Source organism: Bufo gargarizans, chromosome 2, assembly GCF_014858855.1.
Source record: "Bufo gargarizans isolate SCDJY-AF-19 chromosome 2, ASM1485885v1, whole genome shotgun sequence".
Lineage (NCBI taxonomy): Eukaryota > Metazoa > Chordata > Amphibia > Anura > Bufonidae > Bufo > Bufo gargarizans.
In genome coordinates, this window is record NC_058081.1 from 187,203,664 (window position 1) to 187,347,842 (window position 144,179).

Below are 144,179 nucleotides of genomic sequence, written 5' to 3' on the forward strand. Positions count from 1 at the left end.
TGTTGTCCCATTCCTCTATTATCTCTACTAGAAGTTATGAATAATTGCTAGCAGGCTGCAGTAAGGGTACAGAGGGGAGGTAACAAGTTGGGGGGGTGTACCTGCACAGTCTGAATAAGGCAGCACTGATTGGATAGAGTGAGTCTGTGTAGGTACCCCCCCCCCCCCCCCAACTGGTTACCTCCCCTCTGTACCCTTACTGAAGGCTAATAGCAACTAATTCATGACTTCTAGTAGAAATAATAAAGGAATGGCACATCATAGAGCCATAAGAATAACATAGTAACATAGTACATAAGGCCGAAAAAAGACATTTGTCCATCCAGTTCGGCCTGTTATCCTGCAAGTTGATCCAGAGGAAGGCAAAAAACCCCTGTGAGGTAGAAGCTAATTTTCCTCACTTTAGGGGAATAAAAATTCCTTCCCGACTCCAATCAGGCAATCAGAATAAATCCCTGGATCAACGACCCCTCTCTAGTAGATATAGCCTGTAATATTATTACGCTCCAGAAATACATCCAGGCCCCTCTTGAATTCCTTTATTGTACTCACCATCACCACCTCCTCAGGCAGAGAGTTCCATAGTCTCACTGCTCTTACCGTAAAGAATCCTCTTCTATGTTTGTGTACAAACCTTCTTTCCTCCAGACGCAGAGGATATCCCCTCGTCACAGTCACAGTCCTAGGGATAAATAGATGACGGGATAGATCTCTGTACTGACCCCTGATATATTTATACATATTAATTAGATCTCCTCTCAGTCGTCTTTTTTCTAAAGTGAATAACCCTAATTGTGATAATCTTTCAGGGTACTGTAGTTGCCCCATTCCAGTTATTACTTTAGTTGCCCTCCTCTGGACCCTCTCCAGCTCTGCTATGTCTGTCTTGTTCACTGGAGCCCAGAACTGTACACAGTACTCCATGTGTGGTCTGACTAATGATTTGTAAAGTGGTAGGACTATGTTCTCATCACGGGCATCTATGCCCCTTCTGATGCAACCCATTATCTTATTGGCCTTGGCAGCAGCTGCCTGACACTGGTTTTTGCAGCTTAGTTTGCTGTTTATTAAAATTCCTAGGTCCTTTTCCATGTCAGTGTTACCATTTAGTATGTACGGGTGACTTGTATTATTCCTTCCCATCTGCATAACCTTACATTTGTCAGTGTTAAACCTCATCTGCCACTTATCTGCCCAAGCCTCCAATCTATCCAGATCCCTCTGTAGTAGTATACTGTCCTCTTCAGTGTTAATTACTTTACACAGTTTAGTGTCATCTGCAAAAATTGATACTTTACTATGCAAGCCTTCTACAAGATCATTAATAAATATATTGAAGAGAATAGGGCCCAATACTGAACCCTGAGGTACCCCACTAGTGACAGTGACCCAATCTGAGTGTGTACCGTTAATAACCACCCTCTGTTTTCTATCATTGAGCCAGTTACTTACCCACTTACAGACGTTTTCTAGATGCTCCAGAATAGTTATTACATGAGGAAAGCATGAAGATATTAAAACAGTCATGTCAGGAGTGGTGACAGGTCCTCTGTAAGCTAGACCTGGGGCATTGAATTTAATTACCGGCATCCTCATTGGCTGCAGAGGATACCTTCACTACAGATTACAGAAGTTACTTTCATTTCCAGGCCTAATTATAATTATAGCTTTTTATTTCTTAAATATTAAAACTGACTCAAAAATTAATTATTGCAATGGGTTCCCTATTTTGTGATGATCGTCTTCATATAGAACATGTATAGGTTTGAGCAAACTGGGGCGACTATGGTGACTGTTTCTGTTAGCGACTCAGTTTTTATTTATTTTTTACATTTTTATTAGTATTTTTTTTTTACTTAGATTTTAACTTATTTTTAGCACATATGTCCCCCAGGAGCTCATTAAAAGACCTCTGGAGGACACTGACTTTTTTCCCCCCTCTGTTTCCACTGTAACTGGGGCATCCACAGGAGCCCCAGTTACAGGGGAAAACAGCCCCCTGTGGGGGCATTACACACAGGCAGAGCCGATCAGGGTCTCCTCAGACCCTGCAGCTCTGCCTCTGCTCCAGACCCCCGTTCACGAGACTGCCGGGCATAACAGAGGAAACGGCTCTGCCTCTTCCTGCTCTCCTCCTGCGCTCGTGTAGCACTGTCCCCCTGGCACAGGAGAAGGCAGAAGCGGTAATAAACTGCCCCATGTCTTCTCCTCAGGGTCCCCGCTGTGTCTCACAGCCAGGACCCCACATGCTCCTGCTAGATTGCAGGAGCTTTAATCCCAGCGCTGATCAGATTAAAGCGCTTCCTCACCATTTATATACGTGCTGTCTGCACGGGGTATGTGCTGATAGGACGAATATATCCAGCGGGCAGTCAGGAAAGGCTTAAAGACATTTCACTGTAGCTGATGTTTAGCGAGTGCCTATTCCTCTCTACAGACTGCTGTTCAGCAGGACAATTCTCCATTCATTCTTTATTCACAAGAAACAGGGTTGTAAGGGCTCTTGCAGATGAGCGAGTCCATTGTAGTCCTGCTCCGTGTGTGAGTGTGTTCCTCCATTCTGGACTGCAGGAGCGCACGGCATTATACTGTTTTATAATGCTATGTGCCTCTGCTTGACCTTACTTCCACAGAATCATACTGCCAGCCTTATGTCACCATGATTCTGTACCCATAAGGTCATGTACATAGTATTAGAAATCATGATAATGCCTTGCGCTCCTGCAAGTCCAGAATGGAGGATCATGCTCGCACACAGAGCGCTATTCCCCCAATGGACTCGCTCCTCTGAAATCTGGGTATTTCATAATTAAAGGGGTTGTCCAGGCTTTTAATATTGATGACCTATCCTGAGGTTAGGTCATCAATATCAGATCGGCGGGGGTCCGACACCCGGCACCCCTGCCGATCAGCTTTATGAGGAGACTGTGTGCGCATGCCGTCTCCCTTCTCTATTCCTGTTCTCCTCTGCTTTGTCATAGACAGCAGTGGCGAACAGGAAGAGACGCGCCGTGCACACTGTGCGCCATTTCCTCATACAGCGTTTATCACCTGTTCCATGTAGAGGACAGGTGATAAATACCGGTATATCATTGCTGGGGGTTCAACCGCTGGGACCACTATGTTGGAGTGGTAGTCTGCATGCTTGATCACCGCTCTATTCACGGTATGGGACAGCACTGGCCTCAACAAGAGACCCCCATTCTCATGGTAGTTGAACTGTGTTCGTTCATTTATCACCCGTCCTATGGATAGTTAATAAATTTGTTTTATTTATAATCTTTTCTTGTATTCCTAGAACTGAAACAAGCTCTTGAGATGATGAACTCCCTGAACTGAGCTACATTTTGCTCAGACGCCCTCTGTGCAGCTGAAACTCGGTGGATGAGGAGACCATGGGGTCTGTGAAAAAGAACTTGGTTCCTGAGAACAGCCGTCATCCACAGAAAATTGAGGAAGATGGATACTTCTGGACTAGATAAACATTTATGGTTTACTGTGTAAGGCCTCATGCACACGGCCGTGTTCCGCGGCCGAGAGCGGACCGTGGAAACCCGGCCGGGATTCCTGCTGACAGCATGAGCGCGCGGCGTCATTGGTTGCTATGACGCCGGGCGCTTCATGCAGCCGCAGCTGTACAGTAATACACTATACTAGTGTATTACTGTACAGCTGCGGCTGCATGAAGCGCCCGGCGTCATAGCAACCAATGACGCCGCGCGCTCATGCTGTCAGCAGGAATCCCAGCCGGGTTTCCACGGTCCGCTCTCGGCCGCGCGCATGAGGCCTAACTTGTACACATGTTCTCTGGCCTGTTTGGATTGTGTAGATCTTTATCCAGAACAGGTTCTGATCTGATAGCCACAGCACTTCCAGCTATATTCAATAATATATGTGAACTAAGGAAAAAAATACATACTGGATATAAGATGGGAAAAAAATATTGGGTGTCATTCATCAAAGATTTGCGGTTTTACCCTAGTCTTTGATATCCTCTGCTCACCTCGGAGATTGTGCACTGTGCACTCTCCTTTGCTCTGGCGGCCGCGTTCTGGAGATAGGAGCGTGTGCTGTAGGTGGGACCCACACCTATCTGACATTGTGGCATGTCACTAGGATATGCCACCAATCTCTGAGATGAAAATACCCCTTTAATTTATGACAAGACGCAGACCTCATCATAAATTAGGAGCATCTTCCGCCAGTCTCTGCACCTAGATTTCCTGCTTTAAACATTAGTAAATTTGCTAGGACTGAAGGCCCCATCCCCCACACTGCCCTTGCCACTCTCCAGTGATGGAGGATGGTATGAGAACCATAAATGGGGTGGTGTGACCTTTTTTTTATGGCAAAATCTGTCATAGGGAGACATAATAAATGACCCTCATAGTGTCTTGACTCATGTCATCCTAATAGTCAGTATTTAAAGTATTATTTTTCATGTTACGTTTTATCAGGTTCAGACGTCGCTGAATGGAGATTGTTTTCCAGTTTCCTAAAATGTACAATTCTACTTTCCACATAAAATGGTCTGCTGGCAATGAATAAAGTATTTACAAAAATGATTTGCAGAAATGTGGCACCCAGTTTGTCATCTCTCTTGATTGTAAGAGTAGCCTCAAGTGCTTGTTAGTTTTGATTAATCCCTTTTTAAAAGGCTTGTCCAGAGGGGGCGTGGCCTGACCGAGCTAGATGGCGGCTGCTTGAGAGCGGAGCTCCCGCCACTAGATCCTAAGTAAGCCTTGTCACAGCGATACCCGAATCATAAAGATGAAGATTCAGTCCAAAGAACAGACCAGAGTCACCACTGAACAAAGAAAAGACCCGCAACACCAATCCGACATGGAGAGGTATCTTCAGAAATCGGCACCTCAGGCCCCGGCGCGAACGCCAAAGATGGCGCCCAAGCGGCAGGCAGAGGGAGACTCCTGCGGGACCTCGAGTCCTGAAACCCTGCACGAGGACGCGAACGAGGTGAGCGGGCCTCAGGCAGAATCGGGTGCAGCGGCGCTCACTAGGGACTTTATAGAGCAAGCGCTACAGAGGGCTCTGGCACCCATCGCAGCGGATCTAGCTGCTATAAAGACGGATGTCCGCCATATTGGGGACAGAGTAGAGTCTTTAGAACAGGTGCAGGATGCCATGCTCTCCTTTAATACGGCGGTCAAAGACACGCTGGGATCACATACAAGAGCCATGAACACTCTGTTGTTACAAATGGAGGATCAAGAGAATAGAAACCGCCGCCGCAACATCAGGATACGGGGCTTCCCTGAGGCTGCTGACAAGGCACATGTGATGAAAGCACTGTTCTCCTCATTGTTGGGGCAGGAGAGAGCACAGAGCATTACAGTGGAAAGGGTTCATCGTGCATTGAGACCCAAGCCAGGCACCTCAGAAAATCCCAGAGACATCATATGCGGCTTATTGAGCTATAGGGACACTGAGGAACTGCTGCAAAAAGCAAGAGAATTAAAAGAGGTGACGCTACAAGGAGAGAATATACAGATCTTCCAGGACCTGGCAGCATCTACCCTCCAGAAAAGGAGATTGCTGAAGCCTTTAACGGATCTCCTACGTGCTTCAAAATTTCCATACCGGTGGCTTTTTCCATTCGGCATATTAATAACAGCTGGAAACCGCCGATTCACCGTGAGAGCACCGGCGGACTTAGTCCCCTTCTGGGAAATGATGGACATCACCCCTGTGGAGATCCCATCTTGGCTGCCGGTTTCTCCAGAAGATGAACTGCCACCTTTACCGGCGACCACCCCATGGATGAAGCCAAAGCAGCAAAGGAGTGGAAAGAACAGGAAAACAGCAAGTAGAGGCATGGACATATGACCCTATAGCGGATACCTGTGGTTTGAGTCCACGTATGTGGAAGGATGGACTTGCTTCCCTTGTGTGCTTAAGGGAGAGGTATTATCTGCATTGCTTAACGTTTCTGTTTCACCCTTCTCTAACATATGATTTACTGCACTCTTTGGGGCTGTATGTCGTGCTCAAGGTCTCCGCAAAACATGTTTAGTTTAACTATGAGAATATCAAGAGCACTGTTAATGGTCAATAGAAATGATTAATTGAAATTACATATACTAGGACTAGCGTGCAGATGTAGGGTATATCAGAAGGATCTAGGCCGATCAGGATATGCTTCTGATACATATTACCACCCCCCGGGTATTGAGCCCTACCCAGGACTCTGACCCATTAGTATCACTGTTGGTGTTTTACACTATGTATTGTCTAATAAGTTTGAAGTTCTTTTTGTTACATACTCCATACTTGGTCCTGATTAGTTCAAGCTGGATGTCCTCTACTATACAACACAAAGATGGCGCCGTTAGTCATTAATATGGCGACATTTAATGTCCACGGATGCAAGGGCCCAGTAAAAAGAAGTCGGATTTTTAGGTCTGTTAAGTCGGCTCTAGTAGATATTATTATGCTACAGGAGACCCACTTCACAGCTAGTCATATCCCTAATTTAGGTAACTCTAGCTTCCACTATTGGTTCCACGCAAGCTCAGATAGGAATGCGTCCAAAGGGGTCAGCATAGGTGTACGGAAGTGCGTCCCTTTTACTTTTCACTCACAGTTGGTTGATCCGGATGGTCGCTATTTATTGTTAAACTGTGAAATAGGCCACACTAAATTTACACTGTGCAATTTATATGCTCCCAATGTCAGAACCGTACAGTGGATGCTAGAAACATTAGAAAAAATCTCTGCTTTTGCATTCGGCAAGGTTTTACTGGGGGGAGATTTCAATGTGACATTGAACCCATTACTGGATTCATCAACCCAAAGATCAGTGGTCTCATTTAAGGCCCTGAAATCTCTACAAATGCGGTTGAAAGCACTACAATTGGTGGACGTCTGGCGATCTATACATGGGATTGATAGGGACTACACATTTTATTCTAATCCACACAGGTCGTACCAGAGATTGGACTACCTTATGTTCCCAGAGAATAGTTTGCCTCTAGTGAAATCTGCTAAAATAGATAGTATAACAGTGTCGGATCACGCAATGGTGCTGTGTGCCTTTCAGCTTCCAGAGCTAGTTGGGAGAGAGTGGTCCTGGAGACTTAATCACACTATTCTTGACACACAAGCTCGATTGCGAAAAAATTGCAAGATTATTTTGAATTAAATGTGGGCACGGCCACGTCACCGGCTGTCTCTTGGGAGGCACACAAGGCGGTAATACGGGGAGAATTCATTGCGTTAGGTACACATATTAAGAAAAATAGGAACAAACGCATTGTGGAGCTTCTAACGCAAATATCTCAGATAGAAAGAGCACATAAAAGATCACTAGCCACAAAAGAGTTTGAACAGCTTGTATCACTCAGGCAAGAATTGAAGTCGGTGCTTAATGTTAAAGCGGCCAAGGCATATCTACGGGTTAAACATAAACATTATATTCATGGCAATAGGGGAAGTAAAGTCATGACGGCGATGATAAAAAAAAGGGAGGAGCAGTCCTATATTAAACAAATGAGGTCGGCAGATGGTCTTATCTCCACAGACACCAAGGCTATATCTAAGGTGTTTCACGAGTACTATCAGGACTTGTATAACATAAGGAAGGGAGACTCTAAAGAAATTCAGAAGGATCGACAGGATAAGACAGCTTCATTCTTGCAAAGGCTTAACTTGCCAGCTCTACCAGACGCAGGCAAGGAGGCACTGGTGGCTCCGGTGACCATAGAGGAGGTTAAGAAAGCCTTAAAGTCGACCCCTAAAGGCAAGAGTCCAGGGCCGGACGGCCTGACTGTTGCCTATTATAAAAAGTTTTTCACTATATTGGGCCCACATCTGGTCTCACTGTTCAATTCCTTGCTGACTGGGACTGCTCTCCCTAAACAGTCGTTAGAAGCACACATTACGGTCCTGCCTAAGCCTGGGAAGGACTTAAATCTCCCATCTAGTTATCGCCCAATATCCTTGCTTAACGTGGATATCAAGCTTTGGGCAAAAATTTTGGCATACCGCATAGCAACTTGGTTAGGGGACCTGGTTTCACCGGAACAGTCGGGGTTTGTGGGGGGGAGGGAGTGCAGGGACAGCACATTTCGGGTAATACAGGCACAGCAATATGCTTTGAGTCACGGTCAGAAGCTTACCCTGTTGAGTACAGATGCCGAAAAGGCATTCGACAGAGTCGATTGGCACTTCATGGAAGCTGCATTATGCAAATTTGGGTTTCCCCCTCAGTTTATAACCGCTGTGCTGTCGCTGTACTCCTGCCCCACGGCAAGAATCCGCATAAATGGTGTTCTCACGCCTCATTTTAAAATACAAAATGGGACCCGACAGGGCTGTCCGCTCTCACCTACCCTCTTCATCCTATGTTTGGAGACCCTGTTACAGGCCATCAGGCAGGATAAGGATATACAGGGATTAAGTATTGGGTCCCAGTCCCACACTGTAGCCGCATTTGCGGATGATATGCTGCTTCTACTCTCAGACCCGATAGCAGCATTCCCTGCTTTGTTGAGGCAACTGGATGAATTCGGTTTTGCGTCAAATTTTAAAATAAATCTGGCCAAATGTGTAGCTATGGGTATTAACACCCCTCAGACGACAATTGCCCACCTCAAAAAGAACTATCCTTTCCAATGGGAAAACGAACACATCAAATACTTAGGGGTGCAAATCACTAGAGACCCGGATAAACTTTTTTCCCAGAACTATCCCCAACTTTTAGCGGATATTAGAATTCAACTGAAAGAGTTGAAAATCCCTTTCCTGACGTGGTTAGGGAGGAAAAATGTTCTCAAGACTTATGTACTCCCCAAATTGCTGTATTTAATGCAGGCATTACCAGTGCCTTTACCCCACCACTTCTTGACGCTGATCAGGAAAACATTTTCGGCATTTGTATGGAATCAGGCTAGACCTAGACTCGCTTACCGCAGGCTGATTCTCCCTAGATCTAAAGGAGGTTTTAACCTACCTGATATTAGTAGTTATTATAAGGCCATACAAATGAGATTGCATTCAGAGATAATCAGCCCCAAGGTTAATAAATTGGGATGCCTGATCGCTAGGAAAATATTGGGACCAAAGGCGCTAGCACTGCTATGGGATACAAGCGGTTCCTCACACCATCACTCTAAGACACCTGCATCCTTGATGGGAGTGATGGAGTGTTGGCGTATCATAGCTAGACATCTAGGCAATCCTACATTCATATCACCTTTCACGCCTATCAAACATATACCCTACTTGTTAAATGCGGATTTCCGGGACGACATGGGTTTATGGGCCTCGATGGGCGATGTATCAATTGGAGACGTACTCACTGATCGCCAAGTGCCGGAGGTGTCTGCCTTAAAAGCTAGATTCCGGCATATCCCTTGGACTATGCCACAATACTATCAATTTAAATGGTATTGTAAGTTATACTTATCCTCCTCACAAAGCAATTATATCCCCACTTGGTATGATGGGGTATGGAACCAGACTGCGGGTAAGAAAGGCACGATATCTCTACTTTACAGGAAGCTACTAGAGGTTGACTCAGACGCTAAACCCTGGTTTATTAAACAATGGGAGGAGGAGCTAGGACAGCCCTTGAATGATGAAGTCACGAGTAAAATACTATCCCAATCCCATGGTCAGTCGAGATGTATTAAATTGCAGGAAAATTCCTACAAGATAACCAGGTGGTACAAAACCCCGGCACTACTACATTCTATCTCCCCTACCAATTCTGCGGAATGTTGGAGGTGTGGTATAGACAAGGGAACCATGTACCACATATGGTGGACTTGCCCAACTATAACAACATACTGGGATGGGATATCTAAAGCAGTACAGGAGATCTGTCAGCTAAGTTCACCTATCACCCCGACGGTGGCTCTTCTGAATTTATCTGATCACACCTATACTCTTGCCAATCACTCGCTGCCGGCTCACCTGATCTCTGCAGCAAAACTGCTCATACCAAAATATTGGCTTTCAACGAACGTTCCCAGCTTACGTGAGTGGGTGAATAAAGTACAAGAGATATGTCAACTTGAGGAGCTGACGAGTTGGGAGACATTGTCCCATGATAAATTTACCTTGAACTGGGCTAAATGGGCGGACTGGTACAATGAACATTATGGGCGATAGTATTCATAGTAAGGCTTTCAAAAAGGGAGACATGAAATGATGGAGCATAATTCAAGGAAAGGGCCAACGACGGAAGATCAACCGGTTGACAGTATGCAGGTTATGTGGGCTAGATATTGAAATGTAGTAAGTCATATTGAACTGTGGTAGGGCATGATGTTGAATATTATAAGGGCCGACCTATGTGCCTTTAGATTTACGATTTCTTTGATTGACATCCTACGAAATTTACAAGGTGATGTTTGTAATATTTAATATGCTTGACTGTGAAATAAGCTTGATGACCATTGTTTGTTTATGGAGTACTTTGGTTATGTTTTCTATTGATGTAAACTTGCATTGAAAACAATAAAATAAGATTGAAAAAAAAAAAAAAAAAAGGCTTGTCCAGAAGAATGTGGTGACTTTCTTCCCAAAACATGATGACCCTTATTATCCAAAGGTTGGTTGTGGTGCTGTAGGTCATTCACTTCAATGGAGCTAAGCTGCAATACCAGACACAACCCATTGATGGGTGTGGCGCTGTTTATGAAAGAAAACCATGTTTTTGTAATACTACTTTTGTATTTCATACTTCACTTTCATAAGGCATTCTGCAAATTAATTGATACATTTTACTACTGATGACCTATCCTCATGAGTAGTATCTGATCGGTGGGGGTCCGACACCTGGGAACCCCTACTGATCAGCTGTATGTATGTACATATCAGCTTTCTCACACGGCTATACAATGTACGGCGCTGTGCTTGGTATCACAGCTCAGCCTCATTCACTTCTCTGGAGCTGAGCTGCGTCTAGGCCACGTGACACATGAACGGCAGAGAGAAGGCTGCAGCGCTCACAGAAGCGCTGCTGCCTTCTCAAGCAGCTGATTGGCGGGGGTCCCAAGTGTCCGATACTGATGACCTAAGGATAGGTCGTCAGTAGTAAAATGTAGGAAAACCCCTTTAAGTAAGTTCTAACTAAATGGCGATGTATATCATAGGGAAAATCAGAGTAGTTTCCTAAAGCAACTGCCCAGGCCTCTGACAAATGACGGGTAAAACTTTTCCCTTGTTCTGGTTTTGATAAATCTTCCTTCATATTATATTTCCCCAGTCGGCTCCATGACAGCACACCACTGAGATTGATTTCTTCTGATAGAACAGGAAAAAACACAGAGAGGTTTAAAGACCCTACCCTTTACCCTCATCGCCAGTGTTTTGTCCTGTTCTGTCAGGGAAGGAAGTCCAGAGAGGTGTTGGGAGCTCTTCGAGTTCCTAGCCTTTATCACCTGGATCATCTTGCAGTGCAGACCGGAGGTCGGTTCCGGCTCTTCCCTCCTCCTGTGTGGTCTCCCAGGCCTCCCCCCCTTTATTGTACGGTGGCCCTGGCGAAGCTCCCTCCTGCAGTGGTCCAGGAGGGCTTTGTGTGGAGTGGAAAGGCGGCTGGAGTGACGCTAGGGTGTGCTTCCCTCCAGCCGCCGGGTGATGACGTCAGACGCAGAGGGAGCAGGACTACAATGGACTCGCTCATCTGCAAGAGCCCTTACAACCCTGTTTCTTGTGAATAAGTGTTCCTCTTCTGCCAAGGTTAAACCCAGGAAGTGTGGTCTCTGTTCTAAATGTCTACATTCCTCTGGGTCTAAACCTTTATGCAAGGAGTGTACCGCGTCTGTTGTCAAGTCTGAATCATCTAGTCTGCTGGAGGATATTAAGTCCATAGTTAGAGTGGAAGTTTAATCTGCCCGGGACCAACCCCCCTCCCCCTACCCATAGACCGGATTCTTCTAGAGATCTTATGTATGTGGGAAGTGATTCCGATTCCGTGAATCCTGAGCTCTTGGAAAGATCTCAAGAATCCTATGAAGATAACGAATATAAAAGATTCCTTAATCCTGACGATATTGAGGAGCTAATCAAAGCCATAAGAGCTACAATCAGAATGGAGATTCCCAGGAAGTCCAGATCTGTTCAGGAGGAAATGTTTGGGGAAGAGGCAGAGATCTGTATTCCCAGTTCCGGATAACATACAGAAGATCATAAGAGCAGAATGGGACAAACCTGAAAAAGGCTCCTTTATTCCCCGTGGCATAAAAAGGCGGTATCCCTTTGATAAGGCAGATTGCACAGACTGGGAGTCCATTCCCAGAGTCGATGCCCCAGTGGCCAGTTGCAAAGTGCACGGTCCTTTCTTTTGAGGATGCTGCACAGCTAAAGGACCCTATGGGCAGAAAGGCAGAAAGCCTTCTTTTAAAAAAAACGTCTGGGATATAAAGCAAAAGGCTTTATATAAAAGAAGGGATCAAAGAAAAATTTCAAATGATTTTGATCCTCGAGGTGGATATATATAACACCCCAAGAAGAGTTTGATCGTTTATTTAATTATATTGTGCAATCAGTAAAGCAAGGTACAAGCATCTATGCAAAAATATCAATGATTTATTACACAATAATTTATATACAATCAATAACAATGAATATAAGACCAATGATAGTTAGTAAAATGTAGTACCCAAAATCCGCACCAACACAAATATCAGCGTATACACAGTACCTTTCAGACATAAGAATATAATACAATACGTCTTGACTACAATTTTAGATATAAAAACTCAATAACATTAATAAAAGATACGAACCCTTGCTCTTCACCCAACTATGACAAATCTCGGATAATGGGGTAGCAATATAAATGATCAAGCCTGGTATTGACTATGGAATGGAATTATTCCAATCAGAGAGTTACCTCTGAAATCAATATTTAGGTCTTTTATTCAGCAATATGCATCTTTACTGAAAATTAACAATATTGATGTAGCACTTTTAACAACTATACGTCCGCTAACAGGTTGATTAATTTATATAAATACTACACGAAACAAAGTTATATATTACCGAGAATAAAGATGATGTGCAGGGACTAAGGGAAGTCAGCCCTAAGGTAAGTTCTGGTCATTGGGATTTTTCTCCTGGGGTCCTTTCTTTCTTGTTGGTGGTCCCTTTTTTTTTTTTTTTTTTTTTTTTTTTTTCTTCTACCTCCTCTATGTGGGTTATTATCCATAAACGTATCAGTTGGACACACCTTCCTAGTTTGGAACTTTCCAATCACTGTCGGATAGGTGTGTACATGTGATAAGGGTGGTGATGTCAAAACATGACCCAGAATGCACTTCTGCTCCTGTTGTAATGTCACCTACTCATACGTAGGTGGCACTGTTGTATAAGCTATTAGCATCATACTATAGTTAACTACGTAAGTCTGACTTCATCTTGCATTCTATACATTTGACATCTAGGACCTAAATCAAAGCTAGAGGGATTAATTCTGACACTTTTTTGCCAATTAAGGACTGACTAGGCGCCCCTTAAATGTTTCTCACACTTCAAAATTTATGTTATAGATAATAAAATGATGAGCTTTTTTTCTCACAGAGATATCTGTGCCTCCTCTGCTATACCAACGGTTAATTGATTGTGAGTAAAAACACCAGATCTTTACAGAGACTCATTAACAAAGTCCATACCCAAACTGTCTTCATCATATAATAGGAATATATGCTTTCCTAAGAATATATATACGATAACAAAAACATAAATGTCTTTAATAAGACGTAACAATATTAAACAATACATTATTGATTTTCTTGTACAAAACTAAGCTTACTCTTATCTCAGTCATAAATTTATATGGAGACAAGACGGCCTCTTTTCAGACTGGTACATCCATGAGAAGAAATTATCTGAACCGTCCTTCCCATGAACTTCTATTCCACTCTACATGAAGATTCATACAAGATGGTGAATATAATCCAACATGGCTTCTTATGGATATATATATAAATCAAATCCACTATAACTAGGATATTTAGATAAATGTTTTATACACTTATGAAAAAGCACAACAACGTGGGAAGCTATGGCTGATCTTTTAAATCCTGGAGTGGCGGCGACGTGTAGCTTGTACCAAATCGGTGTGGCTGGAGCAATTAGAGCTCCACTTAATTAACAAGACCCCAAGAGAGCAAATCTCGGACAGCCTTCCCCTGCTTAGAAAGGCCACTAATTTCCTGGCAGACGCCTCCGCTGAGTCTGTAAAACTTTCTGCCCGTATTGCAGTACTCTCTAACACCATCAGAAGAGTCCTGTGGTTTAAGGCCTGGTCCGGTATTATGACATCTAAAAAGAAATTGATATCCTTACCGTTTCATGGGCAGTATGTGTTCAGCCCCGATCTGGATAAGGTCTGCAGACCACAAAAAAGGTTTTCCTGAAGACAAATCCAAAAATAGAAGGCAGTTTTTTCGTTTTTTGTAAACAACAGCAGGATACCAGATCAGATAGACGAAAATCGGGAAGGTGGAGCTATGCCAAGGGCAGTAAAGGAAGGAATTTTCTTTTTAACCCCAATAAGGGAGATCCTTCCTCCTCCTCCTCCAAGCAATGACACCATTCGTGTTGGGGGAAGACTCAGTTCCTAAATTCTTGGGAGTAAGTCATCGCAGACCCGTATATAATCAGTTTCAGGAATTATTATGCCTAGGGGCAATAGATAGTGTTCCCAACAGGAAAATAGGAAGGGGTCACAATTCCCCGTTGTTCCTAGTTCGGAAATTGAACGGCAAATTCCAGACCATTATAAATCTAAAGCTACTAAACAGACACATAACATATCGCAAGTTCAAAATGGAGACTGTTAGATCCACCGTGAAGCTCATCAAAAAGGGGGCTAAGATGGCCACAATAGATCTCAAGGACGCCTATTTTCATGTTCCAATCCATCCCCTATCCAGAAAATATCTGAGGTTTGCAGTGAAGTTAAAAGAGAAGATTCATCACTTTCAATATCTTCTGCTCCTCGCATCTTCTCCAAGATTATGGCAGTAGTGGCCTCCCTAAGCCAAAAGGAAATATGAATTATTCCATATCTGGACGATCTGTTAGTTATAGCAGAAACGTTGGATCTCCTAAAAGCTCATCTTCAGGTGGTCCTCTCTCATCTTCAGAACCTGGGCTGGATAGTCAACTGGGAGAAATCCAATCTTATCCCAAACCATAAAAGAATATTTTTAGGAATCCTCCTGGATTCTGTTCTCCAAAAATCCTTTCTTCCATCCCCAAAGGTCCAGGATCTAAAGTTAGGGATCCAACAATTCTTAAGAAAGCCCTTTTGTTCAATCAGACAGGCCATGAAGATTTTAGGTCACCTATCTTCTTGTATTCCAGCTATGGCCTGGGCCCAATTCCACATAAGGCCTTTGCAGGACCTCATTCTCAGGAAATGGAACAGATCTTGGTTAACCCTAGACCAGGGGATGTCCGTAACCAAAGAAGTAAAGAATTCCTTACAGTGGTGGCTCAGAGACAAGAATCTGGATGCCAGTTACTGGGGCTGGGGTGCCCTTAGTGCCACAGGTTCCTCTCAGGGGACTTGGTCCGAAGCTCAAAGGAGAATGTCATCCAACTACAAGGAACTTTGGACTATATGGGAAGGCAGAAAAGCAACTCAGAGACAATCCAAGAACCGTCATGTACTAATCCACTAGGACAATTCTACAGCTGTAGCCTTCATCCAACATCAGGGAGGTACATGGCATGGTCACCTTCAGAATCTCTCAAAACAGATTTTTCTATGGGCAGAGAGGAACCTAAGATCTTTAGCCGCAGTACACTTGAAGGGTTCTCTCAATCTTCAGGTGGACTTTCTCAGTTGACAGAGACTGGATCCAGGCGAGTGTTCCCTATCCCAGTCAGCCTTTCAGAGAATCCAAAATCCATGGGGCAATCCGAGTCTAGATGTTCACGTACGGGAGGAGTGTGTGCCGCCCTGAGCTCCACCCTCACCTCTGTCCCTGCCTACTTGCACGGTCCACCCTAGGCGATGGTGTACAACTTGACGGCGGTGCCTAATCTGAGTACGTGCAGGGCCTTAAAGGTAAGAATACAATACAGGAGAAAACAACAAAGTGACAGGCAGGCACTGAGGGGTTAATCAAAAATCAAAGTCAATACGAGCCGAGGTCAGGAGCCAGGAGGAACAACAATACAAAAGGGAAAAGCAAGATCAAGTCAAGCTCACGCCGGGGTCAAAGCCAAGAGGTCACATCAAATGCAGGAGGTAGCAAGAGTGAGATCAAAATACGGAGCCGAGGTCAAAACACAACAAACACTAACAGACGATAAGCTGGTGAATGAAATAAGACCAATCACAGGCAACCTGTGGCCAGCAGGCTGCCTGTTTAAATAGCCCTGGCTGGTAAGTCACATGATGTGGCCAGCGTCATGTGACTCACAGTACACAGCCCAACACAGCTGAGCACCAATCATTGTTATCGGCGATCAGCTCCTCTGCTGCCATAGAGAAAAGGACGCAGGCTGCGTTCTTGACCCCCTCCTTGCATAGGACGCTGACAGATCTAGTGTAATGAGGGGCCGGCGCTGCATGCTTTCTTCACAGCGCCGGCCCCTCATTACACTAGATCTGTTCGCCTCAAGAAGAAACCACAAAGTACCGCGTTACTTCTCACACAATCCAAGAGATCCCGGTGTGGCAGTAGACGCCTTCACTCAGGACTGGACGTCGAGACTGGTTTATGCCTTCCCCCCCAATCCCAATGATCCCAAAGGTTCTGCAGAAATTCAAATCCGAAAGGTGTGTCCTAATCTTGGTCGTCCCCTTTTGGCCCAGAAGGGGCTGGTTTGGTCTCGTAAAATCCCTCAGCCAGGAAGATCCAATCCTGTTCTTTCCGAGAAAAGATCTTCTAATGCAGGGTCCAATCTCTCATCCGAACCACAGTCTTCTCAAGCTGTCAGCCTGGTTACTGAGCAATCCATCCTCTTAGGTCTTGGTCTATCACAGAGGATTGTAAATACCCTTTTCCTCAGTAGAAATTCCAATACATCTAAGGTATATCTTAAGGTTGGGAAAAAAATTGCATCCTGGTGTGGTGCAATCTAACCCCAATATCCCTCTCATCCTGGAATTTCTCCAGGACGGTTTGGATATGGGTCTCTCCCTGAATACCCTTAAAGAGGACCTTTCACTAGTTTAAAAACTAAAAACTAAACTATATCAGTGGGCAAAGCAGCGCCCAGGGGTCCCCCTGCACTTACTAGTATGTCTGGGCACCGCTCCGTTCGCCCTGTATAGGCTCCGGTGTCTGCAGCTCCCTCTGTTGTACTGGGCGGAGTTTTTGTATTAGGGTTGTCCCTTGCTGCAGCGCTGGCCAATCGTAGCGCACAGCTCATAGACTGAGTCAACCCCAAAAACGAGCAGAAAACAAAATTTCATAATTTAGATGTTAGAAAAAGTGTACTTCATTATCTAGATGTCACCAGAGATTGGAGGATAGATAAAAACGTATTTATTCAGTTTTCCGACCTTAATAAGGGTAAAAAAAAAGTGGCAAAAAGCTCTATATCCCGCTGGATTAGGTGTGCCATTTCTGAGGCCTATAGAGCCTCCGGTAGAGAGGCTCCTCCGTCCCTCAGAGCTCATTCAGTAAGATCCGTGTCTACTTCCTGGGCCGAGAGAGCCTCTGTGTCTTTAGAAGAAATTTGCAGAGCGGCCACTTGGAAGAGGGCTCACACCTTCACCAAACATTATAGGGTTGATGTATTTGCCAATGAGGACATGGCCGGCCCGCAACTAACTAGTCTATAATTCTGCTGTGGCGTACTGTTGCGGCCACTGGCTGGCTAACAGTGCTAAGCGCATGAAGTCCTGGTGCGGCCGGACTAATGGAAAGACTGAGGCGGGGCCTGCGGCCGCTCTGAGCCCTACTCTGCTGCCTGTCTCTTTAAGAGAGCAGTGGCTGCTGCCGCACAGGCACGTCTTTGCGTCTGACGTTGCCACTGCCAGCTCCGCCCCCAGAGAAGAAGGAGCGAGCGCCAGCCACAGACTCTGCCAGGGAAAGGGAAGGCCCACACACAGCCAAGTTCCAACAGCAACAGAACAGGTACAAATAAGTTGGATCTCACCCGTCCCAGTGCCAGTGGGAGCAGAGATGTACTAGCCCTGGTCTCTGGTCTGGAGAAATGTGCATTTGGGGGGGTGGCGAATTAGGGGTTAGAATGTATGTGCACTGCTGGAGAAATGTGCTATTGGCAGGGAAAGGGGGGCTTAGAATGACTCATGAGAGATGTGCATGTGCTGGAGAAATGTGCTATGGGGGAGGGGGGGGCGGGGGAAGGAGAGATGTGCTGCTGCAAGTGCAACTGGCCCATGGAGTGGGACTAAGAGAAATTTGCCATGGGGGGGGGGGGGGGGAGGAGAGATGTGCTGCTGCCACTGGCCCATGGAGGGGGAGAAATGTGCCATGGGGGGGGGGGAGAAATACTGTGATACGAAGGGGGTGATGTAAAAAGGAGGGGGTGATGACGTGACATAGAGGGGAGAAATGTGACATTGAGGCTGGGGGGCATCATTGGGGGCACTTTTTACTGGCACATTATTAGGTTGCACTATGGGGGAACTTCTTAATGGCACATTATTGGTGGGCATCTTTGGGGTAAATTACTACTGGCACATGATTAGGTGGCACTATTATATAAGAAATTTTTACTTGTACATGTTGCTTTGCCACTTGCATTTGTTTACAATACGGGATGTTAAAGTCAGCAAGTGTCGTGGGGAAGGGTGGGTGGTGCTTATTGTTTTTCACCCCAAGGCCCCATTTCACCTAGAACCGGCCCTGCCCGGGGTGGTGTTTTTAAACCTCTGTGTGCTTTTTCCTGTCCTATCAGAGGAAGGCAATCTCAGTGTGTGCTGTCATGGAGACTTCCAGGAAACTGGATTACCGGTGAGTGTAATACTCATATATTTGAGATGTTGCACACATATGACCCCCACACTCCTGAACTTCTGTCCATTACCTGACTGCTGGGACCCCCACCAATCACGAGACTTGGGGTTCCATGTCCCCAGTTTGAGTAAAGCAGTGGTTGATTCAAAGTCCATGGGACTGCCGGAGATAGTGTTCAGCTCTTTCTGACGGTCCCATAGAGTTTGAATGGAGCGGAAGTGCACAGGCCAAACCGCCGTTTAATTTAAAAGGAGGACACACAACCCCATTTTTGTGATCGTTGGGGGTCCCAGCAGTCAGACCACCACTGATCAGACACTTATCACCTGTCCTGTGTATAGGTTTCTCATTCAGGGACAACCCCTTTAAGATACCAAGGTCACTGGCCTTGCAACTTCCCCGATTTCTACTTTTCCGGTAGTAATAATGATATTGTCCTGGAATATACTGAAGGGTAATATGGCTGCCTGCAAAGACCGCACACTGCTGCTTGATCCTGTTAGAGCACTGCTCGATGCTTGGAACACCTCGGTCACAGGGTTGATCCCTGAATGAACATGCTTTGTACCTTTTGGGTCCTGGAGTCATCGGAGTATGAAGGAGGCTCTCCACACATCAATCAGGGGCCCCCTGACCATCCTATGGCACTGCTCCCGCTGCTGTTGGATTCTTAGTTCTGTCACGTTGGTTGCAATATGTAGGCATATATTTCCAGTCAGAAGGATGGACACCACAATGGGACCTGAGAGACCCCGTTAGAAAGAAATCATACAATGGATTCAGCTCTAAAAGCCCTCTAGAATGAGAGGTAAGCGTCATTCACATGGGAATAATGTGCTTGAAAGGGCAAAAAGAACCAGTTCTTCAGGGTGTACATATAGGATAGATCGAAAATATGAGATTGGCCGGGTCCATCTCCAGGGATGAAGAGGCTGCAGCGTTCTGTGAACACTTAGGCCACGTAACATCACGTTCATTGGTCACGTGGCCTAGGAGTAATTCAGCCCCATTCAAGTAAATAGGGCTGGGCTGTAATACCAAGCACTGCCACTATACAATGGACGGCGCTATGCTTGGTATGCTGTGAGAGGCTGCAAAATCTAATTTCTAAGTTATATGCAAATGGAGTGTTTAGCCTTGCTCTCATTGCACCCAAGCTCCACTCCTGTCTCTGTCTGGCCCCTCCCTCGCACACTCAATTGACAGGGCCAGGCTGCAGGTATATCATTCTCCTGGCCCCGAATTCTCGTACTTGTGCTATTCAATATATTGGCACATGTGCAGCAGAGTCTCTGCCAGGTGTAAGCAAGTGTACTGCGCATGCGCCAGTATGATATTGGATGAGGCATGTGTGAGAATACGGGGCCTGGCAAAATGATGTACCTAATACCTGGCCCTGACAATCGGTGAGCCAAAGGAGGGGCTGGGCAGAGGGAGGAGCTTGAGTGCAACTAGAGCAATGGTGCCACCCTCGTTGCACTAATTGCCTCATTTGAATATTTCTTAAAAGTTAGCTTTCTCTGCAAGGGAGCCACAGTATAAAAGAAAGACGCCATTATAATCGATGAGCAAATCTATGTGGCACGGGACGTGCACCTAAAGGGATGTCACCGCTGACACATGTCTTCTAGGCCTTGTTCACACCACTATAGTTTGGGTCCGATTCGCATTTTTTTGTGGCTCACACACGGACCCATTCATTTCTATGGGTCCGCAAATATTGCACACAGCACATTGATTATATACCTGTTTGCATCTGTGTGGCCGTTCCGCTCATTACAGAACATGTCCGTACATTTGTGGACAAGAATAACCACAAAAAGAAAACTGATATGGTCGTGTTTATATAGCCTTAAAGGGGTTATCTGACTAACAAAAGCCCCTCCGTTCGCTGGGCCGCTCACACTAATTCTACTTACCTGGCTCCCCGCACTGACGCAGCTGCTTCTCCCCGTGTGCGTATGAAAACATCCGGTGTCGGGGGGGAGCAGCCAATGGCTGGCGGTGATGGGGATGAGCCTCCCTAGTATTGATGGTGACGCTAAGGCTCGTCCCCGTCACTGCCTGCCATTGGCTGCTCTCTCCCTGACATTGGATGTTTTCATACACACACGGGGAGAAGCAGCTGCAGCGGTGCGGGGACCCAGGTAAATAGAATTAGGGTCCATTCACATGTCCGCAGTGTTTTGCGGATCCGCAGAACACCGGGCCGGTACCCCAATAGAAATGTCTATTCTTGTCCGCAGCTGCTAACAAGAATAGGACGTTTTTTTTTTTTTTTTTGCGGAGCCGCGTACCGGAAATTCGGGATTGTGAAGGAAATGCAGTCCGCATCTTTTCCGTCTGAATGGAGCCTTAGTGTGGGGGGCCGGCATATGGGGGGGGCATTTGTTAGTGTCAGATAACCCCTTTAAGGGTAGAACAATGATTAAAAATAGACTGTATTAGCTGAGCCATGTGAATATATAGTAAGAAATTTTAGCTGGTCCTAAGGGGATAAATAAAGTAAGCGTTGCCTCTGGACATGGAGTAGGCACTGCAGGCCTCCAGCTTGTTTCACAGTAAAACATGTGGCCCGTACGGGGATCGAACCCGCGACCTTGGCGTTATTAGCACCACGCTCTAACCAACTGAGCTAACCGGCCATGTATACTGCAGCCTGTTAGGGGCATGTGTGAAACTACTAGGAATATCGGGCAATGTACTAAGGATCTTCCTGTTATCTGACACTTCTACAATGCTCCCCAGAATATAGTTTCTGCTGCACTTATAAAACGTGACAGTCAAATGATAAAAGATTTATAACTTCTCATTATGAAGATCCTATTACAAAAGTAAGATTATTTTTCATTGCCTAAAATCCTCTTTTTTGGGGGAAGAAAATATGTAGCCTCCCCGTCGGGGAATCGAACCCCGGTCTCCCGCGTGACAGGCGGGGATACTTACCACTATACTAACGAGGAGCTGCTATACAATGGCAGTGTTCACAAAGCTTCTCCTATGTACTGCTATGTGGTCCAGTGGTACCAGATCAATATGGATTAATCAATAAGGAATGTGCGGGAAATCCCAGCATCTGGTACACACAGCGCCCGCAGCCACCAGCTATAAACTTCTAGATCCAGCTTGCTCAGCGATTTAGGCCCCGCCTCCTCAACTTAATTAACCAATGAGCGGTGAGTAGGGCGTTACCTGGTGAAGTGTTGTGGCAGAAGATATCAGGGAGCGCAGTGATAACCGCTCAGGTTGGTGAGGTACCCGTCCGGGTAACTATCGGGTATGATGAGGGGAGGCATCAGAGAGAGTGTGCCATGCTGGGTGCAGGGCGTATATAGCCGGCGGTACCGCATCGTGCTGCTTACATAACCTGCGCTAGGGGGCGTGACTCCCACCAATGTGCACGGGTCATGCAGGGAAATGTCTGTGGTACTGAATGTCTGCTGGATGGTTTCTGCACTATTACATGGCCGGCACTGGTGTTAGTCTCTGTTCACACTGGCAGTGTGGTCCTGTCAGGTTCTGCTTCTCTGGAGACAAAAGCAAATCTTTTAGGGATCAGATGCAATTTCAAATGTTTTTGCTGCAAAAAAATCCACAACTGCTATATGGCATATAGTGTGAGATACAGGTGGGCTTGGCAAGGCTTGCTGCCACCCATGGGTGCCCCTGGCATCCCCTGCCGCAGCACAACAGTGGGCAGTATGGGGTCTGGACAGCCTGGGCTTACGCCATCTACAGGCTGAGTGCGGCTGGGCCCTGGTGCGTTATTTCCGGGGCCGGACCAGTGTGAACAGCTGATGATCAGAGGTTCTGAGTAGTAGTTTTAAAAAATTTGATTCGCAGGTTCGCCAATTAAAAAAATAAAATAAATGTTCGATCCCAATAAACGTGCAGTGAATTACATAAAAAAACGGCTATTTCCTGGCTGCAGAGAGCCTTTATAGGGGTGTAGAACACTGTGCCTTGCAGTAAGGCTACTTTCACACGAGCGGCAGGACGGATCCGACAGGCTGTTCACCCTGTCTGATCCGTCCTGCCGCTATTTCGCCGGAGCTCCGGCGCAGTGCACGGTCAGAGGCCGCCGGACTAAAAGTACTGCATGTCTGACTTTTTAGTCCGGCGGCCTCTCGTGTGCACTGCCGTGCTGTGCCGGAGCTCCGCCCCCGTCCCCATTATAGTCAATGGGGACTGAACGGCGGTCCGGCGAAATAGCGGCAGGACGGATCCGACAGGGTGAACAGCTTGTCGGATCCGTCCTGCCGCTAGTGGGAAAGTACCCTAGCACCCAAAGGGAGTCTGCTTTGGTAGTGACATAATACTGTTAGTCAGTATGACATGCAGATGACAGGTGTAGCTCTTAGAATGACTGCACACTTCACTTATTAGGGCAATCACGGAGCCAGAACAGACCAAATAACTCAAATATGAACTCAGCCTTACAGGTCGATGTTAGTGCCAATAAGAAGCGCACTACTTTTACACCGTCATCAGCTGACTCCACATAGATGTCTACAGAACCTATACTATTAGGCCTGTTTCACAAGGGCATCGCGTGTGAGGGCCGGATAGGATGCGGGTGCGTCACGGAAAAATGCGCAATTTTTCCGCAGTGCAAAGCATTTTAATGCGTTTTGCACACGTGTGAGAAAAATCAGCATTTTTGGTACCCAGACCCGAACCCGGACTTCTTCACAGAAGTTAGGGTTTGGGTTAGGCTACTTTCACACTAGCGGCAGGACGGATCCGACAAGCTGTTCACCCTGTCGGATCCGTCCTGCCGCTATTTCGCCATGCCGCCGGACTGCTGCTCCGTTCCCATTGACTACAATGGGGACAGTGGCGGAGCTCCGGCGCAGCACGGCAGTGCACGGGGAGAGGCCGCCGGACTAAAAAGTCGGACATGCAGTACTTTTAGTCCTGTGGCCTCTCGCCGTGCTGCGCCGGAGCCCTGCCCCGTCCCCATTATAGTCAATGGGGTGGAGCGTCAGTCTGGCGGTTATAACATGGTTATAAGGGAAAATAATAGCATTCTTAATACAGAATGCATAGTGCAATAGTGATGGAGGGGTTAAAAAAATAATAATAGCATTCTTAATACAGAATGCATAGTAAAATGTCAATTTAGGAGTTAAAAATAAACAAATTTAACTCACCTCATCCACTTGATCGCGTAGCGGATCGCTTCTTCTTTCCTCTTTCTTTAGGACCTGGGTAAAGGACCTTTGAAGACGTCACTGCGCTCATCACCATGGTGATGGACCATGTGATGAGCGCAGTGACGTCATCAAAGGTCCTTTACCTAGGTCCTGAAGAAAGAAGAATAGATCCGCTACGCGACCAAGTGGATAGAGTGAGTTAAATTTGTTTATTATTTTTATTAAGAATGCTATTATTTTCCCTTATAACCATGTAGGGCAAATAATAAAGATCGTGTCCCCATCCCGATTGTCTCCTTAGCAACCATGTGTGAAAAATCGCACCGCATCCACACTTGCTTGCGGATGCTTGTGATTTTCACGCAGCCCCATTCACTTCTATGGGGCCTGCGTTGCGTGAAAAACGCAGAATATAGAGCATTCTGCGATTTTCACACAATTCACAAATAATGCGTGAAAAATCACCGCTCATGTGCACAGCCCCATAGAAGTGAATGGGTCCGGATTCAGTGCGGGTGCAATGCGTTCACCTCACGCATTGCACCCGCGCGGAAAACTCACCCGTGTGAAAGAGGCCTTAAACGCTTATACAAGTAGAGCCCCCCTGACAGAGTGGAAAGGGTGTCAGCAGTAAGATTGTGCTGACGTCACTGATTATTTTGCCCTTTCTGATCCGTCAGAACAATAACCCACCAAAAATGGATCCTGTCTGTGGAGCATCTGCCTTCACTCGGTCAGCATTTGGTCCGTAATCCATCAGTATTGCCAATGCCAAAAAAACAGGAGTGGATCCAAAACAGAGATGACACGTGAACGGAATATTTGCATGTCTTCTGTGTTTTGTACCCACTCCTGCTTTTGGCTACCAAATCACAAACCAATTCTGATGGGACCATACAGGCCTTACAGCTTCTACACAGACAGGATCCGTTGTGCGTCTCATTTTACCTTCCTTCTGACAGATCAGAGGAAGGGTCAAATAAATTATGTCAGCCAAGCCAAAAATGCTAAATAGTGGCCCAGCAATAAAGTAGGGAGGGTAGGAACAGTATGGGAAGTCCACAGAGTGGCCCTATGACATTGTGGTGAGGTGAAAGCAGCATGAATAGACCACAGAGTGGCCCAATGACAGAGTCTGCAGGTGGTGGTGGCATCAGGAGGTCACAGAGTGGCACAATTACAGTGTGTGAAGGTGGCAGCAGCATGAGGAGGCCACATAGTGGCAAGGTGACTGTCACTGCCTGCCCTATGAGAGTTCTGAGAAGATCGGATAGACTTGCAGCACGTGAGTCTATCTGACAGGTCTTTCTGTGTTTCCTTTCTGTTTGTTGTTGTGGGCTGGATCCCACCTCTCCACAGGTTCTGCTCGTTTGCTGTTTAAGAAGCTCTATTTTAGTCCGCCTCTTACTGCTGACTTTGCGGTTGATATTTTCCCCGCTCATCTCAAGCTAAGTCCTTCTGTTTTCTCCTTTGTGCGTGTGTTGCTGCTAGGTCTCAGGAAGATGCTTAGGGTTTGCTACAGTGTCAGCAGGGCTTAGGTTCCAGCGTATCAGTTCATTCACCATCAGGACTTGCTCATACTGTCAGCAGTCAGGGAGAGGCTCAGGGATTGTTAGAAGGTTACCATTCCCCCCTCCCTAGCTTTGGGGCCTAGTCTGTTTACCTGTTGCTGTTTGTTTAGGCTGCTTTCACACTAGCGTTCGGGTGTCCGCTCGTGAGCTCCGTTTGAAGGGGCTCACGAGCGGACCCGAACGCAGCCGTCCAGCCCTGATGCAGTCTGAATGGAGCGGATCCGCTCAGACTGCATCAGTCTGGCGGCGTTCAGCCTCCGCTCCGCTCGCCTCCGCACGGACAGGCGGACAGCTGAACGCTGCTTGCAGCGTTCGGGTGTCCGCCTGGCCGTGCGGAGGCGTGCGGATCCGTGCGGATCCGTCCAGACTTACAATGTAAGTCAATGGGGACGGATCCGTTTGAAGATGCCACAATGTTGCTCAATCTTCAAGCGGATCCGTCCCCCATTGACTTTACATTGAAAGTCTGGACGGATCCGTCCCAGGCTATTTTCACACTTAGCTTTTTTTTGCTAATATAATGCAGACGGATCTGTTCTGAACGGAGCCTCCGTCTGCATTATTATGAGCGGATCCGTTCAGAACGGATCCGCCCGAACGCTAGTGTGAAAGTAGCCTTACTTGGTGTTCCTTTTATACCCACTTGCCGTGACATTATCAACCGCCCCTACCATCATGGAGGTAGCTGAACTCCGTAATTCAGTTGCACAGTTTCGGAATTCTCAGGCGTTTGGTTCCGTCAATGGGAACCATGGCAGCCTTAAACCTAAAGTCGCCCTCCCTGATAGGTTTTCTGGGGGGGAGTGATAATTTTGTTTGGTTCAGAGAATCTTGTAAACTGTATTTTCTACTGTGTCCGCTCTCATCTGGGGATGAAAATCAAAGAAAGGGCATTATTATTTCTTTGCTGAAAGGCTCAGTCCTGGGCCTTTTCTCTACCGATCGGTTCCCAATCCCTCCGATCGGTGGATGAATTTTTCAGAGCCCTGGCCCTTATTTATGATGGCTCAGACCGGGGTTCTCTGGCCGAATCTAAGCTGCGTAGTATGAGTCAGGGAGAATTTTTGCAGTCATATTGCTCTGAATTTAGGAGATAGGCGAATGATTCTGAGTTGAATGACCCAGCACTCCATATTCAATGCTGTCATTGTCAAGGGCTGTCTGAGGGACTAAAAGACGCCCTGGCATTCCACAAAAACCCTGATTCTTTGGAAGCAGCTATGTCCCTGGCCATACAGACTGATAGACGCCTGAGAGGGAGGTGCAAGGTTCCCCTCACTCAGGTTGCACTACCATTTGGGGAAACAGCCTCTTCTGCTCCGCGGGGTACAGAGACACTTGAGCTTGTGTCTGGTGATGAGCCTATGCAATTGGGACAGGTCTCTTCTTGCCCTGGTAATAGAAACTTCAGGGTTTAGAGAAGACTTTGTTTCTTCTGTGGTAAAGGACATTTTATTAACATATGTCCTTATATTAAATCTCAAGGTGAAAAAGAAAAAAAAAGGGGGTTGTAACTAATGGGTCTAGTTCTCTTACTCTTTGCAGTATGGGTGGGGAGTCTGAGAAGGTATTTTTGTCTTTTTACCGGTAGTACCAGATTTCTCCTGCCTGCACTGGTGGCACTAGACTCTGAAAATATTGAATTGGAAGTATTTGTTGACAGTGGGGCAGGGGTTAACCTTATGGACTATCAGTTCATTCAGAGTCTTGGTTTTAAAACAAGCTCATTAAACAAGGGAATATCTGTGTTTGCTTTTGATTCTATCCCTCTCTCGCAAAAGTGTCTGACTCATATGGTGCATGATATTCATTTGAGGGTGGGTGATTCCCATGTTGAGTCCATTTCTTGTTTTTGTACTGAATGGTTTGTCTGCCCCTCTAGTGCTAGGTTTACCATGGTTGACCAGACATAATCCTACCATAGATTGGCAAGAAAGACAGATCAGTAATTGGAGTGATTTCTGTATAGACAACTGTCTCGGCGCGTCACTTTCTGTGGTATCCACTAAGGTGTTACCCCCGTTTCTTTCAGATTTTTCTGACGTATTCTCTGAGAGTGGAGATCAGGAGTTACCCCCTCACTGAGAGTATGATTGTCCTGTCAACCTGATTCCCAGAACTAAATTGCCAAAGTCTCAGTTGTATAATCTTTCCCAACCCGAAAGAGTAGCTATGCGAGAGTATATTACCAAGAGTTTGGTAAACAGACATATTAGACCATCTAAGTCACCGGTAGCTGCCGGCTTCTTTTTTGTAAAAAAAAAAAAAAAACAGATGGGTCCCCTAGACCGTGTTTAGACTTCCGGGAGCTAAATCGTATCACTGTCCGTGATTCTTATCCCCTTCCCTTGATCTCGGATTTGTTCAATTAGATTGTCGGAGCCAATGTGTTTTCCAAGTTGGATTTCAGAGGGGCTTATAATCTGATAAGAATCAGGGAATGGGACGAATGGAAGACGGTCTTTAATAGCCCTAAGGACCACTTCCAGAACTTGGTCATACCCATAGGGTTCACTAATGCCCCAGCGGTCTTTCAGCACTTTATCAATGACATTTTTCATCATTTGGTGGGGAGGTTTGTTGTTATTTACCTCGATGACATACTAATTTACTTCCCAGATATGGAAACTCATCAGGATCATTTAACCCCCTTAGGTACCCATGATGTACCGGTACGTTCCCGGATTTTACCTGGTGCGGCGGTGCCATCGGGTCCCCATTGGGCTGTGGGGGGGACCTGATGGCATGGAAGGCAGCGCAATGACAGGGAGTAGGGAATAGGAGGATGGAATAATGACTGACGAGGAGGAGCAGGAGCATCAGGACTGGCAGATGATAGGAAGGAAAAACAGCTCCCTTTGGTGGTGGAGCCTTGACTGCCAGAAACCGGGTGCGTCCCAGTGGGTGATGCAGCGGTTGCTGCGGCAGGCTGGACCACCACATCGGAGCCACGGTTCTCCCAGGCCACTTTATGGCGACGCTGCATATGTTGACTCAGGGCCATAGTGCCAACATTGGCACCCTGGCCACACTTCACCCTCTGCCCACAGATTCGACATACGGTCACGTTCACCTCCTTCGGCGGCTTAATTAAAACTGCCACACCGCCGAGTAGGTGATTTTTACCCCCAACACTACACACTGACTGACTTGAGCCCCTGCACCGCTACTTCCCGGGCAGGTAGGCTCCCGTGAAGCAGGTGGTCTACCCCAGGGGCTTTTGGCTCCTGACCTCCCACTGCTGCCACCCTGCTGACTCCTGGCCACGCTAGCGACTTGCTGGCTCCGCCTCTGGCTCACAGGCAAGCTGACACCCTGTTCTGCCGATGATAATGAAGCACCTTCGTCACCCGACCCCCAAGTGTGATCAGCTACATCATCATCATCGAGTAGTGTCTGCACATCACTGTCCTCAACCGTCTCTGGGTCAGGAGCCTGACCGCTCTCAACACCAGCTCCCACACCACTCTCCTCATCACTACTTGCCCGCCTAGCGAAGGAAGCGGCGGATGTCGCCTCCACATCTTGGCTAGGCAGTAGCTGCAGACTGTCCTCTAATAGCTCCTCCTCGTTGAAAAGGCAGAGCCTACAGCATATAATACTTCTCACGGTGAGGGAACAGAAAAGGACAGGGTTGAGGACAGGCGAGTGCACAGGGCCTAATCCAGGGCGATGCCAACTAAGGGTTGTGTCTGACGAACCCACTGATTCTTGGCTGGGGGTGTCTGATGTAAGTTGCGACGAAGTCAAAGATCGAGTGAACCATTCAAGAACCGCCGGTTTGCTGATCACAACACGACCGCTAGCTGAAACTGGGAGCTCAGGCCTCTCAAAGTGACCTCTGCTGCCACAGCCCCTAAGGCCTCATGCACACGACCGTTGTGTGCACCCGTGGCCGTTGTTCCGTTTTCCGTGATTTTCTGCGGACCCATTGACTTTCCATGGGTCCGTTGAAAACGTGGAAAATGCACCGTTTGTCATCCGCCTCCGTGATCCGTGTATCCTGTCCGTCAAAATTTTTGGGGACGGACAACGGTTCACGGACCCATTCGAGTCAATGGGACCGTGAAAAAACACGGATGCACACAAGACTTCATGTTTGGATTATTTTGGGAATGATATTTTATTTTTTGGGGATGTTACAAGGCTTAGGCCTCCTGGACACGACCGTATGGCTTTTTCAGTGTTTTGCGGTCCGTTTTTCACGGATCCGTTGTTCCGTTTTTTGTTTCCGTTGTGTTTCCGTATGGCATGTACAGTATACAGTAATTACATAGATAAAATTGGGCTGGGCATAACATTTTCAATAAATGGTTCCGCAAAAAACGGAAAGGAAACTGAAGACATACGGATGCATTTTTCGTATGTGTTCCGTTTTTGGAGCCACGGAACGTGATTTGCGGGCAATAATAGAACATTTTCTATCTTTAAACAAAACGGAAATACGGAAACGGAATGCATACGAAGTACATGCCGTTTTTTTTTGCGGAACCATTGAAACCATTGAAATGAATGGTACCGTATACGGAACGCAAAAAACGGCCAGTAAACGGGGAAAAAAAACGGTTGTGTGCAGGAGGACTTAGAAGTTTAAAAGCAAATCTTGAAATTTTTCAGAAATTTTCAAAGACCAAATTTTTAGGGACCAGTTCAGGTCTGAAGTCACTTTGTGAGGCTTACATAATAGAAACCACCCAAAAATGAGCCCATTCTATAAACTACACCCCTCAAGGTATTCAAAACAGATTTTACAAACTTTGTTAACCCTTTAGGTGTTCCACAAGAATTAATGGAAAATAGAGATACAATTTCAAAATTTCACTTTTGTGTTTTAGTGTCCATATTCTGAGCCATAGCTTTTTTTTTATTTTTTGGGCAATTGTCTCAGGTAGGGGCTCATTTTTTGCGGGATGAGGTGACGGTTAGATTGGTACTATTTTGGTAGGCAAACGCCTTTTTGATCGCTTGCTGTTGTACTTTTTGTGATGTAAGGTGACAAAAAAATGGTTTATTTTATTTTTTATGGTGTTCATCTGAGGGGTTAGGTCATGTGATATGTTTATAGAGCCGGTCGATACGAACGCGGCGATACCTAATATGTATACTTTTTTTTACTTTATTTGGGGAAAATGACGTTTTTGTTTATTTTTACTTGAAACTTAATTTTTTTGGGGGAAACTTTTTTTCAACCTTTTATTTTCACTTTATTTTATGTCCCACTTTAGGACTTTTGGGGGTCTGATCCTTTACAATGCATTCCAATACTTCTGTATTGGAATGCATTGGCTGTATGGGTAATACTGTGTGTATTACTCATACAGCTTCTGGCCTGTGAGATCCACGGGGTTGGATCTCACAGGCTCGTCACCGGAAGGCAGCGCGGTGCCTTCCTTAGACATCGCGCTGCCTTCCATGCCATCGGGTCTACCCTACAGCCGCATGGGGACCCGATGGCACCACCCGCCGCAACCGCAGGTAAAAGCCGCAAACCGCAGGTCTGAATTGACCCCCCAGTGTTGTGACAGGATGCCCGCTGAATGATTTTAGCAGGCATCCTGTTCCTATTAACCGCCGCCGCAATGTACTTTTAATGTTAGGACGTACCGGTACGCCCTGGGTCCTTAAGGACTCTACAAACATGGCGTACCGGTACGTCCTACATCCTTAAGGGGTTAAAGACGTACCTGAAAAACATTACATACAGAGGTACAAAACATACAGAGTAATACAGTGCCACATACCTCTTACATCCAGTGATGTGTCCTCTGATGAAGACGTTTTCTTTCCTTATCTTCTCCATTCAGACCAGACCGCCATGATGATTTCTTTCAGCCGCTTCTTGTCTGAACAGTTTGGTACACAATCATCCTTCACACCTTCTGAACACCCCTAATATGCTCTCCAATACCATACTGCAGAAACAGTGCCCCTGAATATACTAGTACTACACAGATAGTGCTCCCTGCAATAAGTACTGGCACACAGCGCTCTGACACTTATAATAATGTAAACACTTATAATGCTGTAAACATTTTAAGGGATCGTCTCTTTTCAGGGGGTCTCACTTACAGATATCTCACCACACAACGGATTTTCATGTCCAAACTGTGCATTTATTTTGGCAGTCTTCTTATAAATGATAGTCCAGTTATACATCACTGGGTGGGGTGAGGTTTCCGCACCGCCAACACTTAAAACACAAATAAACTCCTGCCCGTCTAGGCGCTACCTAAACAAAATACGTCCCTATCTCACTCAAAGAGCTCAGTACACACATGGACAACATATGCGGCCTTCCTCAGCCAACATCAATACTGCAGCCACAAGGCTGTGGCAACTCCAGTACCTTTTTGGGGAGTGTGGCCCAGTAGTCCTCCAGACGCTGGGCGTGCAACCCTCGCTCTCTAGGTGTCGCTAGGTCCTCCAAACCTCAGGCTGTTAAAAGCCTTGTGGCCCCTCAGTCCTCCTGACTGAGACCACACACAGAGCCTCTGCTTCAGACTGACCTACTCTGAGGCGCTTTATGCCAGCCTGATTACAGCAGGTCTCATCTGCGATCACCTCAGGTAGAAAGGAAAACCCATACTGGAAGGGTGTGAACTGGGAACTCCCTTTACCAAGCCTAGCCACCAGTCCAAGTAAAATCCAGCCCAAAAAATGTATACAAAAATGTCTCAGAAAACTATGCTTTGCTGAGACTACTGCCACTCTCTGGATTTTATCTGTCTCACCCATCTGAGGTACCTGAAGTGGGACAACACACCTTCCAGCACTGTTCACATTACCACAACACAGAGTCCTCCAACAATAATTGTGCTAAGCTGATGCTGTACCAAGGTTACCAGCCCCCCCCCCCCCCCTTCAACATAACAGTCCTTTCGAAAGTCTTACCAATAATTGTCTTCCAGAGTGCACTATGTGGTAACAGTGCCGCCATTAGTAATAGTGTCCCTCATTTCGCCTCAGAAGTAATAATGCCCCTATAGTGCCTATAGTAGTAATCATGTTCCACTTAGTCCCCCAGCAGTTATAAAACCCACCATAATACCATCAGTAGTAATAATTCCCCTATAATGTGTGCCTGTACAAAAAAGACCCCCTTATAATGTGTACCAGAACTAAAAAAATGGCCTTTTGTTTGCCAGTAAAATAATTCCCCCTCACAATGTGTGCCAATACAAGAAATGCTCCATTATAAAGTGTTCCAGTACAAAGAAATACCCCTTTCTTAGTGCCCCCAGTAGAACAAATGTCCCCATAGTGTCCCCCTTATAATGTGTGCCAGTACAAAAATGCCCCATTTTAGAGCCCCCAATGTCTCCATACCGCTTCCCCAGTTACAAATCAATAACCCCCCCCCCCCCCCCCCATTGTGGCCCAATACCATGCTGCCAAATAAAATAAACTCAAACACTTACCTCCATTCTGCTGTCAGCGATGCGGTGCAGCACACACCCCATCCGGTCTGTGCCCGGAGCTGTATACTGTATGTGACGATGATGACACTGACCTAGGCTACAGGCAGAGAACAGCGATGCAGTTGAATATGCAGAGATGAGCGTTTGCACAATGGAAGAGATCATTGCCTATTGCCCTTCCGCTGCCCCCCACTTGCCCCTACCTGGTGCCGCCTGAGGCATTCAGCTCACCTCATTGATGGTGCACCCCTGATCTCTCCTGTCTCCCTCATACACGTTGGCTGAACATTTCTGTGTATTCTATGGGGAGAGAGGAGAAGGCCTCTGCCAGGCACTCCTGGAGGTGTCTTCTAGGACTCTTGCTGGCGAACGTATGGTCGTTGTGCCCATATTACAGACCACAAACAGCAGCTCTGCAATATATGGGCACCGTCCGTGTGCACTCCGCGCTGCGTACCCATTGACTTGAATGGGTCCACGATCCACAAGATACGGTATAAGATAGAACATGTCCTATCTTTTGCGAACAGAGGCACGGATCAGAAGTACTTTCCGTGAGCTTCCAGGTCCATGCCTTGGCACCGCAAAAGAGAGGACATGTTCTATCTTATGCCATATCTTGTGGATCGTGAACCCAAGTCAATGGGTCCATACCGCAACGCAGAGTGCACACAGCCGGTGCCTGTTTATTGCGGACAGCCATTTACAGCTACAGGTCTGCCCATAATTATTCATACCCCAGGAAAATTTTTACTTAAAGTTACTTTTATTCAACCAGCAAGTAATTTTTTGACAGGAAATTACATACTGTAGGTGTCTCCCAAAAGATAATAAGACAATGTACAAGAGGCATTATTGGGGGGGGGGGAATACAATTTCTCCACTTTTATTTACATTTGAGCAAAAAGTGTCCAGTTGGCGTAAAAAAGGAGAAGCCTTCAACCCAAAGAACACCATCCCCACTGTCAAACATGGTGGTGGGAAGCTAATGCTTTGGGGGTGTTTTTCAGCCAATGGACCAGGGAACCTAATCACAGTAAACAGCACCATGAAAAAAGAGAAATACATGAGGATTCTCAACGACAACATCAGGCAGTCTGCAGAGAAACTTGGCCTTGGGCACCAGTGGACATTTCAGCATGACAATGACCCAAAACACACAGCAAAAGTGGTGAAGAAATGGTTAGCAGATGACAACATTAACGTTTTGGAGTGGCCCAGCCAGAGACCAGACTTGAATCCAATTGAGAATCTGTAGAGGGAGCTAAAGATCAGGGTGATGGCAAGAAGACCCTCCAACCTGAAAGATTTGGAGCTCATTGCTAAAGATGAATGGGCAAAAATACCTGTGGAGACATGCAAAAAGCTGGTCTGCAATTATAGGAAGGTTTTATTGCTGTAATAGCCAATAAAGGCTTTTCTACTGATTATTGAGAAGGGTATGAATAATTTTGGACTGGACACTTTTTGCTCAAATGTACGATAAATAAAAGCTGAGAAAAGTTTTTTTTCCACAATAATGGCTCTTGTACATCACCCTTATTATCTTTTGGGAGACACCTATGTCATTTCCCGTCAAAAAATGAGTTGCTAGTTAAATGAAAGTAACTTTAAGTCAGAATTTGCCAGGGGTATCAATAATTATTTCAGCACTGTATATTCTGCAAATAAATTGATACATTTTACTACTGATGACCTATCCTCATAAGTAGTATCTGATCGTGGGGGTCCGACACCTGGGACCCCCACAGATCAGCTGTATGTGAACGCTGCAAAATCAAATTTTTAAGTTATATGCAAATAGGGTGTTTAGTGCAATGAGAGGGCACCCTTGCTCTCATTGCACCCAAGCTCCACTCCTCTCTCTCTCTGGCCCCTCCCTCGCACACTCAATTGACAGGGCCAGGCTGCAGGTATATCATTCCCCTGACCCTGAATTCTCGTACTTGTGCTGTTCAATATATTGGCACATGTGCAGTGCAGCAGAGTCTCTGCCAGGTGTAAGCAAGTGTACTGCGCATGCGCCAATATGATATTGGATGGGGCATGTGTGAGAATACGGGGCCTGGCGAAATGATGCACCTAATACCTGGCCCTGTCGATCAGTGAGGCAAAATGGGGGCTGGGCAGAGAGAGGAGCTTGAGTGCAACTAGAGCAATGGTGCCACCCTCGTTGCACTAAATGCCTCACTTGAATATTTCTTAAAAGTAAAGGGAGCCACAGTATAAAAGAAAGGCACCATTATAATCGGGGAGCAAATCTATGTGGCACTGAACGTGCACCTTAGGCCTCATGCACACGGGCGTTGTTTTGGTCCACATCCGAACCGCAGTTTTGGCGGCTCGGATGTGGACCATTTCACTTCAATGGGGCTGCAAAAGATGCACACAGCACTCCGTGTGCTGTCCGCATCCGTTGCTCCATTCTGTGGTCCACAAAAAAAATATAACCTGTCCTATTCTTGTCCGGGGACAAGAATAGGCAGTTATATTAATGGCTGTCCGTGCCGTTCCGCAGCTATAGTTTGGGTCCGTGTCCGATCCGCATTTTTTGTGGATCACACACGGACACATTCAATACTCTGGGTCCGCAAAAATGGCACACAGCACATTGTTTATATCCATGTCTACATCCGTGTGGTCGTTCCGCTAATTACAGAACATGTCCGTACATTTTGTGGACAAGAATAACCACAAAAAGAAAACTGATATGGTCGTGTTTATATAGCCTTAAAGAGAACCTTTCACTAGTCTAAAAACTAACTCCATCAGTGGGCAGAGCGGCGCCCAGGGGTCCCCCTGCACTTACTAGTATGTCTGGGCGCTGCTCCGTTCGCCCGGTATAGGCTCCGGTGTCTGCAGCTCCCTCTGTTGTACTGGACGGATTTTTTGTATTAGTACAACAGAGGGAGCTGCAGACACCGGAGCCTATACCGGGCGAACGGAGCAGCGCCCAGACATACTAGTAAGTGCAGGGGGACCCCTGGGCGCCGCTCTGCCCACTGATATAGTTAGTTTTCAAACTAGTGAAAGGTCCTCTTTAAAGGGGTTATCTGACACCAACAAATGCCCCTCACACTAATTCTACTTACCTGGCTCCCTGCACCGACGCAGCTGCTTCTCCCCGTGTGTGTATGAAAACATCCAGTGTCGAGGGGGAGCAGCCAATGGCAGGCGGTGATGGGGGAATGAGCCTCCCTAGTATTGATGATGACGCTAAGCAGGATCGTCACCGTCACTGCCTGCCATTGGCTACTCTCCCCCCGACACCAGATGTTTTCATCTGCGCGCGGGGAGAATCAGCTGCAGCGGTGCGGGAGCCAGGTAAGTAGAATTAGGGTCCTTTCACATGTCTGCAGTGTTTTGCAAAACACCGGACCGGCACCCCAATAGAAATGCCTATTCTTGTCCGCAGCTGCGAACAAGAATAGGACATGTTCTATTTTTTTGTGGAGCCGCGGAAGTTCAGGGCCTTGGATCAGAAATGTGGATGCGGACAGCACACTGTGAGCTGTCTACATCTTTTCCATCCCCATTGAAAATAAATGGGTCTACACCTGTTCTGCAATTGTGGAACGGATCCGGACCCAAAGTGCGGACGTCTGAATGTGTGGGGGGCCCGTCAAATTGGGGGGGGGGGGGGGGGCAGTTGTTAGTGTCAGATAACCTCTTTAACCACTTCAGCTCCCCTAGCTTAAACACCCTTAATGACCAGGCCACTTTTTACACTTCTGCACTACACTACTTTCACCGTTTATTGCTCAGTCATGCAACTTACCACCCAAATTAATTTTGCTTCCTTTTCTTCTCACTAATAGAGCTTTCATTTGGTGGTATTTCATTGCTGCTGACATTTTTACTTTTTTTTATATTAATCGAAATTGACCGAATTCTTTGCCAAAAAACGAAATTTTTCACTTTCTGTGAAAACTACATTTCTATATAAAATTTTCTCTAAATTTATTGTTCTACATTTCTTTGATAAAAAAAAAAGCAATAAGTGTATATTTATTGGTTTGGGTAAAAGTTATAGTGTTTACAAACTGCAAAAATGCAAAAATGTGAATTTACACACTTTGACTTTCTGAGTACCTGTCATGTTTCCTGAGGTTCTACAATGCCCAGACAGTAGAAACACCCCACAAATGACCCCATTTCGGAAAGTAGACACCCTAAGGTATTCGCTGATGGGCACAGTGAGTTCATGGAAGTTTTTATTTTTTGTAACAACTTAGCGTACAATGATATATATTTTTTTTCTTACAAAGTCTCATATTCCATGAACTCACCATATCCCTCACGGAATACCTTGGAGTGTCTTCTTTCCTAAATGGGGTCACTTGTGGGGTATTTATACTGCTCGGGCATTTTAGGGGCCCTAAAGCGTGAGAAGTAGTTTGGAATCCAAATGCGTAAAAATGCCCTGTGAAATCCTAAAAGTACTCATTGGAATTTGGGCCCCTTTTGCGCATCTTGGCTGCAAAAAAATGTCACACATGTGGTATCGCCGTACTCAAAAGAAGTAGGGCAATGTGCTTTGGGGTGTCTTTTTACATATACTCATGCTGGGTGAGATAAATATCTCTCTAAAAGACAACTTTTCCCATTTTTTTTTATAGAAAGTTGTCATTTTACAGAGATATTTCTCTCACCCAGCATGAGTATATGTAAAAATACACCCCAAAAACACATTGCCCAGCTTCTCCTGAGTACGGCAATACCACATGTGTGACACTTTTTTGGTCCTAAGGGGATAAATAAAGTAAGCGTTGCCTCTGGACATGGAGTAGGCACTGCAGGCCTCCAGCTAGTTTCACAGTAAAACATGTGGCCCGTACGGGGATCGAACCCGCGACCTTGGCGTTATTAGCACCACGCTCTAACCAACTGAGCTAACCGGCCATGTGTACTGTAGCCTGTTAGGGGCATGTGTAAAACTACTAGGAATATCGGGCAATGTACTAAGGATCTTCCTGTTCTCTGACACTTCTACAATGCTCCCCAGAATATAGTTTCTGCTGCACTTATAAAACGTGACAGTCAAATGATAAAAGATTTATAACTTCTCATTATGAAGATTATATCATAAAAGTAAGATTTTTCATTGTCTAAAATCTACTTTTTTATTTTTTTTAAGAAAATTTGTAGCCTCCCCGTCGGGGAATCGAACCCCGGTCTCCCGCGTGACAGGCGGGGATACTTACCACTATACTAACGAGGAACTGCTATACAATGGCAGTGTTTACAGAGCTTCTCCTATGTACTGCTATGTGGTTCAGTGGTACCAGCTCAATATGGAAAGGAATGTGCGGAAAATCCCAGCATCTGGTACACACAGCGCCCACAGCCGCCAGCTATAAACTGGCTCAGCGATTTAGGCCCCGCCTCCTCAACTTAATTAACCAATGAGCGGTGAGTAGGGCGTTACCTGGTGAAGTGTTGTGGAAGAAGATATCAGGGAGCGCAGTGATAACCGCTCAGGTTGGTGAGGTACCCGGCCGGGTAACTATCGGGTATGATGAGGGGAGGCATCAGAGAGAGTGTGCCATGCTGGGTGCAGGGCGTATATAGCCGCATGGCACTGAGCGGCGGTACCGCATCGTGCTGCTTACATAACCTGCACTATTACATGGCCGGCACTGGTGTTAGTCTCTGTTCACACTGGCAGTGTGGTCCTGTCAGGTTTTCCTTGTAGTCTGCATCTTTGGAAACAACAGCAAATCTTTTAGGAAGCTGCACCAAAATCCACAACTCCTGTATGGCATATAATGTGAGATATAGGTGGGCTTGGCAAGGCTTGGCTGCCAACCATGGATGCCCCTGGCATCTTCCTAAGGCCTCATGCACACGACCGTCGTTTTGGTCCGCATCCGAGCCGCAGTTTTGGCAGCTCGGATGCAGACCCATTCACTTCAATGGGGCCGCATAATATGCGGACAGCACTCCGTGCGCTGTTCGCATTCGTTGTTCCGTTCCATGGTCCGCAAAAAATATATAACCTGTCCTATTCTTCTCTGCGCTTTGCAGACAAGAATAGGCAGTTATGTTCAAGGCTGTCCGTGCGGAGCGCAAAACACTCAACGGTCGTGTGCATGTAGCCTAAGTGCTTGTCCTCTGCTGCAGGATAACAGCGGGCAGTATGATGTCTGGACAGCCTGGGCTTATGCCATCTACAGGCTGAGTGCGGCTGGGCCCTGGTGCAGTATGTCTGGTGCCGGACCAGTGTGAACAGCTGATGAGCAGAGGTTTTATGTTCACACTGCGAAAACCCGCTACGTAAATGAGCTGCAATCAAAGCGCTAACAACATTACTTTAGTATAGGGATGTCCCGATACCAGTATCGATAGTGGGGCCGATACTGGACATTTGCACGAGTACCTCATGGCCCAGATCAGCGGTGGCGGCGGCGTGTCCCATCTTCTTCCGGGCAGCGGCGTGTCCCATCTTCTCTTCTGGTCGGCGGTGGCTCTGCTCCCAGCTGATCAGCGTGGGGATGGCAGCAGATATTATCCACCTGGGGACATGCTGGCTCAGCAGCGGCAGGAGGAGGCTGCCTCTGGCTGGGGTTCTGGATATTATCCTCAGGGGACTGCCAGAAGCTGGGCCGGAGGTGGAGAGATGGCAGGAGCTGCCGGAGCCCAGGTACTGCAGTCCATTCTTTTGTTTGCCAGCCACATCTGATTCTGGGAAAGCTGTGTGACAGCCGATATGACCGCCTCTCATAAGCAGAGCCATCCAGAGCAGGAGTGGGAGGGGCTGGCATTGAGAACTTCAGGGAAAGTGGGTGACAACCCCTGTGACTGCTGTGGTTGTCACCAAGGATCTACCAGACTGGGAGCACTCATACAGTCTGTGACTACTCAGTCGCCTTCATTATGCTGGCCATTAAAGGGGTTGTCACAGATTTATGCCGGAAATATGTAATAAAGTAAAGAATATCGGAGAGGTCACTTGGCTGTACTCTGTGCATCTGCATGGGAAGGATTACATCAGGCCAGGTGGGTATGATGCATGAAATGGAGAAGAAATCCAGTTAATTTCTCTCCATTTCATGTTAAAACAGACAAACAGTGAATAATAAAATAAGGTGGTGGGGGGGGGGGGGGGCAATGGGCACATAATGGTGATCCCCAACCAGTGTGCCTCCAGCTGTTGCAAAACTACACCTCCCCAGCATGCCCATTTATTAATTTATTAACCCTTGTACAAAGGAAAAGTAAAGCAGTTGTCCATAGCAACCAAATTCCAGCTTTAAATTTTTTCATTGCTATCAGCAACTGCGCCGCTATTTCTTTGTACAAAGTTTGATAAATCTCCCCTAAGACTAAATTAAATTTGAAGTAAAAACATTACCACACCATAATTGGTATCGGTGAGTACTTAAATAAAAGTATCGGTACTCGTACTCGGTCTTAAAAAAATGGTATCGGGACATCCCTACTTTAGTAGGAAATAACACTTCCATGTGAACATAATGGTGTTTTTTTCTGCATCAGAAGTGGCATGTCACTTCTCTGAAGCAGATTTTAGCTGCATTCCCCATTGAAATCAATGCGGAAGAGCTAATGTTCCTAGCAGTTTTTTGTGGATATTTGGCAGTGCCAAAAACCAGCCACTCAGCAGATTTTAGCAATGTGAAGATAACCTCCATTCTGATATTGATGGCCGATCCTAAAGCTGCCCGTTCATCGGCCAGCTATCTCTCCCAGGGCTGCCCCTAGGCTTTCTTTTGCTGCCTGATGTGAAAACTGATGCCAAATTCTTAACCTAATCCCTTCCCTCCAGCCCTACTTTTAAAGACATACTTGCAAAACATTACATACAGAGGTACAAAACATACAGGGTAATACAGTGCCACATACCTCTTACATCCAGTGATGTGTCCTCTGATAAATACTTTTTTTTTCCTTATCTTCTCCATTCAGACCAGACCGCCATGATGATTTCTTTCAGCCACTTCTTGTCTGCAGAGTTTGGTACACAGACATCTTAGTTTTCTTTTTTTCAATCATCCTTTGCACCTTCTGAACACCCCTAATACTGTGCCCACTGTGCTCTCCAATACCATACTGCAGAAACAGTGCCCCTGAATATACTAGTACCACACAGATAGTGCTCCCTGCAATAACTACTGGCACACAGCGCTCTAAAAATGAACTTTGCCCAGCAAATACTGCCCTTGACACTTATAGTGCTGTAAACATAGTGTCCTCCAAAAATAATTGTGCTAAGTGGCTACAGTACCAAGGTACCTACCCCCCTTTCAACGTAACAGTTCTTTCCGAAAGTCTCACCAATAATTCTCTGCCAGAGTATGGTAACAGTGCCGCCAGTAGTAATAGTGTCCCTCATTTTGCTCCAGAAGTAATAATTCCCCTATAGTGCCCATACTAGCAACGCAGAGTGCACACGGACGGTTCCCATTTATTGCGGACAGCTATTTACAGCTATATTCTGCAAATGAATTGATACATTTTGCTACTGATGACCTACCCTCATGAGTAGTATCTGATCAGTGGGGGTCTGACACCTGGGACCCCCACAGATCAGCTGTATGTGAAGGCATTGGGGCTTGCGTGAGCGCCGCAGCCTTCTCACAGTTTACCAAGCACAGCGCCGTACATTGTATAGCCGCTGTGCTTGGTATCACAGCTCAGCCTCATTCACTTCTCTGAAGCTGAGCTGCGCCTAGGCCATGTGACTGATGAACGGCAGAAAGAAGGCTGCAGCGCTCACAGAAGCACAGCTACCTTCTCGAACGGGTGATCGGCGGGGGTCCCAGGAACTGCTCCCGCTGCTGTTGGATTCTTAGTTCTGTCACGTTGGTTGCAATATGTAGGCATATATTTCTAGTCAGAGGGATGGACACCACAATGGGACCTGAGAGACCCCGTTAGAAAGAAATCATACAATGGATTCGGCTCTAAAAGCCCTCTAGAATGAGAGGTAAGCGTCATTCACATGGGAATAATGTGCTTGAAAGGGCAAAAAGAACCAGTTCTTCAGGGTGTACATATAGGATAGATCGAAAATATGAGATTGGCGGGGGTCCATCTCCAGGGATGAAGAGGCTGCAGCGTTCTGTGAACACTTAGGCCCAAGGCCGTCTTTAACAATGGGCAAAAGGGGCAGCTGCCCTGGGCCCAGTTGCTCCTGGGGGGCCCAAGGCAGCTGCCTCTTGAGCCCTGTTAGCCACTGCCCCAGGTGTCAGGCTGTCAGCTACACAGGGGGTGATGCCATGCCTGCCCGCACTCCAGGCAGCGTACTGTGAGAGCTGTGATTCTCTAGGACAGTGATGGCGAACCTATGGCACGGGTGCCAGAGGCGGCACTCAGAGCCCCCTCTGTGGGCTCCCGCACCCTGGAAAAAGTCTATGGTGTACCAAATTGCCTTAGATGTTTTCTGCCATCATCAGCACAGGGCATACTATGAACACCACAGGCAGCGCATTTAATGTAGGCAGGCTATTATAGCTACATGATAAAGTGCATGGAAGATATACATTAGACTAGTATTTAGGTTACATTGCCGTGTTGCCACTTTACAATAAATAAGTGGGTTTTAGGTTGCAGTTTGGGCACTCGGTCTCTAAAAGGTTCGCCATCACTGCTCTAGGACCTTATATGACATCATCACATGTGACCAGTAACCTATCAATATTAATGGTCACATGGCTATGAGGTCATCAAGATCCTTTCTACCAGGAGTGTTGCTGTAGAAGTGTGCCTTAACTGTGGATCTTTTTTTGTGAAGATTACATCAGAAAAAGGTGACGGGTTGTTATGCTAATATACTGTAAACTACTGTATCGTGTGGGGGACTGTATAGTGTGGGGGACTGTATAGTGTGGGGGCCTGTATACTGTGGGGGCCTGTATACTGTAGGTGCTGTATATTGTGGAGTGCTATACTGCTGTACTGTATAGTGTGGGGGGGGCTGTATACTGTGGGTGCTGTATATTGTGGAGTGCTATACTCCTGTACTGTATACTGTGGGTGCTGTATATTGTGGAGTGCTATACTGCTGTACTGTATACTGTGGGGGGCTGTATATTGTGGAGTGCTTTACTCCTGTACTGTATACTGTGGGGGCTGTATACTGTGGGTGCTGTATATTGTGGAGTGCTATACTGCTGTACTGTATAGTGTGGGGTATTGTATTGTGTATTTGTATAGTGCACTGTAACACTAGGGTGAGCCGAGCCCTGGTCTCCTTCCTGCAGAGAGGTGCCCACTTCCAGCCTGAACCCAGCTGCCCAGAGCACTGATCCTGAGCCGCTGGAGTCTTCAGAACTGGAAGTATTTACAGTCATTCACTGGACTCTACCAGATGTGTGGATTTTTTTTGTGTGTGTTGTGGTGGAGGGTGTGACTGCCTGCTAAGGTGTGAGAAGGCGGGATCCAGGGGGCCCAAGTAATTTTTTTCCCAGGGTACAATCAATATTAAAGACGGCCCTGCTTAGGCCACGTAACATCACGTTCATTGGTCACGTGGCCTAGGAGTAATTCAGCCCCATTCAAGTGAATAGGGCTGGGCTGTAATACCAAGCACTGCCACTATACAATGTACGGCACTGTGCTTGGTATGCTGTGAGAGGCTGCAAAATCAATTTTTTTTATTTATATGCAAATTAGGTGTTTAGTGCAAAGAGAGGGCACCCTTGCTCTCATTGCACCCAAGCTCCGCTCCTCTCTCTCTCTCTGGCCCCTCCCTCGCACACTTTCCCCTGGCCTTGGGCAGAGATAGGAGCTTCAGTGCAACTAGAGCAATGGTGCCACCCTTGTTGCACTAAATGCCTCATTTGAATATTTCTTAAAATTTAGCTTTCTCTGCAAGGGAGCCACAGATATATAAAAGAAAGGCACCATTATAATAAGGCGAGCAAATCTATGTGGCACTGGACGTGCACCTAAAGGGATGTCACCGCTGACACATGCCTTTTAGGCCTTGTTAACACAACTATAGTTTGGGTCCGATCCGCATTTTTTGTGGATCACACATGGACCCCTTCATTTCTATGGGTCCGCAAAAATGGCACACAGCACATTGTTTATATCCATGTCTACATCCGCGTGGTCATTCCGCTAATTACAGAACATGTCCGTACATTTTGTGGACAAGAATAACCACAAAAAGAAAACTGATATGGTCGTGTTTATATAGCCTTAAAGAGGTTATCGGACTCTAACAAATGCCCCTCCATACGCCGGGGTGGTGATGAGGATGAGTCTCCCTGGTGACGTTAAGGTGGCTCGTCACTGCCTGCCATTGGCTGCTCTCTCCCGGACGTTTTCATTCGCGCACGGTGAGAAGCAGCCACAGCGGTGCGGGGACCAGGAGCAGCGCGGGGAGCCAGGTAAATAGAATTAGGGTCGATCTCACATGTCCGCAGTTTTTTGTGGATCCGCAAAACACCGGGCTGGCACCCCAATGCCTATTCTTGTCCGCAGCTGTGGACAAGAATAGGACATGTTCTATTTTTTTGCGGGGCTGCGGACCGGAAGTTCAGGGGCCGTGGACCGGAAATCCGGCTGCGGACAGCACACTGTGAGCTGTCCGCATATTTTTCGTCCCTGTTGAAAATGAACGGGTCCGCACCCGTTCCGCATAATTGTGGAACGGATCCGGACCCAAAGTGCGGACGTCTGAATGGAGCCTTAGTGTGGGGGGCCCCATTTGTTAGTGTCAGATAACCCCTTTAAGGGCAGAACAATGATTAAAAATAGATTGTATTAGCTTGTAATCAACTCCTGTTCCCCATACCCAATGGCACCTTAAACTGCTTGTCCTACTCCTGGTGAGTGGAGGAAAACTGAGCCATGTGAATATATATTTTTTTAGCTGGTCCTAAGGGGATAATTAACCACCTCCCGACCGCCGTACGCGTATATGCGTCCGGGAGGTGGTTGCTTTATTCCTCCTGGACGCATATACGCGTCTTCTCGCGAGACGCGAGATTTCCTGTGAACGCGCGCGCACAGGCGCGCGCGCTCACAGGAACAGAAGGTAAGCGAGTGGATCTCCAGCCTGCCAGCGGCGATCGCTCGCTGGCAGGCTGGAGATCCGAATTTTTTAACCCCTAACAGGTATATTAGACGCTGTTTTCATAACAGCGTCTAATATACCTCCTACCTGGTCCTCTGGTGGTCCCTTTTGTTAGGATCGACCACCAGAGGACTCAGGTAGGTCAGTACAGTCCCACCAAACACCACACTACACTACACTACACCCCCCCCCCCCCCGTCACTTATTAACCCCTTATAAACCCCTGATCACCCCATATAAACTCCCTGATCACCCCCCTGTCATTGATCACCGCCCTGTCATTGATCACCCCCCTGTCAGGCTCCGTTCAGACGTCCGCATGATTTTTACGGATCCGTTCCATGTATCCATGGAGCCGTAAAAATCATGCGGACGTCTGAATGGAGCCTTACAGGGGGGTGATCAATGACAGGCGGGTGATCACCCATATACACTCCCTGATCACCCCCTGTCATTGATCACCGCCCTGTCAGGCTCCATTAAGATGTCCGCATGATTTTTACGGATCCGATCCATGTATCCATGGATCCGTAAAAATCATGCGGACGTCTGAATGGAGCCTTACAGGGGGGTGATCAATGACAGGCGGGTGATCACCCATATACACTCCCTGATCACCCCCTGTCATTGATCACCGCCCTGTCAGGCTCCATTCAGACGTCCGCATGATTTTTACGGATCCGATCCATGTATCCATGGATCCGTAAAAATCATGCGGACGTCTGAATGGAGCCTTACAGGGGGGTGATCAATGACAGGCGGGTGATCACCCATATACACTCCCTGATCACCCCCTGTCATTGATCACCGCCCTGTCAGGCTCCATTCAGACGTCCGCATGATTTTTACGGATCCGATCCATGTATCCATGGATCCGTAAAAATCATGCAGACGTCTGAATGGAGCCTTACAGGGGGGGGTGATCAGTGACAGGGGGGTGATCACCCTGATTACCCTGATCACCCCCTGTCATTGATAACCCCCCTGTAAGGCTCCATTCAGACGTCCGCATGCGTTCTGTGGATCCGATCCATGTTCCATGGATCCGTAAAAAATCATGCGGATGTCTGAATGGAGCCTTACAGGGGGGGTGATCAGTGACAGGGGGGTGATCACCCTGATCACCCCCTGTCATTGATAACCCCCCTGTAAGGCTCCATTCAGACGTCCGCATGCGTTTTGTGGATCCGATCCATGTATCCATGGATCCGTAAAAAATCATGCGGATGTCTGAACGGAGCCTTACAGGGGGGGTGATCAGTGACAGGGGGGTGATCACCCTGATTACCCTGATCACCCCCTGTCATTGATAACCCCCCTGTAAGGCTCCATTCAGACGTCCGCATGCGTTCTGTGGATCCGATCCATGTATCCATGGATCCGTAAAAAATCATGCGGATGTCTGAATGGAGCCTTACAGGGGAAGTGATCAGTGACAGGGGGGTGATCACCCTGATTACCCTGATCACCCCCTGTCATTGATAACCCCCCTGTAAGGCTCCATTCAGACGTCCGCATGCGTTCTGTGGATCCGATCCATGTATCCATGGATCCGTAAAAATCATGCGGACGTCTGAATGGAGCCTTACAGGGGGGGTGATCAGTGACAGGGGGGTGATCACCCTGATTACCCTGATCACCCCCTGTCATTGATAACCCCCCTGTAAGGCTCCATTCAGACGTCCGCATGCGTTCTGTGGATCCGATCCATGTATCCATGGATCCGTAAAAATCATGCGGACGTCTGAATGGAGCCTTACAGGGGGGGTGATCAATGACAGGGGGGTGATCAGGGAGTCTATATGGGTGATCACCCCCCTGTCATTGATCACCCCCCCTGTCATTGATCACCCCCCCCTGTAAGGCTCCATTCAGCCATTTTTTTTGGCACAAGTTAGTGGACATTTTTTGTTTGTTTTTGTTTTTTCTTACAAAGTCTCATATTCCACTAACTTGTGTCAAAAAATAAAATCTCACATGGACGCACCATACCCCTCACGGAATCCAAATGCGTAAACATTTTTAGACATTTATATTCCAGACTTCTTCTCACGCTTTAGGGCCCCTAAAAAGCCAGGGCAGTATAAATACCCCACATGTGACCCCATTTCGGAAAGAAGACACCCCAAGGTATTTGCTGAGGGGCATATTGAGTCCATGAAAGATTGAAATTTTTGTCCTAAGTTAGCGGAAAGTGAGACTTTGTGAGAAAAAAACAAAAAAAATCAATATCCGCTAACTTATGCAAAAAAAATAAAAAATTCTAGGAACTCGCCATGCCCCTCATTGAATACCTCGGGGTGTCTTCTTTCCAAAGTGGGGTCACATGTGGGGTATTTATACTGCCCTGGCTTTTTAGGGGCCCGAAAGTGTGAGAAGAAGTCTGGGATCCAAATGTCTAAAAATGCCCTCCTAAAAGGAATTTGGGCCCCTTTGCGCATCTAGGCTGCAAAAAAGTGTCACACATGTGGTATCGCCGTACTCAGGAGAAGTTGGGGAATGTGTTTTGGGGTGTCATTTTACATATACCCATGCTGGGTGAGAAAAATATCTTGGTCAAATGCCAACTTTGTATAAAAAAATGGGAAAAGTTGTCTTTTGCCAAGATATTTCTCTCACCCAGCATGGGTATATGTAAAATGACCCCCCAAAACACATTGCCCAACTTCTCCTGAGTACGGCGATACCAGATGTGTGACACTTTTTTGCAGCCAAGGTGGGCAAAGGGGCACCTTTCGGATTTCGCAGGCCATTTTTTACACATTTTGATTTCAAGGTACTTCTTACACATTTGGGCCCCTAAATTGCCAGGGCAGTATAACTACGCCACAAGTGACCCCATTTTGGAAAGAAGACACCCCAAGGTATTCCGTGGGGGGCACGGCGAGTTCCTAGAATTTTTTATTTTTTGTCACAATTTAGCGGAAAATGATGATTTTTCTTTTTTTTTCTTTTTTCCTTACAAAGTCTCATATTCCACTAACTTGCGACAAAAAATAAAAAATTCTAGGAACTCGCCATGCCCCTCACGGAATACCTTGGGGTGTCTTCTTTCCAAAATGGGGTCACTTGTGGGGAAGTTATACTGCCCTGGCAATTTAGGGGCCCAAATGTGTGAGAAGAACTTTGCAATCAAAATGTGTAAAAAATGCCCTGCAAAATCCGAAAGGTGCACTTTGGAATATGTGCCCCTTTGCCCACCTAGGCAGCAAAAAAGTGTCACACATATGGTATCGCCGTACTCAGGAGAAGTTGGGGAATGTGTTTTGGGGTGTCATTTTACATATACCCATGCTGGGTGAGAAAAATATCTTGGTCAAATGCCAACTTTGTATAAAAAAATGGGAAAAGTTGTCTTTTGCCAAGATATTTCTCTCACCCTGCATGGGTATATGTAAAATGACACCCCAAAACACATTCCCCAACTTCTCCTGAGTACGGCGATACCACATGTGTGACACTTTTTTGCTGCCAAGGTGGGCAAAGGGGCGCATATTCCAAAGTGCACCTTTCGGATTTCACCGGTCATTTCTTACACATTTTGATTGCAAAGTTCTTCTCACACATTTGGGCCCCTAAATTGCCAGGGCAGTATAACTACGCCACAAGTGACCCCATTTTGGAAAGAAGACACCCCAAGGTATTCTGTGAGGGGCATGGTGAGTTCCTAGAATTTTTTATTTTTTGTCGCAAGTTAGTGGAATATGAGACTTTGTAAGAAAAAATAAAAATAAAAAATCATCATCATTTTCCGCTAACTTGTGACAAAAAATAAAAAGTTCTATGAACTCACTATGCCCATCAGCGAATACCTTAGGGTGTCTACTTTCCGAAATGGGGTCATTTGTGGGGTTTTTCTACTGTTTGGGCATTGTAGAACCTCAGGAAACATGACAGGTGCTCAGAAAATCAGAGCCGTTTCAAAAAGCGGAAATTCACATTTTTGTACCATAGTTTGTAAATGCTATAACTTTTACCCAAACCATTTTTTTTTTTGCCCAAACATTTTTTTTTATCAAAGACATGTAGAACTATAAATTTAGCGAAAAATTTATATATGGATGTCGTTTTTTTTGCAAAATTTCACAGCTGAAAGTGAAAAATGTCATTTTTTTTGCAAAAAAATCGTTACATTTTGATTAATAACAAAAAAAGTAAAAATGTCAGCAGCAATAAAATACCACCAAATGAAAGCTCCATTAGTGAGAAGAAAAGGAGGTAAAATTCATTTGGGTGGTAAGTTGCATGACCGAGCGATAAACGGTGAAAGTAGTGTAGTGCCGAAGTGTAAAAAGTGGCCTGGTCATGAAGGGGGTTTCACCTAGCAGGGCTGAAGTGGTTAAAGTAAGCGTTGCCTCTGGACATGGAGTAGGCACTGCAGGCCTCCAGCTTGTTTCACAGTAAAATATGTGGCCCGTACGGGGATCGAACCCGCGACCTTGGCGTTATTAGCACCACGCTCTAACCAACTGAGCTAACCGGCCATGTGTCCTGTAGCCTGTTAGGGACATTTGTAAAACTACAAGGAATATCGGGCAATGTACTAAAGATCTTCCTGTTATTCTACAATGCTCCCTAGTATATACAGTGGGGCAAAAAAGTATTTAGTCAGCCACCTATTGTGCAACTATGAGAGACAGAATGGGGGGAAAGATTATAGGAAATCACATTGTAGGATTTCTAATGAATTAATTGGTAAATTCCTTAGTAAAATGCCGGTAAGTATTTGGTCACCTATCTGGCTCTCGCAGACCTGTAACTTCTTCTTTAAGAGGCTCCCCTGTCCTCCACTCGTTACCTGTATTAATGGCACCTGTTTGTACTTGTTATCAGTATAAAAGACACCTGTCCACAACCTCAAACAGTCACACCCCAAACTCCACTATGGCCCAGACCAAGGAGCTGTTGAAGGACACCGGAAACAAAATTGTAGACCAGCACCAGGCTGGGAAGACTGAATCTGCAATAGGCACAGGGGTCTATCTATCACAAGGCAAACAAGGCATTTGCCTAGGGCGGCACTTGCCAATGGGGCAGCAAAATGCCTTGTTTGCTTAGTGATAGTTACATAATATGCAAAATATTTTGTTTGCCCCTTGTCCGATCCGATCCTTCACTATGCGAGCGTCATCCCCGCGACGCATAGTGAAGGAGTTGAAATACTTACTTCCTCCTCCTCCAGACTTCCTCCCAACCGCCCCTGCCTTTTGTGTCTGCGCATTGCCGTCGTGACGTCACACGGAGGTGGAGTCATGGGCTGGCAATGCTAGGGTGAGCCTTATCTCCTTCAAGTGCAGAAAGGATCCTGCACACGGTCACCATGAACACTGAAGCCAGCCCCCGGCCACCAATGCACTGATCCCTGCTGCCTGCTGCTGCCTCAAAAACTGTAAGTACTTAAATTACAGTAATTCACAAAAAAACACTTAGTTGTTTTATAGGGTAAGGGGGTTGGGACCCATTGGGTGGTTAGAGGGGGGAGAATTAGGGAGGGGTTAATACTGTACTATCTCTAGCTGCACATTGTTTAAAAAAAAAAGTAATCTGTAAAATACATTTGTGTTAGAAGTTGTGCTTTTTTAATTTTTAGAATAATGATACAGCCATTTTATTTAATGTATTTGTATCATGTGGACTGACCACGTGCTAATTCAAACAATTTCATTGTCTGTGATCAATATAGTATAGTTGACCTGGATAACTGATCTTTGTAAAGTGGTTGAATTTACACTTTATATTATTATATGTAAAGATTGTCTTAAAATAATAGATGCAACATTTGGTACAGAAAACACAAAATATTGGCCTTCGTTATTAACTTTTAAATACAGAAAGGAAGATGTGAAGCTCTAACAGGAAAGAGCGGAGCCTAAAGAGGAAGGGGTGGGGGTTACAGGGGAAGGGGTTTGGTCTTGACAGGAAGGGGTGGGTGAAATTTATATTAGGGGGTGCCCGAGTTTAGTCTCGCCTAGGGCAGCACAAAACCAAGATACACCACTGAATAGGCAAGCAACTTGGTGTGAAGAAATTAACTGTGGAAGCAATTATTAGACAACGGAAGACATACAAGACCACTGATAATCTCCCTCGATCTGGGGCTCCACCCCGTGGGGTCAAAATGATCACAAGAACAGTGAGCAAAAATCCCAGAACCACACGGGGGGACCGAGTGAATGACCTGCAGAGAGCTGGCACCAAAGTTACAAAGGCTACCATAAGTAACACCCTACGCTGCCATGCACTCAAATCCTGTGGTGCCAGGCGTGTCCCCCTGCTTAAGCCAGTACATGTCTGGGCCCATCTGAAAGTTTCTAAAGAGCATTTGGATGATCCAGAAGAGGATTGGGAGAATATCATATGGTCAGATGAAACCAAAGTAGAACTTTTTGGTAAAAACTCAACTCGTCGTGTTTGGAGGAGAAAGAATGCTGAGTTGCATCCAAAGAACACTATACCTACTGTGAAGCATGGGGGTGGAAACATCATGCTTTGGGGCTGTTTTTCTGCAAAGGGTACAGGGCGACTGTTCCGTGTAAAGGAAAGAATGAATTGGGCCATGTATCGTGAGATTTTGAGTGAAAACCTCCTTCCATCAGCAAGGTCATTGAAGCATGACAATGATACCAAACACACCGCCCGGGCAACGAAGGAGTGGCTTTGTAAGAAGCATTTCAAGGTCCTGGAGTGGCATAGCCAGTCTCCAGATCTCAACCCCATAGAAAACCTTTGGAGGAAGTTGAAAGTCCGTGTTGCCCAGAGACAGCCCCAAAACATCACTGCTCTGGGGGAGATCTGCATGGAGGAATGGGCCAAAATTCCAGCAACAGTGTGTGAAAACCTTGTAAAGACTTACAGAAAACATTTGACCTCTGTCATTGCCAACAAAGGGTATATAACAAAGTATTGAGATGAACTTTTGTTTTTGACCAAATACAAATTTTCCACCATAATTTGCAAATAAATTCTTTAAAAATCAGACAATGTGATTTTTCAGGATTTTCTATCCTCATTCTGTCTCTCATAGTTGAGGTATACCTATAATGAAAATTACAGGCCTCTCATCTTTTTAAGTGGGAGAACTTGCGCAATTGGTGGCTGACTAAATACCTTTTTGCCCCACTGTAGTTTCTGCTGCACTTATAAAACGTGACAGTCCAACGATAAAAGATTTATAAATTCTCATTATGAAAATCATATTACAAAAGTAAGGTTATTTTTCATTGCCTAAAATCCACTTTTTTGGGGGAAGAAAACATGTAGCCTCCCCGTCGGGGAATCGAACCCCGGTCTCCCGCGTGACAGGCGGGGATACTTACCACTATACTAACGAGGAGCTGCTATACCATAAAAGTGTTTACAGAGCTTCTCCTATGTACTGCTATGTGTTCCAGTGGTACCAGATCAATATGGAAAGGAATGTGTGGGAAATCCCAGCATCTGGTACACACAGCGCCCGCAGCCACCAGCTATAAACTTCTAGTTCCAGCTTGCTCAGTGATTTAGGCCACGCCTTCTAAGCTTAATAAACCAATGAGCGGCGAGTAGGGCATTACCGGGTGAAGTGTTGTGGATGAAGATATCTGGGAAGGCAGTGATAACTAGTGATGGACGAACATGGGCCGGGACGTTTTGCGAACCGCGCATTCGCGGCGGGCCCCATTCACTTTAATGGCAGGCGAACCTGAAAAACCTTCAGGTCATATTTGCAGCCACCAAATACAAACTATGAGTGCACAAATCGTCCCACAACATGGACAGTGACATACCAGAGGGGGATCAGTGGCAAAAATTCCCACAAAAAATTATGTATTTTAATCGGGGGCCATTTTTATGCTTCTTAAAGGGAAACTCTCAAAAATGTGCACTGCTGGAGCCTAGAAAAATGTTATTTCCTATCGGTTTGATGTATACAAATGTGCAGCACTCCACGTTTTTGTATCCAGTAAAAAAAAAAAAAGCATACGTTAATGTAATTATTTTTTTCTACCATAGAACTGTATGGTGAATGGACGCCACTGTACGGAATCAGTCTGAGGCATCTGTTAACGCATACATTTTTGGTATACATTAAAGGGAACCTGTCATGTGAATATTTGATTATAATCTAACTAATTATATACAATCATTAACTACTAAAAAGTGCCCTAGATGTCACACCAGTAAGTGAATACAGATGGTTACCTCATAATATACACACAAAGATGCCGCATGCTAATGAGCTTATTTGAGTCCAGCGTGATGTCATTGAGTCCAGCGTATATTTAATTCAGAGCTGTAACCACTAACCTGCCCACCTGCTGCTGATTCATATGGAAAATAACTGTCAATCAGCAGCAGGTAGGCGGGGAAAGGCAGGAACTCATAAATATTCAGGACTCATCATTATCAGCTGGAGCTTTTCAATACAAGATGTTGGCAGATTGACTGGGTCAATTAAAGAAAGTGACCCAGCATTTTGCTAAGAGAATCAGTCACTTATTTATGTTGCCCTTAGTTAGGACACCATAAAACTGGTGACAGGTTCCCTTTAAATGGATGGCAAAAATGGGATGTGAACCCAGCCCTAGTGTCCGAATAAGCACCAGTACACAGTGGAGCAGCGTGGCAGAGAGGGGAGGCCGCGATGTACTGACAAAGCGCTACCTGGTCCTGGTGTTCAGGGATGAGGACTGTTTCCCAAGGATCATTTTTCTACTGGGAAATACAGGGCACAGTATAATACACTAGAATCCATATAATATAAAGATATTAGCCCTACCCCCGAATAATAATACAATTAGGTGGTCATTTATTATATAGAAATACATCTATGTTAGGCTTATTTCTGACACAGATTTTCTTATTTCTGACACAGATTGTGGCGCAAAGGTCCTTAGCATCAATATGCATATTTTTTACGCTCATGCCAGGTATAAAAAAAAGATGGCGTGGGCAAGGAAAGGGATACAGTTATGGCCATCCAGTTATTGGATACCACTGCCATACATTGAACACCTCTGTACAGTGACCGGATAACACTGCCATACAGTGACCGGATAAAAGGGTATAAGAGGGCACAGTACAGGGAATGACTAGGGGCACTGCACAGGGTGTGGTAAGAGGGCACAATGCAGGGTATAAGGGGGCACAGTACGGAATGAGGGGCACAGTACAGGGTGGGGGGCACAGTCACATGACCCTGTGATATTAGAAGGTCCTTATGGTGAATGCGGTTCATGCGCCAACACAATGAGAGGCAGAGGAGCGAGACAGGAGTGTGATTATATGGCTAAAGATATAAAATGTAACTGCCAGTACCCCAAAAATTAGGCAATAGGCATTCACTTGACAGCAAAGAAGTTTGGATTCTGTGGCTGGAGGTACATTAGGCGGTCACAGGATAAAAATGTAACTGTAGGCCAGTATAGGCCCCACAAATTAGGCAATAGGCATTCACTTGACAGCAAAGAAGTTTGGATTCTGTGGCTGGAGGTACATTACGTGGTCACAGGATAAAAATGTAACTGTCGGCCAGTACAGGCCCCAAAAATTAGGCATACACCTGACATAAAAGGCCTTTTATGCTGCTTTATACGCATAAGGCAAGGACCATTCTTTGTCCTGGCGGATATGTGTGGGCTGGCATGAGGAAATTCAATTACATGTGGTCATCACAGGTGTTGAATTCCTCCGAGATCCATGCCTCATTTATTTTAAAAAAATGTGAGGTAGTCCATACTGTCGTGAGCTAGGCAAGTGTGCTTATCGGTCACGATCCCCTCTGCTGCGCTGAACGTCCTTTCGGACAGGACACTTGATGAGGGGCAAGCCAAGAGTTCCATGGCAAATTGTGCCAGCTCTGGCCAGAGGTCAAGTCTGCACACTTAGTAGTCAAGGGGTTCCTCGCTTCTCGGAGCGTCCGCATCGGCCGTTAACCCGATGTAGTCGGACACCTGGCGGTCTGGGCGTTCCCAGAGGCTGGATCCGGAAGGCATCTTTTGAGGGGTTTGCTGCAAGATTGATCTCATATCCAAAGTGACCAACACATCTTCAAACTGCCCTCTTTTTGCAGGTGCAGTAGGATTGGTACCCGTACCAGTTTAGCTGTGGGTGGAAATTCCTCTGCCAGTGCCCGCAACAGCAGAATGCAGCATCTCTCGCAGAAAGGCCTGGAAATGCTGCATTCTGCCCCAAATTTTCTAAAGGCCTTAGAGTCCACCAATTTATATGGCAGTAGTTGGCGGGCTAGCAGTTCCAACAAGCCAGCGGTCAGCTGTTTAGCAAGAGGATTATCCGGCGTCATTTTTTCACGCTCGAACATTTGGGCCACGGAAGCCTGCCGTGTGCCAGATGAATGCGACGATGGCACTGTGGAAGGTGGAGTGGAGGACAAATGGGAGGAGAGAGGAGAAAAGGATGGGGCTTTGTGGGTTCTGATGGCGTTGCTCTCACTGGGCTCGGTGATGGGAGGCCAGGTGTCTTCTTAAGGCGGTTGTCCCTAGGTGAGCATTGACAGCACAGGCTGCAGATGGCAACACTATTATCAGCAGTTGACACATTCAAAAAAGCCTACAAGTTAGAAAGTATATTATAAGTATATCACACCCATCGATAGCACACCTATACCAGTCCTTAAAAGGACTTTTGTGGCCCTATTGGCTAGCGTTTGGTGTCCCTAACTGTCCCTGCTCCAAAATGCAACCTTTCCCTACACTGGCAAAACACATAATGTAAAATGGCTGCCAGATCGGGTTCTGTTATAGGGTTAGGGGTGTGTCCATGTGCTGAAACGTCTCAATTGGCTGTCCTGTCCCACCTGATGGATGTGTCATGGGTCAAAGTTTGGCGCTATGCAAAAAAATATGGCACGTGTGAATATCGCCATATGTCTGCATGTTCGGCGAATGCGTAAAGTTCGCTGCGAAACGACCGCTGGACGAACCGTATGGCCATCTCTAGCAATAACTGCTCAGGTTGGTGAGGTACCCGGCCGGGTAACTACCAGGTATGAGGGGGAGGCATCAGAGATGCGGTATTGCCGCCCAGGGCGTATATAGCCGCTTGGCACTGAGCGGCAGTACCGCATCGTGCTGCTTACATAACCTGCGCTAGGGGGCGTGACTCCCACCAATATGCACGGTTCATGCAGAGAAATGTCTGTGGTACTGAATGTCTGCTGCGGGGCTCTTTAGTTTCCTGGATGGTTTATAAACTATTACATGGACAGCACTGGTGTTAGTCTCTGTTCACACTGGCAGTGTGGTCCTATCAGGTTTTCCTTGTAGTCTGCTTCTTTGGAGACAAAAGCAAATCTTTTAGGGATCAGATGTGTGGCGAAAGCCACTTCGCTACGGTGTTTTGGAGGGGGCTGTATGCCCGCCTCCTGCCCCTGGATTACGGCCATTTAAGATACTGGTTTGGGCAGGAAAAGCCATGCTTGCAAGTGATAAAAAAGAGAGGCTTTTACTAACTTTTAAACCCCTGAACCTATTCAAGTGAATTTTGGATAGGTTTGTCCCCAAGTTATACTGGTTAAATTGATATAAGTTGTATGTATGTACGATGTAAACTCACAAAGTTGTAACAATTTATAAGAAGTGTAACTTTTCAGCTTATGAGATAATTGAGTAGATACAGAAACTGACTCAATTATCTCCTAGACAGAGGGGAGGAATATGCTGGGTGGGTTTCTATTGTCCCATTGTGTCCGATTGGCTGCTGTACTTGCATTGTATGTGTTGTAATATTTTGATTGGTTAATGTATAGGTCCAGGGGGTATTCCTCTGGATTGAAAAGCGAAAATAAAAGAGGCTGTATGCCCTAGGACAGTGTGTTCTGCTTAACCCTCAAGCAAAGTGTCGTCTCGTTCTTGGTGGGGATAGGAGTGTATGCTGTTACAGTGCGACTGCCAGGAGTGTAAACTGTTCATAGGGTTTTTCCTGTTCGGCTGTATACAGCCTTCATGTCTTTTACCTTTGGGAGTATGGAGTATTCACGTGCTTGCAGTTCGGGAAATTGGTGCTTGCAGTAACTGCCTGTCAATCTGAAAGGAGGATATCATCTGAACGGAGTTGTGTGCTGAACAGTCCGTTACAAGATGCAATTTAAAAATTTTTGCTACAACAAAATCTACAACTCCTGTATGGCATAAAATATGAGATACAGGTGGGCTTGGCAAGGCTTGCTGCCACCCGTGGATGCCCCTGGCATCTTTCTAAGTGCTTGTCCCCTGCTGCAGGATAACAGTGGGCAGTATGAGGCTGAGTGCGGCTGGGCCCTGGTGCAGTATGTCCGATGCCGGACAAGTGTGAACAGCTGATGATCAGAGGTTCTGAGTAGAGATGAGCAAATTTTTCAAAAATTCGATTCGCCGGGTAACCAATTTTTGGGGAAAAAACTTGGTTCGATCTGAATAAATTTGCAGTGAATTACAGTAAAAAAACGGCTATTTCCTGGCTGCAGAGAGCCTTTATAGTGGTGTAAAACACTGCCTTTTAGTAACACGCATAGGGAGTCTGCTTTGGTAGTGAAATAATACTGTGAGTCAGTATGACATGCAGATGACAGGTGTCACTCTTAGAATCACTGCACACTTCACTTATTTGGGCAGTCACGGGGCCAAAACTGACCAAATAACTCAAGTATGGCCTTACAGGTCGATGTTCGCGCCAAGAAGAAGCACACTCCTTTTACACCGTCGTCAGCTGATTCCACATAGATGTCTACAGAACCTGTTCTATTAAACACTTATACAAGAATGGAGAGGGTGTCAGCAGTAAGTTTGTGTTGACATCACTGATTAATTTGCCCTTCCTCTGATCTGTCAGAACAATAACCCACCAAAAAACCTGATCCTGTCTGTGGAGCATCCGCCTTCACTTGGTCACCATTTGGTCAGTAATCCATCAGTATTGCTAATGCCAAAAAAAACAGGAGTGGATCCAAAACCGAGATGACACGTGAATGGAATATTTGCAAGTCTTCTGTGTTTTGTACCCACTTTTGTTTTTGGCTACCAAATCACAAGCCTATTCTGATGGGACCATACAGGCCTTACAGCTGCTACAAAGACAGGTTCAGGAGGTCACAGAGTGGCACAATGACAGAGTGTGGAGGTGGCAGCAGCATCAGAAGGTCACAGAGTGGCACAATGACAGTGTGGAGGTGGCGGCAGCATCAGGAGGCCACAGAGTGGCAAGGTGATATAGTGTGGAGGTGGCGGCAGCATCAGGAGACCACAAAGTGGCAAGGTGATATAGTGTGGAGGTGGCAGCAGCATGAGGAGGCCACAGAGTGGCAAGGTGACATAGTGTAGAGACGGAAGCAGCATCAGGAGACCACAGAGTGCAAGGTGACATAGTGAGAAGGAGCACTTGGCATCAGGCGGGTGGCAGCATCAGAATAGTAGCAGAGGCAGGTAGCCAGAAGAAGTGTTGGTGTGGCACCATGGATGATCTAGTCTGATGCATCAGGAATTGGTGGGTGGAAATCCTGGCTGATCCTCGCCTGATTCATCTTGACAAAGGTCAGTTCACTCCACATTTTGGATGGACAGGCGAGTTCTTCTAGGGGTAACTATGCTCCCCGTCGCACTAAACACCCACTCTAATGCCACACTACTGGTCACGCTTCACCCTCTGCCCACAGATTCTACATACGGCCACGGTTACCTTCTCAGGCGGCTTTAAAAATAAATGCCACATCGCCGAGTAGGTGATTTTACCTCCAACATTACACACTGACTGACTGCTACCGCCGCTGCCTCCTTAGGCCCCTGCACCGCTACTTCCCGAGCAGGTAGGCTCCCCCGAAGTGGGTAGTCTACCCCAGGCACGTTTGGCTCCTGACCTCCCACTGCTGACTTCCGGCCATGCTAGCGACTTGCTGGCTCCGCCACTGGCTCACAGGCAAGCTGACACCCTCTTCTTCCAATGATTCGTTACCCGACTTCCAAGTGCAATCAGCTACATCATCATCATCGAGTAGTGTCTGCATGTCACTGATGTCCTCCTCAACCGTCTCTGGGTCAGGAGCCTGACCGCTCTCAACACCAGCTCTCACACCACTCTCCTCATCACTACTTGCCCGCCTAGCGGAGGAAGCAGCGGATGTCGCCTCCATATCTTGGCTGGGCAGTAGCTGCTGACTGTCCTTTGATAGCTCTTCCTCGCTGAAAAGGCAGAGCCTACAGCATATAATGCTTCTTGCGGTGAGGGAAAGAAAAGGACAGGGGTGAGGGCACAGGACCTACTCCAGGGCCATGCCAACTAAGGGTTGTGTCTGACGAACCCACTGACTCTTGGCTGGGGGTGTCTGATGTAAATTGTGACGAAGTTGAAGATCGAGTCAACCATTCAAGAACCTCTGGGTTCCTGGTCACGACACGACCACTAGCTGACACTGGGAGCTCAGGCCTCTCGAAGTGACCCCTGCTGCCACGGCCCCTTACTCTGCTGTGACCTCTGCCACTGCCCTTTGCAGGGCCTGGCACTTCTCTGCCTGACATACCGTTAGATCAAATAACCAAATAGTAGATTAAATATTTTTTATTTCGCCACTAATACACAGAAAACAGGGCATTAGTATAAATCACGGCACCGCTAAACTGCAAATAGGCCCTCATTTTTTTCTTTGTTTACACAAGTTAGGCTCCTCCACTAAATGATTTCTTTTGTCTCAGTTAAGAGCCGATTCCGGTAGCGCCGCCACGAGTCAACAGGACCAGAGTGCCTTCGTTAGGTCTGGCTCACCAGGTGGGTATATCAGGTATTGGTCCTCTCTTTACCAAGGTTCGACCACTCTCGGAGCCAATGTCACGTTTTTTTCACGTCCTGTGCTCAGTTTCACTCCAAGCATTTCATCATGGGCAGCAAACGCCAAAGGCTTAGACGGGTTTAAGGTCCTAAATGTTTCAGGAGGTGACGTCTTGTTTACTCCAAACACTAAAAAGTTCCCTATTTTCAGCTTCCAGCATGTCATGTCACTCAGAAATTGACGAGACCTCTTCCATTCCGGAATCCCTGGCATCCAGCCATGCTAGTGTGGGGTCACTCCGGAGCTGGACGGTCCCCAAAATCATAGCGGAGCTGAACAAAAGAGGGATCTGTTACCCAGCTTCGGCCCAGAAGGCGGAGTTATACCGACTCCTGGTGTCCGATTCCTCGTCCTCCGGAGAGCAGGTGTCAATGTCGACAACCCAGTTGTCATTGACACAGCTCCACGCCACCATTAACACCTTATCGACATCAATTTCGGACATCCAGAACAGGCTGTCGGCAGTGGATTCAAGAGATCCGCCACCCAGCCTTCCCACTCCTCCTCTCCCAGTCGCTTTCACGTCCCAGTCTGCAACCCCAGGTAGGGTTCCCGCCTTGTCCGAGGTAGCCCCGTCCCATTTCGTGACTGACAACATCAAACGGGACATCTTGGAGGGGAAAGACGTAATTCTGGCCACCATTCTCATTGCCACCCACGACACGGTAGAGAACCGGACCATCGCATGCGAAAATGTGTCGATAGGTCCAGGCATGCCCGATTAAACAGAAAATTGTCAAAGCCAGAGTTCGTCCTGGCATTTAGCCTGTTCAGGTATATAATCTGTTCCGCCTACCCCGAGAGGCGCGAGGAGCTAGATTTATAGCTGTACAGGGTCACGGACCTGGGACACAAGTATGGAGGGTACGCGTTCTACGACTACCACCGCTCCTTCTCTGCCAAAGCCGCAGTGGCCCTCACCCAATTCCAACAGGTCACCAATTGGGAATCCTTGAACATGGAGCTCTTCTACCGGAATTTCGCCGTGCTCAAAGCCCCTGCTTGCACTTCATGCCAGTCTATCCTGCATTCCTCCGATTGGTGCCCAAATCCCAGCCTTCCAATGTCCCAACCTAGGCCTGCGGCAGGTACTTCGGTTTCCCAGCCAAGACACAACACTGTTACTGACAAACTGGGTCGTCCCATAGTTTTTCTAGGCAACAGTCAGGTTTGCAATAATTACAACTTTGCAACCTGCAATTACAACCAGTGCAGAGAGCTCCACGTCGGCTCCACATGCTTCAGAGCCCACCCCTTGTCGGTTTGCCCCCCCTTGTCGGTTAGCTACACTTCTCCGCGACCATCACAAACCCCACCAGGTACAATTCCTAATCAAGGGTTTCACGGAGGGTTTTCACACAGGTCTCATGGCCCTTCCTCAGTCTTCCTGGGAAGGCCCTAACCTCAGGTCCGCAGTTACTGATGCCGCTTCGGTGGGTCCTCTAATTCGGGCGGAGCTGGAGAAGGGTTTCCTCATCGAGCCTTTCTCGAATATTCCCTTCGACCATTGGAGGATCAACCCCATCAGCATTGTTACCAAAAAAAATTCTAATAAAAAAACAATTAATCTATGACCTCTCAGCATCTCATGGCTCAGGCATCCCTAGTCTCAACTCTCTAGTCCCTTCAGAGGAGTTCGATGAAATACTCCTCTCTCAGTGAGGCTATCTCACTCATCCTTCTGGCAGGCCTTCAAGTTGCTACCCATCAACCCACAACTTTGGAAATTTTACGGCTTAAAGTCAGACGGCCTGTACTACTTCGCCAACCACCTCACCAGCGGCCCAAAAAGCAGTCCATGGCTATTCGATCAGTTCGCCCAGGCCCTGCACTGGGTCCTGGTCAACCACTGCATTTACCCTATGGTCATTAATTACCTGGACGACTTTCTGTTGATAGAGCAACCCGACAACACACCCTGCAAACTTGATAGTCTCCGCCAGGTCTTTGCTAGCCTCAACATCCCCGTCGCCCCAACCAAAATAGAAGGGACCTCAACCACCATTACCTTCCTCGGCATAGTCTTAGACACCCAAAAGATGGAAGTAAGACTGCCAGAGGAGAAACTGTCAAAAATCAAGGAGCTCATTTCCAAATTTGTGGGTTGTAGGGTTCTCTTCAAGCAGGAATTACAATCCCTGCTGGGTATGCTGAACTTTGCCACTAGAATCATGCCCCAGGGCAAGGCCTTTTTATCCAGATTGTTGGATCTGCTTCCAACAGCCACAGAGCAGGACTCCGCAGTATTTCTGGACACCCAAGCAATGGCCGATTTGACCATGTGGAATTCCTTCCTGACCAACTGGAATGGGTCCAGAAAGGCCCGATTCGTACCCCAATGGTGTCCCTCTTCTCCTACCATTTTTTCAGACGCAGCCGCCTCCAAAGGTTTCTCTGCCATCTACAATAACCAGTGGTTTGCAGGCCAGTGGCCACCCAAAATCTCGTCTCTCAGCGAGTACCTCAGATCCTCCCCATTGCTAGAAATCTACCCGATTGTAGCGGCCGCGCAAGTTTGGGGCAGGAAGTGGGCAAATTCCCCGACATTCATCACGGACAATCAGGCAGTAGTGGACATCATCACCAAGGGCATGTCAAAATCACATCACATCATGCCCTTTGTCCGCAAATTAGTTTGGCTTTCTCTACAGTACAATTTCCAGATATCATGTAGACACATCCAGGGCGTCCAGAATTCAGCGGCTGACGCACTGTCACGCTTCCATTTCCAACATCTCTTCCAGATCATGCCGGAGGCGGAGCCAGCAGCACTTTCCCCTCCAGAGTTCAACACCCTACGCATGGACTAGCACAATTCATTTCATCCGCAAAATCCCTCGTACAAAGATCACTGCCAACACAGCTAGAAATTACAAAACCGGTTGGAACAGCTTAAAAAAAAATTCACTTCTCCACCCAAGGAGCGGCACAGATAAGACCACTTATTTAATGGTGTTTTTGGCTTACTGTCACCATCACCTCAAACTCGGCTATAATTCCATCAGATTATACATGGCAAGGGTGCAATACTACTCTACCTTAAAACATCCCAATAGTAGGGCGATATTCACTTCCCTCGCAAATTCTCAATCAAGGCAATCCTTAGGGGGATTCAAAAAAGTAGCCAACCCTGCACTCCAATCAGACAACCAGTTTCAGGGGAACTGTTTAGCAAGCTCTCCAATTCCCTAGACAGCAACCCTTTCGGGCTCCAACCCAGCACGGTTATCAAGGCGGCCATGTATTTAGGTTTCTACGGTTTTCTGCGACCAGGAGAATTCACAGTTTTCTCTCCAAAAGGGCCTGACCAAGAGCCAGCTAGCCTGGAATCATGACTACAGGGAGTGCAGAATTATTAGGCAAGTTGTATTTTTGAGGATTAATTTTATTATTGAACAACAACCATGTTCTCAATGAACCCAAAAAACTCATTAATATCAAAGCTGAATATTTTTGGAAGTAGTTTTTAGTTTGTTTTTAGTTTTAGCTATTTTAGGGGGATATCTGTGTGTGCAGGTGACTATTACTGTACATAATTATTAGGCAACTTAATAAAAAACAAATATATACCCATTTCAATTATTTATTTTTACCAGTGAAACCAATATAACATCTCAACATTCACAAATATAAATTTCTGACATTCAAAAACAAAACAAAAACAAATCAGTGACCAATATAGCCACCTTTCTTTGCAAGGACACTCAAAAGCCTGCCATCCATGGATTCTGTCAGTGTTTTGATCTGTTCACCATCAACATTGCGTGCAGCAGCAACCACAGCCTCCCAGACACTGTTCAGAGAGGTGTACTGTTTTCCCTCCTTGTAAATCTCACATTTGATGATGGACCACAGGTTCTCAATGGGGTTCAGATCAGGTGAACAAGGAGGCCATGTCATTAGTTTTTCTTCTTTTATACCCTTTCTTGCCAGCCACGCTGTGGAGTACTTGGACGCGTGTGATGGAGCATTGTCCTGCATGAAAATCATGTTTTTCTTGAAGGATGCAGACTTCTTCCTGTACCACTGCTTGAAAAAGGTGTCTTCCAGAAACTGGCAGTAGGACTGGGAGTTGAGCTTGACTCCATCCTCAACCCGAAAAGGCCCCACAAGCTCATCTTTGATGATACCAGCCCAAACCAGTACTCCACCTCCACCTTGCTGGCGTCTGAGTCGGACTGGAGCTCTCTGCCCTTTACCAATCCAGCCACGGGCCCATCCATCTGGCCCATCAAGACTCACTCTCATTTCATCAGTCCATAAAACCTTTGAAAAATCAGTCTTGAGATATTTCTTGGCCCAGTCTTGACGTTTCAGCTTGTGTGTCTTGTTCAGTGGTGGTCGTCTTTCAGCCTTTCTTACCTTGGCCATGTCTCTGAGTATTGCACACCTTGTGCTTTTGGGCACTCCAGTGATGTTGCAGCTCTGAAATATGGCTAAACTGGTGGCAAGTGGCATCTTGGCAGCTGCACGCTTGACTTTTCTCAGTTCATGGGCAGTTATTTTGCGCCTTGGTTTTTCCACACGCTTCTTGCGACCCTGTTGACTATTTTGAATGAAACGCTTGATTGTTCGATGATCACGCTTCAGAAGCTTTGCAATTTTAAGAGTGCTGCATCCCTCTGCAAGATATCTCACTATTTTTGCCTTTTCTGAGCCTGTCAAGTCCTTCTTTTGACCCATTTTGCCAAAGGAAAGGAAGTTGCCTAATAATTATGCACACCTGATATAGGGTGTTGATGTCATTAGACCACACCCCTTCTCATTACAGAGATGCACATCACCTAATATGCTTAATTGGTAGTAGGCTTTCGAGCCTATACAGCTTGGAGTAAGACAACATGCATAAAGAGGATGATGTGGTCAAAATACTCATTTGCCTAATAATTCTGCACTCCCTGTATTTCCTCTTGCTACTACTTTCCACCAAAACGTCACAATCAGGGCTTTCAGTCCAAATCAAATATTTAAAATCCTCAATAAGTGGTGCACAGTCCAGGTTTTAAACAAATTAATGAGTTCCTTGGGTCATTCCTCCCCAGATAGCCTGCTATTGTCCTTCAAATCCAAGCCCCTCATGACAGCACAGTTCGTTTCTCACATCCGTCTACTAGTTTCAGGTCTAGGTTTTGATCCCAAAACCATATCAGGGCACTCCTTCCGGATCGGGGCGGCCTCCGTGGCATGGCATCCAAGCACAATGTACCCAGTCATATCATCCGTAAAATGAGTTGTTGGGAATCATCTTGCTTTAGCAGGTACATTCCCAATCCGCACCAGGAAATTTCAGAAGTTTTTCGCAAACTAGAGTTGTAAACCATGTACCTATTCAATAAAAATCCTAAAATCTACCTTGCTTGACTTTTTGCCCCTTGACCAACGTTCACGGCTATGGGCACAATCCATGCCTATTTAGTTAGTCAGCAGCACGGATAGGTCATTCCTTGGCACCGTCACGCCAGCTCCAGTATCCGTAGCCACGACCATAATTGTCATGGCTGTTTTCAGCCTGTTATTGTCGGAGGGGCGTAGGCTTTATAAGCTCCCCTCCCACAGGCACTCAGCGCTAGCATCATTCAGTGCCCCACCCTCCCTCCCCTTTTTTTCAAGGGCTTCCTCAGGGTATGCCCCCTTATGGGCTACCGACGTCCGCGGCTATGGGCACAATCCAGGCCTATTTAGTTAGTCAGCAGCACAGATAGGTAATTCCTTGGCACCATCACGCCAGCTACAGTATCCGTAGCTACGACCATAATGCCTGTATAAAATAGCATTTGCTCCCTAATAAGAACGGTTTGCTGGAATTACAGAGCTGTATAATGGCAATTTGTATCGCCAGTAGGATTGTTCCTTTTACCCAGGCTGTCACCTCCCCGACTGAACCCTGTTCAACAAAAATGCAGTGGAATGATTCCTCCCTATCCTTTCACTACACCTTGAATAATCTTTCCCTGCACTTGTAAATCTTTTTTTTTAGCACAATGACGATCTCTAGTTCCGAGTCTAGTAAGAGCCTTGGGGTATGTTCACACTGCGAAAATCCACCATGGAAATGAGCCCCAATCAAATCGCTAACAACAGAGTCCCATTACTTAAGTAGGAAATAACACTTCCATGTGCACATAATGGTGTTTTTTTCTACATCAGAAGTGCCATGTCACTTCTCTGAAGCAGATTTTAGCTGCGTTTCCCATTGAAATCAATGGGGAAGAACTAATGTTCCTAGCAGTTTTTTGTGGATATTTGGCAGTGCCAAAAACAAGCCGCTCAGCAGATTTTAACAATGTGAAGATAACCTCCATTCTGATATTGATGGCCGATCCTAAAGCCGCCCGTTCATCGGCCAGCTATCTCTACCAGGGGTGCACCTAGCCTTTCTTTTGCTGCCTAATGCGAAAACTGATGCCAAATTCTTAACCTAATCCGTTCCCTCCAGCCCTACTGTTAAAGACATACTTGCAAGACATTACAGAGGTACAAAACATACAGGGTAATACAGTGCCACATACCTCTTACATCCAGTGATGTGTCCTCTGATGAAGACGTTTTCGTTCCTTATCTTCTCCATTCAGGCCAGACCACCATGATGATTTCTTTCAGCCACTTCTTGTCTGCAGAGTTTGGTACACAGAGATCTTAGTTTCCTTCTTTTCAATCATCCTTTGCACCTTCTGAACACCCCTAATACTGTGGCCACTGTGCTCTCCAATACCATACTGCAGAAACAGTGCCCCTGAATATACTAGTACCACACAGATAGTGCCCCCTGCAATAACTACTGGCACACAGCGCTCTAAAAATGAACTTTGCCCAGCAAATACTGTCCTTGACACTTATAGTGCTGTAAACATAGTGTCCTCCAAAAATAATTGTGCTAAGCTGCTACAGTACCAAGGTACCTACCCCCCCTTCAACGTAACAGTCCTTCCGAAAGTCTCACCAATAATTCTCTGCCAGAGTATGGTAACAGTGCCGCCAGTAGTAATAGTGTCCCTCATTTTTCTCCAGAAGTAATAATGCCTCTATAGTGCCCATACTAGTAATAATGTTCCACTTAGTCCCCCAACAGTAATAAAACCCACCATAATAACATCAGTAGTAATAATTCCCCCTATAATTTGTGCCTGTACAAAAAAAAATGGCCCTTTTTGTTTGCCAGTAAAATAATCCCCCCTCACAATGTGTGCCAATACAAGAAATGCTCCCTTACAACGTGTTCCAAAAAAAATACCCCTTTTTTAGTGCCCCCAGTAGAACAAATGTCCCCATAGTGGCCCTCTTATAATGTGTGTCAGTACAAAAATGCAAGCCCCCAACATCTCCATACTGCTTCCCCCAGTTACAAAATACCGTAATAACCTTCCCCCATTGTGGCCCAGCACCATGCTGCCAAATAATAAACTCAAATACTTACCTCCATTCTGCTGTCAGCGATGCGGTGCAGCACACACCCCATCCGGTCTGTGCCCTGAGCTGTATACTGTATGTGACGATGATGACACTGACCTAGGCTACAGGAAGAGAACAGCGATGCAGTTGAATATGCAGAGATGAGCGTTTGCACAATGGAAGAGATCATTGCCTATGGCCCTTTCGCTGCCCCCCCCCCCACACTTGTCAGGGTGCACCCTGATCCCTCTTGTCTCCCTCATATTGGCTGAACATTTCTGTGTATTCTATCGGGAGAGAGGAGAAGGCCTCTGCCAGACACTCATGGAGGTGTCGTCTTCTAGGACTCATGCAGGTGAACATATGGTCGTTGTGCCCATATTACGGACCACAAACAGCAGCTCTGCAATATACGGGCACCGTCCGTGTGCACTCCGCACTGCGTACCCATTGACTTGAATGAGACCACGATCCACAAGATACGGTATAAGATAGATATGTCCTATCTTTTGCGAACAGAGGCACGGATCAGAAGTACTTTCCGTGAGCTTCCAGGTCTGCACTTCAGCACCGCAAAAGAGGGGACATGTTCTATTTTATGCCATATCTTGCGGATCGTGAACTTATTCAAGTCAGTGGGTCCATACCGCAACACGGAGTGTACACGGACGGTGCCCGTTTATTGCAGACAGCTATTTACGGCCTTAAATCACTATTTTCCCATGATGCCAAGTTTCAGCTGGGCGTTCCTTGAAGGGTGGTATAAGCTACTTATAATGTTATAGGGCAGTGGTGGCGAACCTATGGCACGGGTGCCAGAGGTGGCACTCAGAGCCCTCCCTGTGGGCACCCACATCCTGGAATAAGTCTGTGGTGTACCAATATGCCATAGACTTTTCCTGCCATTCTTCAGCGCAGGGCCCACTAGGAACAGCGCAGGCAGCGCACTGAATGTAGGCAGGGTATTATAGCTAAATGATAAAGTACATGGAAGATACACTATACTGGACTGTAGTATTCAGGGTGAATTACTGTGTCGGCACTTTGCGATAAATAAGTGGGTTTGGGGTTGCAGTTTGGGCACTCGGTCTCTAAAAGGTTCGCCATCACTGTTATAGGGGAATGAGCCCCATTGTCCTCTTCCATGAAGTCCTGTCCCTTGTCTAAGTCCAGTCTCTTCCCTGCCTGTTCTGAAACATGGCTGCTGATGGAGGGACACGTGACCAGACCTGTCCATTGAATAACCCTGCACATACACGTGTAGTGCTGTGCACATTTCTATAAAGTAGAGGATGCTGATAATCACGCCCCTCCATTAGAGGTTGTATAGTCAGTAATTTACCGCCCTTCACATATTTCTACATCGTGGCAGGTTCTCTCATAATGACATATGAGGGGAGCAGAGGGGTCTGGGTGGGTGTACTGCCAAAAGTTCAGGACACTTGGTTAAGGAGCACTCAGTGGACACCACTCTGCACGGTGGGTGATTGCAATTAGGTTTTATTTGTTATGCTACTACTATGTACACTCTTAAAGGTATGCTTTACATTGCTTTCTACGTTACTAGCACCTCCAGTGGTAATGTGACTGGGATTTGTCCATTTCCCAGTTACCCCGAGTATTCCAGCAAGCATATAAAGGTGTGCAGAAGGTGGATGTATGAGCCAGGGAGACCGAGTATTGGCCCACTACAATACTATTTGGCTGCTGTTGGAGGTAATCACTTGCCACCAGAGTCTGTTTCTTTTATTTAAAACCTTTGAGACTTTATTGATGAGAGAAGGAGTTGCGCCTTGAGAATAATTTCCTCTGATGGGCCCAAGTCTAACCCTGTGTATTCCAGATGTTATAACCTGCTTCCTGTACATTTCAGACATGCCAGAAGGTCCAGAGCTTCACTTCGCCAGTCTCTATGTTAATAACAGATGTGATGGATTACGTTTCGGAGGTAAGGTGGAGAAGTCGGCAGTAAGCAAAAATTCAGAAGTGCCGTTCAGCTGTCCGGAGTACACCATCCATGCTGTGTCTCGGGGAAAAGAGGTGAAGCTGATCCTCACGCCTGTGGCAGATGGAGCTGACGTGGCCTGCATTGTCTTCAGATTTGGTCTGTCTGGAAGGTTCAAGCTCACCACAGAAGAAGAACTCCCCAAGCACGCTCACCTGCGCTTCTACACCCTGGATGCTCCCCGGCAAGTTCTATCCTTTGTGGATCCACTACGCTTTGGAAACTGGGTGTATAACAGCACATGGCAGAGGGAGCGCGGTCCTTGTGTGATAACCGAGTATGACAAGTTCAGGTGAATAGACTCTTTGAGGTGTTTGGCTGTTTTCTTTTTTATTGATTTCTGTCCAGTTTATATGTAATATGGGCAGCTCCCCTTACCAGAACTGACTGCATCATAGTGCTTTATGTGAAAGTGGCTTTACTGTATTGCACTGACATGATGATCTGAGTACAGTACAATAGACCCAAGATCAGATAGGAACTGACTGTATCATAAATCACTATGATCCAGTCAGTTCTGGTCACAGGAGCCACGGTCAGTCTGGGAGATGCTGCCGACACATGGCCTGTATCATGGACTGAGCGCAGTTGTGTGAATCAGCCCCAACAGAAATGGAAAGCATGGATCAGCAGCCCAGGAGCTGTCCGTCAGTTACACATTTACTAGCTCCACTCCCCGAGGTCTTCTCCGTCTGATGGAGCCATGTGCAGCTGCTATACAGAGGACTAATCTGGAGGGGTCCAAGGATAGACGGGGACTGACAGCAGGGGAACGGCTTGCTATCACAGGGTTAGAGAAGTGGTTGGGATATGCTATTCACAGTGCTGCTAGTAAATGCTCACATAGCAGAAGCATAAATGCGCACTTACCTTGCCGTTAAAAGGGAACCCCTTCCCTTTTTAAAGGGATTATCCAACCCCTGAAATGCCCAACCACATGCCCGGGCCCCTCACGCACAATGACTTACCTCTCTCCTCTGCACCCGTGTTGCTTCTGAAGCCCGCACGGCCGCCGCTGCATCTCCCCGTCATGCGGATGAAAACATTTGGGAAGGGGGGCAGCCAATATCAGGCGGTGACGGCTTCAGAAGTGTGTGTGAGGGGCCCTGGCATATGGGGGGGGGGCATTTAATGGAGCTGTATTACTCCATCCTCGCTCTTTGGGTGAAGACATGCAATAGTAAAAAAACGTTTAACAGTATTGTAAAAAGATACTGAGTGATGGGAATACTGGACTTGAGGGGGGTTGAAAAGTGCAGAGTGTACGTTAGGAGCTTTCCCAAAGGATAGGCCATAAAATTCCGGAAAACCCTTTTAAAGGGAATCTGTCAGCAGTTCTGACCATGCTTTACTGCTGACATTAAGTAGGAGCTGGGCAAAGCAGTGCAAGTGCATAACTATTGTGAAGTTTTTATTATTTGGAGTAAAGTGAATATGTACTTTTATTCTGGCGGGTTTTGCTCCTGCAAGTGCACTAGAGGTGGAGCTTCACTGTTAAGTGCTCTCTACATTGAGCTGCTTAACAACCCCTCCCCTCTGCTCTGAGTGACATCTGTAGCAACCAACCAGAAGACCACTACAGCTGTCAGAGAGGAGGGGCTATGAAGCAACTCAATGCACAGATCACTTTACAGTGATACTCCATCTCCAGTCTTCAGTGCACAAGCAGAGTCTGGTAGAAATAAAGCTTATATTCACACTCCTGATAATAAAAAACTTTACAGAAGGTATGTTTGTACAGCTCTCCCCAGACCCTACCTAGAGCTGTCAGCAGTTTAGCAAGGTCAGAACTGCTGACAGATTCCCTTTAAATCACCTAGTATTCTAATTCTGTGTGTTGTCTGATATTTATTTTTGCCATACAGGGAGAACGTATTAAAACACTTGTCTGCGAAGCTATTTGACAAACCGATCTGTGAGCTCATGCTGAACCAGAAATACTTCAATGGGATTGGCAACTACTTGCGATCAGAGATCCTGCATCGGTCGGTATAATCGAAGCTTTACACTTTAGGACTCTTCCCTGTTACAATGTGCTCCTATAACTAACCTCTCTGTATCTTCCGTGGTCAGGCTGAAGATTCCTCCATTTACCCCAGCACGTGCTGTCCTGGAAAGTGTGACCAATCAAAGCCAGGTCAGAGAGATCTAGCAGTACGTCAGTTTGGCATTTCCTCCAGCAGCTGAGGTGAAGCATGGCTTTTTTTAATTAAAAAAAGTCTCCATTTATAAAAAGAAACTCATCAATCCATTATGAAGGGGGGGGAGGGGGTATAATATTTGTGCATACCCCTGTCTGGGTGCATAAGGGAAAAAAAAGAGGCCACAAAAAATGGCAAAACTGCAAAAAGAAAAAGACAATGGATAAAACCAGCCTTGTGTGCTCCTGGCCTGGCTGATTAATAGAAGATAAGTTGCTATGGATGATATTGATCTGACGCTGATTATTATGTTCGGAGCACAGTACTGGGGTACAGGGAGCCCCCAGTATCGGTCTCTGTATTATTTAGTTCTTGAGATCTTCTGCCCGTTATTAGCTGCACTTCATTATGGAGACTGAGGGGATAACACGATATTGCCGGAATCTCCCTTTACATTTTCTGTGGGATAGATATTCACTGGTACGCGCTGTTGTTTCAGAACGGAGACCTTTCTCTTAGTAAGAAAATCAAGATCAAGAAAGAAAATCCTGACTTTTTACAGCTCTGTAACTCTGTGCCTTTGGAGGTCATTCATTTGGGTAGGAATAAATTGCTTTAACGAGGTTCTGATCCAAACCATGTGGATATATGCAATGGTATTGGGCCCCCTTTATCTACTTTTTTTTTTTTTTTTTTTTTCGTCAGCGGAAAAAGGTTTTAACCGTGGGCATCATCATGACTATACTGTCGTGTTGCAGTGGATGCAGTGTTACAACGCCCCAGGAATGAAATCTCTGAGAGACAGCAATGGGAGGACTGTCTGGTTCCAGGTGAGACATAAGATGTGTGCAGGGTAACTTATGTTTGTAGCAAGGGGAATTTATGGGTTGATGCTACTAACCTTGATCTTCGGTTTTAATGTATTTTATTTTTGCAGGGAGAACCAGGCCCACTTGCTCCGAAAGGTAACTTTTGCCTTACTGGTTGCCTCATCATCTATCCCTGTAGTGAGATTCATGGCATATTCTCCTTATTGAAGAGCACCTTCAGAGAACAAATCATAGACCATGTATATTGTCTGGTAGGATTGATCCTGCTGATTAGAATGATATCTGTCTTGTGAAAGTCTGTTGCCGGGTTCTAGAATTTTTTTTATTTTTTATTCTTTAATCAAATGAGGGCTTCAATGCACCAAAGGGTGTCGCCAGCACTGGAAAGCTGAGGTGCACTGAGGGGTAAGGTCCCATCTCTCGGTGCACTCAAGCCCTCGTTTGCTTAACCCTTCCTGACCAGCACCATACATGTACGGCACTGGTCGGGTCTTTAAAGTCGGTGCCCACTCCAGAGCACAGTGGGTGTAGTACCTTGCCAGGTTTCTGCTGTTTCACACAGCAAAGACCGAGCGCTAATGCCTGTGATCGGCGATAACGCTGATCAGACATTTTACATCTGTGATGCCATGGTCAATTGAGGGCCCAAACACCTTCCTTGTGTGGCAATAGGGGGAGCTGTTTGTTCCCAGTAGTAACCTTGGTTCCCCTGAAGGATCTGGGGCTACTACAGCAGTAGCTCTTATGGAGGCCTGCAGGTGGCAGGGATTCATAGGAACACAATGGAACTACCATAGGTTGCAATGGTATTTCATTGCAGTCTAAGGGACACGCGATCTAACAATTGATTATAAACCCCCCCATTTTCCCATAATACATTTTTAATAGAAGATCATTTGCACACCATATCCCAAAGCGCCAGAACTATTAAAATATAAACGTATTTATCCGGTACAGTACACTCATTAAAATGGTATCAATAAAAACGACTGATTGCTGTGCAAAAAATGAGCCGTCGCTCAGCTCCATAGACTTAACTATAAAAAAGTTATGGCGATGCAAAGAAAAAATTAATAAGAAAAACTATATAAATGTGGCATTAAATAACAGGTCAATTAAACCCATAAAACTGTGTCGGAAATTATAATTTTTTCCCCAATTCCACCCTATTTGGATTTTTTTCCAGCTTCCCACTACATATGCAATATTAAATAGTGCCAATAGAAATAGAAAGGTCAACTTGTCCCGCAAAAAACATGAATGAACACAGCAAATGATTTTTGAAAAGACAGGTATCTTGTAATCAGCAGGATCAACCCTGTCCATTAAAGCTTATATAATGGGGTTGATCCAGATGGTGAATGCACTTTTTTAAAGATTATTTCTCCAATAAAGAAGCAAATTTGTCAGTAGTCTTGATATAGCTAAATCCTCCTGTTATGTATACAGCTCCTTAGCAGGTCTATGCGTCTCCATGGTTACAGACTACAAATAAATCCTATGTAGTCTGATCCTGCAGTCATGTGTTACTCTTTTCCACCTTCTCCCTAATTTACTGTCTGTAAAAGAGAAAGCAGATAGAACGATGTACAATATATAAGATAAGACTGCACGATCAGACAACAAACCGTACGTTTGAACAAAGGGCATATGTTTTAAATTTGCCGTTTTAATCTTTTTCTTAGCTTTTTCCTTTTTTTGGAACGCATTTTTTATTGAGAATTAAACACTACAGTATTTTTCGAAGAAGGATATCACAATGTCATATACTGCAATTGTACATTATAAAAGTACAACCCGAAGGTCTTATATAATATGACATTGAAATACAGTAGATTATACAGAGTATCAAAAACAACAGAGCAACAAACCAGTGCTACACCATTCTCAAGGGAAAAGAACAATATCTATTAGTACCACGACTTTTGTTATAGTCGTGGCTTTCGGCAGTGAGCTTTTTCATTTTAATTCCATGTTTCTCTGTATAGTGTGTGTATGTATGGATCATTCATATAGTGATGGTCACTGACAGAACCCAATGACTTTTATAACGGGGTCAGGTACTGCTGAGGTGTCCATTGTTTTGACAGGAAATATAGCGCTGTATGGCTCGCTATTCTTCTCATTAACCCCTTAATGACCAGCCTATTTTGGACCATACTTACCAAGCGTTTTTCTTCCTTTTTTCATCGTTGTGTTCCAAGAGCTATAACTTTTTTATTTTTCCATCTATATAGCTTTATGAGGGCTTGTTTTTTGCGGGACGAGTTGTAGTTTTTAATGCTGCCATTTTGGGGTACACATAACTTTCTCATTAACTTTTATTAACTCTTTCTGGGAGGGAGATGGGAAAAACAGCAATTCTGCCACTGCATTTTTACGTTATAAATTTTACAGCGTTCATTTATCAGTATAAATAACATAATATCTTTATTTGGGTCAGTACGATTACAGTGATACCAAATACAATTTTTTTTTTTTTACGTTTTACAACTTTTTTTGCAATAAACCAAAAGAAAAAAAATGTTTTTGTATTGCCGCTTCCCAAGACCCATAACTTTTTTATTTTTTGTTTCTACGGAGTTGTGTGAGGACTTGATTTTTGCGGGACAACTTGTATTTTTCATTGGTATCATTTTAGAGTAAATTACTCTTTTTTGGTCGCTTCTTATTACATTTTTTAGGTGGCAACTAAGAATAAATTAGCAATTCTGTTTTTTTTTTTTTTTTTTACGGCGTTCACCGTAGGGGATAATTTATGTGATATTTATGTAGTTTAGGTCGTTAGGGACGTGGCAATATGAAACATATGGGGGAGATTTGTTTTTGCAATTTTTTTCATTGCATAAATGCTCTACTAAATACATGATAATTGCGTATAGAAAAAAAGGTCTAACCCTCAAATATAGAACAAATCCTTAGAAAAAAGACCTTGGCTGATACATTTAAAACATAACTTTTACTGATGATAATTAAAAAGATAAACCCACATAGTGCTTAAATAAATGGTGAAAAAAATAGAAAAAAAGGTATTAAAAATACAGGTAGACAGTAGCCGGTAATACATTGAATAGTCTTACCAGTTCTATGAGGATATACTCAGGTAAGTTTCTACCTTTCAACCGTCCTGGATAGACAGATGACGGGGTCCGTATAAATGCTGTTATTCTTCCGGGGAAATAAAACTACATAGCCCTTAAGTTGATGCCCTAAAAGTTGGTTGGGATAGGGAGTGAGCTGTCCCTACCTAGCAAAAATACGGAGCACCTGCCCCGATAGGGACGACCCCGTCTGGAACCTTACCCTTGTAGGGGCCTAGTCCCTAAGCATATCCCTCTCTCATGTCCCAACATGACATGTTTCGTCCCTTGCCGGGACTCATCAGGAGATAAGTATACAGATGGAGGGTAAACTGAAAAACAAATCAAAAAATAGAACCAAAAATAAGCCCTACTGTCACAATATAAAACAATTAAATCTCATGACTGTTCATACATAAGTAAAACTGGCCAGTTTGAAGATCAGAGGAGTCCGAGTGTGTAGATCATTCCTCAAGTAACAGGCTTAGAGGACGACAGTGGTCGGTGTCTGTATGGGCTTGGCGAAATGTCACCCTAAGCCCGCGTCTCACCGCCGTCAATCAAGGAGGGGAGCACAGGAATATGCTTCCACCACCCTTATTTAAATCCCCCGGCTAATGTGCCCCTAACATGGCTCCTACCTGTGCGTGTCGGCTGGAGCGCAAGTAGAACGTGAGCCAAGCCGGTGTGCCAGGAAACAGGTGCTGCGGTAGTACACGTGATCGGGGGGAGTCATCACGTGGCAATGGGGCGAGTCCTGTACTCCGAATCTCCTCCTTTCATCAACTATAGATTGCCTTAATCTCGCGATGCGCGAGCTCGTGCATGCGCAGTGCCAGTATAGTGTTCCTTCCCTGTGCTGGCATCAGCCTCAGGGAAAGAACTGCGCATGCGCGAGCTCGCGCATCACGAGATTACGGCAATCTATAGTTGATGAAAGGAGGAGATTTGGAGGACATAGGCGGTGCTGGGCTCCTTCACAGGTGGGCGTGGCTGGGCTCCAGGAAGGTTAGTACAGCCCCTTGGACACATACAAGACTAATATATATATTTATAAAATCCTTTTTTAAAGAAATTAAAAGCACACAGCCTTATAGGACAGATATATTGCGGACATGCTAGCGGCGATCTAGCCGTGCATGTCCGCAGCTCTATAGCCCAAAACTTGGTGACAGAATCCCATTAACAGCCACAGACGGTATGCTAGTGGCACATTTACTACTACAGCAAGATTGCCGACAATCAAATTTTCAAGCTAGTTCCTTAGAAAAGAGTCTAAATAGGGGCTAATGAGAGTAAAGATAATAGATCTATTAAAATGTTAATAATCATCGCCCCTATATATATAGATGGTGAATAGAAAAATTATAAAACGAAAAAGTTATGTTTTAAATTTAATCAGCCAAGGTCTTTTTTCTAAGAATTTGTTCAATTTGTTTAATTGAAAAACGTATTTTTTATGGGGAAAAAGCATAATTTTTTTAATGGGATTTTTTTATTGAATAAATGTGTTTTATTTTATTTATTTTTACCTCTTAATAGTCCCACAAGGGGACTATAACAAACAGCTTTTTTTACTGATTTTAAAATGCAATGCACTATCCCTATACTATCCCTATAGTGCATTGAATTTTAATGAAAAGTGCTATTCTGACATTGACGCCAGAGAGGCACAGCCTGCTGGAAACTAATCAAAGCAGGCTTGGGGCCTTCATAGACCACAGCCAGCTTTCACACACATCGGCACCCCGCGATCGAGTCTGCTCCTTTTGTTAGCACTATAGATGCGGTGGGCGTCATTGCCCGCGGCATTTAAAGGGTTAAACAGCCCAGATCGGTACTCCTGCCAGTTCTGGCCATTAGAGCAGGGCCCGTGCAGCACTTAGACTGAGCCACTGTAAAAAAGCGTATGGGTGGTCAGTAAGAGGTTAAAATGATGGCTTATGTGACCGGCTCTGAACAGAACCTAAACCTCACTTTTTTTTGTCTGTCTTTATGTGAATCCTTTGACTATTCAAATTTTCAACTGAATTTTAGGGAAGAAAGCGCTAAAGAAACGCAAATCTGTGGATATCAAACCAGTCAAGGTACCATTTTAAAAAACATGACTATTAACTGAAAATATTTTATACATGTATGTTTTATAGGGAAATTTCTGTTATTGCACAATTCAATCCCAGCTGATCAATACTAGATTATCAGATATTCTGAATTATCATACAATTATAGAAAAGTAACCTGTAAAGATAAAGGAATCCAAAAGTAATAAAATGTTATAGGGGTTATCGAGGTAAAGATAATGATGACCTGTCCTCAGGATCAGCTGTTTCAGGGAGCCGCTGTGCTCACCGGAGCTCTGGGGAGTGGAGCCGGCAGCTTTCCAAGCAACAGCATTGTACATAGTATAGCGGCAGTGCTTGATATTGCAGCTCAGTCCCATTCAATTCAATAGGAACTAGGCCTAGGAAGAGACTGTTGTGCTCACACAGCGCCGACCTCTTCTAACAGCTCATTGGCGAAGGTCCCGGTTGTTGGACCTCGCTGATCTGATATTGATGACCTATCCAGAGGACCAACTCCACAGTCCTGTGTTTTTACTTAAATAAGCATAGTTATTTCAGCAAAGTTTGCATAAATCAATAGTACATGACAGGATAAGAAACTTGCTGTATATTTAGATATCAGAGAATATATCTCTTTTTCCCTTAAGAGCCACTTCTGCCTCGACACTGATCATTCACCCTCAATTCATAACTAAAATCTAACTGGAAATAATTATTTGCCATATAGGTTAAGTCTAAAGCAACTAAAAGGAAATCTACAAGGGGCAAATTGACAGCTGTGAAGAAAGAGTGCAAAGAAGAAGTGAAGGTTGAAGGAGAGGAAACTGCTGTAAAAAGGAAAAGGGCCAAAATGACTGAAAATACAACTCAAAAAGCTAAAATGAGAAATAAAGGAGAACAAGGAAAGAGGTTGCAAAGAGGAAAGAAAGCTGTAGACCCTGAAGTGAAGGTCAGTAGGCGACAGTCCCACCGAAGCCCAATGCCAAAGACTCCGTCAAGAACGGGAAAAGCTATAAAACAAGAGAAAGAAGATGTGCCTACACCTAACCCCAGGCCGAGGAGGCTCAGGTCTGATGTGGGCAACCAGCCAATGGACTCGCCGAAGTTGAAGCCTAGAACAAGAAGAAAATCTGGTGAGCCAAATGTCTGATTTCATTAAATTGCATTTATATGGTTTCTGTCGTCTGACAGTTGTAGATAACTATAAAAGTGTATAGGTAATAATTTACTTCTAAAGTGTGTGATCCCGGGATTATCTATGGGTAGTTACAGGGGTGCACAGTGCTCCGAATAAGCCAACTGGATATAAAGCTACTTTCACACTAGCGTTTTCAGTTCCGCTAATGAGAACCGTCATAGGCTCTCAATAGCGGAAGAAAACGCTTCAGTTTTGTCCCCATTCATTGTCAATGGGGACAAAACTGAATTGAACAAAACGAAGTACACCAGAATTCATTCCGTTCCGTTTGGTTGCGTCCCGATCGCGGACAGAACAACAATGCAAGCAGTGTTCTCTCCACGATGTGGTGAGGAGCAAGACTGATCCATCCTGACACACAATGTAAGTCAATGGGGACGGCTCTGTTTTCTCTGACACAATAGAAAATGGATCCGCCCCCCCTATTGACTTTCAATGGTATTCATGACGGATCCGTCATGGCTATAGAAGACATAATACAACCGGATCTGTTCATGATGGATACATGCGGTTGTATTATTGTAACAGAAGCGTTTTTGCAGATCCATGACGGATACGCAAAAAATGCTAATGTGAAAGTAGCCTAAGCTGCACTTTTTAGAGGACAATGTGAAGATACAGTGTAAGGCTCAATTATTGTTATCTTTATGGATTGATTACACTCGGTTTTCTAAAAAATACTAAGACAGGATTCAAGCATTTACTGGTAGGAGAAAAATTTATATGCGAGTTTAGGGTATATTCACAAAAGGATTAAAAAAATCTGCCTACAAAATTCAACATGCAATCCACACATGTTTTTGTGTGTGTTTTTCATAATCTTTATAATGTGTTTTTGAATTTTTTTGACACTTTCAATGAAAGATTCAGAGTGGATTGCGCCCCAAGATATGGCATCCTGATTCTGTTTGGCCTCTTTTACACGAGCGTGACAGATTGGCTCCGGATGCGTTCAGGATGCGTTTAGTGAAACTCGCACCATTTTGCAAGCAAGTTCAGTAAGGCCTCTTTCAGACGGGAGTTGCGGGAAAATGTGCGTTACGGGAACACCCGCGATTTTTTCGTACGAGTGCAAAACATTGTAATGCGTTTTGCACTCGCGTGAGAAAAATCGCGCATGTTTGGTACCCAAACCCGAACTTCTTCACAGAAGTTCGGACTTGGGATCGTGTTCTGTAGATTGTATTATTTTCCCTTATACCATGGTTATAAGGGAAAATAATAGCATTCTGAATACAGAATGCATAGTACAATAGCGCTGGAGGGGTTAAAAAAAAATTAATAATAATAATTTAACTCACCTTAGTCCACTTGATCCCGCAGGCCAGCATCTCCTTCTGTCTCCTTTGCTGAACAGGACCTGTGGTGAGCATTCATTACAGGAACAGGACCTGTGATGACGTCACTCCGGTCATCACATGATCCATCACCATAGTAAAAGATCATGTGATGACCGGAGTGACGTCACCACAGGTCCTGTTCAGCAAAGGAGACAGAAGGAGATGCCGGCTGTGCGATCAAGTGGATTAAGGTGAGTTAAATTTTTTTTTATTTTTTTTTAACCCCTCCCCTGTATTCAGAATGCTATTATTTTCCCTTATAACCATGTTATAAGGGAAAATAATAATGATTGGGTCTCCATCCCGATCGTCTCCTAGCAACCGTGCGTGAAAATCGCACCGCATCCGCACTTGCTTGCGGATGCTTGCGATTTTCACGCAACCCTATTCACTTCTATGGGGCCTGCGTTGTGTGAAAAACGCACAAAGAGGAGCATGCTGTGATTTTCACACAACGCACAAGTGATGCGTGAAAATCACCGCTCATGTGAACTGCCCCATAGAAATGAATGGGTCTTTATTCAGTGCGGGTGCAATGTGTTCAACTCACACATCGCATCCGCGCGGAATACTCGCCCGTGTGAAAGGGGCCTAAGTTTTGTCAGCGATTATGTTCAGTTTTTTCTGCGCGGGTGCAATGCGTTTTGATGCTTTTTTCACGCACGTAATAAAAAACTGAAGGTTTACAAACAACATCTCTTAGCAACCATCAGTGAAAAACGCATTGCACCCGCACTTGCTTGCAGATGCAAAGCATTTTTCCTCTGAAGCCCCATTCACTTCTATGGGGCCAGGGCTGTGTAATAAACGCAGAATATAGAACGTGCTGCGTTTTTCACGCAACGCAGAACTGATGCGTGAAAAAAAACAACTCATGTACACAGACACATTAAAATTAATTGGTCAAGATTCAGTGCGGGTGCTATGCGTTCAAATCACGCATTGCACCCGCACGGAAAACTGGTAAAAAAAGGCAAGTGCTGCTCCTATTGAAATTAATGCTAGTCTGTTTTAAGGCGCCAAAAAGCGGCGCTAAAAAACTTTGTATGAATTGGCCCTTAGTACACTAATATATACTGTATTTTTAAATAAATATGTTACTGACTGATTATGGGAGAACTCTGCTGACTTTTTGCTGCCTGAGGGCCATTTGGATATTTGTAACATACAAAATTCTCAACTTAAAAATTTGACAGCTATATTTGGTCGAACATATTCAATTAAAAAAATCTAGAGTGCTGTATTTTTGTAGCACAAAATGATGCCTGCACTATATATTACAAATAGTACAGGTGCCAGTTTGACCACATATAGTAGTCTAATTTTAAGTTAACAATGTTATATATTTAGTTCTTTATTTGACATGAATGGCAGCCAAGCTAAACCTAAAGGGGTCAAGAGAGGGGTTCACCCAGCTTTCACTCTCCCTGATACTGTCCCTGCCTCTTTCTTCGCAACTGTCCCTGCCTTTGTCCCTTTCTCAGCCTCAGATCTGCCCCCCACCTCCATCAGCCTTAAATCAGCCTCCTATCGAAGCCCCCAGCCTACATCAGCCTCAGATCAGACCCTCCCCAGCCTTAGATCAGACCCCCATCAAACCCCCAGCCTCAGATCACACCCCCATCAGACCTCCCAACCTCAGATCAGCCTCAGATAAGACCCCTAATAGGCCCCCCCAGCCTCAGATGAGACCCCTATCAGACCCCCAGCCTCATATCAGCCCCCATCAGACCCCCCAGCCTCAGATCAGACCCCCAATAGGCCCACAGCCTCAGATCAGACCCCCAATAGGCCCCCAGCCTCAGATCAGACACCCAGTTTAGATCAGACCCCCCCAGCCTCAGATCAGACCCCCTAATAGGCCCCCAGCCGCAGATCAGACCCTTATCAGACCCCCAGCCTCAGATCAGCCCCCATCAGCCCCCCCAGCCTCAGATCAGCCCCCATCAGCCCCCCCCAGCCTCAGATCAGACCCCAATAGTCCCCCAGCCTCAGATCAGACCCCCAATAGTCCCCCGGCCTCAGATCAGACCCCCTCAGCCTCAGATCAGACCCCCAATAGGCCCCCCAGCCTCAGATCAGACCCTTATCAGACCCCCAGCCTCAGATCAGACCCCCTCAGCCTCAGATCAGACCCCCTAATAGGCCCCCCAGCCGCAGATCAGACCCTTATCAGACCCCCAGCTGCCTCAGATCAGCCCCCATCAGACCCCCCAGCCTCAGATTAGACCCTTATCAGACCCCCAGCCTCAGATCAGACCCCCCATCCTCAGATCAGACCCCATCAGACCCCCAATAGTCCCCCAGCCTCAGATCAGACACCCAGTCTCAGATCAGACCCCCAATAGACCCCCCTCAGCCTCAGATCAGACCCTTATCAGACCCCCAGCCTCAGATCAGACCCCCCTAGGCCTCAGATCAGCCCCAATCAGACCTCAGATAAACTTACTGTACGTGTCAGGACACAGCGTGGGGCAATGCGCTGTTCTCACCTTCCGATGCCTCCCGCATGCTAATGACTGCTTCCATAATGGAAGCGGACATTAGCATTATAACAATATGTTTTGGCAGGGGGCCCCACCCCTGATGTAAGGGAACTCACAGTGTTTGATGGGCTGCTGTGTATGTACAGCGGGTAGCTACCAGTCACCACTGAAAGCGTTGCTAGAGGTGGGTGTGTTTAAGGATTTGCTTTTAGGAGGCTGTCTGGTATATATTTTTTTTAAACTGCTAAACAACAAAAAAAATCTAACAATAGTGACATGTTTTATCCTCTGCTGCTCCAGCGCTGACTCTATGGTGATCCCCAGAGCAGGGAGGTAAAACTGTCAAGGACCAACAGATCAGCAGTGCTAGAGATGCAAGGGATTGAACACGGGATTATTGTGTTTTTTTGTTGTTTCTTTTTTTTAGTTTTACTACTTTCCTGCTGTTAGGCCAATTTCAAAATCATCAAATCCTGACACAGACTTTCCAGTAGGTGTGTTACTACAAGTCCCAGCACATACTGCCATTCAGAGTCTCAGTCAAGTAAAAGGTGCCTTGTGTCCCAGAATATGTTGTCGACTACATTTGCACAATGACCGTCATAAGAAAGTAGAAGCTGCTGTAAAAGTGAAATACGGAGCTGACTACACTGCAATCTTGGAAGTGTGTAATGACAGAAGGCAGCAATATGAGACAAGCAGACTGTCTGACTGGTGCAGAATCATGTTTCTCATCCACAGCCAGCACTGATCAAGTTTCTCATTCAAAGGCAGCACTGATCAAAGAGAACAGAGCTTTAAGCTCAGAGGGGGTCATTTATCAATCTGACATACCCCTAAATTAGGCATATTTCAGGTGCATCAGCCTACATAAAGACACGAGTCATTATAGCTAAAAAAAAATATAAGTCTTTATTAAATTAATATACCAGACATAATGAAAAGAGATGAATGACATCAATGTAAAGTGCGGTACTACCCTCCACTTAGTACAAACTATACTTCCTTATTTCCCACAGGTAGCACCGCACTTTACATGTGATTTCTATCTTTTTATTATGTCTGGTATATTAATTTAGTTGCACCGCAATCTGTGACTTCTCTCTGCTCATGCCAGGTCTAAAAAAGTGGGTGGGAAAGGGGAGGGGCTGACATGCCCGTCTCATTTTCCATTTTCTACACCTGCTGTAGGCCTCATGCACACGTCTGTGAAACACGGACCGTGTGATACCGGCCTGGAATTCTTCTGAGTGCAGGAGAAATCCAGGCCGGTATCACACGGTCCGTGTTTCTCAGATGTGTGCTCATGAGGCTTTAGGTGTAGAAAAAGGTCTAAATATAAGACAGTTAGGAAGCTGTCTTACATTTAGAAGCAGCGTTGGATCCACCGAAGTTATGGAGAGATCAGCACCTCTTTGTAACTCTGACATATCCACTGCCAGCTTAGGGGTTTATTAAGACCGGCGTCTAAAATGCCAGTGCTAATAAATGTGCCCTATAGTCCATTCACAATCACTGCTTGTAAATGTCTGCTAGACTTGCCTTCAGTCATTGTCAACCGACGTTCTATAGTTGAGAGCAAATCTGTAAAATATGATAATCGTACAAGGTACTACATATACTGTATATATAATTTTCTATGTATTCTTTACATCCCCAGCTGTACGTGCTGCAGAGAACAAGTCATGAACGCCTACTAGAAGCCTGTTATGAGAGAACCCCGCTGCTCATGTATTTTATGCAAATCTGCTACCGGTTTTTAACCAGCTTGGTCCTTCAGGGGAAAAAAATCATGTTTATACATTTTTGTTTTGCTCTTAAGTGTGATTTCTGTCAAAATACAATTTTTTATATTAAAATGTATTTTATAACCGCACAATATCCTAACAATTTTCAATAAAATGTAGTTTTCATTTTATACAATTCCATTATTATGTTGATTTCCTGCCAGGACAATATTAGAAAGCAATGAATAATGTCAGTATGTAAGCAGCTTTCTCCTCACATGGACTGTTAGGGCAGTTTTTAATATAGATAGAGGCACAGTTAATTTGAATAATATATCATGATGTAGCAGAAGTCTCAGTGCCTGGATTGGGGTGGGAACAGTGACAACAAGGCTCTCTGTCTCGGGTATGTAGAGAAAAGCAAAATGCAGAAAACACATGGCCGGTATCTGTGTTTTATAGATTCGCAATTTGCGTACCACAAAAAGAATACGGTGGTGTAAGGATAAGTAGCCGTCTCCTAAGGTTACCTTCCACTGGAATTTACCGGATCTAGCACTGCCGGCATTCTGGAAAATGGAGATCCAGCCGGACACAAACTGCTACCGCTGCGGTTTGTGTCCGGCCAAACCTCCGCTTGTCTGTCAGAACAGCCCAACGAAAAGATGCTACCAGAGGTGGGAAAGTAACCTAACAGGAAGACCGGCCATACACATTGGATATCTATCAGTAGAACTCCTGTTCAGCTGGCAGCACCATACATGACATTCATAAATTCTCTAAAACTGTGTTAAACATAAACATGTGATTTAGGGTACTTTCACACTTGCGGCAGGACGGATCCGACTGGCTGTTCACCATGTCGGATCCGTCCTGCGGCTATTTTGCCGGACCGCCGCTCCGTCCCCATTGACTATAATGGGGACGGGGGCGGTGCACAGCGAAAGCCGCCGGACTAAAAAGTACTGCATGTCCGACTTTTTAGTCCGGTGGCTTTCGCCGTGCTGCGCCAGAGCTCCGCCCCCATCCCCATTATAGTCAATGGGGACGGAGCGACGGCACGGCGAAATAGCCGCAGGACGGTTCCGACATGGTGAACAGCCTGTCGGATCCGTCCTGCCGCAAGTGTGAAAATACCCTTAAATAACAGGTCATTTTCTGGTGATTTGCTAGAAGCAGCTGATCGGTTCGGATGCGGACACATTCTTTTATATGGGTCCACATAAAAAGCACCCAGCACATGGGTTTCATCCATGTGCAGTCTGTATCTGTGTGGCCGTTCTGCAAATTATACAACATGTCTTATTCTTGTCTGTTTTGTCGACAAGAATAACCATTTCTAGTACAAAAATGAGGAATGCAGAAGGGTGGTATTAGTATTTTGTGCATCCGCAGTTTGTGGACTGTGAAACTTGTATGGTCATTTGTATATAGCCTTAAAGGGTAACTGTCATGTTTTCATAAAAAAAATCAGTTTTAGCATATGTTACTGTTTTTCCCTTAGTTACGGCTGTTTAAACATTTACAATATGAGGACCTTCTCAAAATGGCTCCCCTGCCAGTTCTCTGAGGCCAAAACTGCTGTCTCTCACTTCCCATACACACTTGCTGTAGCGAGCAGCTCCCTGCCAGCTAATCAGATTGGATTACTGAGAGATACACCTCCTCCCTCTGAAGCCTAATGCAGGCAAGCAGTGTGAAGGCTCGCCCCTCCGTCTTCCTGTCTTCTTAACCAGAGACAGACAAGCCATAGCAACTGTCTTTTAAGGGAGCAGTGGAAAGGGACAGAGGACATTAATGAAAGCTGTTATTATAAGGTAATTACAGATATTTTGACAATCAGGACACAGCGACCAATCAGGGCACATCGCTCCATACGCAGCCGCACCGCTAACAAACCCCGTCTGGCCCCTCTGCCATGGCACTCACAGCCCAGTAACTTCCATTCCCCGCTGGCTCTGTGAGGAGAAGAGTGGCAGCTGGGGGCGGCTCCGTGGTCTGGCTCTCAGCGCTGGGGCGGCTGCATGGCGCTGACTGTCACGATGGGCTCCTGTCTTCTCTCCGCTCCCTACCTCGGTCAGAGCTGCAGACTGTGGAGCAGAGATGCAGGTGCCCCGCTGCAGCAGCTCTGCTAGTCGGCGACAAGGGAAGGAAAGTCGGTGTCTTCCAGCTCCAACAATCCCTTCCAGCTGACACCCCACTCCTCCCACATTGCTCCAACAACAGGGTGCACAGAAAATCACCCCTATTACCAGCCCAGCAGCAGCACTTCCCAGGCAACACCCTCTGAGATTTGATAGACAGCTGATGCAGACAATTACGGCCTCCATAGAGACCAGACGCTGCCTTAAACACCTATAGACCTGGACCAATCGCTGGAGAGGTGTGTAGGGAGTGACGATGAGCTAATCAGAGGCCAGGAGAGGCAGGATGAAATTTAAAGGATAACTGTCTTTTTTTTTTTTTTTTTTGGAGTATTGGATTGTGGTAAATAATATCTCCTTGGTGGCCCTATTTCAACTTTCACTGTGTATTCAATTACCCCTTAATTCCACATTTTTGTTCCCTGTACTGCCTATTTTTACCTGTGCTTAAAATAGGGTTGCTAGGCATGGTCCGTCTATGTGTTGAAGGACGGAGCACGCAGCGTGCAGGGTCACATTACTGACAGCCAGGGACTGTAAGTAAATGATTAAAGCCAGGTCCTCCCCAGCAGCTGATAACAGTGCCTGGGCTGTGTGCACTTCTCCCTGTCCCTGTGCTTGGCAGACGCTCCCTCACTCAGCAGAGCTGGAGAAGTAGAGTTGAAGCAGCGCAGACCAGGGAAGGGAGATCTGCCATCTGCTCAGTGTATAAATGAAAGCAACATGTGGTAAGAGGACCCCTTTGTGCTGCAGGAGATTAACCCTTTAGGGGGGGGGGCTCTGGTTACTGACACTTTTGGGGGGCTATTGCAGTTTTAGGCCGAATGCACACGGCCGTTGTGAGCGGTCCGTGGAACCGCGGCCTGGATTCCTGCTGAGTGCAGGAATGCACAGCGTCATTGTTTGCTATGACGTCGTGCGCTCCCTGCTGCCGCCACAGTACAGTAATACACTCAGCAGGAATCCAGACCGCGGTTCCACGGACCGCTCACGGCCGTGTGCATTCGGCCTTATGCAGACTGGTTGCTGAGGGGTGAATCTTATTAAATATGGGGTAAGTCAGTCTAATAGTAACTGATTCTGAAATATCATGTTATTAGTAACTACATATATGAAAATTGAAATTGGGGTCTAAATGTGACAGTTATCCTTTAAGGGATGATGTCATATCGAGCGTGGTGAGGTTGCTTAAAGGGAAGGTGTGTCAGTGGGTAGGGGTGATGCCGGGCAGACAGAGGGATTATTCAGAGAAAAATGAATGATATCCTATTTCATCTTGGCCTCCAGAGGGAGCTGTTTCATTGATAAAGCTCTATACACAGACATCAATGAAACAGCTCCCTCTGGAGGCTAAGATGAAATAGGATATCATTCATTTTTCTCTGAATATATGATCTGGACCATGTTCCATTTCATTTTAGAGGAAAGGATGACTGAAACCTCGCCGTGTGATGATTGGTCAGCACTCTGGTGTGGGCGTGCTGGTGCGGGCAGAGCGCCGTGTGCTGATTGGTTGGTGCGCCTAACATGTGCAGTTTAACCGCCTCCCGACTGCGTAATGCACGGATGCGTCCGGGAGGCGGTCGATTCATTCCTCCTGGACGCATCCGTGCGTCATCTCGAGAGAGGCAAGACTTCCTGTGAACGCGCACACAGGCGCGCGCGTTCACAGGATCGCAAGGTAAGAGACAGGATTTACAGCCTGCCAGCGGCGATTTTTTAACCCCTAACAGGTATATTAGACGCTGTTTTGATAACAGCGTCTAATATACCTGCTACCTGGTCCTCTGGTGGTCCCTTTTGTTTGGATCGACCACCAGAGGACACAGGTAGCGCTGTAAAGTAGCACCAAACACCACTACACTACACTACACACCCCCTGTCACTTATTAACCCCTCATGAACCCCTGATCACCCCATATAGACTCCCTGATCACCCCCCTGTCATTGATCAACCCCCTGTAAGGCTCCATTCAGATGTCCGTATGTGTTTTACGGATCCACGCATCCATGGATCGGATCCGCAAAACACATACGGATGTCTGAATGGAGCCTGACAGGGGGGTGATCACCCCATATACACTCCCTGATCACCCCCCTTTCATTGATCACCCCCCTGTCATTGATCACCCCCCTGTAAGGCTCCATTCAGACGTCCGTATGTGTTTTACGGATCCACGCATCCATGGATCGGATCCGCAAAACACATACGGACGTCTGAATGGAGCCTTACAGGGGGGTGATCACCCCATATAGACTCCCTGATCACCCCCCTGTCATTGATCACCCTCCTGTAAGTCTCATATTCCACTAACTTGTGTCAAAAAATAAAATCTCACATGAACTCACCATACCCCTCACGGAATCCAAATGCGTAAAAATTTTAGACATTTATATTCCAGACTTCTTCTCACGCTTTAGGGCCCCTAAAATGCCAGGTCAGTATAAATGCCCCACATGTGACCCCATTTCGGAAAGAAGACACCCCAAGGTATTCCGTGAGGGGCATATTGAGTCCATGAAAGATTTAAATTTCTGTCCCAAGTTAGCGGAAAGGGAGACTTTGTGAGAAAAAAATAAATAAAAAATTTCCGCTAACTTGTGCCAAAAAAAATAATTTTTTGATGAACTCGCCATGCCCCTCATTGAATACCTTGAGGTGTCTTCTTTCCAAAATGGGGTCACATGTGGGGTATTTATACTGCCCTGGCTTTTTAGGGGCCCTAAAGCATGAGAAGAAGTCTGGGATCCAAATGTCTAAAAATGCCCTCCTAAAAGGAATTTGAGCCCCTTTGCGTATCTAGGCTGAAAAAAAGTGTCACACATGTGGTATCGCCGTACTCAGGAGAAGTTGGGGAATGTGGTTTGGGGTGTCATTTTACATATACCCATGCTGGGTGAGATAAATATCTTGGTCAAATGCCAACTTTGTATAAAAAAATGGGAAAAGTTCTCTTTTGCCAAGATATTTCTCTCACCCAGCATGGGTATATGTAAAAAGACACCCCAAAACACATTCCCCAACTTCTCCTGAGTACGGCGATACCAGATGTGTGACACTTTTTTGCAGCCTAGGTGGGCAAAGGGGCCCACATTCCAAAGAGCACCTTTCGGATTTCACCGGGCATTTTTTACAGATTTTGATTTCAAACTACTTCTCACACATTTGGGCCCCTAAAATGCCAGGGCAGTATAACTACCCCACAAGTGACCCCATTTTGGAAAGAAGACACCCCAAGGTATTTCATGATGGGCATAGTGAGTTCATGGAAGTTTTTATTTTTTGTCACAAGTTAGTGGAATATGAGACTTTGTAAGAAAAAAAATAAAAATCATCATTTTCCGCTAACTTGTGACAAAAAATAAAAAGTTCTATGAACTCACTATGCCAATCAGCGAATACCTTAGGGTGTCTACTTTCCAAAATGGGGTCATTTTTGGGGTTTTTCTACTGTCTGGGCATTGTAGAACCTCAGGAAACATGACAGGTGCTCAGAAAGTCAGAGCTGCTTCAAAAAGCGGAAATTCACATTTTTGTACCATAGTTTGTAAACGCTATAACTTTTACCCAAACCCTTTATTTTTTACCCAAACATTTTTATTAATCAAAGACATGTAGAACAATAAATTTAGCGAAAAATGTATATATGGATGTCGTTTGAAAGTGAAAAATGTCATTTTTTGCAAAAGTTTTGTTAAATTTCGATTAATAACAAAAAAAGTAAAAATGTCAGCAGCAATGAAATACCACCAAATGAAAGCTCTATTAGTGAGAAGAAAAGGAGGTAAAATCCATTTGGGTGGTAAGTTGTATGACCGAGCAATAAACGGAGAAAGTAGTGTAGTGCAGAATTGTAAAAAGTGGCCTGGTCATTAAGGGGGTTTCAGCTAGGGGGTTTGAAGTGGTTATCGGAACACGGAGCACGCACACAGGGCTTTTATTGTTATAGATTGTGTTTGAGGGAATCAATGGTACAAGTTATCTCTTATAATAAAGCCCTGTGTGCGTGCTCAGGGCTGCGTGTCTGCTGATAATTTAACTGCTCATGCGCGGCGAGCCAACCAATCATCACACGGCGCTCGACACACCGCCCGCACCTGCACGCCACCCCTCGCATTTTATGGTGTGTTCTCTACGTCAGAGCGCCGCCATTACTGTCCGTGCATCACAGAGCCTCACAGTCCCAGCACTCTCATCCACAGACAGCAGCCACTGCCAGCAGTCTCAGCCACCAGTTGCTGCCAGCCGTCTCAGCCATAAGTCAGTGCCACAGCCACCAGTCACAGTGCCAGCAGTCTCAGCCACAGCCAGCTGTCTCAGCCCACAGTCAGTGCCACAGCCACCAGTCACAGTGCCAGCAGTCTAAGCCATCAGTCAGTACCACAGCCACCAGTCACAGTGCCAGCAGTCTCAGCCACCAGTCACAGTGTCAGCCATCAGTCAGTGCCACCAGTCACAGTGCCAGCAGTCTCAGCCACCAGTCAGTACCACAGCCACCGGTCACAGTGCCAGCAGTCTCAGCCACCAGTCAGTGGAACCAGTCACAGTGTCAGCCATCAGTCAGTGCCACCAGTCACAGTACCAGCAGTCTCAGCCACCAGTCACAGTGTCAGCCATCAGTAAGTGCCACCAGTCACAATGCCAGCAGTCTCAGCCACCAGTCAGTGGAACCAGTCACAGTGTCAGCCATCAGTCTGTGCCACCAGTCACAGTACCAGCAGTCTCAGCCACCAGTCACAGTGTCAGCCATCAGTCAGTGCCACCAGTCACAGTGCCAGCAGTCTCAGCCACCAGTCAGTGCCACCAGTCACAGTGCCAGCAGTCTCAGCCACCATTTAATATAGACTGTTCCTACTGATGTTTATGCACTACTGTTCTAGTGCCCGTTATTGTAACGGGCTTAATGTCTAGTCCCACATACTGTTTTACCTCATAGTGATGATACATGTGAGGAGAAGCGCAGTCATACAGCTCTCCTTCCACCTCCATATCACACATACTGTTTTACCTCATAGTGATCATACACAAGAAGCACAGTCATACATCTCTCCTTCCACCACCATATCACACATACTGTTTTACCTCATAGTGATGATACATGTAAGGAGAAGCGCAGTCATACAGCCCTCCTTCCACCTCCATATCACACATACTGGTTTACCTCATAGTGATGATACATGTGAGGAGAAGCACAGTCATACAGCCCTCCTTCCACCTCCATATCACACATACTGTTTTACCTCATAGTGATCATACACAAGAAGCACAGTCATACAGCTCTCCTTCCACCTCCGTATCACACATACTGGTTTACCTCATAGTGATCATACACAAGAAGCACAGTCATACAGCTCTCCTTCCACCACCATATCACACATACTGTTTTACCTCATAGTGATGATACATGTGAGGAGAAGCGCAGTCATACAGCTCTCCTTCCACCACCATATCACACATACTGTTTTACCTCATAGTGATGATACATGTGAGGAGAAGCACAGTCATACAGCTCTCCTTCCACCACCATATCACACATACTGTTTTACCTCATAGTGATGATACATGTGAGGAGAAGCGCAGTCATACAGCCCTCCTTCCACCACCATATCACACATACTGTTTTACCTCATAGTGATGATACATGTGAGGAGAAGCACAGTCATACAGCCCTCCTTCCACCACCATATCACACATACTGGTTTACCTCATAGTGATGATACATGTGAGGAGAAGCGCAGTCATACATCTCTCCTTCCACCTTCATATCACACATACTGGTTTACCTCATAGTGATGATACATGTGAGGAGAAGCACAGTCATACAGCCCTCCTTCCACCACCATATCACACATACTGTTTTACCTCATAGTGATGATACATGTGAGGAGAAGAACAGTCATACAGCCCTCCTTCCACCACCATATCACACATACTGTTTTACCTCATAGTGATGATACATGTGAGGAGAAGCACAGTCATACAGCCCTCCTTCCACCACCATATCACACATACTGTTTTACCTCATAGTGATGATACATGTGAGGAGAAGCGCAGTCATACAGCCCTCCTTCCACCACCATATCACACATACTGTTTTACCTCATAGTGATGATACATGTGAGGAGAAGCACAGTCATACAGCCCTCCTTCCACCACCATATCACACATACTGGTTTACCTCATAGTGATGATACATGTGAGGAGAAGCGCAGTCATACAGCTCTCCTTCCACCACTCATATCACACATACTGGTTTACCTCATAGTGATGATACATGTGAGGAGAAGCACAGTCATACAGCCCTCCTTCCACCACCATATCACACATACTGTTTTACCTCATAGTGATGATACATGTGAGGAGAAGCACAGTCATACAGCCCTCCTTCCACCACCATATCACACATACTGGTTTACCTCATAGTGATGATACATGTGAGGAGAAGCACAGTCATACAGCCCTCCTTCCACCTACCATATCACACATACTGTTTTACCTCATAGTGATGATACATGTGAGGAGAAGCACAGTCATACAGCCCTCCTTCCACCACCATATAACACATACTGTTTTACCTCATAGTGATGATACATGTGAGGAGAAGCACAGTCATACAGCCCTCCTTCCACCACCATATCACACATACTGTTTTACCTCATAGTGATGATACATGTGAGGAGAAGCACAGTCATACAGCCCTCCTTCCACCACCATATCACACATACTGTTTTACCTCATAGTGATGATACATGTGAGGAGAAGCACAGTCATACAGCCCTCCTTCCACCACCATATAACACATACTGGTTTACCTCATAGTGATGATACATGTGAGGAGAAGCACAGTCATACAGCTCTCCTTCCACCACCATATCACACATACTGGTTTACCTCATAGTGATGATACATGTGAGGAGAAGCACAGTCATACAGCTCTCCTTCCACCACCACATCACACATACTGTTTTACCTCATAGTGATGATACATGTGAGGAGAAGCGCAGTCATACATCTCTCCTTCCCCCTCCATATCACACATACTGTTTTACCTCATAGTGATGATACATGTGAGGAGAAGCGCAGTCATACATCTCTCCTTCCACCACCATATCACACATACTGTTTTACCTCATAGTGATGATACATGTGAGGAGAAGCGCAGTCATACATCTCTCCTTCCACCTTCATATCGCACATACTGTTTTACCTCATAGTGATGATACATGTGAGGAGAAGCGCAGTCATACATCTCTCCTTCCACCTTCATATCACACATACTGTTTTACCTCATAGTGATGATACATGTGAGGAGAAGCGCAGTCATACAGCTCTCCTTCCACCTTCATATCACACATACTGTTTTACCTCATAGTGATGATACATGTGAGGAGAAGCGCAGTCATACATCTCTCCTTCCACCTTCATATCACACATACTGTTTTACCTCATAGTGATGATACATGTGAGGAGAAGCGCAGTCATACAGCTCTCCTTCCACCACCATATCACACATACTGTTTTACCTCATAGTCATAATACATGTGAGAAGCAGAGTCATACATCTCTCCTTCCACCTCCATATCACAAATGCCTTCAAATAATAGCATAAATGTGTAGAGAGAGGGAAAAAATAAGTGTGAAGCCTCCCCGTCAGGAAACCCCGGTCTCCCATTACTTACCACTATACTAACCAGGACTGGCCTTGGCCAATTTGGAAATAAAACCAGACTTATACCTCTATAGATAAGACCTGTCAAAAAAAAATATATTAAAGGTAGTATTAAAAGTAGCATACCATAACAGAAAGTATATGAATTTGGTATGGTTCTAATCGTACCTGCGCACAGAATAAGGTTGTCGTGTCATTTTTATCCCACAGTCAACGTAAACACACAGCCCAAAAAAAACATTGTGTGTTGTTGTTGTTTTTTTTCAATTTTAACACACATCATTTTTTCCTGTTTTCCACTACAAGCTATGGTAAATTAAATGGTGCCATTAAAACGCACAACTTGTTCCGCAAACCAAAAACCTTTAAAAGGCTTTGTGGACGGAAAAGTACAAAAAGATAGCGCTTAAAAGCTGGAGGGGAGAAAACCACCCAAAAATTAGCCTGGTCCTAAAGGATTAAAAAAAAACTCAGCTTTGCTTTTGGATGCTGGAATTGAGTTTCACAATAAAACATGTGGCCCGTACGGGGATCGAACCCGCGACCTTGGCGTTATTAGCACCACGCTCTAACCAACTGAGCTAACCGGCCATGTATCAGGGCAGTTTTCTTATGGAAATTATACTGAGACACCCATTATCCCATAACAGTCCTTGTAATAATATGGTTTCTGCTGCACTTATAACACGTGACACTCAAAAGATATGACATTTATAACTTCTTATTATGGATATCATATCACGAAAGTGTGATTATTATTTCTTGACTAAATCAGACTTTTTGGGGGGAAGAAAATATGTAGCCTCCCCGTCGGGGAATCGAACCCCGGTCTCCCGCGTGACAGGCGGGGATACTTACCACTATACTAACGAGGAGCTGCTATACGAAAAACGGGATCACCACCCTTCTCATGTGTACTCCTGTGTGTTCCAGAGGCGATACAAGTGTCACTGAATGACAATGGAATGTGCGAGAAATCCCAACATCTCGTACACACAGCACTCTCATCATCCCACACAACCACGTGCAGCACACCAGCTACAAACTTCAAGTTCCAACATGCACAGCGATTTAGGCCCCGCCTCCTCAACTTAATAAGCCAATCAGCGGTGAGTAGGGCGTTTCCGGGTGAAGTGTTGTGGAAGAAGATATCAGGGAGCGCAGTGATAACCGCTCAGGTTGGTGAGGTACCCGTCCGGGTAACTATCGGGTATGATGAGGGGAGGCATCAGAGAGAGTGTGCCATGCTGGGTGCAGGGCGTATATAGCCGCATGGCACTGAGCGGCGGTACCGCATCGTGCTGCTTACATAACCTGCGCTATGGGGCTGCACGGGTCATGCAGGGACATGCCTGTGGTACTGAATGTCTGCTGCCAGATGCCATTTCTAATTTTTCTCTGCAACAAAATCCAGAACTCCTGTATATGGCATATAGTGTGAGATACAGGTGGGCTTGGCAAGGCTTGGCTGCCAACCATGGGTGCCCCTGGCATCCCCTGCTGCAGGCCAACAGTGGGCAGTATGGGGTCTGACTCTGGACAGCCTGGGCTTGCGCCATCTACAGGCTGTTATGTCCGGTGCTGGACCAGTGTGAACAACTGTTGAGTAGTGTTGAGTAAACTTGTGTTTTAAGTTTGGCTTCTAAAGTTCGGGTTATCGAAGAATTGCGTTATGGATTCCGCTACCACGGACCATAAGTTATGGTCTGTGGTAGCGGAATCCATAACGCGATTCTTTAATAACCCAAACTTTAGACGCCAAACCTAAAACACAAGTTTGCTCAACACTACTGTTGAGCAGAGGTTCTGAGAGTAAGTAAGTATGTTCACACTGCGAAAACCCGCCATGAAAATGAGTCGCAATCCAAGCGCCTCAACAGATTCCCAAATAACGCTTCCATGTGTACATGGTGGTGTTTTTTCTGCATCAGAAGTGGCATGTTACTTCTCTGAAGCACATTTTAGCTGCGTTCCCCGTTGGAAGCAATGGAGAGGGTCTAAAGTTCCTAGCAGTTTTTTGTGGATTTTTGGAGGCATTTCCACCGTCAAAAAAACATGCCGCTCGGCAGATTTTCTCAGTGTGAACATAACCTCTGTTCTGATATTGATGGCCAATCCTAAAGCCACCAGTTCATCCGCCAGCTATCTCTCCTGGCTTCCTCCTACATGTTTGCGTTGTCCGAACATGTCTATGCATGCTATGGGGAGAGCGGAGAAGGCCTCTGCCAGAAACTTCTGGAGGTGTCTTGTCTCCCGGGAGAACATCTCCTTTTGGCACCCGAAATCACCTGTCTGGGTAGAGTCAGGAGCTCTCGACAAATTCTAATGTATATGGTGGCCATCAATGATAAAAGCCTGGATAACCTCTTAAATCACTATTGTCCCGTGATGCCAAGTGTCAGCTGGGCGTTCCTTAAAGGGGGTTGCCAGCTTATCACAATTTTTTAAAAATTGCTGTAGACAGCGGTATAGGTTTCTTGTGATGTTATAGGGAAATCTGCCCCAATGTCCTCCTCCGTGAAGTCCTGTCCCTTGTCTCAGTCCAGTCTCTTCCCTGCTGTTCTGGAACATGGCTGCTGACGGAGGGACACGTGACCAGACCTGTCTATTAAATAACCCTGCACATACATGTAGTGCTGTGCACATTGCTATACAGTACAGGATGCTGATGGACGGGCTCTGGTCATGTGCCCCTCCATTGGAGGCCGTCCAGTCAGTAATGTACCACCCACATCTGGGCAGGTTCTCTCATCATGTCATATGAGGAGATGGCTACAGCACTTTTGGGAAAATTGGGATCAGTTGTACAGAAAAAAGAAACACTCGGATTAGCAACCTGGGTAGCACATCACATGACGCGAAGGAGAGGGTCTGGGTGGGTGCCAAAGCTTCAGGACCCTTCACTGGATAAGGAACACCCAGTGGACACCACACTGCAGGTGGGTTGTTACAGTGAGGTTTCATTGATGATGCTACTACTTGGAGCATCCACAAAGGTATGCTGTGCATTGGTTTCCAGGTTGCTAGCACTTCCAGAGGTAATATGACTGGGATTCCAGCAAGCACATAAAGCAGTCTCGGTGTATGAGCCGAGGTGACCCAGTCCTGCATTCCAGATGTTATAACCTGCTTCCTGTACATTTCAGACATGCCAGAAGGTCCAGAGCTTCACTTTGCCGGTCTCTATGTTAATAAAGTATGTGATGGATTGCGTTTCGGAGGTAAGGTGGAGAAGTCAGCAGTCAGCAAAAATCCGGAAGTGCCGTTCAGCTGTCCGGAGTACACCATCCATGCTGTGTCTCGGGGAAAAGAGGTGAAGCTGATCCTCACGCCTGTGGCAGATGGCGCTGACGTGGCCTGCATTGTCTTCAGATTTGGCATGTCTGGAAGTTTCAAGCTCACCACAGAGGAAGAACTCCCCAAGCACGCTCACCTGCGCTTCTACACCCTGGATGCTCCCCGGCAAGTTCTATCCTTTGTGGATCCACGACGCTTTGGAAGCTGGGTGTATAACGGCACTTGGCAGCTGGAGCGTGGGCCTTGTGTGATGACTGAGTATGACACGTTCAGGTGAATATTCGTGATGTTTGTGACGGTTATAATTTTTTTTTTTTCTTGTAGCCCCTCTAGGAGGCTACAATGTCCACTAATGTTTTTTAGAGAATATTACTATACTACCATAAGGAGTATAATAATTCTATAATTGCTGATATCCTATGTTGGCCTGTCACCTGCTGCCCAACATAGGAACTGCAGGTCTTTACACTGAAATATTGAACGGCATCCCCGATCGCCACACGGGGATGCTGTTAACCTGGAAGCACGTGTAATATCCAGGTTCTCTAAAAACAGCTCTTTAAACACATTTGGTTTTCATCACCAATGGGAAAGGTTTCAAAGTAGGATAACTTAGCTTCAGCTTTCTCTCACTATAGTCTGTAATTCTGATTTGTGCAGGTAGACTTCCAGAGATCCTGCTGTGTTACTTCTTCTCTGTCCTTCAGTACTTTTGAATACTCTTATGGACAGTTCCTCCAGATACTTTATCCATTAACTGACAGCAGAGTGGTACAAGTCTACTGTGGCTTTTGACTATAGACTTGGGGCCCTTGCACACGACCGTATGCTCTCCGAGACATACGGTCCGTGAGCATGCCATATGTCCCGCAGCGGTATTGATTGTGCGCACGGGAGCGCACAGCATCATAGATTACAATGATGCTGTGCACGTCGGGACAATAGCCCCACGGGCAGGCCGACTTCCACAGCATCTTTGTAATCTATGATGCTGTGCGCTCCCATGCGCACAATCAATGCCGGGACATATGGCATGCTCACGGACCATATGTCTCAGAGGACATATGGTCGTGTGCAAGGGCCCTTACACTAGGCATAGTCAGGGCAACACTAGAGGGCAAAGCTAAGATAGCAGCCACTGGACTGCGTACCTTCAAGAGCCAGTGTTTCCTGGTATTGGCTGGGACCTGTCTGTCCAGCTAATGGAGATCCTCAACTGATGTACGTGGCCCCGCACGTCCCTTGTAACCTGTCCCTACAGGAGTATGAGCTTTTATTCTGGCAGGTTTTGCTCCTGCAAGTGTAGTAGAAGTGAAGCTTCACTATTAGGCTACTTTCACACTTGCGTTCGGAGCGGATCCGTCTGGTATCTGCACAGACGGATCCGCACCTATAATGCAAACGCTTAGATACGTTCAGAACGGATCCGTTTGCATTACCATGAAGAAAAAAAAAACAACAAAAAAAAATATATATATGTTTTTTCTTCATGGTAATGCAAACGGATCCGTTTTGACTTTACATTGAAAGTCAATGGGGGATGGATCCGTTTGAAAATTGAGCCATATAGTGTCAAATTCAAACGGATCCGTCCCAATTGACTTCCATTGTAAGTCTGGATGGATCCGTTTGCCTCCGCACAGCCAGGCGGACACCCGAACGCTGCAAGCAGCGTTCGGGTGTCCGCCTGCGGAGCGGAGGACAGACAGAGCCATACTGATGCATTCTGAGCGGATCCGCATCCACTCAGAATGCATTAGGGCTGGACGGATCCGTTCGGGGCCGCTTGTGAGAGCCTTTAAACGGAACTCACAAGCGGAGCCCCGAACGCTAGTGTGAAAGTAGCCTTAAGTGCGCTCTGCATTGAGCTGCTTCATAGCTCCTCCCCTATGTTCTGAGTGACAGCTGTAGCATCCAACCCTCAGAGCACAACAGCTGTCATGCAGAGGGCAGGGGCTGTAAAGCAGCTTAATGGGCTCCAACAGATCGTGGGACAAACCCTTGGGCTCCTGACAGGTGATTTACATATCAATTCGATTTTTATAAGAATATCACACAGAGCATAAACAGTGGGATCATTTTAAACACCCCATGGAGACTGATGTGCACATATAAATATCACTATAGCTTTAATCCTGGTGACAGAATCCCTTTAACAGTGAAGCTCCACCTAAAGTGCAGGGTCTGGCAGAATAAAAGTTCATGTTCACACTACTCCTGATAGTAAAGGCTGCACAAAAGGTATTATACAGCTCTCCCCAGACCCTACCTAGAGCTGTCAGCAGTTTAGCAAGGTCAGAACTGCTGACGGATTCCCTTTAAATCACCTAGTATTCTAATTCTGTGTGTTGTCTAGATCATACAAAAAAACAGATAGTAACCGCAGCACGGTGCAAAATTATTTGAAAAGGTGGACAACCTTTACTCCAATACACTCTGTGTGTTGTCTGATATTTATTTTTGCCATACAGGGAGAACGTATTAAAACACTTGTCTGCGAAGCTATTTGACAAACCGATTTGTGAGCTCATGTTGAACCAGAAATATTTCAATGGGATTGGCAACTACTTGCGATCAGAGATCCTGCATCGGTCGGTATAATCGAAGCTTTACACTTTAGGACTCTTCCCTGTTACAATGTGCTCCTATAACTAACCTCTCTGTATCTTCCGTGGTCAGGCTGAAGATTCCTCCATTTACCCCAGCACGTGCTGTCCTGGAAAGTGTGACCAATCAAAGCCAGGTCAGAGATGGGCACTAAAAATCTGATCTAGCAGAATGTTTGGAATATACACCACCTATAGGCTCATGTTTTTTTTTTTTTTTTGCTGAGGCCTGTACTGAACTTATTTTTCAACATAAAACCACAGCATTTTCCTGCAGCAGCTACTAGGGGGAGCTCAGTGCAAAGAGATTGTTTGAGCTTCCATTGAGTTAAAGGACATGGACACTTTTATAAAAAAAAATATAATTTTTTTTATTTTTATTTTTTTGTGTGGAGAAAATAATTTCTCCAATTGGTTCATGGACCATTTTTCTGCAGACATAACCCTTCCATGCCATGGTCCTTAGGGACCGCTTTATGGAAGGGGCTCTCTCTCTGCACCTCCCATACAAGCAGTCTCATTCTCCCCCCCCCCCCCATTCAGGATGGCCGACTACGCAACAATCCCCCCCCCCCCTCCCCCCAGGATGGTAAGCAATGCAACAAGCCCCCCCTTCTTAGGGACCGCTGCATGAAGGAGATACCCATCGGGTAAACTGAAGGAGGGAGCTCCCTACCCCATCAGGCTGCTGTGGCAGTCCCGATGGTTACCATGGCAACCGAACGCCTTCACAGGCATCCGGATTGGCATGGTATAGCTGAGCCTTATCAGGCTTAATGTGAATGACAATACTTTGCAGTACACTATACAGTCTATTGTAGCGGCATCAGACCCACTGGATCTTCAAGAACCAAGTGGGTCTGAGTCAAAAAGTGTAAAAAATAAATAAAAAATCTAACTTCTTCCTATATCCGCACATATAATTGGGTAAAAATGTAAAAAAACACAAAACATGTTTTGTATCGCCGCATCCGTAACGATCTGATCTATAAAAGGGATCGCATACTTTTACCGCACGGTGAACGCCATAAAAACAGAAAAGAAACTATGATTGAATTGTAATTTTGCCCACCGCACTTCCCATAAAATGGTATAAAAAGTGATCAGAAGAGTCATATGTACCCCAAAATAGTACCAATCAAACCGTCATCTCATCCCGCAAAAATTGAGAATCTACCTAAAGACAATCGCCCAAAAAATAAAAAAAATTATGGTTTCATGGTCTTATTGTGTAAAACCAAAATATATATAAAAAAAAAAAAAAAAAAAACGACATATTGCCACACCCATAACAACCTGCTCTAGAAAAATATCACATGACCTAATCCGTCTGGTGAACACTGTAAAAACTAAATGAAATAAATTGTGCCAAAAAGCCTTTTTTTTTTTTTTTATCACCTTACGACACAAAAAGTGTAATACCAAGTGATCAAAAAGTCATATGTGCCACAAAATGGTACCAATCAAACAATCATCTCATCCCGCAAAAAATAAGACCCTACCTAAGACAATCGCCCCCCCCAAAAAAAAAAAAAAAAATGGCTTTCGGAAAATGGAAGCACAAAAACATGATTTTCTTTTTCAAAAACTTTTTTTATTGTGTAAATTTTGTTTGGTACCCAAAGTTCGGGCTTGGGATCGGTGTTCTGTGGATTGTATTATTTTCCCTTATAACATGGTTATAAGGGAAAATAATAGCATTCTGAATACAGAATGCATAGTACAATAGGGCTGGAGGGGTTAAAAAATAAATAAATAATTTAACTCACCTTAATCCACTTGATCGTGCAGCCGGCATCTCTTCTGTCTTCTTTCTTTGCTTTGTGCAGGAACAGGACCTGTGGTGACGTCACTCCGGTCATCACATGGTCCATTACATGATCCATCACCATGGTAAAAGATCATATGATGACCGGAGTGACGTCACCACAGGTCCTGTTCCTGCCCAAAGCAAAGAAAGAAGACAGAAGGAGATGGCGGCTTCGCGATCAAGTGGATTAAGGTGAGTTAAATTATTTTTTTAAAAATTTTAACCCCTCCAGCGCTATTTTACTATGCATTCTGTATTCAGAATGCTATTATTTTCCCTTATAACCATGTTATAAGGGAAAATAATAATGATCGGGTCGCCATCCCGATCGTCTCCTAGCAACCGTGCGTGAAAATCGCACCGCATCCGCACTTGCTTGCGGATGCTTGCGATTTTCATGCAACCCCATTCATTTCTATGGGGCCTGCGTTACGTGAAAAATGCACAAAATAGAGCATGCTGCGATTTTCACGCAACGCACAAGTGATGGGTGAAAATCACCGCTCATGTGAACAGCCCCATAGAAATGAATGGGTCGGGATTCAATGCCGGTGCAGTACGTTCCACTCGCGCATCGCATCCGTGCGGAATACTCGCCCGTGTAAAAGGGGCCTCAGACTCGCCATGTTGTGGATTGAAATGAAATCTTACTACCAAGTTACTTGCAGGTTCCAGCAGCCTGTATGTATGTATGTATGTAAGTAGCTGCTAGCTGTGCTATGTAACAGGATGTGGGGGGGGCAGCAGAGCTTGTGCTGGTGCATGTGAAATCCACAGGAGATGACCGCAGTCAGCAAAACTTATAGAAGGCTGATACTTTTATCATGTACTGAAGTGAAGCAGGAGACATAGCGCTGCATGGGGGAGTATATTTGAGTATTCTGGTATGAATGCATTTACAGCTATAGTGTTAAGCACGAGCACATATTACACTTTTTCTAACATAAGTCATGTAAATTCGGTGAGGTGATAATAATTCGGAAGCGTGATATTCATTTATTTATTTTATTTTTAATTAGAAAATGTTTCCACTTATTAAAAAAATCATTAGGAATGTCATTGTGTGTGTGTAGGGGGGGGGGCTATAATATTTGTGTATATTTATTAAGACTAAAAAAAGGCCACAAAAATGGCAGAAAATGGATAAAACCAGCCTTGTGTGCTCCTGGCCTCGCCGATTAATAGAAGATAAGTTGCTATGGATGATATTGATCTGACGCTGATTATTATGTTCGGAGCACAGTACTGGGGTACAGGGAGCCCCCAGTATCGGTCTCTGTATTATTTAGTTCTTGAGATCTTCTGCCCGTTATTAGCTGCACTTCATTATGGAGACTGAGGGGATAACACGATATTGCCGGAATCCCCCTTTACCTTTTCTGTGGGATAGATATTCACTGGTACGCGCTGTTGTTTCAGAACGGAGACCTTTCTCTTAGTAAGAAAATCAAGATCAAGAAAGAAAATCCTGACTTTTTACAGCTCTGTAACTCTGTGCCTTTGGAGGTCATTCATCTGGGTAGGAATTTGCTTTAACGAGGTTCTGATCCAAACCATGTGGATATATGCAATGGTATCGGGCCCCCTTTATCTACCTGTTATTCTTTCTGTCAGCGGAACAAGGTTATAACCCTGCGCATACACACGACTATACTGTCCTGATGCAGTGGATGCAGTGTTACAACGCCCCAGGAATGAAATCTCTGAGAGACAGCAATGGGAGGACCGTCTGGTTCCAGGTGAGACATAAGATGTGTGCAGGCTAACTTATGTTTGTAGCAAGGGGAATTTAAGTTGATGCTATTAACTTTTGGGTTCTGATATTATTTTTTATAAATTTTTATTTTTTTTTTTGCAGGGAGAACCAGGCCCACTTGCTCCAAAGGGTAACTTTCTCTTACTGGTTGTCTCATCTGTTTCTCAAAAAAAAAAAAAACTGTAGTGAGATTGATGGCAAATTCTCTTTTTAAAGAGCACCTGTCAGCAGGATCAATATTATTATACCATGTATGATATCTGGTAGGGTTGCTCCTGCTGATTAATATGAAAATCTGTTGTGGTATTCTAGAGAAAAAAATACTTTTTTTTTTTTTTTTTTTTTTTTTTTTTTTTTTTTTTAAATACAAATGAGGGCTTCAGTGCACCAAGTGGTGTGGCCAGCACTGGAAAGCTGACTGCACTCGAGCCCTCATTTGCTTAACCCCCTTCCTGACCAGCACTGTACATGTACGGCACTGGTCGGGGCTTTGAAGATGGCACCTGCTGAGGAGCACAGCGGAGACAGTAGCCTCCAGGTTCCTGCTGTTTCATACAGCAAAGACCCAGGGCTAATGTCTGTGATCAGCGATAACGACGATCAGACATTTCAACCCCTCAGATGCCATGGTCAGTTGTGACCATGGCATCTGAAGTGGCTTTTTCATGGGGTCCAAATGGCTCCCACGTGTTCAGGGCCGTCTTTACCAAGGGGCAGCTGCTCGGGGCCCAGTTGCTCCTGGGGGGCCCAAGGCAGCTGCCTCTTGAGCCCTGCTAGCCACTGCCCCGGGTGTCAGGCTGTCAGCTACACAGAGGGTGCTGCCATGCCTGCCGGCACTGAGTCCAGGCATCGTACTGTTAGAGCTGTGAATGTGATCTAGGACCTTAGATGACATCATCACCATGTGACCAGTAATCTAGCAATATTACTGGTCACATGGGTATGAGGTCATCACAGGTCCTAACAGAAGTGTTGCAGGAGAAGTTTGGAGCTTTTTTTGTGAAGATTACATCAGAAAAAGGTGACAGGGGCTGTTATGCTAATATACTGTAAACTACTGTATAGTGGGGTGCTCTATACTGTGGGGGGCTGTATACTGTGGGTGCTGTATAGTGTGGAGTGCTATACTGCTGTACTGTATAGTGGGGGGGGCTGTATAGTGTGGGGTGCTGTATCGTGTATAGTTTGGGGTGCTGTATACGGTGAGGTGCTATACTGTGAGGTGTTGTATACTGTGGGGTGCTGTATACTGTGGGCTGCTATACTGCTCTACTATATACTGTGGGGTGCTATACTGCATACTGTGGGGTGCTGGGGTGCACTGTAACACTAGGGTGAGCCGAGCCCTGGTCTCCTTCCTGCAGAGCGGTGCCCACTTCGAGCCTGAGCCTAGAGCACTGATCCTGAGCCGCTGGAGTCTTCAGAACTGCCTTTCCAAGTATTTACAGTGGATTTTCTGTGTATGTGTTGTGGTGGAGGGCGTGATTGCCTGTTAAGGTGTGGAAAGGCAGGATACAGGGGGCCCAAGTAAATTTTTGCCCAGGGTCTAATGAATATTAAAGACGGCCCTGCACGTGTTTTATTCTCTGTAGTAGACTTGTTTCCTTTTAAGGATCTGAGGCTACTACAGCAGTAGCTCTGATGGAGCCCTGCCACCTGCAGGCCTCCATAGGAACACAATAGAACTGCCATAGGCTGCAATGTTCATTTATTGCAGTCTAAATGGACGAGCGAGCTAACAGTCACTTGTTAAAGTCCCCCCCCTTTCCCAAGAATGTTTGTTTGTCTCTTAAGAAAAAGTGACCGAAAAGTCATAAACGCTCCAAAATTGTATCAATAAAAACTACAAATCGCCACTAAAAATGAGCCCTCACACAGCTCAGTAGACAAAGCTATGAAAAAGTTGTGGATGTCAGAATGTGTAAGGCCTGTAGGTAGGGACAGACTGTGAGCCCTGACCTAGAACCTAGTCGCTTTTCCTTCCTACTTGCAGTACAAGTCCTAGGTAGCAAGACCGCAACTGGTTGACTGTCCCTATACTACTAAGTTGCAGACACACAAACGCCAAGAGGCAAAACCACACAAAAACGGGGTCATACGTAAATGGGTCAGAACTAGACAGGCTACGCCGTACCAAATGAGAGACAGAGTGTTCAGAACAAGCAATCTCAGAGCACAAAAATGCAGCTAGTGAGTCAAAAGGCCAGGAAGGAAACAGTCAGAAACACTAGCACACAGGAATAGAGCAGCTGAGCAATCGGCCCCCTGCTAGTCTCCTCCAGCACACGCCAGCTGTGGGGAGGAACACTGCATTGCATCCTGTTACTAAGGATGCTGTATCGTCACCAGGAGGCCTGGCTTGGCGGCGCGTCTCTGCTGGCGCGGTTGTGTTGACGGTGGAGATTGCGCCGCTAGAGACAGGTGAGTTTGTGATAATATGGTGATGCAAAGAGATTTTTTTATTTTTTTTCCAGTTTTTATTTTGTATGGAAAACACAAGAAAAACTATGTAATTGTGGTAATCGTACTGACCCAGAGAATGAAGGTAACAAAGTAGATTTTACTGCATAGGGAAAGCAGTATAAAACTGGCGGAATTACTTCCCCCCCCCCCCCCCCCCCAGCTTCCCACTGTATGGTATACAATATTAAATTGTGTCATTAGAAACTTCTGGCTCTGGAAAGGCAGGGTTAAAGAATAGGGGGTCATTTATCTTACAGAAATACACCTAAATTAGGCGTATTTCTGGCGCATACTATGCTGCAGAGGTCCTTTGTGCCGCAATCTGCGACTTCTGCCCACTAACGCCGGATCTAAAGTGGGCGGGGAAGGGGACAGGCCGATCTCATTCACCATTTTCTACACCTGTTTCAGGTGTAGAAAAAGGTCTAAATGTAAGACAGCTCGGAAGCGGTCTTGCATTTAGAACTGGCTCTGGATGCGCCGAAGCTACGGAGAGGCCGGTGGTTCTTCATAACTTTGGAACCACTGCCAGGTATGGGGATTATTAAGACCGGCGTCTAAAACGCAGGTCTTAGTAAATGTGCCCCCAAGTCTCTCTTTATTTTTATTTTTATTTTTTTTCCTCGTGAACACCGCAAAGGATTTTTACAAGTCAGGTATCATTTAATCAGCAGGATCAACTCTACCAGGCAGTATGCCTTGTTTAATGGCGTTGATCCTTCTGACCGGTGCTCTTTAAAGCCTAGATGCACATTTTTTGTTACAATTTTATTAGTGGTCTTGATATAACGAAATCCTACCAGGGTGTATACGGCTTCTATGTGTCAGATAAATCCTATGTAGTCTGATCCTGCAGTCATGTGTTACTTTTCCACCTTCTCCCTCATTTACTCACTGTAGAAGAGGGGGGCAGATAGAACGATGTACATAAGATAAGACTGTAAGATCAGACCACAAACCATATGTTTGAACAAAGGCATATGTGTTAAATTTGCTGTTTTAATCTTTTTCTTAGCTTCATTTTTTTCATTTATATTTTGTTGTATAAAATTAGTCCCAATCAAGGCTCTGTTCACATTTAGTGCTGTATTATCACCGGTCAGGTGCTGTATTATACACACAGATTTCTTGTTCTACACACCAACTATTGGTCTGATTGAACAGAAACTGGTCAGATAATCTGTCGGTGTAATGCAGCCCTTACTTTGTGGTTTCCAATTATAACAGAAACCACAATGTATTGTGGAATTATTCATTCAATAAAGGTCACCGACAGACCCCATTATAACGGGGTCAGGTACTGCTGAAGTGTCCATTGTTTATACAGGAAATATAGCGCTGTATGCATTGTCAATCCTTTGACTTTATAAAAATTTTGAATTTTAGGGAAGAAAGCACGAAACAAACGCAAATCTGTGAATATCAAACCAGTCAAGGTACTATTTTATGGAAAGGGTTGTGTCATCCCAAACACTGGTGGCTAGGATATGCCCCCACTGTCTGATAACTGGAGATGACACAACCCCTTTAACTCAAAATATTTTATACATGTATGTTTTTATAGGGAAATTTCTGTTTTTCAGCAATTCAATCCCAGCTGATCAATACCAGATTATCAGATATTCTGAATTATCATAAAATTATAGAAAAGTAACCTGTAAAGATAGAGAAAGGAATCCAAAAGTAATAATGTTAACGTGAAGTGTGCTGATAGAACTGTCCGATCTCCATATAACATTGCTGGATTGCTGTACTTAAAGGTGTGTTATTCAGGCTTCAGATATTGATGACCTGTCTTCAGGGTAGGTAGGTCATCACTAGAGAAGCTAGCTTCGGATGCTACATTTGAAGCAGCTTCGCAAAAAAATTTGTCATAATACTGTACGTTGATTTGTCTCCTTACAGTATTAGAATGTATGGGCTCCGATGAGCTGAAGAAAGTTATTCATGAAGTTGTGTGAGACTTTGTTGAATAACCGGTAATTTCTTGTTACAGTTAAAAACCAATTCAAAACTTTGAACCGAACTCTGCCTTGGTTCCGAGTTTTTTTTACTGTAATAATCAATTACCGAAGTTATTCAACGATGCCAATACAAACAGGCTGCACACCCCTTTAAATAGGCATAGTCATTTCAGCAATCTTTGCATAAATCGATAGTACAAACAAATTTAAGAAACTTGCTGTATATTTAAATATCTGAGAAAATCTTCTCCTGCCTCAACACTGATCATTTACACTCCATTCATAACTAAAACCTGTGTTGAAAGATTAGATCGGCTCACTTATGAATCTGGGTACATAAGTCAATGGAGAGAGAGGAAGGAGCTGCAGATTGGGGGGAGAGCCAGAGACACACGCACAGAGATGCTACTGCAGTTTCTATTTCACTGGCTTCACAGCCACTCTGCACCGTTTTGCTGTATAATGCACTCCATGCTGCTGCTGTTTATGAGGTGGTACTACAGATCGACAAGAGACAGGGATCTCCTCTTCTCCATGTGCTGTGTATAGGAGACATCATTGCAGCTAATTTTCACTTATTGGCTCGGGACAACTAATATTTAGTGATGGAGCCTGTAGAGGGAGACTGGTGGAAAATGCAGAATAATAATGTTGTATTACAATATTCCTATATTCTAAATGAATCTTTACCGTGCTTAGATGATAACAAGGAAAGATCTTGATTGAACACTTGTTTGCTTTTTGTCTGAGAAAAAAATAAAGTCTAAATGAAAGAAGTGTCTTAACTGGAAATAATTATTTGCCATATAGGTTGAGCCTAATGCAACTAAAAGGAAATCTACAAGGGGCAAATTGACAGCTGTGAAGAAAGAGTGCAAAGAAGTGAAGGTTGAAGCAGGAGAGGAAACTGCTGTAAAAAGAAAAAGGGCCAAAATGACTGAAGATACAACTGAAGACGCTAAAATGAGAAATAAAGGCGAGCAAGGAAAGAGGTTACCGAGAGGAAAGAAAGCTGTAGACCCGGAAGTGAAGGTCAGTAGGCGACAGTCCCACCAAAGCCCAATGCCAAAGACTCCGTCAAGAAGAGGAAAAGCTATAAAACAAGAGAAAGAAGATGTGCCTACACCTAACCCCAGGCCGAGGAGGCTCAGGTCTGATGTGGGCAACCAGCCAATGGACTCGCCGAAGTTGAAGCCTAGAACAAGAAGAAAATCTGGTGAGCCAAATGTCTGATTTCATTAGGTTGCAAGTATATGATTTCTGTCCTCTGAGAGTTGGAGAGAACTTTAAACGCATATAGGTAATAACTGTGTCCACTGAAGTCAGTCATTTTTGTTCTTCTACAAATAAGTTCACCTGCGAATACACTACACTTTTGATTTTTCTTATTTTTGCTAAAGCTAAAAAATACTAATATAGGATTCAAAATATACCAGTTTATGGTATGTTCACATGGCGGATTTAAATGTATTGTATAACGCACATTTGGTTTTTTTTTCCCCCACACTTTTTTTTTTTTTTTTTTTTTTTTACCAATGTACCAATGGGTGTCAATACAAAACTGTTTCAACTTGTGGTATTTGGAGCAGATCCGTGCCGAAAACCAAAGCAAAAAAGCACTGACATGTATAGAAAGGTTTGTTTAGTTTTTTTTTGAGCCTTTCTTTTCATTCCAAAGAGAGATTGTAGAGTGGATTGTGCCACAACATACGGCATGCTGCTGCTTCTTTTTTCTATGCTTCTTTTTTCCACTTGGAAAGTGGTGCTGCTCCCATTGACATATATGGGAGTCTGTTTTGATGCTCCTAAATCATCGGTAAAAAAAAACCTCTTTATGAACTGACCCTTGTACACTAGTATATACTGAAACAAATAATACTGACTGATTATGGGAGAACTCTGCTGACTATATGAGGGAACTCCGTGTTTAATGGGCTGCTGTGTATGTACAGCAACTAGCTACCAGGCACCACTGAAGGGGGTTGCAAGAGGTGGGTGTGCTTACGGATTTGCTTTAAAGGGGTTGTCTTATAAAAACAAAACAGCAAAAAAGTACTTTAACATTAAAAAATTAAATTAAACAATACTCCCCTGTTTTATCATCTGCTGCTCTAGCTCTGACTATGGTGATCCCCAGACCAGAGAGGGAAAACTGGCAAGAACCATCGGATCAGCAGTGCTGGAGATGCAAGTGATTAAACACGGGTGTATTTTGTGTGTGTATATATTATTTTTTTATTTTTGTTTCAACAACTTTCCTGCTGTTAGGCCAACTTCTATGAAATCCTGAAAGACTTTCCAGCAAGTGTATTACTACAAGTCCCAGCACATACTGCCATTCAGAGTCTCACAGTCAAGTAAAAGGTGCCTTGTGTCCCAGATTTTGTGGGCTTTATTTACACAATAGAAGCTGCTGTAAAAGTGAAATACGGAGCTGACTACACTGCAACCTTGGAAGTGTGTAATGACAGAAGGCAGCAATATGAGACAAGCAGACTGTCTGACTAGTGCAGAATCATGTTTCTCATCCACAGCCAGCACTGATCAAGTTTCTCATTCACAGGGAGCACCGATCAGAGCACAGAGCTTCAAGCTCATAGTCCCTTCACAATTACTGCTTGTTAGTTCTGATAAGCTTGCCTCTAATGATTGTCAACCAATCTGTAAAATATGATAATAGTACAAGGTACTACATATACCGTGTATATATTTTTAATTTTCTATGTATTCTTTATATCCCCAGCTGTACGTGCTGCAGAGAAAAAGTCATGAACGCCTACTAGAAGCCTGTTTATGAGAGAAACGTGCTGCTCGTGTTTTATGCAGATGCACTGCTGATTTTTAAACCAGCTTGGTCCTTCAGAAAGAAAAAGTAATCAGTTTTTTTGTTTTGTTCTTTTTTAAGTGTGATTTCTGTTATTGTTAAAATATCAAATTTTATATTGAAATGTATTTTTATAACCACACTATCTACACCTTAAACCTTTTTCAATAAAATAAATATAGTTTTAATCTTTATACAGTTTCATTATGTGGATTTACTGGCAGGACACATCTCTTTTGTACTACAATTTAGAGTGCTGCTCTGCTTTTTATTTTTATATTCTGGGCAAGCTTTTTCCCTTTGGAGCTAGCACCCATCTTCAAATATATATGTAATATATGTATATATGTATATGTGTGTGTGTATGTATATACACAGTACAGACCAAAAGTTTGGACACACCTTCTCATTCAAAGAGTTTTCTTTATTTTCATGACTATGAAAATTGTAGATTCACACTGAATGCATCAAAACTATGAATGAACACATGTGGAATTATATACATAACAAAAAAGTGTGAAACAACTGAAAATATGTCATATTCTAGGTTCTTCAAAGTAGCCACCTTTTGCTTTGATTACTGCTTTGCACACTCTTGGCATTCTCTTGATGAGCTTCAAGAGGTAGTCACCTGAAATGGTCTTCCAACAGTCTTGAAGGAGTTCCCAGAGATGCTTAGCACTTGTTGGCCCTTTTGCCTTCACTCTGCGGTCCAGCTCACCCCAAACCATCTCGATTGGGTTCAGGTCCGGTGACTGTGGAGCCCAGGTCATCTGGCACTACACCCCATCACTCTCCTTCATGGTCAAATAGCCCTTACACAGCCTGGAGGTGTGTTTGGGGTCATTGTGCTGTTGAAAAATAAATGATGGTCCAACTAGACCAAACCGGATGGAATAGCATGCCGCTGCAAGATGCTGTGGTAGCCATGCTGGTTCAGTATGCCTTCAATTTTGAATAAATCCCCAACAGTGTCACCAGCAAAGCACCCCCACACCATCACACCTCCTCCTCCATGCTTCACGGTGGGAACCAGGCATGTAGAGTCCATCCGTTCACCTTTTCTGCATCGCACAAAGACACGGTGGTTGGAACCAAAGATCTCAAATTTGGACTCATCAGACCAAAGCACAGATTTCCACTGGTCTAATGTCCATTCCTTGTGTTCTTTAGCCCAAACAAGTCTCTTCTGCTTGTTGCCTGTCCTTAGCAGTGGTTTCCTAGCAGGTATTCTACCATGAAGGCCTGATTCACACAGTCTCCTCTTAACAGTTCTAGAGATGTCTGCTGCTAGAACTCTGTGTGGCATTGACCTGGTCTCTAATCTGAGCTGCTGTTAACCTACGATTTCTGAAGCTGGTGACTCGGATGAACTTATCCTCCGCAGCAGAGGTGACTCTTTGTCTTCCTTTCCTGGGGCGGTCCGCATGTGAGCCAGTTTCTTTGTAGCGCTTGATGGTTTTTGTGACTGCACTTGGGGAAACTTTCAAAGTTTTCCCAATTTTTCAGACTGACTGACTGACCTTCATTTCTTAAAGTAATGATGGCCACTCGTTTTTCTTTACTTAGCTGCTTTTTTCTTGCCATAATACAAATTCTAACAGTCTATTCAGTAGGACTATCAGCTGTGTATCCACCTGACTTCTCCACAACGCAACTGATGGTCCCAACCCCATTTATAAGGCAAGAAATCCCACTTATTAAACCTGACAAGGGCACACCTGTGAAGTGAAAACCATTTCAGGTGACTACCTCTTGAAGCTCATCAAGAGAATGCCAAGAGTGTGCAAAGCAGTAATCAAAGCAAAAGGTGGCTACTTTGAAGAACCTAGAATATGACATATTTTCAGTTGTTTCACACTTTTTTATGTATATAATTCCACATGTGTTAATTCATAGTTTTGATGTATGTGTATAAAATTATATATATTTATATATAGATAAACATCCCTTAGGTTACAATATTCATTGGTTCCAGGACAACCATTGTATGTTGAAACCATTGTAAGTTGACCGGTTCCAAAGCCCCAAAATGTCATCCAAGATGAGAGAAAATTAAGATTTAAGAAAAATAAGCAGATAACTAAGACAGATAAAACAAGTCCTTACATATAACAGGCAGTAATAGCTGCTAACTAGCAACTAATACAGCTATCTTACCAGAGAAGCCTTGATTGGTTGGATCTGAGGCATTGTAACTTGAGTCTGGTTTCAACTTGGCCATTGTATCTTGAGGGATCACTGTATAATGTAGCAGGAGTGTAGCCAAGGGTTGCTGTCTCAGGTATTTAGAGTAAAGGGGCATTCGCATGTTTTGATCCGCATCTGACCGGAGCTGCCGCAAATTGTGGAACGGATGGCCCATTATAAAATAATGCGGCTCGGATGCGGAACCAAACCACGTTCATGTGAATGCGCCCTTAGAGTTATAATACTAATTTGGGTGGGTCATTTTTTAGCATAAATTTATTTTTCCTTTTATCTTTATACTCTGCCTTTCAAAGGTTATGCTACACCTTTCCACCGTAGCCGGGATGTTCTTAAATTATCCACTCAAAAACACCAAGGCCCAGCAAATTCTGGCACCACAAAGCCAACAGAAAAACCATCAGTTAATAATTTAGCCATCATTCTGTCTGGGTAACGATCAAGTCAAGGCAGCATGTTTTGCAACCTCACTGGTGTCTAGACTTTTTGACAACAGCTCTTTGGGGCTAGGAAAAGGTGGCCTCATTAAAGGCAAAAAAAAAAAAATCTCTTTTTGAGAGTGGTCTTCCCAGGGGTTGTCTGTTCAACAACTGCCGCACGCTGGGGTAGCATCAAATTCAGCCATAAGTCAACATCCATCCCCCCCCATTTAAGGGAAGGATGGATTGCTAGCACCTGGCAAAAAGATTTGTCATAGTGGCACCAAGCCAGTTCTCCAAAATCTCAATAAGCTTTCAGGACACTGTCGACATGTTGGATGAGACCCCTTCATCTATCAGGAAAACACTGACTCAAAACCGCAGCATGAATACAGAATGCTTGAAGCCAATTCTTCAAGGATTAAGGAACTATTCCTTTTCTTATCGTCATCAACCTTATCTCTTTTCTCACTACGAACGGAATGATCTTTAGAAGACGGTAACGATGCCAATAAATCAACAAATTAATTGCACACTATGCGCTCCTTAACACTAAAAGACAAGTGAAACCGCAAAGGCGTCAACTTAGTGACAAGGAATGGCTAGATTCCTACCTCTATCCAAAATTGGTACTGAATTCATGCTAGAGGTTAGAAGTTTGGAAGAACCAACATTCTGCAACCTAGCTGAACTAACCGTAAAAGAAGTGGGAGGAACCCACACTCCAGCAAAAAGCATACCAAAAACCCCAGGTGCAAAAAGTGTTGAAAACTGCCACTAAAATCTGTGTGTGAATCCACCCTGTGGGTAGTGTCACACACATAGGGGAAGATTTATCAAAACTGATAAAACATGGAACGTTTCACCGATCTCCGTTCGTGGGAGGCGTTCCTAAAAAAGGCTATGGGGAAGCTTTATCAAAACTGATGCTAAGAAAAACTGACTCGTTTGCACATAGCAATCAATCAGACTTCATTTATCTTTTTTAGAGCCCCTTTTAAAAATAAAAGGATCAATCAGAATGGTTGCTATAGGCAAACTAAATCAGTTTTCCTTAGCATCATTACTGATAAATCTTCCCCATAGCCTTTTTTTTTTTTTTTCTTTGGCGTTTTCAAGTCATTTGGTCCTTTTTTTTTTTTATTTATTTTTTTTTTTTTTTGCTGCAACTATTATACAAAAATACCAGCTTCAGGTTCATGGATGTCTTTGGGAATTATTGAACACAGAACAAACATGGCGTCTGTTAGTAATTGGTGTTAGTCTGGCTTTCTCTCATTTTCTCCTCCTTTTTGATGCATTTTTTTTTTTTTTTGGCCCTACTTGAAAAAATTGCAACGTCTGTGGCATTCGAAACCCCTTCACGACATCCGCAGTATGGGTATGGTGGATGTCGGGTCTTTGAAGATGGCGCCCGCTCCGAAGTAGAGTGCGCGACATAGCTACCGGGTGCCTCCTGTTTCATACAGAAGATACCCGCGGCTAATGTCCGCAATCGGGATCCCTTTAGGAGGGGGCTGAGGCGGTGAGACGTGGGCCATAGCAGCGAGTAAGCCCTACCTTCAGCATGCTGTCTGGTCATATAGGAGAATACAGCACCACATGCCTCTTACATCCAGTGATGTCTCCTCAAATATAGATATCATCTCTACTCATCTGAACCATTTGAACCAGACTGCCATGACAACTTTTTCCAGCTACATCGCATCTCTGTAGTAGAGTTTGTTACGTAGACATCTTAGATTCCTCACTTTTCCATATTCTGTATCCTGACACTATCCCAACACTGTGCCCCCATATATTATAGTGCAGGAGTTCCCAGTAGTGAATAATGCGCTGTATATTGCCCCCGAAAATTCCCCTAGTAATAGTAATGCCCCTATGTTCACGTAAGTATTTAAAATGCTTCTATAATCCCACTATCCACCAGTCTTGGCATGGTAGCTCCAAACCTTCAATTGTAAATGAAGGGCTTTATGTAATAGGAGCTGATATCTACATCTGGGTATGGTGTCTGTAGTTTCACATTATACACACAGCATCCCAGTGAGTATTCTTTTACACCTACCTCATGATCTCACTTAATATCTAGTGTGGACCTGGGATGCCACACAAGATCATATTATTCCTCTTCATGTCAACCTTGGTTGGACACTAGAGAAGACGTATAACACCTTTCTTTATGTGCCACCAATTATACACAATAAGGTACAAAATGGAGGTTAGTGGTCATAATATAGAGTTCAACAAAACACCTGTATCCTTATACATAGATGATAAACTCAGTGATGTCACAGTACAAGGATAGCCCATACAGTGATGTCATAGTATAATGACAATGCAGATAGTGATGTCACAGCAGAGGTACAGTAAACGATGAAGTCACATCTACAGGTTAAACCCGCTAAAGGTCCCTCCAGTCCAGTGCTGTGGGTCTGGTGTCTGTGTAACAACTGCCAGTCCATGCATACCATACCATGAGACCTGTGACCAATGCATCTAAACTTAAGGGGGGTTGTCCCATGAAAAATAGTATACTGTTTACAAACCATCCAAAAATGTTGTATAGCCATTAAGTTATTCAGTAAAATGCACATATATAGCGACACCTGCTGTTTGTTCTTTTTATTATTTCTCTGTCCGGCTCACTAAGATGGCCAGACATGCTCTGTTTCATCCTTCAACTGCCTCCTGAGCTGTCATGGGGAGAGAGCTGCAGCAGAATGGACACATCCCCTATCTGCAGGCAAGACACTCCCCTTGAGCTGTCAGCTTGAAACTAAATCTAGCGGAGCATGTGAGTTACAGGGATGGTTCTAGCTTTGTTACAAAGGTATTGTTATGTACTTTATGATTTCTGATTTAAAGTTTTTACGTCAATCATGGCATAACCCCTTAATTTTTCAGTGAAAAAACATTCTGCTGTTAACTTGACCTCATTATTTCCTGCACCGCTATAGTGCACCAACATCTTCTGCTGCTAAGGGACCGTGCCTTGCATCTCACAGCAATGCTCAACACCATGGGCACCCCAACCAACATCAGGCTAGAGGACCCCTAAGCCAGGGAGTGCCCCAAATGGAAGAAAGGTATGCCCTTCCCATCACTGCATGGCCAGATGATTTGCCTGAACATACAACAGATCTGAGGAGTTAAAGAGCACCTTGCAATGTGGTGACAACTGTACAGGCTATCGGGTGAAATAATAATTGGAACCCCCAAAAGTGGACACATTTTGGAAACTCCACACCACAAGGTATTATGGGGTGCAGTAAGCATTTTGACATCAAAGGTATTTTGGAGAAATGAATGCCCAGCAGACCATGCAAAATGAAAATTGCAAGTTTTCCACATATATGGCATTTCAGTGTCCAACATGCTGTGCCTAGCTGATGCTATCTGAGACTCATACCACACTTCTCACAATCAGTGAGGAGGCCCAGACTTAAATGTATCTACAGTATTTACTTATGGCTCCTAACGTGGAACACCTAATTTAAAATCTTTCCTTACCTGTTCCATGTAGCTCCGGTTCTGCTCCCTGGGTCAGGTATGGACATGTCATGTGTGCCACTGTATCCAGTGACTGCTTTCAGTGGTGATGTGTCCCCAAGTAATAAGTCACTGCTGAGTAAGTATGTTTTATTAGGTGATCCACACTAGAAGCCATTATTAATATTCCTGGAAAACCCAGTTAAAGAACTACACCTTCCAGGATGCCAGCCGGCGAAGTCTCTCATTTACTCTTACCCAGTGAGTGGGCAACACAAGATTATCTGGCCCTGGTCTGTCCCAATATAGCATATTCATTTATCCATTCTGTCATCCTTCAAAGTTAGCAATGATTAGGGTAGGAGTCATGGTATGGGGAATCTGACTGTTAAAGTCCCCCGGTTGGTGCCCCCTCATACTCCCCTGCTGGTGCCCATACCTCTTAACTGTCCTGGATCCAGCAGGACAGTTCTCGCTTTCCGGCTCTGTCCTGCTGTTTCGAGGCAGGACAGTTCTCGCTTTCCGGCTCTGTCCTGCTGTTTCGAGAAGTCTACAACATGTCTTGATATGTTCCATGAAATCCCATCTTGGCACCACATGGTCAGGGTGCCTGGTCAAGAGCGTGTATCAACATGGCGGGACTGATGAATAAAGCAGTAGTAGGGCTGATATGTAGCTGCCTGCTGTCATGAGACCACAGAACATGGTACTGTATTGTCCTGTAGTCTCCTGAGAGCGAACTGAGAGAGTAACAATGGCAGTTAGTTAGCAAAAGGAGGCTCATTGTGGGCACCAATCCTCCAGATACCCCTGACTAATATACAGGGGAGCAGGAAGGGAACTGGAAGTCCGGCACCTCCTAAACAGGTAAGTCAGAGCTGCAGCCTCTCATACAGTATAGGTTACTGCACTTAGATGCCGAAAACCTTGATGAAAGAGCTAGCACGAGCTGTAGTATGAAGATTTATAGTAGTCACCTTGAACTTCATATACAGCCAGGTCCATAAATATTGGGACATCAACACAATTCTTATGTGCTTTAACTGCAGACTGTCAGCTTTAAAGGGATTCTGTCACCAGGTTTCACCCCCTCCAGATAAAAATATGGTTATGTTCAGGGAGCTTTAACCATTCCTAATGTGGTCTTATAAATGTAATCTGTAGGCTCATTTTGCTAAAAATACGCTATTACTAACCTGTCAGTCATAAAAATAAAGTGCCCAAGGGGATGTCAATAGCTCCAAGCTGCAGCCCTCACCTGCTGCCGTTCGTGCCCAGCTCCGCCTCATAATCTTCTCCTCCCTCTTCCCTCTGTAACATCGCTTTGAAAGCCTCCTGCTCTCCCTCCCTCCCCCCTCCTCCTGCTGCTCTAACATTGCGATGTTACAGAGGGAGGAGGGGGAGGGAGAGCAGGAGGCATTCAAAGCGATGTTACAGAGGGAAGAGGGAGGAGAAGATTATGAGGCGGAGCTGGGCACGAACGGCAGCAGGTGAGGGCTGCAGCTTGGAGCTATTGACATCCCCTTGGGCACTTTATTTTTATGACTGACAGGTTAGTAATAGCGTATTTTTAGCAAAATGAGCCTACAGATTACATTTATAAGACCACATTAGGAATGGTTAAAGCTCCCTGAACATAACCTTATTTTTATCTGGAGGGGGTGAAACCTGGTGACAGAATCCCTTTAATTTGAGGGTATTTACATCCAAATCAGGTGAACGGTGTAGGAATTACAACAGTTTGCATATGTGCCTCCCACTTGTTAAGGGACCAAAAGTAATGGGACAGAATAATAATCATAAATCAAACTTTCACTTTTTAATACTTGGTTGCAAATCCTTTGCAGTCAATTACAGCCTGAAGTCTGGAACGCATAGACATCACCAGACGCTGGGTTTCATCCCTGGTGATGTTCTGCCAGGCCTCTACTGCAACTGTCTTCAGTTCCTGTTTGTTCTTGGGGCATTTTCCCTTCAGTTTTGTCTTCAGCAAGTGAAATGCATGCTCAATCGGATTCAGGTCAGGTGATTGACTTGGCCATTGCATAACATTCTACTTCTTTCCCTTAACCACTTAAGGACCACAGGTTTATACCCCCCTAGTGACCAGGCCCTTTTTTACAAATCGGCACTCCACAACTTTAGCAGTTTATCGCTCGGTCATGCAACTTACCACCCAAATGAATTTTACCTCCTTTTCTTCTCACTAATAGAGCTTTCATTTGGTGGTATTTCATTGCTGCTGACATTTTTACTTTTTTTGTTATTAATTGAAATTTAACGATTTTTTTGCAAAAAAATGACATTTTTCACTTTCAGTTGTAAAATTTTGCAAAAAAAAACCACATCCATATATAAATTTTTCGCTAAATTTATTGTTCTACATGTCTTTGATAAAAAAAAAATGTTTGGGTAAAAAAAAAATGGTTTGGGTAAAAGTTATAGCGTTTACAAACTATGGTACAAAAATGTGAATTTCCGCTTTTTGAAGCAGCTCTGACTTTCTGAGCACCTGTCATGTTTCCTGAGGTTCTACAATGCCCAAACAGTAGAAAACCCCCACAAATGACCCCATTTCGGAAAGTAGACACCCTAAGGTATTCGCTGATGGGCATAGTGAGTTCATAGAACTTTTTATTTTTTGTCACAAGTTAGCGGAAAATGATGATTTATTTTTTATTTTATTTTTTTCTTACAAGGTCTCATATTCCACTAACTTGCGACAAAAAATAAAAAATTCTAGGAACTCGCCATGCCCCTCATGGAATACCTTGGGGTGTCTTCTTTCCAAAATGGGGTCACTTGTGGGGTAGTTATACTGCCCTGGCAATTTAGGGGCCCAAATGTATGAGAAGTACCTTGCAATCAAAATGTGTAAAAAATGGCTGGTGAAATCCGAAAGGTGCAATTTGGAATATGTGCCCTTTTGCCCACCTTGGCTGCAAAAAAGTGTCACACATCTGGTATCGCCGTACTCAGGAGAAGTTGGGGAATGTGTTTTGGGGTGTCATTTTACATATACCCATGCTGGGTGAGAAAAATATCTTGGTCAAATGCCAACTTTGTATAAAAAAATGGGAAATGTTGTCTTTTGCCAAGATATTTCTCTCACCCAGCATGGGTATATGTAAAATGACACCCCAAAACACATTCCCCAACTTCTCCTGAGTACGGCGATACCACATGTGTGACACTTTTTTGCTGCCAAGGTGGGCAAAGGGGCCCACATTCCAAAGTGCACCTTTCGGATTTCACCGGTCATTTTTTACACATTTTGATTGCAAAGTACTTCTCACACATATGGGCCCCTAAATTGCCAGGGCAGTATAACTACCCCACAAGTGACCCCATTTTGGAAAGAAGACACCCCAAGGTATTCCGTGAGGGGCACGGCGAGTTCCTAGAATTTTTTATTTTTTGTCGCAAGTTAGTGGAATATGAGACTTTGTAAGGAAAAAAATAAAAATAAAAAAATCATCATTTTCCGCTAACTTGTGACAAAAAATAAAAAATTCTAGGAACTCGCCGTGCCCCTCACGGAATACCTTGGGGTGTCTTCTTTCCAAAATGGGGTCACTTGTGGCGTAGTTATACTGCCCTGGCAATTTAGGGGACCATATGCGTGAGAAGTACCTTGCAATCAAAATGTGTAAAAAATGGCTGGTGAAATCCTAAAGGTGCTCTTTGGAATGTGTGCCCCTTTGCCCACCTTGGCTGCAAAAAAGTGTCACACATCTGGTATCGCCGTACTCAGGAGAAGTTGGGGAATGTGTTTTGGGGTGTCATTTTACATATACCCATGCTGGGTGAGAGAAATATCTTGGCAAAAGACAACATTTCCCATTTTTTTATACAAAGTTGGCATTTGACCAAGATATTTATCCCACCCAGCATGGGTATATGTAAAATGACACCCCAAAACACATTGCCCAACTTCTCCTGAGTACGGCGATACCACATGTGTGACACTTTTTTGCAGCCTAGATGCGCAAAGGTGCCCAAATTCCTTTTAGGAGGGCATTTTTAGACATTTCGGTCCCAGACTTCTTCTCACGCTTTAGGGCCCCTAAAAAGCCAGGGCAGTATAAATACCCCACATGTGACCCCATTTTGGAAAGAAGACACCCCAAGGTATTCAATGAGGGGCATGGCGAGTTCATAGAAAAAAACATTTTTGGCATAAGTTAGCGGAAATTGATTTTTTTTTTTTTTTTTTCTCACAAAGTCTCAATTTCCGCTAACTTGGGTCAAAAATTTAAAACTTTCATGGACTCAATATGCCCCTCATGGAATACCTGGGGGTGTCTTCTTTCCAAAATGGGGTCAGTTGTGGGGTGTTTGTACTGCCCTGGCATTTGAGGGTCTCCGCAATCATTACATGTATGGCCAGCATTAGGATTTTCTGCTATTCTCCTTGTATTGAGCATACAGGTAATGAGATTTTTTTTTCCCGTTCAGCCTCTGGGCTGAAAGAAAAAAATGAACGGCACAGATTTCTTCATTCGCATCGATCAATGTGGATGAAAAAATCTCTGCCCAAAAAAAAAAAAGGAGGGGAAAGGCGTCTGCCAGGACATAGGAGCTCCGCCCAACATCCATACCCACTTAGCTCGTATGCCCTGGCAAACCCGATTTCTCCATTCACATCAATCGATGTGGATGAATAAATCATTGCCGGGATTTTTTATATTTTTTTTATATATATACAAAGTGTTTGCCAAAGCATAGGAACGCCGCCTCCTCCTCAGCTCGTATGCCTCGGCAAACGTATCTGTCACTGCAGAGGAGAAAATCCCGTCTTGCAGCGCCGCATACACCGACTTTTGTGTAATCTGACAGCAGCGCAATGCTTCTGTCAGAATGCACATCAGTGCTGCAGCTGCTTGATCGCTTGGTCCACCTAGAAGGTAAAAAAAAAAAAAAAAAAAAAAAAAAACCAGGCCGCAACGCAATAAATTTATTAACATTAACTTTTATAAACTTTTGAAACAGAACAATAACTTTTTTGCTTACCGGTGATTTTTTTTTTGTTTTTTTTTTTTTTACCTTTATTGAACAAACCTCTCCTTCCCCATGGGACAATGTGCAAAGCGCAAATCGCCCAGAGATGCGGCGAAGTACATTATGCACTTTGTCCCAGGTGAAAGGAGAGGTTTGTGGCAGCTCTGTGTGAAAGGGCCCTAAGACCCCTGTGTGCCTGTCCTGTGTACGCAATCCCTATGCTAATAGTGTACCTGAGTGTGGAACTTGCGAAAACACTCCCCTATGCATAGGGCAGGCTGGTCAGGACAGTCAGGACAAAAAAAGGTGGTGTCACGCCTTATTCCACCCCTGCTACAGACACGACATCTTTTTCTTGTGGAACGTTGAGTTGGGGTACCAGGATAGACAGACGGGAAGTGTCTGCCATGTAGCCGGCTCACTACATCAGGGCCTTGGGGCACGGACCCTCCTGGATACAGGATTTCCGAAATGATCTCTTCCTGGAATTTTAGGAAGGATCCTGTTCTCCCAGCCTTACTGTAGAGAACAAAACTATTGTACATCGCCAATTGGATCAAATAAACAGACACCTTCTTATACCAGCGTCTGGTGCGTCGGGACACTAAATAGGGAGCCAACATCTGGTCATTGAAGTCCACCCCTCCCATCTGAAGGTTATAGTCGTGGACAGAGAGGGGTTTCACAATGACTCCAGTTGCCCGTTCAATTTGGACAGTCGTGTCTGCGTGAATGGTGGACAGAAGGTAAACGTCCCTCTTGTCCCTCCACTTCACCGCGAGCAGTTCTTGGTCACACAAGGCAGCCCTCTCCCCCCGTGCAAGTCGGGTACTAACGAGCCGTTGGGGGAAGCCCCGGCGACTAGGTCGCGCGGTACCACAGCATTGAATTCCGACTATATGTAAGTGCCGAAAGAGGGCCACGCTTGAGTAAAAATTGTCCACGTATAAGTGGTACCCCTTGTGGAATAAGGGTGACACCAAGTCCCAGACAATCTTGCCACTGCTCCCCAGGTAGTCAGGACATCCGACCGGCTCCAGTTTTGAGTCTTTTCCCTCATAGACCCTAAAACGATATGTATAGCCTGTGGCCCTTTCACAGAGCTTATACAGTTTGACCCCATACCGGGCGCGCTTGCTGGGGATGTACTGTTTTATGCCAAGGCGCCCGGTAAAATGTACTAGGGACTCGTCTATGCAGATGTTTTGATTAGGGGTATACGCATCTGCAAATCTGGATGACAAATGGTCTATGAGGGGCCGAATTTTATGGAGCCGGTCATAAGCAGGGTGGCCTCTTGGATGACAGGTGCTATTGTCCGTAAAATGCATAAAGCACATGATAGCCTCAAAACGTGCCCTAGACATTGCAACAGAGAACATGGGCATGTAATGTATTGGGTCTTTAGACCAATATGACCGCAATACATTTTTTTTAGTTAGACCCATGCTGAGGATAAGGCCCAAAAAAATTTTAAACTCGGAAACAGTGACTGGTTTCCACCGGAAAGGCTGGGCATAGAAGCTTTCCGGATTGGCGGTAATAAACTGTGTGGCGTAGCGGTTGGTTTCTGCCACAACTAGGTCATAGAGATCCGCGGTGAAGAACAGCTCAAAAAACTGAAGGGCCGATCCTAAATGAGCCGTCTCCACGCGAACTCCAGACTGGGCGGTGAAAGGGGGCAATACGGGTGCGGCGGAATCAGGGGATTGCCAATTAGGATTTGCCAGCACCTCTGGGAGACTAAGGGTTCTACGGGCCTGTGAACGCGGTGGCTGCGACGGGGGAGTTATTGCACGTGCCACCGTACCAGCTGGAACTGCCCTTCTGGTGCTCGCCACTTCACCAGGGAATACGGCAGTGCTGGTAGAAGGTCCAGGCTGTGCTGCGCTGCTGGTGTATGCCGCACCATAAACAAGATCAGCGCTAGCACCACTCTGCTGCAAATGAGGATCATCATGCAGGGTAGGCAGAACTCTTACATGGGATCGGGTACGTCTGGCCGTAGCAGGGACCTCTACCTCGTCATCCTCACTAGCCGTTAGAGTGCCACTGCTGTCCACAGGTTCATATTCTGAACCACTGGATTCAGCGGATAAGGCGTCCCTATCGCTTTCATCCATCACGGTCAGAATCCTGTAGGCCTCTTCAGCGGAATACCCCTTGTTTGACATTTTGGGTTCACTAAATTTAGGGGGTATTCCTCTGAGACTACCCAGGAAAAAGAGCAAACCTGCTTAGTAAAAAGGAGTGCTTGCGAAGTAAAGCTGCGATCGCTAATAAAGATCCAAAAAGCTCAAAAGTGATCTTTTATAGCGGCGCAGCGATTTTACGTTTTTTGCAGTGATCAGAAAAAAAAAATTCTGTCACTGCGGTGGGGCGGACTGAACGCAAGTGTGCGCACAAGATCAGGCCTGATCGGGCGAACACTGCGTTTTTTGTAGAACCTAAGGTGACCCTAATGTACTTATATAGATCTGATTGCGATCAGTATTGATCACTTACAGATACTATATAGTACTAGTGCTGATTAGCGACAGCGATGACGCTAATCAGCGACTAATCGGTGACTGCGGTGCGGTGCGGTGGGCGCTAAACTACCTAGCAAGTAGCTAACTACCTGGCAGGGGTGAGGGACCCTTACAGGGGGGGTGATCAATGACAGGGGGGTGGACAAGGGGGTGATCAGGGTGATCAGGGAGTCTAATATGGGTGATCAGGTGCTAAATAAGGGGTTAAATAAATGACAGGGTAATATGTAATGTGTAGTGTGGTGTTTGGTGCTACTTACTGAGCTGCCTGTGTCCTCTGGTGGTCGATCCAAGCGAAAGGGACCACCAGAGGACGAGGCAGCAGTTATATCAGACGCTATTTTCAAAATAGCGTCTGACATAACCATTTCATTGGACGATTCAAAAATCTACAGCCTGCCAGCCAATGATCGCGGCCGGCAGGCTGCAGATGAACTTGTGAACTATGCGTTCCTGTGAACGCGCGCTCCTGTGTGCGCGCGTTCACAGGAAATCTCGGCTCACGCGAGATGACGCCAATCGGCGTTAGCGTAGCCTGGGAGCGCCGCAGAGATGACGCCTTTCGGCGTTAGGTGTGCGGTAAGCGGTTAAAAAACTCTTTGGTTGATTTTGCAGTATGCTTTGGGACATTGTCCATCTGCACTGTGAAGCGCCATCCAATGAGTTCTGAAACATTTGGCTGAATATGAGCAGATAATATCATATTTCTGCTGCTTTTGTCAGCAGTCACTTTATCAATAAATACAAGAGAACCAGTTCCATTGGCAGCCATACATGCCCACGCCATGACACTACCACCACCATGCTTCACTGATTAGGTGGTATGCTTACAATCATGAGCAGTTCCTTTCCTTCTCCATAATCTTCTTTTCCCATCACTTTGGTACAAGTTGATCTTGGTCTCATCTGTCCATAGGATGTTATTCCAGAACTGTGAAGGCTTTTTTAGATGTCGTTTGGCAAACTCTAATCTGTCCTTCCTGTTTTTGAGGCTCACCAAAGGTGAAGTGTTCTCTTGATTGTTGACTTTGACACACACACACCTACCTCCCGGAGAGTGTTCTTGATCTGTCCAACTGTTGTGAAGGGTGTTTTCTTCACCAGGGAAATAATTCTTCGGTCATCCACTGTTGTTTTCCGTGGTCTTCCGGGTCTTTTGGTGTTGCTGAGCTCACCGGTGCGTTCCTTCTTAAGAAAGTTCCAAACAGTTTTTTTGGCCACGCCTAATGTTTTTGCTATCTCTCTGATGGGTTTGTTATGTTTTTTCAGCCTAATGATGGCTTGCTTCACTGATAGTGACAGCTCTTTGAATCTCATCTTGAGAGTTGACGGCAACAGATTCCAAATGCAAATAGCACACTTGAAATGAACTCTGGAACTTTTATCTGCTCATTGTAATTGGGATAATGAGGGAATAACACACACCTGGCCATGGAACAAGTGGGAGGCACATATACAAACTGTTGTAATTCCTACACCGTTCACCTGATTTGGATGTAAATACCCTCAAATTAAAGCTGACAGTCTGCCGTTAAGGCCTCATGGACACGACCGTTGTTGTGTTCCGTTCCGCAAAATAGGGTTCCGTTGTTCCGTGATCAGTTTCCGTTTTTGTTTCCGTGTGTCCTCCTTTATTTTTAGAGGATCACCAGACATAAAGGAAAGTAAAAAAAAAACTAAGACAGGTTTGCCATGCAAATGATAGGAAAAAAATGGACGCGGACGCGGATGACAATATTGTGTGCCTCCGTGTTTTTTAGCTGTCCCATTGACTTGAATAGGTCCGCGAACCGTTTTCCACGAAAATAATAGGACAGGTTATATTTTTTTGACGGACTGGAACCACGGATCATGGACGCGGATGACAAACGGTGCATTAGCCGAGTTTTCAACGGACCCATTGAAAGTCAATAGAAAATCACGAAAAACGGAGCAACGGACACGGAATAAAACAACGGTCGTATGCATGAGGCCTAAAGCACATCTTGTCCGTTTCATTTCAAATTCATTGTGGTGGTGTATAGAGCCAAAAATTTAACAATTGTGTCGATGTCCCAATATTTATGGACCTGGCTAATTGCAGAATTAGGGTTCCTTAGCACCGAGACATTTGGCCTCCAACTGCTGCAATGAAGGCACTGATGAACTCTGCATGCATGAAGATAGTCTCCTCCAGAATCAAGATACAACCCCTTTCATGTGGGAACTGCTGTTGTGATCAGCTAGACATTTAAAAGGGTTGTCTGAGTTATGTAAAAATATACAGCACTGTAAATCTGATGATCAGCAATATATACATAAGCTAAGCAAGTTTTAGGCAAAGAAAAACTTATATTTAGGCCTCTTGAACATGGCCGTAGTGCTCCCATGGCCATATTGCTGGCCGAATATGGTGGATCCGGACCCATTTAAGTGAATCTGGAGATGCGGTGTGGTGCAGAATGGAAGCACGGAACGGAACCCCCCGGATGTACTACGCAGTGTTTCCGTGGTGTTCTATTCCGTGTAAAAAAATAGAACGGACGGGTGGGTCTGCGATCCGCATGCGGCTGCCCCACGGTCAGTGCCCGTTCATTGCGGACTGCAATTTGCAGTTCGCAGCACGGGCATGGAGCCCTTACGTTCGTGGGCAAGAGGCCTTACTCATTTAACTAATGCTGTTATGGCCCTTTGTTGACATGCAGTTGCAGAGCTGTGGGGGCGTGTAACAACAATCTCGGAGGTTTTCCACATTAATATTTGTGGGTGTTAACAGAGACTGCCTTTCCCTTCCCCTGCTATGAAAAAGGAGTGAATAGAAGTGCTGTTAGGATACTCATGTTATATGCGTGGGACTACAAATTCCAGCTGTACAGTACAATGACATTCCTGATACACACAGGATCTTCCTTCTACCTGTTCTCGTGCAGTGCTCTGCAGCAGGGGCGGACACAGACAGCAGAGGGCCCCTGTGCCAAGAATGCGCCTGGGCCCATCCACCCCCATGCCAAATTCTCAACCTAATTCTTTCCATCCTGACGTTGCATACAGCAATACAAAACATACAGGGTAAGGTTACTTTCACACCTGTGGCACTACGATCCGGCCACCTGATCCGCGAGAGAATGCAAGGAATCGGCTGGACACAAACAGCAGCATCCAGCGGTTTGTGTACCGCCGATTCTTAGCATTTTTGCCAGAATCTCTGCCGGACCCCATTATAGTTAAATATGTGTGGCCAGCCTCCCAGATATATCTAACATTTTAATACTATAGTATGCAAAAATTCTCTGAAAACAAGCCCTCACACTGTCACACAGATGCAGTAAATGTTTTCCTTTTTGTTTACCCTGAAAATGATGTATTTTCAATAATAAGATAGTAGTCCCAAGTCAACACTGAAGAGAACAGAGCTTTGACCCATGGGGAATGTAGTAGTTCATTAACAGGGACACGTGATTTACTATTACTAATTCCTATATATAGCCGGTATATATAATTTATATGCATTAAACTCAACTGTTAACAGTTTGAAGCAGACATATACTTTTTATTTTCTACTTCCTTACATGATACGGTATCCAAGACACTGTCCTATATTTCAAGTGCTTATGGGTTTGACACATATAAGCCAGGCACTGCTGCCGATTGTGGTCTATTAGATAGGACTGGTGAACAGATAGAATGGTGGACAGAAGGTAAACATCCCTCTTGTCCCTCCACTTCACCGCGAGCAGTTCTTGGTCACACAAGGCAGCCCTCTCCCCCCGTGCAAGTAGGGTACTAATGAGCCGTTGGGGGAAGCCCCGGCGACTAGGTCACGCGGTGCCACAGCATTGAATTCCGACTAGCTGTAAGTGCCAAAAGAGGGCCACACTTGAGTAAAAATTGTCCATGTATAAGTGGTACCCCTTGTGGAGTAAGGGTGACACCAAGTCCCAGACAATCTTGCCACTGCTCCCCAGGTAGTCAGGACATCCAACCGGCTCCAGTTTTGAGTCTTTTCCCTCATAGACCCTAAAACGATATGTATAGCCTGTGGCCCTTTCACAGTGCTTATACAGTTTGACCCCATACCGGTCGCGCTTGCTGAGGATGTACTGTTTGATGCCAAGGCGCCCAGTAAAATGTACTAGGGACTCGTCTATGCATATGTTTTGATTAGGGGTATACGCATCTGCAAATCTGGATGACAAATGGTCTATGAGGGGCCGAATTTTGTGGAGCCGGTCATAAGCAGGGTGGCCTCTTGGATGACAGGTGTTATTGTCAGCGAAATGCATAAAGCACATGATGACCTCAAAACGTGCCCTGGACATTGCAGCAGAGAACATGGGCATGTAATGTATTGGGTCTTTAGACCAATATGACCGCAATACATTTTTTTGGGTTGGACCCATGCTGAGCATAAGGCCCCAAAAAAATTTAAAGCTCGGAAGCTGTGACTGGTTTCCACCGGTAAGGCTGGGCATAGAAGCTTTCCGGATTGGCGGTAATAAACTGTGTAGCGTAGCGTTTGGTTTCTGCCACAACTTGGTCATAGAGATCCGTGGTGAAGAACAGCTCAAAAAACTAAAGGGCCGATCCTAAATGAGCTGTCTCCATGCGAACTCCAGACTGGGCGGTGCCAATTAGGATTTGCCAGGACCTCTGGGAGACTAAGGGTTCTACGGGCCTGTGAACGCGGTGGCTGCGACGGGGGAGTTATTGCATGTGCCACCGTACCAGCTGGATCCGCGCTTCTGGTGCTCGCCACTTCACTAGGGAATACGGCAGTGCTGGTAGAAGGTCCAGGGTGTGCTGCGCTGCTGGTGTATGCCGCACCATAAACAAGATCAGCGCTAGCACCACTCTGCTGCAAATGAGGCTCATCATGCGAGGTATGCAGAACCCTGACATGGGATCGGGTACGCCTGACCATAGCAGGGACCTCTACCTCGTCATCTTCGCTAGCGGTTAGAGTGCCACTGCTGTCTACAGGTTCATATTCTGAACCACCGGATTCAGCGGGTGAGGCGTCCCCATCGCTTTCATCCATCACGGTCAGAATCCTGTAGGCCTCTTCAGCGGAATACCCCTTGTTTGACATTTTGGGCTCACTAAATTTAGGGGATATTCCTCTGAGACTACCCAGGAAAAAGAGCAAACCTACCTAGTAAAAAGGAGTGCTTGCGAAGTAAAGCTGCGATCGCTAATAAAGATCCAAAAAGCTCAAAAGGTATCTTTATAGCGGCACAGTGATTTTACGGTGTTTTTGCAGTGATCAGGAAAAAACAAAATTCTGTTACTGCGGTGGGGCGGACTGAACGCAAGTGTGCGCACAAGATCAGGCCTGATCGGGCGAACACTGCGTTTTTTGTAGAGCCTAAAGTGACCCTAATGTACTTATATAGATCTGATTGCGATCAGTATTGATCACTTACAGATACTATATAGTACTAGTGCTGATTAGCGACAGCGATGACGCTAATCAGCGACTAATCAGTGACTGCGGTGCGGTGGGCGCTAAACTACCTAGCAAGTAGCTAACTACCTGGCGGTGATGAGGGACCCTTACAGGGGGGTGATCAATGACAGGGGGGTGATCAGGGAGTCTAATATGGGTGATCAGGTGCTAAATAAGGGGTTAATAAGTGACAGGGTAATGTGTAATGCGTATGTGTGGTGATTGGTGCTACTTACAGAGCTGCCTGTGTCCTCTGGTGGTCGATCCAAGCACAAGGGACCACCAGAGGAGCAGGTAGCAGTTATATCAGACGCTATTTTCAAAATAGCGTCTGACATAACCATTTCATTGATCGTTTCAAAAATGCACAGCCTGCCAGCCAATGATCGCGGCCGGCAGGCTGCAGATGAACTTGTGAACTGCGCGATCCTGTGAACGCGCGCTCCTGTGAGCGTGCGTTCACAGGAAATCTCGGCTCACAGGAGATAACGCCGATCGGCGTTAGTGTGACCTGGGAGCGCTGCCGCAATCACGCCTTTCACGCCGTTAGCGAGACGGGAGGTGGTTAATTTTTGTATAGCAGATCTCCAAAATAAAGTGCTCAGCTCTATCCCAGAAAGTCAGGTTAAGTTCACATCTGAGTTAGTTATTCAGGTTTTTCTGTTCAGCTAAAGCATGAAAACCATATAGCCCTTGTAATTTGCATATCTACAGGCTTTATGTGTATTTAATGAAAAATGTTCTTCTTGTCAGTTCTGAAACACAAATGAAGAATCACACACATGTCCCAGAGTTCTTCCTCTTGGGATTCCCAATGCTTCATCACTTTAGGTTCCTTTTATTTGCCATCATCTTTACACTTTATATGGTGACCTTGGTTGGCAATCTTCTCATGATTACAATGGTATTAGCAAGTCCTCATCTCGAATGTCCTATGTACTACTTCCTAAGTAACCTCTCTGCATCTGGTATCATGCTAACCATCAATATTGTCCCCTTCATGCTTTATGTGACTTTAAATTAGACAGGAACCATATCCTTACCTGGGAGCATCTTACAGTTTTATATCTACGCTGGGTCCAGGAGTTCTGAGTGTCTTCTTCTTACAGTCATGTCCTATGATCGATATGTAGCTGTGTGTAAACCATTGCCCTACCGTTATATCATGGATCTCAGGCTACAACTTCAGCTTGTTATCTGTTCATGGTTCTTTAGCTGGACCCTTCTCATTATTTCTGTTGCCATGTTATCTCAGCTTGATTTTTGTGACTCCAATATCATTGATCATTTCTTTAGTGATTTTGCTCCCCTGTTACATATTTCTTGCTCTGATATAATCTATGTTGATGGGTCAGTGGCTGCACCCGGTTTGGAAACATATGGTACGGTGCGCTCCCCGCGACTGAAGTCATATAAATAAATAGACGATGTCATATTTATTTAGCGAGACACATGAAAATATTAACACTTTTATACGAGAAATAAACACCAACGATCGAAATCTTCGGTTTACTACAAATACAAGAAAAACCCATGTAGAATTTTTGGATCTAACTATCAGTATAGAGAAAAATAAATTAATGTGCAAAACATATTACAAGCCAGTAATGAGAAATAGTTATATTTCATACGCTAGCTGCCACCTCCCTAGGTGGCTCCTTAATATCCCCACAAGCCAATTTGGAAGAATAAAACGGAATTGCACTAACAACGACCAATTCGAACACGAAGCAACAAAATTGAAACATGAATTTTTAACAAAGGCTTACCCAATTGATTCAATTGAAAGTCTTCTAGAAAAGGTCAGGGCCATGAATAGAACAGATTTTTTTGCACCCATAGATAAGACATCTAAACAGGAGGACGTTCTCCGTATCATTTTATCCTTTCATGTTCAACTTGAAAGTTGAACAAATAATAAATAAACATTGGCCTCACCTTCTAAAAGACAAAACTATAGGATCTGTCCTAACCAGTAAACCACAAGTTATACCAAAGCCGCACACTTCACCGACCATCAAGACAAAAACCGCCAAATCCATCTAATGAGGATAGGTCATCAATAGTAAAAGCCTGGTCAACCCCTTTAAATAAAAGGCAGCTGCAGCCTAATTGGCCCCCACGGTTTCCGACCACAGCTAGCTACACCCCGAAATGGCTCCCAACCATGCTGTGTTGTTATACCCTAAGTACTTGGACATTAAAGGGTCCCAGCACCTGACACTCAGCTGTTCGAAAAAAAGCCTCGGTGCTCCTGGGAGCACTGAAACCTCTTCCTAAGGGCGTGTGAAGCCCGTGCCGTGGACTGCAAATTGCGGTCCGCAATGCACGGGCACCATCCATGGGGCAGGCGCATGGGGATCGCAGACCCATTCACTTGAATGGGTCCGTGATCCCTCCGTTCCGCAAAAAGATAGAGAAAGTTCTATCTTTGTGTGGTGCGGCAGCACGGAACGGAACCCCATAAAGCACTCCGTAGTGCTTCTGTAGTGTTCCGTTCTACATCTCCGGATCCATTGAAATGAATGGGTCCACATCCGCGATGCGGAATGGCCACAGAGCGGTGCATTGCGGATCCGCAAATGCGGTCCGCAATACGGAAAACGGCATCACACGTTCGTGTAAACGAGCCCTAAGCCAGTGACGTCACATTTATTGGTCACAAGACCTTGGTGCAGCTCAGTCGCATTCAATAATGAAAGAAGTTGTCTCATTTCAGAAAATGGCATTTATCATGTAGAGAAAGTTAATACAAGGCATTGTGATTGTCCATATTGCTTCCTTTGCTGGCTGGATTCATTTTTCCCTATTAAACAGGCTGACATTATAGATGTGAAAATGTCACTGGAATTTACGGTAACTCTGCATTTCTTTTAAGTATGCTGTTTTTGTGTAATTTTAACTTTTATTATATGCAAATGAGCCTCTAGGAGCAGGGGGGCGTTGCACCCAGCTTTCTCACTGCGCCTGCGCCAAATATTGAACTGGACGGCGCAGGCGCTAGATTTACAGGGCAGACGGGGCCAGCAGGAGAACCAACCTTGGCCTGGCCCTGTCAATCGAGACAGAAGGGCGTGGAAATTAGGTGGGCGAACGGAGCCTCTGATGAACAGATGCAGTTGTATTATCTGAACGGATCCGTCTGTGCAGATCCATGACAGATCCGCACCAAACGCAAGTGTGAAAGTAGCCTAAGGTGTGTAGCTCGGAAAGAGTCAACTTTGGGACAAAAGATCAGTCCCAGTCTTTTTTATGATCGGCCAGCAACTCAACCTGTATGGCTGTCCTGCAGAGAGAGTTACAGATGGGGCAGCAAGAGATGTATCAGTTGTAATCACGTCCGTCTGCCAGAATATAACATCTACCGCTAATGGCAGAAGCCATGTGATACCACAATATTTAAATTGCAACACGGACTTTGCAGTGTATTTGATTACCTGCAAGGAGTGTTTGGTACAATATGTAGGCTGTACCACAAAACACATAAAAAATAGGATACGCAAACATATATCAGACATTCCCCATTATAAAACCCGAAATGTTTCCGCTGGAAGCCGGCATTGTGCCCCTGTGCATAAAGGTTTGTAGTTCAGGGAGTAGAGAGAGTTTCTTCTCCAATCAGAGGGGGTGATCATGAGCCGAGAGGCCTACTGGATGTTGGACCTGGGAAGCTGCTCTCCTACAGGCCTGAACAGGGGACATGACTTGATTTTACAATATCGGTAAAGGGATTTATCTTCATGTTCTTTATTGAATTTATTTATTTTTTTGTCTTCTTTGGTGTTTTGTAAGTTCTCCTCCCCCATGGACCGTGTGATGCCGGTATTTTGATTGATTGGTGGAACACATGGCTAAAGGGATGTGAACATTCACAATTTTCCATGTCATGAGTAAGGACCGAAATTTGATGGTTCAAAACGCGTAGAGTGTGTGGACTGTGTATGTGATACGTGTTTGGATTTTACCGCATAACAATAAAGCTACAGTTTTTTATTGGAAGACTTTGATATTTTTCACAAGATTCAGTCTGCACCGCAGAAAATAGAACCGATCCGTATCTTGTGGATTGCAGAACCATTCAAGTGAATGGGTCTGCATCGGTGATACGGAGAGCTCACGGCTGGGGCCCATATATCACAAACCTACTTTTTTTAAAGTCTCGAAAAACCCTGTTAATGAGTTTCACTCTAGATTTATTACTGAGACTTTTTTTTAAGTTGCAGACTAACTCCAGTCAGGGCCTGTGCAAGGATTTTTGCCAACATAAGCGAAGCTACATTTTGGCGCCCCTCCCAGCTCACCTGGCCCTGGTCCCGTCTGCAGCAGCTGGCTTCTCCTCTGTGTGGTCCTGGTATCTTCTCTCTGCTTCAGACAATTGCTGGTTTGAGGACCGTATTTTTCGCACCGGCCCATAAGACGCACCTAGATTTTAGAGGAGGATAATAAGAAAAAAATATTTTCCATTGCACCTCAGGTCAGAACAGCAATCAGACCCCAGATCAGTCCCCCAATGCCTCAGATCAGCCCCCATGTCAGCCATCCATCAGCCCCCCAATGTCAGCCCCCTCATGTCAGCCATAAGCCCCCCGTGTCAACCATCATGCCCCCATGTCAGCCATCAATCATGTCCCCCCCATGTCAGCCATCAGCGCAAATAAAAATAACTTACCTCTCCTGCTCCTAGGCGACGCCGCTCCTCACCACCAGCGCTCTCTCTCTATATCCTGATTCTCGGCTGTCAGCTGTGAAGGCTGCGCACAGTGAGGTCACATGGTGCGCAGCCCTTTACAGCAGACAGCCAAGCGGAGGACCAGGAAGCGGTGAGTACAGATCCTTCACCGCTTCCCGGTCCTCCAGTACTAATGAGGCGCTTCATTAGTATTCGCCCCATAAGACCCATTTTTTTTTTTTTTTTAAATACCATGTATTTTTAATACATGGTATTTAACCCCTTAAGGACCAAGCTCATTTTCACCTTCAGGACCAGGCCATTTTTTGCAAACCTGACCAGTGTCACTTTAAGTGCTCATAACTTTAAAACGCTTCGACTTACCCAGGCCGTTCTGAGATTGTTTTTTCGTCACATATTGTACTTCATGACACTGCTAAAATTGGGTCAAAAAAGTTAATTTTTTTGCATAAAAAAATACATTTTTTACCAAAAATTTTGAAAAATTAGCAAATTTCAAAGTTTCAGTTTCTCTACTTCTGTAATACATAGTAATACCCCCCAAAATTGTGATGACTTTACATTCCCCATATGTCTACTTCATGTTTGTAGCATTTTGGGAATGATATTTTATTTTTTGGGGATGTTACAAGGCTTAGAAGTTTAGAAGCAAATTTTGAAATTTTTGAGAAATCTTCAAAATCCCACTTTTTATGGACCAGTTCAGGTTTGCAGTCATATTGTGAGGCTTAGATAATAGAAACCTCCCAAAAATGACCCCATTCTAGAAACTACACCCCTCAAGGTATTCAAAACAGTTTTTCCAAACTTTATTAACCCTTTAGGTCTTCCACAAGAGTTGATGGCAGATGGAGAAACAATTTTGAAATTTCTATTTTTTGGAAAATTTTCCAATATAATCAATTTTTTCCAGGAGTAAAACAAGGGTTAACTGCCAAACAACACTCAAAATGGGTTGCCCTGATTCTGTAGTTTACAGAAACACCCCATATGTGGTCGTAAACTACTATTTGGCCGAACGGGAGCACATAGAAGGAGGGGAACACCATATGGGTTTTGGAAGGCAGATTTTGCTGGACTGGTGTTGTTTATACCATGTCCCATTTGAAGCCCCCTGTTGCACCCCTAGAATAGAAATTTCAAAAAAGTGACTCCATCTAAGAAAGTACACCCCTCAAGGTATTCAAAACTGGGTTTACAAACTTTGTTAACCCTTTAGGTGTTCCACAAGAGTTAATGGCAGATGGAGAAACAATTTTGAAATTTCTATTTTTTGGAAAATTTTCCAATATAATCAATTTTTTCCAGGAGTAAAACAAGGGTTAACTGCCAAACAACACTCAAAATGGGTTGCCCTGATTCTGTAGTTTGCAAAAACACCCCATATGTGGTCGTAAACTACTGTTTGGCCGAACGGTAGCACATAGAAGGAGGGGAACACCATATGGGTTTTGGAAGGCAGATTTTGCAGGACTGGTTTTGTTTATACCATGTCCCATTTGAAGCCCCCTGTTGCACCCCTAGAATAGAAATTTCAAAAAAGTGACTCCATCTAAGAAAGTACACCCCTCAAGGTATTCAAAACTGGGTTTACAAACTTTGTTAACCCTTTAGGTGTTCCACAAGAGTTAATGGCAGATGGAGAAACAATTTAGAAATTTCAATTTTTTGGAAAATTTTCCAATATAATCAATTTTTTCCAGGAGTAAAACAAGGGTTAACTGCCAAACAACACTCAAAATGGGTTGCCCTGATTCTGTAGTTTGCAAAAACACCCCATATGTGGTCGTAAACTACTGTTTGGCCGAACGGTAGCACATAGAAGGAGGGGAACACCATATGAGTTTTGGAAGGCAGATTTTGCAGGACTGGTTTTGTTTATACCATGTCCCATTTGAAGCCCCCTGTTGCACCCCTAGAATAGAAATTTCAAAAAAGTGACTCCATCTAAGAAAGTACACCCCTCAAGGTATTCAAAACTGGGTTTACAAACTTTGTTAACCCTTTAGCTGTTCCACAAGAGTTAATGGCAGATGGAGAAACAATTTAGAAATTTCTATTTTTTGGAAAATTTTCCAATATAATCAGTTTTTTCCAGGAGTAAAACAAGGGTTAACTGCCAAACAAAACTCAAAATGGGTTGCCCTGATTCTGTAGTTTGCAAAAACACCCCAAATGTGGTCGTAAACTACTGTTTGGCTAAACGGCAGGACATAGAAGAAGGGGAACGCCATACGGTTTTTGGAAGGCAGATTTTGCTGGACTGGTTTATTTACACCATGTACCCTTTCAAGCCCCCTGATGCACCCCTAGAGTAGAAACTCCATAAAAGTGACCCCATCTAGGAAACTACGGGATAAGGTGGTTGTTGTTTTGGGACAATTTTTGGGGTAAATTAGATTTTTGGTTGCTCTATATTACTCTTTTTTGAGGCAATGTAACAAAAAAATGTAATTCTAAAATTGTTTCTACATTCGCTATTTAGTTTTGTGGAACACCTAAAGGGTTAACATAGTTTGTAAAGTAATTTTTGAATACCTTGAGGGGTGTAGTTTCTTAGATGGGGTCACTTTTTTGGAGTTTCTAGTCTAGGCTACATCAGGGGGGGCTTCTAATGGGACATGGTGTAAAAAAAAAAAACTGTCCATCAAAATCTGCCTTCCAGAAACCGTATGGAGTTCCCTTCGTTCTATGCCCTGCCGTGCGGCTATATAGCCATTTACGACCACATATGGGGTGTTTCTGCAAACTACAGAATTGGGGCAATAAATGTTTAGTTTTGTTTGGCTGTTAACCCTTGCTTTATTACCGGCAAAATGGATTTAAATTTAAATTTTGCCCAAAAATAGGTGTTTTGGCACCGTTTTTACTTTATATTTTTAACACCGTTCATCCGAGGCGTTTGGTAAAAAGTTATTTTTATAGCGACGACTTTTACGCACGCGACGATGCCCAATATGTATGGCTCTCAGACTTTGGAGACACTAAGCAGGCATCCTAAAACTGCGGCCCTCCAGATGTTGTAAAACTACAATTCCCACCATGCCCTGATGATGGCTGTAGGTTGTCTGGGCATGCTGGGAGTTATAGTTTTACAACATCTGGAGGGCCGCAGTTTGAGGATGCCTGCACTAAAACTAATATTTTTTGGGGAAAGAAAAATTGTTTTCGTGTCTCCAAAGTCTGAGAGCCATAGTGTTTTATGTTCTCTAGTGAACTGTTGGGGATTATAAAAATTTAGTACTCCATGGAAGTGTGATACTCCCTGAAGCAATCGATAATGCAGAGGCCCGGATGATCGGGGCACGTGTCACATTGAGTTGTGGTGTCCTTCCGTATCCCCCTCTTGTGACACACTCTGCACTTTTTTTGGGTTCGTCCCTTCTTTCCAGTATGGGGGACCACACCTGGAAAGTGTTGGCCAGGGACGATCCGGGCGCCTCCAGTTCCCGAGGTACTCCGGCCTGCTCTTTCCCGGTCCGAAAAGATCAGGTCTTTGAGGACTGCCTCATAGAATTGGAGGAATGTCCCTGTGCTGCCAGCGCTTCGGGATAGTACAAAAGAGTTGTACATGGCAACCTGCACCATGTAGACCGCAACTTTTTTGTACCATGCCCGGGTTTTGCGCATGGCGTTATATGGCGTGAGGACTTGATCAGAGAGATCAACTCCTCCCATATACCGATTGTAGTCGACGATACAATCGGGCTTGAGGACCGTTGCCGCGGTACCTCGCACAGGGACTGGGGTGGTGCTGTTACCGTGGATTGTGGACAGCATAAGGACATCCCTCTTGTCCTTATACCTGACCAGCAACAGGTTTCCACTGGTAAGTGCACGGGTCTCACCCCTGGGGATAGGTACCTGGAGGGGGTAGGCAGGGAGGCCGCGTTGATTTTTCCGCACGGTCCCACAAGCGAACGTGGATCTGGCGGCAAGGGACCTGAACAAGGGAATGCTGGTATAAAAGTTGTCCACGTACAAGTGGTAACCCTTATCCAGCAGTGGGTACATAAGGTCCCACACGAGTTTCCCGGTAACACCCAGAGTGGGGGAACATTCTGGTGGTTGAATCCGGGAATCTCGCCCCTCGTGCACACGAAATTTGTAAGTGTACCCTGAGGTACTCTCACAAATTTTGTATAGCTTCACGCCATACCTCGCCCGCTTTGTGGGAATGTATTGGCGGAAACTGAGTCTCCCCTTGAACGCAACGAGAGACTCATCAACCGCGACCTCCCTTCCAGGTACGTAGGCCTGCTGAAATGTGGCCCCAAAGTGATCGATGACCGGCCGTATCTTGTACAGCCGGTCATAGGCAGGATCACCTCGGGGTGGACATGCTGCATTATCGGAATAATGCAGACATTTCCGGATGGCCTCAAACCGGTGACGTGTCATGACCATACTGTACAGTGGGGTCTGGTACAGGACGTCCCCACTCCAGTATTGCCTGACACTGGGTTTTTGGACTAGACCCATATGCAGCACGAGGCCCCAAAATGTCCTCATCTCGGCTGCACTGACCGGCGTCCAGCCACCGGGTCTAGCCAAAACTGAGCCTGGGTTTTGAGCGACGAACTGTTGGGCGTACAGATTCGTCTGCTCCACCATCAAATTCACCAGTGGGTTACTGAAAAAAAAACTAAAAAAGTCTATTTCAGTAAACCCCACTGTGGGAATCTGGATTCCAGGATTGCCAGCGAAATCCGGAATCTCAGGCTCAAAGTCCACTGGGGGACACCAGCTAAGTTCATCGGCAGGGGGCTCCGGTGAACTTATTTGGTGGGCCGGGAAACCAGTACGAACTCCAGGGCGGCTCGTACTAGGGTGGGCCACAGGATCCCTAGCATGTGTGGCCCCTGGCTCCGCCTGGCGGCGTCTCCGCTGCCTTGGTGGCTCATCGTCATCCGATGATGATGAGGAGGATGCGGATGACAAAAGGAACGTGGGGTCATCCTCATTGGGGCTCTCAGAGTCGGAGGCAATCTGGGCATATGCCTCCTCGGCCGAGAACACCCGGCGGGCCATGGGTGTGTGTGTGCGTGTGTATGTGCGTGCGTGTAAACCTTTATTCTATGTGCGTGTGTGTGGGGGCACGGGTGTTCACGTACTAAAAAGTCCAGGCAAAAAAAATGGGCAAGTGTTAGGAAAAAAAAAAAAAAAAAAAGTTCAAACTTGCTGATCAGCGGTTCAACGCTGATGAGCGGTCGGTGGGGTGGTGGGGCGGGCGATGCGCTAACAGTGGACGGACGCTAAAAAGTGCCGGCCAGTCAGCGCACGCAGAAAAAAAAAAAAAGTGGTGGTGGGGGAAGGGTCTGGTGGTGGGGGGAGGGGGTTGGTGGGAGGGGGTTGGTGGGTGGGCTGGTGGTGGGGGGGGGCTGGTGGTGGGGGGGATGCGGGGGGGGCAAGTGGCAGGGGGGGTCTGGGGTCTGAAAGTTGAAAAAAAAAAGTTTGGAATAAATGTGCTTTTTTTTTTTTTTTTTTTCTAACTTTTCCCTTCTATCCCTGCCTAAAGGTGCCTCTCCCTCACTGACCCTAACCTACCTGGGTGGCGATGGGTGCAGGAGGGTGATGGATGCCGATTTAGGGGGACACAGGAGCTGGTGCTGGACGATGCTGCACGGTCAGGGTGCTGGACAGGAAGAGGAGGGGAGAGAGGAGCGCAGGAAGTTTGAATCTCGCGCCTCTCTCCCCTGCACCAATCAGCACCCTGGACAGCGGCGTTCAGCACCAGGGCCAGCTCCGCCTCTGCAAATCCTCGGACTGCGATTGGTGGTGTAAAATTACGCCACCGATCGCAGTCTTTTTCCGGTTCATCGGGTCACAGGACACCCGAATGGACCGGAAACGCAGAAAACCGCAGGTCTGAATTGACCTGCGGTTTTCTGCGATCGCCGATACGGGGGGGTCCAATGACCCCCCCCCTGCGTTGTTACGGGATGCCGGCTGAATGATTTCAGCCGAAATCCCGTTTCGATTAACCCCCGCGGCGCCGGAATTCAGATTTTAAGTCAGGACGTACCGGTACGTCCTCGGTCCTTAAGGACTCGGGAAATAGGGCGTACCGGTACGTCCTCGGTCCTTAACCCCTTAAGGACCGAGGACGTACTGGTACGCCCTATTTCCCGAGTCCTTAAGGACCGAGGACGTACCGGTACGTCCTGACTTAAAATCTGCATTCCGGCGCCGCAGGGGTTAATCAGAACGGGACGCCGGCTGAAATCATTCAGCCGGCATCCCGTAACAACGCAGGGGGGGGTCATTGGACCCCCCCGTATCGGCGATCGCAGAAAACCGCAGGTCAATTCAGACCTGCGGTTTTCTGCGTTTCCGGTCCATTCGGGTGTCCTGTGACCCGATGAACCGGAAAAAGACTGCGATCGGTGACGTAATTTTACACCACCAATCGCAGTCCGAGGATTTGCAGAGGCGGAGCTGGCCCTGGTGCTGAACGCCGCTGTCCAGGGTACTGATTGGTGCAGGGGAGAGAGGCGCGAGATTCAAACTTCCTGCGCTCCTCTCTCCCCTCCTCTTCCTGTCCAGCGCCCTGACCGTGCAGCATCGTCCAGCACCAGCTCCTGTGTCCCCCTAAATCGGCATCCATCACCCTCCTGCACCCATCGCCACCCAGGTAGGTTAGGGTCAGTGAGGGAGAGGCACCGTTAGGCAGGGAAAGAAGGGAAAAGTTAGAAAAAAAAAAAAAAAAAAAGCACATTTATTCCAAACTTTTTTTTTTCAACTTTCAGACCCCAGACCCCCCCTGCCACTTGCCCCCCCCCGCATCCCCCCCACCACCAGCCCCCCCCCCACCCACCAACCCCCTCCCCCCACCACCAGACCCTTCCCCCACCACCACATTTTTTTTTTTTCTGCGTGCGCTGACTGGCCGGCACTTTTTAGCGTCCGTCCACTGTTAGCGCATCGCCCGCCCCACCACCCCACCGACCGCTGATCAGCGTTGAACCGCAGATCAGCAAGTTTGAACTTTTTTTTTTTTTTTTTTCCTAACACTTGCCCATTTTTTTTGCCTGGACTTTTTAGTACGTGAACACCCGTGCCCCCACACACACGCACATAGAATAAAGGTTTACACGCACGCACATACACACGCACACACACACACCCATGGCCCGCCGGGTGTTCTCAGCCGAGGAGGCATATGCCCAGATTGCCTCCGACTCTGAGAGCCCCAGTGAGGATGAGGATGACCCCACGTTCCTTTTGTCATCCGCATCCTCCTCATCATCATCGGATGACGATGAGCCACCAAGGCAGCGGAGACGCCGCCAGGCGGAGCCAGGGGCCACACATGCTAGGGATCCTGTGGCCCACCCTAGTACGAGCCGCCCTGGGGTTCGTACTGGTTTCCCGGCCCACCAAATAAGTTCACCGGAGCCCCCTGCCGATGAACTTAGCTGGTGTCCCCCAGTGGACTTTGAGCCTGAGATTCCGGATTTCGCTGGCAATCCTGGAATCCAGATTCCCACAGTGGGGTTTACTGAAATAGACTTTTTTAGTTTTTTTTTCAGTAACCCACTGGTGAATTTGATGGTGGAGCAGACGAATCTGTACGCCCAACAGTTCGTCGCTCAAAACCCAGGCTCAGTTTTGGCTAGACCCGGTGGCTGGACGCCGGTCAGTGCAGCCGAGATGAGGACATTTTGGGGCCTCGTGCTGCATATGGGTCTAGTCCAAAAACCCAGTGTCAGGCAATACTGGAGTGGGGACGTCCTATACCAGACCCCACTGTACAGTATGGTCATGACACGTCACCGGTTTGAGGCCATCCGGAAATGTCTGCATTATTCCGATAATGCAGCATGTCCCCCCCGAGGTGATCCTGCCTATGACCGGCTGTACAAGATACGGCCGGTCATCGATCACTTTGGGGCCACATTTCAGCAGGCCTACGTACCTGGAAGGGAGGTCGCGGTTGATGAGTCTCTCGTTGCGTTCAAGGGGAGACTCAGTTTCCGCCAATACATTCCCACAAAGCGGGCGAGGTATGGCGTGAAGCTATACAAAATTTGTGAGAGTACCTCAGGGTACACTTACAAATTTCGTGTGTACGAGGGGCGAGATTCCCGGATTCAACCACCAGAATGTCCCCCCACTCTGGGTGTTACCGGGAAACTCGTGTGGGACCTTATGTACCCACTGCTGGATAAGGGTTACCACTTGTACGTGGACAACTTTTATACCAGCATTCCCTTGTTCAGGTCCCTTGCCGCCAGATCCACGTTCGCTTGTGGGACCGTGCGGAAAAATCAACGCGGCCTCCCTGCCTACCCCCTCCAGGTACCTATCCCCAGGGGTGAGACCCGTGCACTTACCAGTGGAAACCTGTTGCTGGTCAGGTATAAGGACAAGAGGGATGTCCTTATGCTGTCCACAATCCACGGTAACAGCACCACCCCAGTCCCTGTGCGAGGTACCGCGGCAACGGTCCTCAAGCCCGATTGTATCGTCGACTACAATCGGTATATGGGAGGAGTTGATCTCTCTGATCAAGTCCTCACGCCATATAACGCCATGCGCAAAACCCGGGCATGGTACAAAAAAGTTGCGGTCTACATGGTGCAGGTTGCCATGTACAACTCTTTTGTACTATCCCGAAGCGCTGGCAGCACAGGGACATTCCTCCAATTCTATGAGGCAGTCCTCAAAGACCTGATCTTTTCGGACCGGGAAAGAGCAGGCCGGAGTACCTCGGGAACTGGAGGCGCCCGGATCGTCCCTGGCCAACACTTTCCAGGTGTGGTCCCCCATACTGGAAAGAAGGGACGAACCCAAAAAAAGTGCAGAGTGTGTCACAAGAGGGGGATACGGAAGGACACCACAACTCAATGTGACACGTGCCCCGATCATCCGGGCCTCTGCATTATCGATTGCTTCAGGGAGTATCACACTTCCATGGAGTACTAAATTTTTATAATCCCCAACAGTTCACTAGAGAACATAAAACACTATGGCTCTCAGACTTTGGAGACACGAAAACAATTTTTCTTTCCCCAAAAAATATTAGTTTTAGTGCAGGCATCCTCAAACTGCGGCCCTCCAGATGTTGTAAAACTATAACTCCCAGCATGCCCAGACAACCTACAGCCATCATCAGGGCATGGTGGGAATTGTAGTTTTACAACATCTGGAGGGCCGCAGTTTTAGGATGCCTGCTTAGTGTCTCCAAAGTCTGAGAGCCATACATATTGGGCATCGTCGCGTGCGTAAAAGTCGTCGCTATAAAAATAACTTTTTACCAAACGCCTCGGATGAACGGTGTTAAAAATATAAAATAAAAACGGTGCCAAAACACCTATTTTTGGGCAAAATTTAAATTTAAATCCATTTTGCCGGTAATAAAGCAAGGGTTAACAGCCAAACAAAACTAAACATTTATTGCCCCAATTCTGTAGTTTGCAGAAACACCCCATATGTGGTCGTAAATGGCTATATAGCCGCACGGCAGGGCATAGAACGAAGGGAACTCCATACGGTTTCTGGAAGGCAGATTTTGATGGACAGTTTTTTTTTTTTACACCATGTCCCATTAGAAGCCCCCCCTGATGTAGCCTAGACTAGAAACTCCAAAAAAGTGACCCCATCTAAGAAACTACACCCCTCAAGGTATTCAAAAATTACTTTACAAACTATGTTAACCCTTTAGGTGTTCCACAAAACTAAATAGCGAATGTAGAAACAATTTTAGAATTAAATTTTT

General features: G+C 45.5%; 3 protein-coding genes and 8 non-coding genes across 13 annotated transcripts in view; 3 read left to right on the forward strand and 8 right to left on the reverse strand.

Moving 5' to 3' along the window:
- Window positions 1-3,581, forward strand: part of COMMD4 (COMM domain containing 4) — a 17,195-nt gene extending 13,614 nt beyond the window's left edge. For both annotated transcript variants that reach the window (XM_044279768.1, XM_044279767.1), the window contains exon 8: window positions 3,299-3,581. In XM_044279768.1, the coding sequence (XP_044135703.1) occupies window positions 3,299-3,339 (41 nt within the window). In that variant the 3' untranslated portion in view covers window positions 3,340-3,581. The remainder of the gene's footprint in view (window positions 1-3,298) is intronic.
- A 14,448-nt stretch (window positions 3,582-18,029) lies between these two features.
- On the forward strand, window positions 18,030-84,308 carry LOC122929685 (endonuclease 8-like 1). 2 transcript variants are annotated; one of them, XM_044283323.1, is made up of 11 exons: window positions 18,030-18,068; window positions 18,856-18,911; window positions 69,162-69,585; window positions 71,159-71,278; window positions 71,367-71,430; window positions 71,934-72,033; window positions 72,140-72,264; window positions 72,372-72,399; window positions 77,382-77,431; window positions 78,135-78,540; window positions 84,092-84,308. In XM_044283323.1, the coding sequence occupies exons 3-11, from the start codon at window positions 69,164-69,166 to the stop codon at window positions 84,118-84,120; spliced, it is 1,344 nt and encodes a 447-aa protein (XP_044139258.1). In that variant the 5' UTR covers window positions 18,030-18,068; window positions 18,856-18,911; window positions 69,162-69,163; the 3' UTR covers window positions 84,121-84,308. The 2 variants fall into 2 exon arrangements, with proteins under 2 accessions (XP_044139258.1, XP_044139259.1); XM_044283324.1 differs by lacking the exons at window positions 18,030-18,068; window positions 18,856-18,911 and adding an exon at window positions 38,519-38,540.
- Window positions 21,486-21,559, reverse strand: TRNAI-AAU. The gene has a single exon. It is a non-coding gene; the product is annotated as a tRNA-Ile (tRNA).
- Window positions 21,806-21,877, reverse strand: TRNAD-GUC. Its single transcript has one exon. It is a non-coding gene; the product is annotated as a tRNA-Asp (tRNA).
- Window positions 37,888-37,961, reverse strand: TRNAI-AAU. Its single transcript has one exon. It is a non-coding gene; the product is annotated as a tRNA-Ile (tRNA).
- On the reverse strand, window positions 38,209-38,280 carry TRNAD-GUC. Its single transcript has one exon. It is a non-coding gene; the product is annotated as a tRNA-Asp (tRNA).
- Window positions 49,516-49,589, reverse strand: TRNAI-AAU. Its single transcript has one exon. It is a non-coding gene; the product is annotated as a tRNA-Ile (tRNA).
- Window positions 52,367-52,438, reverse strand: TRNAD-GUC. Its single transcript has one exon. It is a non-coding gene; the product is annotated as a tRNA-Asp (tRNA).
- Window positions 84,309-94,489: 10,181 nt separating the features above from the next.
- On the reverse strand, window positions 94,490-94,563 carry TRNAI-AAU. Its single transcript has one exon. It is a non-coding gene; the product is annotated as a tRNA-Ile (tRNA).
- Window positions 94,564-94,775: 212 nt separating this feature from the next.
- TRNAD-GUC lies at window positions 94,776-94,847 on the reverse strand. Its single transcript has one exon. It is a non-coding gene; the product is annotated as a tRNA-Asp (tRNA).
- Window positions 94,848-95,076: 229 nt separating this feature from the next.
- Window positions 95,077-110,884, forward strand: LOC122927683 (endonuclease 8-like 1). The gene is made up of 10 exons (XM_044279769.1): window positions 95,077-95,150; window positions 97,119-97,542; window positions 99,741-99,860; window positions 99,949-100,012; window positions 103,105-103,204; window positions 103,300-103,424; window positions 103,544-103,571; window positions 107,291-107,340; window positions 108,679-109,084; window positions 110,612-110,884. The coding sequence occupies exons 2-10, from the start codon at window positions 97,121-97,123 to the stop codon at window positions 110,638-110,640; spliced, it is 1,344 nt and encodes a 447-aa protein (XP_044135704.1). The 5' UTR covers window positions 95,077-95,150; window positions 97,119-97,120; the 3' UTR covers window positions 110,641-110,884.
- Window positions 110,885-144,179: the final 33,295 nt, after the last annotated feature.

Bases quoted from the DNA above. Each gene is read 5' to 3' on its own strand.
- LOC122929685 (XM_044283323.1), top strand. From the start codon at position 69,164: ATGCCAGAAGGTCCAGAGCTTCACTTCGCCAGTCTCTATGTTAATAAC. The intron at 72,034-72,139 runs GTAGGAATAAAT...TTTTTTCGTCAG, and splicing joins TTTGGAGGTCATTCATTTGG to CGGAAAAAGGTTTTAACCGT. The intron at 72,400-77,381 runs GTAACTTTTGCC...ACTGAATTTTAG, and splicing joins AGGCCCACTTGCTCCGAAAG to GGAAGAAAGCGCTAAAGAAA.
- LOC122927683 (XM_044279769.1), top strand. From the start codon at position 97,121: ATGCCAGAAGGTCCAGAGCTTCACTTTGCCGGTCTCTATGTTAATAAA. The intron at 103,572-107,290 runs GTAACTTTCTCT...TTTGAATTTTAG, and splicing joins AGGCCCACTTGCTCCAAAGG to GGAAGAAAGCACGAAACAAA. The intron at 109,085-110,611 runs GTGAGCCAAATG...TTATATCCCCAG, and splicing joins TAGAACAAGAAGAAAATCTG to CTGTACGTGCTGCAGAGAAA.